General features: G+C 48.0%; 1 protein-coding gene and 1 non-coding gene across 12 annotated transcripts; both read right to left on the reverse strand.

Annotated features, from left to right (window-relative positions):
* Window positions 1-5,990: 5,990 nt before the first annotated feature.
* Window positions 5,991-6,087, reverse strand: trnar-ucu (transfer RNA arginine (anticodon UCU)). Its single transcript has 2 exons — window positions 6,051-6,087; window positions 5,991-6,026 (listed from the first exon to the last, which is right to left on the reverse strand). It is a non-coding gene; the product is annotated as a tRNA-Arg (tRNA).
* Window positions 6,088-22,972: 16,885 nt separating this feature from the next.
* Window positions 22,973-91,253, reverse strand: LOC147095387 (uncharacterized). 11 transcript variants are annotated; one of them, XR_015074796.1, is made up of 6 exons: window positions 90,997-91,115; window positions 83,895-84,021; window positions 56,743-56,871; window positions 30,562-30,960; window positions 26,295-26,421; window positions 22,973-23,268 (listed from the first exon to the last, which is right to left on the reverse strand). XR_015074796.1 is itself a non-coding variant. In XM_085974578.1 (5 exons), exons 2-4 carry the CDS (start codon window positions 83,948-83,950, stop codon window positions 26,325-26,327), a joined length of 282 nt encoding a protein of 93 aa, XP_085830704.1. In that variant the 5' UTR covers window positions 83,951-84,021; window positions 91,068-91,155; the 3' UTR covers window positions 22,973-23,268; window positions 26,295-26,324. The 11 variants fall into 11 exon arrangements, 6 of the variants coding, with proteins under 6 accessions (XP_085830704.1, XP_085830703.1, XP_085830706.1 ...); XR_015074795.1 differs by having other exon boundaries at window positions 30,558-30,960; XR_015074792.1 differs by lacking the exon at window positions 30,562-30,960 and adding an exon at window positions 26,053-26,210 and having other exon boundaries at window positions 90,997-91,109.
* Window positions 91,254-144,179: the final 52,926 nt, after the last annotated feature.

Genomic DNA, 144,179 nt, shown 5'->3' on the forward strand with positions numbered 1-144,179 from the left:
GCTGCGTGCGAACCGTGGGCGCAGCCATCTTGTCCGCCATCTTGGGCTCCCCCAGCCGCGTGGGGATCGGGACCGTGGGCGCCGCCATTTTGTCCGCCATCTTGGACGCCTCCGACTTCAACCACGGGGGAGCCGGACTCAACCATCGCCTCATCTGACGACCACATCGACTCGCTCGACCATACGCTGGCCTCCGTGACGCTGGACCAATCTCTCCCTCATCAACTGTCCAGGTCCATGATGGATATTACGGTAAACGGCCGCGCCACTACCTGCCTTTTTGACAGCGGGAGCACGGAGAGCTTTATCCACCCCGACACGGTGCGCAGTTACTCTCTCCCGGTCCTGCCGACGCGCCATCGGATCTCTTTGGCTTCCAAAGCCCAGTCAGCGGACGTCGGTGGCTACTGTGTAGTGACCCTTTCAGTAAGGGGCACAGAATACAAAAATTTTAAACTTCTGGTCCTGCCCCATCTCTGCGCTGCCGTTCTACTGGGGTTGGATTTTCAGTGCCACCTTAAGAGTGTCACATTAGCATATGACGGACCCCTCCCCCCACTCACAGTCTGCAGCCAGCAGCTTTTAAATCGCCCGCCGTGCACCATTTGCAGCCTCTCCACCCTTAAAGTTCCCCCCCCCTCCTTGTTCGCTAACCTCACCCGCGACTGTAAGCCCATCGCTACCAAAAGCAGGCGTTACAGTGTTGGGGATAGGAGCTTCATTAAATCCGAGGTAGCGAGACTCCTGAAGGAAGGGATTATTGAAAGTAGCACCAGCCCATGGCGAGCACAAGTGGTGGTAGTGAAGACTGGCGAAAAACAGCGCCTAGTTATTGACTACAGCCAGACGATCAATCGCTACACCCAACTAGATGCATACCCACTCCCCCGCATATCTGACATGGTCAATCAGATAGCACAATACCGGGTGTTCTCGACGATTGATCTGAAGTCGGCATACCACCAGCTCCCCATCAGGGCTGAGGACCGCCAGTACACAGCTTTTGAAGCTGACGGTCGGCTCTATCACTTTCTCAGAGTTCCCTTCGGCGTCACCAACGGAGTTTCTGTCTTCCAACGGGAGATGGACCGGATGGTTGACCAGAACGCGCTCCAGGCCACTTTCCCATATCTAGACAACGTCACCATCTGCAGCCACGACCAGCAGGACCACGACGTTAATCTAGAGAAATTCCTCCGGACGGCCCAGCGGCTGAATCTCACATACAACAAAGACAAATGTATGTTTCGTACTACGCGCCTCGCTATTCTTGGCTGCGTAGTGGAGAACGGAGTCATCGGCCCAGACCCCGATAGAATGCGCCCCCTTATGGAGCTCCCCCTCCCCCACTGCCAGAAAGCACTGAAGAGATGCCTGGGGTTTTTCTCTTACTATGCTCAGTGGGTGCCCAACTATGCGGATAAAGCCCGACCCCTCATCAAGTCCGCCTCCTTCCCCCTGACAGCAGAGGCCTGTGCAGCCTTCACTCTCATAAAAGGAGACATTGCGAAGGCCACAATGCACGCTGTGGATGAGTCCCTTCCTTTTCAAGTGGAGAGCGACGCATCCGACTTTGCCCTAGCTGCAACCCTTAACCAGGCGGGGAGACCCGTGGCCTTTTTCTCAAGGACCCTCCAGGGCCCCGAGATTCGACACTCCTCTGTCGAAAAGGAGGCCCAGGCCATTGTGGAAGCCGTGCGACATTGGCGGCATTACCTGGCCGGAAAACGATTTACCCTGCTCACTGACCAGCGTTCAGTGGCTTTTATGTTTCATAATAAGCAGCGGGGCAAAATCAAGAATGACAAGATCTTAAGGTGGAGAATCGAACTCTCCACCTACAATTACGATATCTTGTACCGGCCCGGGAAACTCAATGAGCCCCCAGATGCCCTATCACGTGGTACGTGCGCCAACGCGCAGGTTGATAGGCTACAGACCCTCCACAATGACCTCTGCCACCCGGGGGTCACCAGGTTCTTCCATTTTATCAAATCCCGTAACCTGCCCTACTCCATCGAGGAGGTCAGGACCATGACCAGGAACTGCCAGATCTGTGCCGAGTGCAAGCCGCATTTTTATAGGCCAGACAGAGCGAGCCTGATCAAAGCCACGCGCCCCTTCGAGCGGCTGAGCATCGATTTTAAAGGGCCCCTCCCCTCCTCTGACCGCAATGTGTACTTCCTCAATATAATTGATGAGTACTCCCGTTTCCCGTTTGCCATCCCTTGCTCGGACATGACCAGTACCACGGTCATTAAATGTCTGAATGACCTCTTCGCCTTGTTCGGTTTCCCTAGCTATATCCATAGCGACAGGGGCTCATCTTTTATGAGCGACGAACTTCGGCAGTACCTGCTCGCGAGAGGCATTGCTACAAGCAGGACCACCAGCTACAACCCCCGGGGTAACGGCCAGGTGGAAAGGGAGAATGCGACAGTCTGGAAGGCAGTCCTTTTAAACTTAAAATCTAAGGGCCTTCCGACCTCCCGCTGGCAGGAGGTCCTCCCTGCGGCGCTCCATTCCATTCGGTCGCTGCTCTGTACACCCACCAATGCCACTCCTCACGAGAGAATGTTCTCCTTCCCCAGGAAGTCCACGTCGGGGATTTCGCTACCAACATGGCTGACTTCTCCAGGTCCCGTCCTACTGCGGAAGCACGTGAGGACCCATAAGGCGGACCCCCTGGTCGAGAGGGTGAGCCTCCTCCACGCCAACCCGCAGTATGCTTACGTGGTGTACCCGGACGGGCGGGAGGACACAGTCTCCATTCGAGACCTCGCACCTGCAGGTGCTCCTGAAACACCCTCTTCGCCACCCACCGCTACTCCTGCCTACCCCCAGGACACAGTCCCCGCACGGGACCTCGCACCTTCGGGTGCCTCTGAGAGACCACCATTGCTACCTCCCATTACCCATGCTCTGACCCCTGTAGACGGCATGCAGCAGCCCCAGGGTCCGCCACCTGCTACACCTCCTCTGAACGAGACACCGGGTTCACCATTGGATGCTGCACCATCACCGCCGCTGCTGCGACGCTCAGGACGGCTTACAAGGCCTCCTGATAGACTTCAGTACACGAATTTTTAGTGCACTTCACCCCGCCGGACTCAATTCTAAACAAGGGGTGAATGTGGTAAACCACTGTTGTTAGTATTGTTGTTCACTGTTAGTACTGTTGTTCACTCTTGCATATTGTTGTACTTGTCTGTGCATGCCTCAGCTGACTCCGCCCCTGGCTCCACCCTCATGGCTGGGTATAAAGGTCGCTGCTCAGAAGCCTCCAGCCCTTTTGGATACCAGGCAACCACAAGAGGCATGCTCTGTTCTTTGGTAATAAAAGCCTGTTTATTACTTTCTCAATCTCCAGTCTTTTGTAGCAATTGATAGTGCATCAGTCACCTACTCCCAGTAGACACCGACTTCAGAAATCATTAAGAAAGCACAGTCCCCGTTTAACAGCAAAAGGCTGCGGGGAACCAGAGATACAGGTCACTGCAGCCCCGCCACAGGGAGCGGTGAGCTGCAGTCCGATCAGGGATTAGGCAAGCCGCCCGGCGACGGGCAGCGCTGTACATAAGTTTAGTATAAGTTTTAAGGTGATTCGTTGTTTGTACACTGTAAAAGGTCAAACATTCGCAAAAGTATGAGAATAGAGGGGAATGGAGGGGGCATTATGTGCGGGTAGAAGAAGAGACACCCGTTTAGATTTTGCTGCTCTTTATAAAGTTAAAGTTTCCCTCCCTCCTCTGTATTATTTTTTTTTTGATGTGTATTCATGTGTTTTTGGATATTTGTATGTATTTCATTTTATTATTGAAGTTTATTAGACGTGATTATTATTATTTGATAATGTGTATGTACTGGGTGATGTAGGAGTATAAGGCCCCCCTCCATGCCTGGAAGTAAGTTGTAAGATTGTTTAACTCCAATCTATAGATGCTTAATGTACACTAGATTTTTCTGAAATGGGAAATGCATGTGTCGTGGGGTCATGGATAGGTTAACACTGGGGATGGTTAGATTGTGGAAGGACAGAAAATTTTGCTCACCCGGAATTATGATACTCCAAGCAAGTTACAGTATCGTCAGGGGGGAGTGTAGGATTCGCAAAATTGGATTTCATATTAATAAGGATCAATGGGCAGAAGAGGCCATGATTTTAAAGACTGTTTTAAAAGAAGCCCAGAAAAGGGGGGCATACAAAATGGCCGCCGTATCATGTGACCAGCTTATTGGGGCACTTTAAAATGGTTCCTGCACAACCTCAGACAACTATGTGGATTGAACCCATAGCAAGTTCTGGAAGCTGTTTTCGGAGAGAGAAAAAAAGCCAGACCCACAGGCATGCATATGGATTAGATGCTTGGAGACAGAGGCCATCTAAATGTTGACCCAGACGAAAGAGACAATAACATATTCATGAGGACAACACCAAGGGCTCGGTAACAGGATCAGCACGAAATTAACAACAATGAAAGCCATTTCAAACCAGAGATGGGCCTGTTACCAGCCGCTTAAAATGATTTTAAATATAATAACTGCCCCACTGTGCTCAAAGCCCTCCAAAAGGTAAAACAAAGACTCACCTGATTTTGGGCGGGAAGTGAAGCCTCAGGAAGAAAGGTATAACTGAAGAGACCTTTCAGCAGTTGAGACAAGCAGAAGCACCGGGTTGGAAGCGACACTCGAGGCAAGCTGAACAAGCAGCTTGGAGGACACGGCAGTGGGACACGACTCGACAGGGGCAACGACCCCAGGGACAGCTTGGACGAGTTGAGACACAGGACCAGGACGCAGCACCCCGGAATGCAGCTTGAGGAGGAAGACACAGCTTGGGAGAAGAAGTTGGAGGAAGCTTGAATCAACAAGCTCGGACAGTCACAAAGAGAGCGGAGAAAAAGGACAGTTTAAAATCGGACAGTCGTTGCAGCCCCAGCAGCCTCGTTTTCAAAACCTTGCACTTCCTAGTGGAATTGGTGAGCATGTTTCTGGCCCTTCACAATCAGATCTAGTTAGGTTTAATAAGGGGGTGGATTTAAGGGTACAATTAACATGAGTTGTTGTCCCTCGATGTTCCATGTGTTTCTTTATTTCATGATGATCTTTGTAGAGTATAAGATGCCTATATTTGCCTTAGTTAGTATAATGTCGTTATGATTTGTTTGTATTTGTTTTTCCCTCCCATGTACCGTACTCTTATCTTTGTTGCATTTGATTTGATATTTTTCCATTTGCAATAAAATTTCATTTTTATTCATCAAACTTGGTCTACAAGAGTCTTCTCTGCATTGCAGTTCCTGTGCCTAAGTCCAGATTATAGAATCTAAGGGGTGAGTGGGTCGAACCACTCAAAGTTTTACTGTGCAAGAGAGAGAGGCCTCTAGAGAGAGAATCCTCAGGGAAACCTCTCGAGGAAAACCCCTTACAGCTGTCCACCTGAGAGGCCAGACAGGGCCTTGGTTTTTCGTCTCATCCAAAAGACGGCATCTCCGATAGTGCAGCACTCCCTCAGTATTGCACTGAACTGTCAGCCTAGATTTTTGTGCTCATGTCTTGGAATAGTTAGTGGATTTCAGGAGACGGGAGGAATCTCTCCCAAACTCCACCTTAAACTCCGCACAGACATGTCCCATAAACCCTTCATTTGCTTTGCATGTATCTCTCTATCTCTCCCTAACTGTTTTTTTTCTCAATCTTTTTTCCCTGATGGACTTCGCAGGCTTCCTTGAACGGCCACTGCTGATCTAACCTGTAACACCAGCAGAAAACAGTAAAGAAACAAATAATGACTGAGGCGGCAGGGAAAGTAATTCAGAAAAGTACAATGGAATGAATAAAATATTTCAAGTAGGTGCGCAGATTGAAGCTGGACTGTTCTTCAATCACAATTCAGGCGATCTCATTGGCCATTCCCATTCTCCGAAGGGCATCAATGAACCAGTTGTGGTTTTGCTGCAAAATTTCACCACCGGAACCTGGTTATATAACGACTCTGGTGGAACTCGAACCCACAACCTTTGAATGACTTATCAGCGAATAGCATTAACTAGAAGTCCAATGCGCTATCCATTGCGCCACAGAGCCGATGACGGATGATAGTTTCACATTACTCATTACAGGGATAGTCATTGTCGTCAAGTACAGATTTATCTCCTAATCTCTCTGCTGCGCTACTTGTCGCTCTCACTGTCAATCTTCCTGCCTATCGCTTTGTCTCATTCTCAATATCTCGCTCTCAATCTCTCTCTCTCTCTCTGTGCCTTGCTGTGTGTCTCTGTGCCTTTCTCTGTCTCTCGGTCTCTCTCTCTGCTTTTGTCTCTCTTCCGCTCCCAGTAGGGTTGTAAACACTTCAACCTAAGTCTACAGTTATGTGGTACTGGTCGGGAAGACTCAAGGCTTGGAGACACCGAGTGTCTGTAGGGGCAGAACAGCAGTTTAATCAAGTAATGCCCCGCAGCCACCATCACACAGCTCAGGTAAACTTCCTCATTTCTTGTCAGGACAGGATGAGCCCTCCCCAGTAGGGGCTGAGCTTTTCTGATTACAGGCAGTGTAGTGGGGAAATGGTCGGCAGTTGGAGCTCTGGTTTTGGAAATGTTGACATATATCAGATGCTTCCACTTGTGGGGTGTCCAAAACTAGGGGTCATCAATACTCGATAGTCACTGACAAATCCAATAGGCAATTCAGAATAAACTTCTTTCCTCAGAGAGTGGTTAGAATATGGAACTGGCGGCCACGTGGAGCGTTTGAGACGAACAGATGCATTTCAGGGGAAGCTGGATACACACAGGAGGGAGACAGGAACAGAAGGTTCTGCTGATCGGAGGAGATGAAGCAGCTCGGGAGGAGGCTGGTGTGGAGCAGAAACACCGACACACACCAGTTGGGCCCAATGGTCCGTTTGTGTTTTGTAAAAGTCAGCGTCATTCTACGTAATTCCCGCCTTCTGTTTGGCTTGGTTCTTTGAGGGAATGGGAATATCGACAATGTTGGAAATGTAGATTCAGCTTCTGTCAGCAAACTTCAGCGGAAGAGCAGCTCCCGCCACTGGATGCAGAGATACCGGAGAGACTGAGGACTCTGGGGGAGGAATGTCCGCGTGTTGCACAGACTCAGAACATTAGGAACAGCTATCGCCCAGTGTGTAAAACGGCCACCGACCGACTCGACCCTGCAAATTATTCGGGTAAGATTACAAGCAGCAGCGAAGATCAGTTGCCTTCTCCACTAGGTTAGGCGGGAGCTGCGAGCTTGAGAAATCGCAGTGGAGAGAATGCTGAGCAATGTCAGGGTCAGCGCTCTGAGAAAAGAGAGGATTAAAGAACAAAAAGCAGATTTAGAACTTCTGAACAGATCCGCCGCGAGCAGGGACCGAGCCTCAGCTAAACAAACCCCGGGACTTTCGAATCCAACATCTTAACCACTCGGCCGACGTATCTGAAATCGCCTCCCTTTTAAACAAACCCAGAATGATCCGGGACTGAATCACTTTGTTCATGTTTCTGTCCTGGACAAACAAGTGGATTGCAGCTGTCAATCATAACATGGTTTGGAGGGAACTTCCTGCATTAATCAAACCACCAACAGCCTCCAGCTGTCAATTAACTCTCCCCATCAGAGAGAGAGAGAGAGAGAGAGAGAGAGACTGTCAGAGAGGTTCCTGCATCCAGCCCTGAGCCTGTTACACTCACCAGCTACTCGCCCACACCCCGCTGTCAGAAACACTGAACATTTTTACCGAGACTCTTCAAATACAGTCTATAAAATGAGAAAAGATCAAAGTTCGTCAAAATTCGATTGAATGGAACAACGTTAATAAACTTTCCACCGTCACTCGGTTACCATTTTCGGCATTCCTTCAATCGGTAGAATAAATTACCGGCTGTTAGAATTTTCTTCACTGGGTTGAATAATTTTTATGTGAGGAATGTTCCAGCGTCATAAACCAGGGGAACGCGCCGACCGAGCTGTGCCTTGATCGCTTCTGGGCAGTCGGACAGTTCGCCCTTCATTCTGCTCTGATTCACTTTCCCAAAGCGGATCGACAGATCCTCAAATCTGCTGACTGGGTTTTCTGTTTTTGGTTGCTTTCGATTTGTCCCGCTCCCGACTGGCAATGTATTCCAGACCTCGGAGCAACCCTCCTCCTTGCATCGTGTCCCAGCCTCGATTGAAAGCGGCCCACAGCAACCCCAACCTCGTCACCTACCCGCTGACAGACACACGGCGGTCACACTCTGCTTCAGTAAGATTAATGTCCAGAGCGGGTTCAAGGTCGAATGCAATCGCGAGCAGAGCAGATCACTTGAGAGCGAAACAACTTTGCCTTTTGTACCTGTCTTCTAAAGTCTTCACTGCTGCACTCAGACAGTTCATTAGGACGATAATGTATCCCAATAAGTTGATCCCAATTCAGCCGATCTCAGGGGTGCATAATGAAAAATGTGAAGGTCCTGCATTGGCTGGAATCAAACGCGGGTCTAACACGGCAGGCAGAAAGCTTCACCTGAACCAGGCAATGTCCGCACAGACCCGCGCTGCAGGTGTCCAGTTAGAAACGTGTCTGAAAGGACATGCAGTCTGACAGAGCTCCTGTGATGACCTGACCCAGTCTGATCTACAGCCGCAGCACCGGCTGCGATCACCGAATGTTTAAGGCGTTCGCCGTGAATTTGAGTGGGATATTTCTGCGCAGATGCGAATCCTGCCCCCAACGCTGCTGGTTCAAGCTCTCTTCCTGAACCGGTCTGAAAGGATGGCTGATCAGCTGTGGGAGGCGGTGCGGTCCGTCATTACTGTCAGTTAGGCTGCATGTGTCCAGAGTGAAACCTGTCTGGACGCCCAGCAGACTGACTTTAGTTTGAGCATCTTTTTAATTTGTTTTCCAAGAGTTGCCCTGAGCACGTGATGCGTTTCCTTCTGGAGAGCAGTTCGCCAATCCAGCTCCGAGGGAAAGTGCGTTGTGACTGAATCACTTGTGTAACAGGAAGTGTCGATTCGGCAGTTTCCCTTCCTGAAGGACATTCATCAACAAGCTGAGGTTTTGCTGTAAAATCACCCGGTTGAGCCCCGGAATCAAGGAGCCCTGACCTGAAACTAGGACTCGAACCCACAACCTCTCAATGCTGCATCTTGATTCATTAATTCATTATTCACAGATCCAATGAGATCTCCAGTGCGCCACAAAGCCGATTACATCACAAAGCCTTTTCAGTTACCCGGCTGGTTGGTTTTCACGTTGCTCCCGTGACGCTCGGACAATGTGGGGAAATCAGCGCAAAATCTGCTTTTCCCCTATTTAAAGGAATGTTGTTTTCTACAGTGTCGATAAGCTGTGTGAAGGTGAGTTTTTACTAACAATAAATGGAGCTCGGGTGGGATTTGAACACGAGACCTCCCACATTTACATCTAGAAAATATCCCAAACCAAAAGTCACACCCCTTAACCAACGAGGCGCCAACAAAGCAACTTGCCCCCCATGAAGCTTTACAATCTCAGAATCTGTCATTCGTGAAGAAAGCCATGCAACCCATCGTGCCTGCGCTGGCTCTCTGAAAGAGCTGTCCAATTAGTCCCACACCCCATAGTAGTACAAATGTTTCCCTCTTGAAGTATATATCGGTAATTTGAGACATGACATTAGCTGAGTGCAGCATGTTTCGGAGCAAAAGGTGAAATTGGACCTGACGTTTAAGATGATTGATATCAGACCAGAGGCGACAGGAGGAAACTCAGCGAGTTGTTCTGACCTGCAATGCACTGCCTGAAAGGGTGGTTGAAACAGATTCAATAGCAGCTTTAAGAAGAGCATTGGCTAAATACCCGAAGGGAAATCATTTACAGACCTATGGGGAAAGAGCAGATGAGAGGGAATAATTGTGCAGGTCTTTCATAGACCAGTACAGGCACGATGGACCGAATGACCTCGTTCTGTGCTGTATTCCTGGCGCGCCTCACATCTTCCACCCTCCGTAAACTTCAGGTCATCCCAAACTACTAACTCGCACCTAGTCCCCTTCACACATCGCCCCTGAGCTAGCTGACTTACATTGGCTTCCGGTTAAGAGATGCCTCGATTTTAAAACGTTCATCCTTGTTTTCAAGTCCCTCCACAGCCTCGCCCCTCACTATCACTGTAACCTCTTCCAGCCCTCCAACCCTCCGAGATCTCTGCGCTCCTCCAATTCTGGCCTCTTGCGCATCCCCAATTTAATCGCTCCACCATTGGCGGCCGTGCTTTCAGCTGCCTCGGCCCTAAAATTTGGAAATCCCTCCCTAAACCTCTCCGCCTCTCCACCTCTCCTCCTTCAAGACGCTCCTTAAAACCCCCTCTTTGACCAACCTTTTGACCATCTGCCCGAATATCTCCTTATGTGGCTCGGTATCAAATGTTGTTTGAAAACGCTCCTGTGAAGCGACTTGGGTCATTTTACTCAGTTAAAGGCTCTACATAAATGCAAGTTGTTGTTGTATTATTGTATAATTCTAGACGAGGTTCTGTGCGGTTTTACTTTTAATCTCTTTACTCTTTAGGGTAATCAGAGTCAAGGTGAACCAAGGCTTTAAACCTTTCTAATAATTGGTTTGATGAACATTATTACACAACTTTTACAGACAGAGATTCGGACAACATTTAAGTGAGTTCTGCAACTCGAAACTCAGAACGGACAATTTTTCTCCTTCGGGAGACGGAGAGGTTTATTATTTATAAAAACTGAAAATGCTGGAAATACTCAGCAGGTCAGGCAGCATCTGTGGAGTGAGAAACAGAGTTAACGATTTAGGTCCATGACCTTTCGTCAGAACACATTTCCTGAGCTGCCGAGAGTTTCCAGCATTTTCTGTTTTTATTTCCGATTTTCCGCAACCGCAGTATTTTGCCTTTGTCTGAGGTCAGTTATTTGTCAAACGTTTCAGCGGCTCAGGAAAGTGTCCCTGGAGCAGACTGAGCAGCATTCCCTGTGTCCCCGTGTTTCAGAGACGGATTCTAACGTGAAATAAAAACAAAATGCTTATAATACTCAGCAGGTCTGTCCATCACAGGACTGTTCGGGATTCGATTCCCGATACAAACATTGAATCGTCTTTTAGAGACATCGAGAGAGAACAGGAACACAGGACAGAACAAACGGAGGACGGGATTCCAGTTCCGCTCCCGCAAGCTATTACTAACAAAAAACACCAGGAAATAGGAAAATAGAAACATAGAAGATAGGAGCAGGAGTAGGGCATTTGGCCCCTCGAGCCTGCTCCGCCATTCAATGCGATCATGGCTGACCATCCAAATTCAGTACCCGGTTCCTGCTTTCTCCCCATTCCCCTTGATCCCTTTAGCCTTAAGAAATATATCCAAATCATTTTTGAATATATTTAATGTATTGGCCTCTACTGCCTTCTGTGGTAGAGAATTCCACAGGTTCACCACTCTCTGGGTGAAGAAATTCCTCCTCATTTCTGTCCTAAATGGCCTACCCCTTATCCTTAGACTGTGACCCCTGGTTCTGGTCTCCCCAACCATCGGGAACATCCTTCCTGCATTTAGTCTGTCCAGTCCTGTCAGAATTTTATAAGTTTCAATGAGATCCCCTCTCATTCTTCTAAACTCCAGCGAGTACAAGCCCAATCGAGCCAATCTCTCCCCATACATCATTCCTGCCATCCCAGGTATCAGCCTGGTGAACCTTCGCTGAACTCCTTCCATGGCAAGAACATCCTTCCTCAGATAAGGCGACCAAAACTGCAAACAATACTCAAGATGTGGTCTCACCAAGGCCCTGTACAACTGCAGCAAGACATCCTTGTTCCTGTACTCAAACCCTCTCGCTACAAAGGCCAACATGCCATTTGCCTTCTTAACTGCCTGTTGCACCTGCATGCTTACCTTCAGCGACTGGTGCACAAGGACACCCAGATCTCGTTGCACTTCCCCCTCTCCCAATCTATTGCCATTCAGATAATAACCTGCCTTCCTGTTTTTGCCACCTAAGTGGATAACCTCGCATTTATCCACGTTATATTGCATCTGCCATGCTTTTGGCCAATCACCCAACCTGTCCAAATCATCCTGGAGTTTCTTGGCATCCTCCTCACAGCACACAAGCCCACCCAGCTTTGTGTCGTCAGCAAATTTGGAGATATTACATCTAGTTCCCTTGTCTAGATCATTAATATATATTGTGAATAGCTGGGGCCCAAGGACCGATTCCTGCGGTACCCCACTAGCCACTGCTTGCCATTCGGAAAAAGACCCATTTATTCCAACTCTTTGCTTTCTGTCTGCCAAGCAGTTCTCTATCCAAGTCAATACCTTGCCCCCAATCCCACGTGCCTTAACTTTACACGCTAGTCTCTTATGTGGGACTTTATCAAAAGTCTTCTGAAAGTCCAAATACATCACATCCACTGGCTCTCCCTTATTTATTTTACCAGTTACATCCTCAAAAAATTCCAGTAGATTAATCAAGCACGATTTACCTTTTGTAAATCCATGTTAACTTTGTCCGATCCTGTCACTGTTTTCCAAGTGCCCTGCTATTACATCTTTTATAATGGACTCTAGCATTTTCCCCACTACCGATTTCAGGCTTACCGGTCTATAATTGCCCATTTTCTCTCAACCACCTTTTTTGAATAGTGGGGTAACATTAGCTACCCTCCAATCCATGGGTACTGTTCCAGATTCCATCGAATGCTGGAAGATGATCAGCATAGTATCAACTATTTCTAGGGCCACTTCCTTAAGTACCCTAGGATGTAGATTATCAGGTCCTGGGGATTTATCAGCCTTCAATCCCATCAAACTCCCGAACACCATTTCCCTACAAATACTGATTTCTTTCAGTTCCTCCCTTTCATCAGACCCTAAGTTCCCCGACATCTCTGGGAGGTTATTTGTGTCCTCCATTGTGAAGACCGAACCAAAATATGTTTTTAATTGGTCTGTCATTTCTTTGTTCCCCATTATAAAATCTCCTGATTCTGACAGCAAGGGACCTACGCTTGACTTCACCAATCTTTTTCTCTTCACATATGTATAAATGCTTTTACAGTCAGTTTTTATGTTCCCTGAAAGCTTACTCTCATATTCTATTTTCCCTTTCTTAATTAATCCCTTTGTCCTCCTTTGTTGAATCCGAAACTGCTCCCAATCCTCAGGTTTACTGCATTTTCTGGCCAATTTATAAGTCCTCTCCTTGGATCTTGTGCTATCACTAATTTCCCTTGTTAGCCACGGTTGAGTCACCTTTTTTGTTTTATTATTATGCCAAACTGGGATGAACATTTTCTGTAGTTCATCCACTCGGTCTTTGAATGTTTGCCATTGCCTGTCCACCGTCAACCCTTTGAGTGACATTCCCCAATCAACCCTACCCAACTCGTGCCTCAGACAATTGTAGTTTCCTTTATTTAAATTTAGCACCCTAGTCTCTGAGTCGACTATTTCATACCCCATCTTAATCAAGAATTCCATCATATTATGATCGCTCTGACCCAAGGGGCCTCGTACAACAAAATTGCTAATTAATGCTTTCTCGTTACATAATACCCAGTCTAAGATGGCCTGATCTCTGGTTGGTTCCTTGACATATTGGCCCAGGAAACCATCCCTTAAACACTCCAGGAATTCCTCCTCCACAGTATTATTACTAATTTGTTTAGCCCAATCTATATGTAGATTAAAGTTACCCATGATGAATGCTGTGCCCTTATTGTATGCTTCGCTAATTTCCCTTTTAATGGTGGATTTCTCCGGATTTAAATGGTCAGGATTGAAACAAAGGAGTTCTCCCCTGTTCCCATACACCCCTCGAAGAATTGGGCTCTTGTAAAATGCGGGAAATACAGGAGGGTCAGGATTGCTGAAATCTCTGTGGCAGTTACTGACCCCTGGGTTGGAATATTTTCCAGCCTGGGAGATTGTTAGCAGTGAAATAAATCTTGGGCTGGACACAGAACTGGAGTTCTTTTCAGTTCCTGCACATTAACTTTTATTAACAGAGGATATTGAAGACCTCGAGTCTGTCCAGTGAAACTAAACCCACAATGCCCAGAGTCAGTGACCCTGTACTCTCAATGTCCATGGTCAGTGAGACAAAACCCACAATGCTCAGGGGCCGTGACCCTGCACCCACAATGTCCAGGGTCAGTGACCCTGCACCCACAATGCCCAAGGTCAGTGTCCCTGTAACCACAAAGCCTAGGATCAGTGACTCTGTACCCACAATGCCCAGGTTCAGTTGCCCTGTACCTATAATGCCCAGGGTCAGTGACTCTGTACCCACAATGCCCAACGTCAGTAATCCTGTACCCATAATGCCCAGGCCCAGTGTAACTGTACCCAAAATGCGCAGGGACAGTGACCATGTACCCATAATGCCCAGGTTCTGTGACTCTGTACCCGCAATGCCCAGGGTCAGTCACCCTGTACCCACAATGCCCAGGGACAGTGAACCTGTATGCACAATGTCCAGGTTCAGTGACTCTGTACCCACAATGCCCAGGGACAGTGAACCTGTACGCACAATGTCCAGGTTCAGTGACCCTGTAACCACAATGCCCATGGTCAGTGAACGTGTACCCACAATGCCCAATGTCACTGATGCTAAACCCACAATGCACATGGGCAGTGACCATGTACCCACAATGCTCAGGATCTGTGACCCTGTACCCACAATTCCCATGGTCAATGACCCTGTACCCACAATGCCAAGCGTCAGTCACCCTGTACCTACAATGCTGCGGGTCAGTGAACCTGTACCCACAATGCCCAGGTTCAGTGACACGGCACCCACAGTGCCCAGGGTCAGTGACCCTGTTCCCACAATGCCCATGGTCTGTGATTCTGTACCCACAATGCCCAGGGTCAGTGACCCTGTACCCACAGTGCTCATGGTCAGTGAACCTGTACCCACAATACCCAGGGCCAGTGACACTGTATCCACAATGGCTAGTGTCAGTGACTCTGTAACCACAATGCCCATGGTCAGTGACTCTGTACCTACAATGCCCTTGGTAAGTGAACCTACATAGAAACATAGAAATATAGAAGATAGGAGCAGGAGAGGGCCATTCGGTCACTCGAGCCTGCTCCACCATTTAATGAGATCATGGCTGATCATCTAAATTCAGTACCCTGTCCATCCTATCTCCCCATTTCTCTTGATTCCTTTAGCCTTAAGAAATATATCTAACGCCTTCTTCAATATATTTAATGAATTGGCCTCAACTGCCTTCTATGGTAGAGAATTCCACCGGTTCACCACTCTCTGGGTGAATAAATTCCTCCTCATCTCAGTCCTAAATGGCTTACCCCTTATCCTTAGATTGTGACCCCTGGTTCTGGACTCCCCCACCATTGGAACATCCTTCCTGCATCTAGTCTGTCTAGTCCTGTTCGAATTTTATAAGTTTCAATGAGATCACCTCTCATCTTCTGAACTCTAGCGAATATAAGCTTAATCGACCCAATCTATCCTCATACATCATTGATGCCATCCCAGGTATCAGTCTGGTGAATCTTCGCTGCACTCTCTCCATGGCAAGAACATCCTTCCTCAGGTAAGGCGACGAAAACTACACACAATTTTCAAGGTTTGGTCTCACCAAGGCCCTGTACAACTGCAGCAAGACATCCTTGCTCTTGTACTGGAAACCTCTCGCTATGAAGGCCAACATACCATTTGCCTTCTTAAGTGCCTGCTGCACCTTCAGCGACTGGAGCACAAGGACACCCAGGTCTCGTTGCCCTTCCCCTTTTCCCAATCTATTGCCATTCAGATAATAATCTGTCTTCCTATTTTTGCCACCGAAGTGGATAACCTCACATTTATCCACATTATACTGCATCTGCCCAATCACCGAACCTTTCCAAATCATACTGGAGTTTCTCTGCATCCTCCTCACAGCACACACGCCACCCAGATTTGTATCTCTGTACCTACAATGCCCAGCGTTAGTGACACTGTACCCACAATGCCCATGGTCAGTGACCCTGTTCTCACAATATCAAGGGTCAGTGATTCTATACCCATAATGCCCAGGGTCAGTGACCCTGTACCCACAATGCCCAGGGTCTGTGTTTCTATACCCACAATGCCCAGGGTCAGTGACCTATACCCCTAATTCAGGATTAGTGACTGATTACCCACAATTCCCAGTGTCAGTGACCCTGTACCCACAATGCCCCGGGTCTGTGATTCTATACCCACAATGCCCAGGGTCAGTGACATATACCCACAATGCAGGGTCAGTGACATATTACCCACAATTCCCAGTATCAGCAACCCTTTATGCATAATGCCCAAGGTCAATGACCTTATTCCCAAAATGTCCAAGCTCAGTGACCCTATACACACAGTGCCCAAGGTCAGTGCCCTTACCCACAATGCCAAGGGTCAATGATCCTCTACCCACAATACCCAGGGCCAGTGACCTTGAACCCACAATCCCGTCTCCTACTGGTCACCTCGGAGATGAACTCCTTTGACCAACTGGCTTTGCTGACTGCCTGTGATGTTGGTTCAGTGACCAGAAACGCCTCAGCCCAGGCTGGGGGACAGAAGGTACCAGATATTAGGGCCCGAATTACAGCAGGGCACAATTATTCACACTCGGCCTCTCGCTCCATGTCTCGCTCACGCGGTGAGGTACTGAGCCCAACACACAGAGCAGGAAGACCCCAGGCTGCATGCCTGATCTATGCTGTGTTAGCTGCCCTCTCTCGCCTGGTGTAGTACTGAGCCCCACACACTTATGCAGGAAGATCCCAGGCTCCATCCCTGGCCTGTGCTGTGTGAGCTGCCCTCTCTCACCCGATTGGCTACTGAGCCCCACACACTTATGCAGGAAGGTCCCAGCATCCATGCCCGGCCTGTGCTGAGTGAGCTGCACTCTCTCAAACTTTGTGGTACTGAGCTGCACACACGGAGTAGGAGAACCCAAGGCTCCATGACCGACCTGTGCTGAGTGAGCTGCCCTCTCTCACTGGGTGTGGTACTGAGCCCCACACACAGAGCAGATAGATCCCAGGCTCCATGCCCGGCCTGTGTCCATTGGGCTGACCTCTCTCACCCGCTGAAAGGGGCTGGGCTCTCAGGCTGACACCAGGTGGTTTGAAGAGTTGCTACAACGCCGCCACTGGCAGGAGCGGTGATCTGCGGCGTGACTTCTTTAAATAGGAAGCTCCCATTGGAAACCCTGAGCCTGGGATTTACACCCGGGCCATGCAGGGATTCCCGGCTCCAAACTCTTTTCAACTCTCCAGAGTACCCCCCCCCCCCCGCCACTGGATTAGGAGCTGGGTCCGGGGGGCAGGACTTTGCCTACCGCTGCCGCCTAACACTGATCCACGACCAGCAGCTCACTGAGGCGGCCTTGCGGCCAATCTGAACGGCCGATATGTAAACAACAGCTGTCTCAGCCAATCACGTGAAACGCGATAGACCAATCATAGTGGGGTTTTACACAGTGCACCTGCCCACGGATATTTTGATGGACTGCTCTCTCAAACAGTCGCTGAGTGCCGCGCTATGACCAACCGGAGCACTAATGTAAGAAGTCACACAACACCAGGTTATAGTCCAACAGCTTTATTTGAAATCACAAGCTTTCGGAGCGCTGCTCCTTTCACCTGACGAAGGAACAGCGATCCGAAAGCTTGTGATTTCAAATAAAGCTGTTGGACTATAACCTGGTGTTGTGTGACTTCTTACATTTGTCCACCCCAGTCCAACTCCGGCATCTCCACACCATCGGAGCACAGCCGGGCTGTTTCTCTCCGCCCAGCGACATTGCGTCATTCTGCTCCCAGCGTCATTGCGTCATTCCGCTGTGACAGAAAGTGGAGTCCCGCTACTGGGTGCCGGAACCAATGAGAGAGCGGAGGCAGGACAGCGCTCTTAAAGCGGAGCTGTGCTTAGAACTACAATTGTTCAACTATATTTCGGTGATGGTTGTGAAAGCAGGAACCGGACTGCGGAAAGTCGGAGGGTGAAAGAGAGGACGAACGGGGGAAAGTTGAAGGGGTAAATAAATGGAGGGAAGGGGGAAGAAATAAAGAAACAGAGAGGTCTAGGGGGGGAATTCCATTGCTTAGGGGCTTGGCAGATGTTGGTACGGCTGCCAATGGTGGACCGATGAAAATCGAGGATGCGCAAGGGGCCATAATTAGAGCAGCGCAGAGATCTCGAAGTATTGTAGGTCTGGAGGCGGTTACAGAGATAGGGAGGGGCGAGGCCATGAAGAGATTTGAAAACAAGGATGAGAATTTTAAAATGAAGGGATCTGGACCGGGAGCCGATGTAGGTCAGCGAGCACAGGGGTGATGGGTGAACAGGATTTGGTGCGAGTTAGGACACGGGCAGCAGAGTTTCAGATGAGCTAAAGTTCATGGAGGATGGAAATTGGGAGGCTGGCCAGGATAGCACTGGAACAGTCGAGACTAGGGGTGACAAAGGCATGGATGAGGTTGCAGCAGCGAATGCGGGTTACAGCAGTAGACGAGCAGAAGCAGGGGCAGAGTTGGGCGATGTTACATAGCTGGAAATAGGCGGTCTTGGTGATGGAGTGGATATGTGGTCGGAAGATCATCTGTGTGTCAAATGGGATACCAACGTTGTGAACGGTATTGTTCAGCCTCAGACAGGGACCAGGGAGAGGGAACGGAGTGTGTGGTTGGGACTGAAGAAAATGGCTTCGGTCTTCCCAATATTTAGTTGGACAAAATGTCTGCCTCATACAGTACTGGATGTCGGACAAGCAGTGTGACAATTTAGAGACAGTGGAGGGGTCGAGGGAAGTGGTGGAGAGGTAGAGCTGGGTGTCATCAGTGTACACGTGGAAACTGTTGCTGTGTTTTCAGATGGTGTCGCTGAGTGGCAGCATGATGATGAGAAATATGAGGGGGCCAAGGATAGATCCTTAGGGGACAGAGAGGTAACAGTGGGGGCAGGAATAGAAGCCATTGCAGGCGATTCTCTGGTTATGGTTAGATAGATAAGAATGGAACCAGGTGAGTGCAGCCACACTCGGCTGGATGACGGAGGAGAGCCGTTGGAGGAGGATGGAGTGGTCAACCATGTCAAAGGCTGCAGACAGGTCGAGAAGGATGAGGAGGGGTAGTTTTACATGGACAGTCATATATGTCAATTGTGACTTAAATATGGGCCATTAAGATGCTCCTCAAAACCTGCCTCTTTGAACAAGCTTCTGGTCACCTGTTCTAATATCTCAGTATGTGGCTTGGTGTTAAATTTTGTTTGATAATCGCTCCTGTGATGCATTTTTGATGTTTTACTACATTAAAGGTGCTATATAAATGCAAGCTGATGTTGTTGATAGGTATGTATACCAATGCAAGAGTTCAATTAAGTATCCACAGCATAACGTTTTATATGTATATACTTCAAATCAGCATTTATATAACTTAAAACATTAAGTATGAACAAATTGGCCTATCCATAACTCACAACATTAGAAATATAAATCCAAGCTACATGTATATAATCTAAGGCATAACATTAAACAGTGGATGAATAATTTTAAACCCTGTATCTATTAAAGCAGCTTGTGCCTATTTAAAGTAGCTTTCTTGTAATTGAAAGCTGCCCCATTTACACACCATATCCATCATTTCAACCAGCATGTGCCTATCGATCAATATCATCGCATTTCAAAATACTTGTTCCTGTGCTTCTTCCTCTTTATATGCCCAGATTCAAGGTCACGGGACACTGACCGGTTCAATTGGAAAAGGAGAGAATGGATGACTTTAAAATGGGGATTCAATCTTCACTCCCTCCAATAACAGGGAGATGATGAGAATTGTTTTTTATACAGCGGGTTAATATGATCTGGAATACACTATCTGAAAGGGCTGTGGAAGTAGATTCAATAGCAACTTACAAAAGGGAATTGGATAAATACTTGAAAGGGGAGAAACTTGCATGGCTTTGAAGAAATAACAGGGGAGTAGGACTAATTGGAGAGCTCTTTCAAAGAGCCGGCACAGGCATGATGGGCCGAATAGCCTCCTCCTGTGCTGTATCATTCTTGGAATAGAGGTGTAATACTCCCTGCTACCAGGAGGTGGCACCATTACATAAAACATCCCCACTCCCCCTGCAGGCCTGTTGCTGAAATGCAGCCAGCATTGACCCTCCCCATTTAACAGTAACTCTGGTAACATTACTGATTAATTTACATTGAGCTCCCCTTTCTTTCTCCCCCCTCATCCTCCGCAGGTACAGATTATCGCTGAGGGTCGGGATCCACAGACCCAGGCTGCATCACTGGAACCTCACCCCAAGGGTCTGATCTCCTGTGTCAGCCCAGACACTCAGTGTCAGCACCTACCAGCAGGGAGCACTGCTGACCAGAAGAGATAGAAAGAGACAGAGAGGGAGACAGAGAGAGAGTGGAGGAGTGAGAGACATAAAAACAGAGACAGATAAAGACAGAGAAAGAGACAGAGGAGAGAGATAGAGAGAGAAACAGAGACGGGGAGAGAGACCGAGGCAGTGAGTCAGAAAGAGAGAAATCAAGAGAATGTGAAAGAGAGTGAGACAGAGTGACATAAGGGGAGAGAAAGAGAGAGAAACAAAGAGTTGGAGCAGAAATAGAATCAGAGAGCTGAGAGAGAAGAGGGAGAGATAGTGGCAGAGACTTAGAGAGAGTGACAGAGAGAGGGTGGCAAAGACAGACAGTGATAGAGAGACAGGGTGAGAACAAAATAAGAGCAAGATAATGAAGCAGAGATACAGAAGGAAAGAGACGAAGGGAGAGACAGAGGCAAGAGGGAGAGAAAGATAGACAAGATGAAGGGACAGAGGGACATAGGGATAGTGAGAGAGACAGACAAGATGGAGGGACAGAAGGATAGTGAGAGAGAGACAGAGACAAGAGGGAGAGAGTCAGAGATACACAAAGAGACACCGAGAAACAGAGATAGAGGTCAGAGTGAGATGGAAGAAAGGGAGAGAGATGGGCAGAAAGACAGTGAGACAAACAGTAACAGTTACAGAAAAAGAGACAGAGACAGAGAAGGAATGCGAGAGAGAGGAAAATATAGAAAGGAGAGAGACAGAAAGGGGGAAGAAAGACAGAGATAGAGAAAGTGAGACAGAGAAAGAGAGTAAAGCAGAGGGACAGACAGAGAATGAGAGGGAAATATAAAGAGAGAGTGAGAAAGAGACAGAATGTAAGAAAGAGACAGTGAGAGAAAAGAGAGAAGGGGAGCAAGACAGAGAACAGAGAGAAACAGAGCAAGAGAGAGAAAGAATCACAGCAGAGAGAGAAAGGCAGGGAGAGATACAGAAAGAAATACAGAAGGAAAAAGAGCGAGAGACTGATGGGGTGAAAAATAGAGACAGATAGAAAGAGAGAGACACAGACAAGATGGAAAGAGCGCGGGATAGTGACAGAGAGATGGAGATTGGCGGGAGACAAAAAGAGAAAGACACAGAAAGACAGAGATAGAGGACAGAGAAAGAATGAGTGGGTGAGAGAAAGGTGGGACAGAGAGAGAGAGAGGGGCAGGAAGAGAGAAAGTGAGATAGCTAAAGAGGGTGGTGAGAATGTGGAACTCGCTACCACAGGGAGTGGTTGAAGCGAATAGTATCGGTGTATTTAAGCGGAGGGTAGATAAGCCGATGAGAGAGAAGGGAATAGAGGGTTATGTTGATAGAGTTAGATGAGGAACAGCGGGAGGAGGCTCGAGTGCAGCATAAATGCCAGCACGGCTGGTTGGGTCGAATGGCCTGTTTCTGTGCTGTGCATCCTATGTAGAGAAAGGGGGGGCAGAGAGAGACAGAAAGTGAGACAGTGAGTGAGAGAGAGAGAGAGAGAGAGAGAGAGAGAGAGCTGTAGAGATTGATGTCGTTGGCCAGTCCCAGTAATAAATAGCACTCGGGGATGAAATGTACATTATAATGGTGCATTATTTGTGGCCATTCTCAAGTGAAAATCCACAAACTCTATCGGCGTCTTGGCTTTTCTCAGGAGTGATCGCACGTTGACAATGAACAAGCCCAATTTGAGGGCTGACCTGGGCCGCAATTTGTGGATTAAATCATTTTCTGAGTCACCTAATTATTTCTCTGCGAGGTTTCAAAATCATCAAAGTAGCACTTTCATGTGCAGTTTTTAAAGGTTGTATCAATGACTTTATCCTTGATTGGGCCTTATACCATGGTTATAATCGCCAGTGGAAGCAGAGTCGATCTCTCATTTGCCATTATAAGAATGAATTGAGACCATTTGGAATAAACAGACAGCACTTTTCAAAGTGGCTCGTGAACCTGCATCATGTTGGTTAGCCTGTTAATAAGTGTTGTTATTTAGTCAGTGTGCAAACGACATGAGTTTTTATACAATAAATGCCAGGAGGAATTTTAATGGTAGCTGTGGTGAACGCAATTCATTTTATTTGTGCGGCAATGTTCCCTCTAATTATTTTTATGTGCGCAGTCCCTTTAAATTTGCCATTTCTCTTCCAGCGGCCTGCACGTGGCCGCGCACCTTCGGGGGAACATTGGTGTGCGGCCCTCAACAGCTCAACAAAACTTGTTAACCAGCGCTCCAGCCCAAATAATAGCCCACCCCTGCTCTACACTGTCCCATCAAACACTCCCAGGGCAGGTATAGCACAGGTTAGATAGAGAGTAAAGCTCCCTCTGCACTGTCCCCTCAGTCTGTGGGTCTGATGCAAAGTATGTCCGCTTCCAATCTGCCTGAAGAAACCCATTCAACTGAGATATTCTGAACCCTGAACGGTCAGAGTGCTGACACTCGGGGCACCTGTCTTATTTGAGTAACTTTTGGAATGTGTTATTAGACACTTGCAGAGATTGCCTGCAGCGGTTTCCTCTTCCCATTTCCTGCAATTCCCAAATCTTCTCCCAGCCGCATTCCACCCCGAACCCCTTGTCCTCGGACACACTGATCATAAAGAGAAACAAGACACAGATGTGAAGCTGTGAACAATGCAGTAAGTTTTATTTATGAATGCAGCCCATTATTCTGACAGCAGTAATACAGGGTCAGGGGTTACAGGACCTAAACAATCAAACAGAGCCTGCTTCGCGTGAAGGAAGGTTTCATTCAGTGAGAACGTGGAGAGCTCGGGCTGGTGGGAATCCATCACTGGATCATTCAGTGTGGCGATACGCAGCATTGCCGAGGGAAGCAGATCATTATCGGGAAAGGCACCTCGCCTGTCCTACAGCTGCCCACACGACACACTCCTCCAAGCTTGCTGCAGAACACTAAAATCCAAAATGAAGAATGAATTGATTGATGGTCCTGTACACAGAGGGAGGGAGAACAATGACGAAACATGAAGCCGAGTCTGTCAGTGTTACTAAGACTGACTCTGGACCACACATGAAACTTAACTCTTTTATACTTAATGAAACTCCACACCGCTCCCCCTCCCCCAACCTGTACAGACTCACTCTTTGTCCTGAAGGGCAGCCCAAGGGGATTTCCTCAGAATGGAGCCCACCACACCTGCTATCTGAGACCAGAGACACAGAGAGGAAAGATCTGACATTGATATAGAACCTTTCCCGGCACCAGAAGGGCCCAAAGAGTTTCACAGACCATGGATTGTTTCTGAAGTGCCGACACTGTTTTGTAGGAAACGCGGCAGCCAATTAGCTGACAGCAAAGTCCCACAAACAGCAAATGAGATTGGACAGGATGGGGAGTCTCTACTCATGTTGGTTGAGAGAGTGATGTCGGTCCAAGACACCGGGAAAACTCCCAGCTCTTCAAATAATGTCACCAGATGTTTCCTGCCCCATGAACAGGTAGACAGGGTCTCCGTTTAACGTTTCATCCACAACATGACACCTCCAACAGTGCAGCACTCCCCCAGTGCTGGGCTGTATGTACTGGACTGGGGCGTCAACCCACAACTTGTTCACTCAACTCCCAACTGGGCCAAACCGACACCCAGCTACTGACAATTGATCATTTCACCGCTTGCCTCCTCTACTTAGTCCGTGTGAAGGCTGCATAATTATTCCAATTAAATAAACCTGCTTTGAAACCATTTTGATCCCATTCCCTGCCCTCATGTTATGAAAACCCGACTCATGTCTAGGGACCGGTTCCACAGGCACCTCCAGCATCGCTCCCAATTCACCATTCTTCATCTGAGACTGGACAGTGAGTGTGGGGGAAAGGGACTGAAGGATCTCCCGCTCCAGTCCTCACAGGGTCCGCACTCGCACACTTTGCAGCGGGTAGCAGTGATCGGGAGCAACAACTGGGAGTTTCCCCTCCGCAGTACCTGCGTACTGAGGCCAATTACAGAATCTCCCAACCGGGTCAATGCTCTGGCTGAGATCCGCCCACTCGGCACCGGCCAGTAATTTGTGCTTTTATTGCTGGTCTGTTTGGATCAGCAAACACCCGCCATTCCCTCGACCCACTGAGGTACCCGCTGAACAATCGGGCGATTTACCGGAGGAAATGGTTCAGATTAAATTATTCAGACTTTCTTACAATCTCACAATAACCTTCACTCAAGCAATCAAACCATGACGTTCAAACAGAGAATACAATAGTTTAAAAAATAAAGCTGCCTGAACACTGGCTGCTGGAAGATCGGAGAAAATTACTTTGTCTAAGTGACCTGCGTTGAGAAGTTATAGCAGGGCTGGACTGAGTCAGCAGCAGCAATCCAACAACCAAGAGCAGAACTTTCATCATCTTCTGCAGAATTCCTCAGTCAGGTTCAGGTGGCTGGAGTGGAAATGTTCTGAATCCGGACTCAGAATTTGCTGCATTTATAATCACACACACGGGGAGTGGCTCTGCTCTCTGGAGATATCCTGGGAAAAGGTGTTTCCTTTCTGTGCGACGTGGATCAGTTGGCAGTTCTCTATCTTTCAGAAGGCAAGGCTATGTGTTTGGGCCCAACTCCAGGTCTTAACTCATGAGCTCAGCTGTCATGATGCGTCAGGTACAGAAACAGGACATTTAACCCATTAAAACCTCTCAGTATTATCATGCAATCATAGAAGTTTACGGCGCAGAAGGACACCATTCAGTACACTGTGTCCACGTCGGCTAAAAAAGAGCCATCCAGCCTAATCTCACTTTCCAGCTCTTGGTCTGAGGCCTTGTAGGTTACGGCACTTTACATACATATCCAAGTACATTTTAAATGTGATGAGGGTTTCTGCCTCCACCACCCTTTCAGGCAGTGAGTTCAAGACCCCAACCGCCCTCTGGGTTAAAAAAGTTCTCAGCTCCCCTCGAATTCTTATATCAATTACTTTAAATCTATGCCCCCTGGTTGTTGACCATTCTGCTAAGAGAAATAGGTCCTTCCTATCCACTTTATCTAGGGCCCTCATAATTTTACACACCTCAATTAAATCTTCCCACAGCCTCCTCTGTTCCAACGTAAACAGCCACAGCCTATCCAATCTTTCCTCATAGCTAAAATTATCCAGTCCTGGCAATATCCTCGTAAATCTCCTCTGTACAATCACATACTTCCTGTAATGTGACGACCAGAACTGCACGCAGTACTCTAGCTGTGGCCCAACTACAGTTTTATACAGTTCAAGCATAACCCCCCTGCTCTCATATTGTCTGCCACGGCTAAAAGCAAAGTATCCCGTATGCCTTAACGACCTTATCTGCTTGACCTGCCACCTTCAAGGATCTGTGGACATGCGCTCCAAGGACTTTCTGCTGCTCTACACTTCAGTATCCTACCATTTATTGATTATTCCCTTGCCTTGTTAAACCTCCCCAAATGCATTAGCTCACACTTCTCCAGAGTGATTTCCATTTGCCACTCTTCTGTCCTCCAGACCAATCCATTAATATCTTCCTGCTCTCTACAGCTTTCTTCCTCTCTATCAACCACACGGCCAATTTTTGTATCATCTGCAAACATCTGAATCATGCCTCTACATTGAATTATAAATCATTGATATATACCACAAAAAACAAGGGACCCAGTACTGAGCCCTGCGGACCTCCACTGGAAACAGCTTCCAGTCACAAAAACACCCGTCGACCATTACCTTTTGTTTCCTGCCTCTGAGCCAATTTTGGATCCAACTTGCCACTTTCCCTTCGATCCCATGGGCTTTTGCTTTTCTAACCGGTCTGCTTGTCAAAAACCTTGTTAAAAGCTCGATCTCCATATCTCTGATGCAATGGATGTCTATTACCAATCTGCCTGAAGAAAACGTTCAAGTGAGAAATCTTGAACCCCGAACGGTCAGAGTGCTGACACTCTGCGACACCTGTCTTTTCTCAGTACCTTTCTGAACGTGTTATTAGGCACAGAGATTCACTGCAGCGGTTTTCTCTTCCCATTTCCTGCGATTTCCAAATCTTCTCCCAGACTCATTCCACCACCGAATCCCTTGCCCTCGGACAGACTGATCCTAAAGAGAAACAAGACACGGATTTGAAGCTGTGAACAATGCAGTAAGTTTTATTTCTGAGTACAGCCCATTATTGTGACAGCAGTAACACAGGGTCAGGGGGTACAGGACCCAAACAATCAAACAGAATCTGCTTCCCGTGAAGGAAGCTTTCATTCAGTGAGAAGGTGGAGAGCTCGGGCTGGTGGGAATCCATCACTGGATCTTTCACTGTCGGTCTGCAACCTCCGAACCCACCGGGGAAGGATAATGGGGCCGACAGATACGTAGGGCGAAGTGGAGCAGCCGCCAGGACTGGTAAACTATTCCAAATAGAGATTCAGTTGCTGAGGGTTTGCAGGAGTTGTTTACTGCTGTTAAATACCAGAATCAAATGAATCAGCTTGCAACAATTGAAACAGAAAATTCGGCTCTTTCTACGGAGGTGATTGGCCCAGACACATTGGTACTGCATAGTATTTAGAAAGGAATGGACCAAGGGGAAGGGGATCACAGCACACGCCACACACACAGACATTAAACACAGACACACACATAAAAAAACAGTAACACACCCACAGAAACACAGACTCACACAGACATTTAAACACAGACGTATAGCCAAACAGACCAACTGACAGACAGGCACACACTCGCAGACACATACATGTGTCTCTAAATGGTGAGTGTAGTGTATGTGCTTTAAGTCAGAACTACTTTTTACAGCTCCTGTATATTGTAGTACCGGCAGTAACCACACCGGTATATAAGCTGTGCGCATGCCTCTGTACTCCAGTCTAGAGATGACCCTCCTCCAGTAAAGACCTGTTGTTTGTTTATGTACAGCATCCGTGTAATTCTTTATCCACTGAACCATGGATCTAACAGTGGCGACGAGTGTTGATGCGAATCTACCTGCAACATTAAACAAAAAAAAAGTAGAGTCCAGGAACACGGGCGTCGACCGCGAGCAACCGCCCAGCAGTCAGGCAGAGGTCCAACTTTGTTGGGGAGGCTGTGGAGAGCCGGGCTTGGTTCCCCAGCCACAACGAGCACTAAGAGACCGACGACAGGTCCTGAGCATACCCTTCCCGAGCAGAGACGGCTGTAGCCGACCGACGGCAGAGAGAGAGCCGGGCAGCATCGACGGGGTAAGAAAAAGGGTGAAGCGAGCAGGGCGCAGCCGGGGGTTGATCACCGAGCGGCGTCGTGGAAAAATACTGCAAAACTGGAGAGAGGGTAAGAAACAGCCGGGTTCTAGACTGAGCGGCGTCGACAAATACCAAGAGAAGAACGCGCAGAGCACAGCCAGGGATCACGGGCTGATCAGGGTCCACGGGGCGAAGCAAGGGGAGACGCCATTGAGCCGCGGAGAAGCAGGGAGAGCGCGGGGGACGCCATTGAGCTGCGGAGAAGCAGGGAGAGCGCGGGAGACGCCATTTTGCGAAGCCGCAGCGGAGAAGACGGGCGAGCGCGGGAAGGAAGGAAAGCGCGGGAGACGCCATTTTGTGCCAGCGGAGAAGAAGGGGAAGCGCGGGAGGCGCCATTGGTGATAGTTAACGCACAACCAAGGATGCCGAAGAGTGGCAGTATCTCTACGTTCGACAATGAAGTCGAAGATTGGGCGACATATGTGGAACGTATTGAGGTGTACTACAGGGCGAATGAAGTGCCAGATGCTAATAAAGCACTGGTTCTGTTAAATTCCATGGGTGCAAAAACTTATGGGTTACTGCAAAATCTAATAACCCCAGAGAAGCCGGTAAAAAAGAATTTTGAAAGCATAGTAGAAATCCTACAGGACCACTTAAACCCCACACCACTGCTGATAGCAGAACAATTTAAGTTCCATAAAAGGAACCAACACAAAGACGAAAGCAATGCGGAGTGCCTAACGGAACTGCGCAAGCTATCGAAATACTGCCAGTTTGGAGCGGGTCTAACAGACACGTTAAGGGACAAGTTTGTGTGTGGGCTACAAAGTGAAGGAACCCAGAAACGGCTTCCATCAGAAAAGGACCTTACGCTGGACAAAGCTTTCAGTATGGCAGCATCACATGAAGCAGCCGCAAGGGGCGCTGCAGAGATACAACGGAGACTGCAAGAATACGGCACCAACGAAATGACCTGTGGAACAGGGAAGTGCTATCACTGCGGCAGAACAACACATGACCAGAAAGATTGTTGGTTCAAGGACCAAGTGTGCAGACAGTGTGGGAAAGCAGGACACATAGCAAGAGTCTGCAGGTCTGGGAAGAAAACCAACAGTAAGAAATCTCCACAGGAGAAGTACAAAAAGGTACACCAGGTGATGGACAGTGGTTCAGACAAACAGAAAAGTGACACAGACTCCGGAAGCAAGGAGCTGGGTTGTCTGAAACTACATAATGTAACCGAAATAGAGGATCACCAGACTATCTGGGTTACACTCAAGATAGACGGAGTCCAAGTGGAAATGGAATTGGACACAGGGTCAGCTCTAACAGTCATAAATCAAAGAGACTACAAGCGGCTATTTTCACACATACCCTTGAAAGCTACAGAGATTGTCTTGAAGACGTATACGGGGCAAAAAGTCTACCCCAAAGGAAAAATAAGGGTGAAAGTGACATATAAAGGTCAGGAAATACCTAAAATGGATATATATGTATTGCCAAATGGAGGACCACCACTGCTAGGACGTGAGTGGATCTGGAAGATACATTTACATTGGCATTCCATACAGGCACTGAAGGTGGAGGCCAAAAAGGATGACGACATCACACCTGGACGACTGTCAAAAATGCTAACTGACGCAAAAGAAGTGTTCCAGGAGAGACTAGGAACGCTAAAAGGAATAACAGCAACAATTAAAATAGAGGATAATGCAAGCCCAAAGTTTCTGAAGGCCAGACCAGTTCCTTATGCGATCAGACCAGCGGTTGAAGCAGAGCTGGAAGGGTTGGGACGTTCAGGAGTACTGTCCAAAGTGGGCTGGAGCGAGTGGGCTACACCCATCGTCCCTGTAATGAAGAGGTCGCTGAGTAATACGCCTGGGGAACCAAAGAAGATCTGCATCGGTGGGGATTTTAAGGTGACAGTGAACCCAGTCCTTCACACGGTGCAATATCCACTTCCACGAATTGAGGATATTTTTGCCTCGCTATCTGGTGGTAAACGCTTCACCAAAATTGATCTAGCCCAGGCGTACTTGCAAATGGAGGTAGAAGAAGCTTCGAAACATTACCTTACGATCAACACCCATAAAGGTCTCTATCAATACATCAGTCTTTACAGTAGAAGACACTAAGAATATCCCAACACTGGACAAACAGGGGGCTAAAGGGGGGGGGGAGGAGCTAAACACGATCAAAATCACTAAGGAAGTGGTACTCGGTAAAATAATGGGACTCAAGGCGGATAAATCACCTGGACCTGATGGCTTACATCCTAGGGTCTTGAGGGAAGTGGCGGTAGGGATTGTGGATGCATTGGTAATAATTTTCCAAAACTCCATGGACTCGGCAATGGTCCCGGCAGACTGGAAAACTGCTAATGTAACACCCTTATTTAAAAAGGGCAGTAGACAGAAGGCTGGAAATTATAGACCGGTTAGCCTAATATCTGTGGTAGGTAAAATTTTGGAGTCCATTATTAAGGAGACAGTAACAGGACATTTGGATAATCATAATTTAATAGGACAAAGTCAGCATGGTTTTATGAAGGGGAAGTCATGTTTGACAAATTTGCTGGAGTTCTTTGAGGAAGTAACATATAGGGTGGATGTTCTGCCCTCGCAACGCGATCCTATGCAGAGCTAGACAGATAGCGAACAACTCGATATCTTCCAATAAATTCACAAGGCTTGACTTTTCTTGTAACGCTTTACTGAAAGATTCTTATTGTAAAACTGAAATACAACACAGAAATGGAAGGACACGTTAGTATACAGACGCATAATTGACATGTATACACAAATTTAGGTACGCCTGGACAACACAGTACATCTGGCAACGAATTACATTTAGCAAGCTGGAAGGCATTCTCTTTAAATTAGCCCTGTACATAGTGTATCAAATACGGCTGCTAGTTAACCAGCTAGACAGAAAAAGTTACAACTAAACATTTTCTACAACATGCAGTGTACGCTAATCGTCTATGGCATTCTAAATACTCACAGACAAACAATTTCCAAGACTGAAGCGTGGGGACAATACAACCGAGGAGCACCGTGGCGCAGGTCTTGTTCCGGCGGCAGCTCCACGAGGAATGAACTTGCAGTGCCGTGGGGAGCGTGGTGACCTCATCACGCTCGGGGTCGTGACGTCGTCGCGTTTGCCGGTAGTTGCGTCGCTGGCCGTTGGGTCCTAAGTCGGGAGCAGGAGCTGTAGGCCAGGCTGGGCCGGTGCTTGCCGCGGGAGCGGAAGATAGCGGCGCTCCCGGCGGCTGATCGATGCGGCCGAAGATGCTGGGCCGGGCTGTGCCGGCAGCCTTTCTGGAGAGCCGGGTCGGGCCGGCAGCCGCCTGACGCACGTCACGTTACGTCATCACGCTCGGGCGCGTCTTAAAGGGGCAATGGCCCTAACAGGTAAGTTATACATATATAAGTGGGTTATGTACATACAGTAAGGTTATGTTAGAGGGAGAGACAGCACAGTGGATAAAGGGGAACCAGTGGACGTAGTGTATTTAGACTTCCAAAAGGCATTTGACAAGGTGCCACACAAAAGATTATTGCTTAAGATAAAAAATCACGGGATTGGGGGTAATATTCTGGCATGGATAGAGGATTGGCTATCTAACAGAAGGCAGAGAGTTGGGATAAATGGTTCATTCTCAGACTGGCAATCAGTAACTAGTGGTGTTCCGCAGGGGTCAGTGCTGGGTCCCCAACTCTTTACAATCTATATTAACGATTTGGAGGAGGGGACCGAGTGTAACATCTCAAAGTTTGCAGATGATACTAAGATGGGGGGGAAAGTAGTGAGTGAGGAGGACATAAAAAACCTTCAAGGGGACATAGACAGGCTAAGTAAGTGGGCAGAGATTTGGCAGATGGAATACAATACTGGAAAGTGTGAGGTTATGCACTTTGGGAGGAAAAATCGTACAGCAAGTTATTATCTTAATGGCAAGAAACTGGAAAGTACTGAAGTACAAAGGGATCTGGGGTCCTGGTGCACGAAACTCAAAAGGTTAGTATGCAGGTGCAGCAAGTGATTAAGAAGGCCAATGGAATGTTGGCTTTCATTGCTAGGGGGATAGAATATAAAAATAGGGAGGTATTGCTTCAGTTGTACAAGGTATTGGTGAGACCACACCTGGAATACTGCGTACAGTTTTGGTGTCCATACTGTGGAAATGTGAATAAAATGGACGATGAATTGGCTTACAAAAATGGCTTCGCACAAGGAAAGTCTAGATTAGATTAAAGAGCAGCCCCAGCTTTGCAAAGTGCAAAGCTAGCAGAAAAGAGAGACACCTGCCCCAGCCTGCGGCCAAGTGTTAACAAGCAATAAAGGTCACTGAAAGGGCTTAACTGCTAGCTAGAAGATGATTGGGCACCGCACAATAGCTAGTCAATCACGATCCGGTACATCAGGAAGGCATATGCAGCAGTGAGACAAGTCAGGACTTGCCCGCCAGACTGAAGACCAGATCATGGCCAAACTGAAAGGGCTTAAGTGATCCCCATTGGAGAACGCTTGTTGCCAGGGAAGTGATGTAATGACCCTTGTCCCACTGTATAAAAGGGGCTTCCCTACCAGTATTCGCTCTTAGCCAGAAGACGTGTGGATCATCAAGAGAGTCAGACACCTCCCGGGGATGTAAATGCTGGCAACACGTGCCTAACCCGCTGTGACTCTCGGGACACGAATGTACTGTAAAAGACCTCAATATACTTTGTGACCACTACTAACAGTTGGAAGTAATAAAATGTTGTTTTAACTCTCCGAACCCTCGAGCCTGAAATCATTCTTCGTACTACGGAACTCAAGACGAGGACCCGGAAAACCCGGTTCTAACAACTTGGCGTAGTCGGCAGGATCGCAAGACATCAAGAAAGAGGAAAAAGGTAAGCACTATGATTTATTGTGCCCTTTTTGCACCGTCTCTGCGATCTTTATTGAACGAACCAACCGGGTAGCGTACCCTCTGGCTGGCGGTTAACAGAGCACAGTGTCCCATTGCTAGCACGCGACAGAGTCCGGGACTCTGATCTATCGATAAACTTATTCGCAAGTCTACGACCTGTGGCAACATGACAGAACCAAGTAAAAAACCAACGACGGAAAAAGGAGGCAAAGCCCCTCCCGAAACCACGTTAGAAGAAATAGTAACCCAACTTAAACAGTATATAGAAAGTACATTCGATGTCCTACAACATGAATATAATATCGAACAAAAATTTGGTACCTCAAAAGGACAATGGTCCCTTGATGATATAAAAATAGCATGGGGCAAGACCACCCGTATGAAAGGAGGGAAAAGAAAAACGGGCTGGGTATTGGCCACCTTTAAAGAGTGTAGGCAGAGAGGAGAAATAACTCGGAAGGCGGCAGAGGCCAAAGAAAAAGAACAAAAAACAGCTCTCCATGAACAAATAACAAAATACAAAACCGAGTTAGAGAAACACCAAAAATGCCTTGAAAAAGCAAACGAAAGAGCAGAAAAGTGGAAGGCAAAAATCAAGAAGGAAAGGGAGGCACACAGGAAAAGCCCAAAAGTGGTGACGATTACCCCGACGCCCTTGTACCCTACCTATCCTGCAGCCACCCCTACAGCCCCTCCGGCATATGAACAGCCCACGCCTCAACCCCGATCAAATGAAGCCCATATTGCTAAAATAAATACTCCTCTTACGGACTCATCAGACGAAGAAGATATAACCGAGAAACCACCCCCACGCCTTGCCCCCATCAGGTTACAAAAACATGAAGTAGGCGGCCGAAATCTCCGAATTTATACCTATTACCCGGCCAATCCAAAAGATATAGATCAATGGGCAACTGATATGCCGCACCCAAAGAAAATCGGAGTAAAAGCCTGGCAGTTCTTGGAACGAAAAAGAATCTATAACCTGCACCCATTTGATGGATGCCAGGTTATAGCAGTAGTAGTTAGCGCAAGAGAGTCGGCCGCCCTGACGGCAATAGTAAATATGCCCGTCATCCGGCGAGCAAACGCCCTACTTAACGCAGCCAGACAAGCACACCAAGCGGCATTAGCAGCGCATCAAGCAGCCAACCCACCTCCAGCTGCCGGAGCCGCACTCCCTGCCGTACCACCTCCAGCTCCACCAGTCCTAATAGTCCCCCCTGACCTAGCTATGATAGAATCAGAAGCCGATATGACAGAAGGGTGGACGGCCATTAGAAATTGGCAACAGGAAAGGGGCCCGACCAATCCAGACTGGTCCAAAATAGCCTCCTGTGTCCAAAAAGAAAAAGAAGACCCCAATGACTTCGCCGTTCGTTTCGCTAACCAGTGGGTAGAGTACTCTGGCATGGGACAGAATACCGAAGCAGAGGTGGATGCCTGCACCCATGAACCATTGAAAAACGCATTTATGAATGGTTTGAGACCTGACCTGGCAAAATTAACAATGGCAAACTGGAAAACAAGCGCAGTTTCTTTTGCGAACCTGACCCAACAAGCCGTAACCCAGGATAGAGAACACTGTGCCAATCTCCGAGTTATGAAACTAAACCCCCCAGAGCGAGCAAGCTCTGCACCCCCCTCGGGAAACCCAGATAAGAAACCAGGCACGTGCTACAAATGTGGGAAAGAGGGACACTGGGCTAGAACATGCCGAGTGGGCAACAGGGGTAGAGGAAGAAGCAATAACGGAGGAAGAGGTGGGGGAGGACAATGGCAAGGACAGGCAGTCCCAGATAATCAACCCGGCACGAATCTGTGGCAGACCCTGGGCGCGGCCGGCCTGTATGACACCCAGACAATTACCCCCTCCCCACCGACCTTTAGCCCTGGAGAGATGGCGATGGTAGAAATGTACCGGAACTCAAACTCCACCGGAAGGGAAACCTTCGATAGCATGGCCCGACAGCAAGCAAAAAACCAATAGACCCCACCAACGAACCCCCAAAGGTAGAGGTACCTTGGCAACTGAGAGCTTTAATCACCCAAGCCAGGGACGGCCTCTATATGACTTTGTTGGTGGGAAAAACAGATAACTCACCCCCACTGAAAGTAGACTGCCTATTGGACACAGGAGCAGAATTGACGGTCTTCCCCACACAATATGCCCAAGACTGCCCGCTAGATGGGAAAACTGAGAAAGCCTTAGGGGCCAGTGGAGAAGACATCATCTTACATAGAACCCACAAAATGACCGTGTGTTTCGGCCCCCATGAAACAAGGGAACATATATCGATTGGACCCGTCACCGCCCCCATCATAGGCTTGGACATATTGACAAAGCTAGACTTTAGCCTACACTTCACTGGGAATGGAGACATAGGCTGGACGATCCAAAACAGCCCCGGCAGGATAAGAGCTGTGAAAGAGAATAGTAAGGACGAGTGGGGACTGAAGGACCATCCTATTTGGGCGTGAGATAAATATGAGTGCGGAACCCTATGGATAGACCCCGTAACATTCACAGGGAAGCCGCCACCTTCCACAAAACAGTACCCTATAAGCCCCGCCGCCATCTTGCCTATAATCGAACAATTAGAAAAACGAGGGGTGTTAATTAAGACACACTCTGCCTCCAACAGTCCCGTGTGGCCAGTGGTAAAATCAGTACTAACCCAGGCCCACGGAGATAGACACAGGCCCGTAGGATACTATAGTACCCAGTTGGATTTGGTGGCCCAAGGATGGGGTAACTGTCTGAGAGCTATGCAAGCAACCTGCCTAGCAATAGAAGTTACAGCCCCGGTAGTTTTATCACAAAAGTTGGTGGTCCAATGCCCGCACACCGTCCATGCTATGTTAGGAATGAATAAGGTAGCTCAAGTGACCGCCTCTCGATGGACCCGATGGACCACGATTATGGAAACAGATAATTTGACCATTACTAAATCCGGGCCGGGCAATCCAGCAAGCATGATGCCCCTGACAAACCCCGAAGAACTAGAAAGTGATCACGACTGTGTAAACCTGTTAGACGCCATGCAGCAGAGGGCTGAGACGCAGGAACTACCCTTACACAATCCCGAAATGGTCCTTTACACAGATGGGTCATCCTTTGTGGAAAAAGGAACCCGATTGGCAGGGTGGGCGGTTACAACAGAATTCGCAGTAGTACGAGCAGGAAGTATGGGAGGAGGGGCCTCAGCACAACAGGCAGAACTAGTCGCCCTCACCCAAGCTTGTCTCTATGCTCGAGACAAGACAGCCAATATATATACCGATTCCAGATATGCCTTTGGCATCGCTCATGACTTTGGACAACTATGGAAACAAAGAGGTTTTCTGACAGCTGCAGGTGCACCCATAAAAAATGGAAGAGAGGTAACAGCATTAATGGATGCCATCCAATTACCCGAAGAAGTGGCCATACTAAAATCTAAGGGCCATAACAAAGAAGATACCCCTGAAGCTAGGGGCAACGCTAGGGCAGACGAAGCAGCAAAATACGCCGCCCGTACCATTACCCCCCCAACACCTCATGTGCGATATATCACGACAAACAACGACCAAGGGGGCATCCTACTAATGCAAAGAGAGACCCCAAGGGAGGAACAATGGACATGGTTAGAAAATGGGTTGCAACCCAATAAAGATGGCATATGTCAACATCTCAAAACGGGAGCAGTAGGATGCCAAAGGAACTGATGCCGTTTTTGGCCCAACAAATACACTCGTGTGGACACATAGCCGCACAGCAAATGACAGCCAGATTCCAGAGAAACTAGTGGGCAAAAGGGTTTCGAACTCAAGCCCAAAGAATAGTGGAGCAATGTGTGACATGCCAAAAAGTAAATCCCGGACAAAAAATTGAAGTACCAATGTTAAAAGCACCTGCTCCGGCAGGGCCCTTCCAACATTTGCAGGTCGACTATATTTCCTTGCCAAAATGTCAGGGATATACACATGTATTGGTGATGGTCGGTCGCTTTTCACGATGGATCGAAGCCACCCCAGTTCGAAGCGCCACTGCTGCTGCAACCATGAAAGTCTTGTGTAAAGATTACATTCCTAGATGGGGTGTGCCCTTATGTATTGACTCAGACCAAGGCACACATTTTACGGGGGAAATAATTAAAGAACGTTGTAGACTACTACAAATACAATGGTCATTGCATTGCCCATACCACTCCCAATCATCGGGACAAGTGGAAAGAGCAAACAGGACAATTAAACAACGGCTCACTAAGTATCACTCTGACGGAGTGCCATGGCCTCAGGCCCTACCCCTCGTCCTATGTAGTATTCGAGCCACCCCGAATAGGCCCACTGGACTCAGTCCCTATGAGGTCGTTACCGGTAGACCAATGTCGCTACCCGGAACAATAGATCTACGTAGGGCTGACATTCATCTTCTAAGTGATACAGTACTAAAGTATTGTAAAGATCTAACAGATGCTGTCAGTTTTGCTTCCCAACAGGTCAGCGCAGCTTGGCAAGAACCCCCACCGGGAGGACACAGTTTAGTCCCCGGGCTACAAGTTTGGGTAAAGAAAATAAAGCCAGCCCCCCTGGAAGACAAGTGGGAAGGTCCGTATGTCCTCCTGTTGACCACAGGAGCAGCCGTGAAAGTACAAGGAAAAAAAGCTTGGATACACGCGACACACGTGAAAAGAGATACGACAGGAGCCCCAACAGAAGAATAAATTGGACTTATTGTGTACCATGATTCCCATCAGCATATTGCTAGCCATCTCCTTTACCCTTTTTAAAAATCAACTGGCTGACTTCATTGAAGCCGGAGGGGGTGAAGGATGGTTTGCATGGCTGAAAACATTGGGACAGAAATTACTGTATGGTTTGATTGTTATAAGTGGCGTAATTTTGGGAATTATTATTTTTGTAACTATTATCAAATGTTGTATAAGTCGTGCAGGAGCTACTATACTCCCGCGCCTCTCCCGAATTAGGGTAGAAGTAGACGCAGCAGAGGAGGGGAAACCCCCAGAGGAAGCCTGTTCGGTCCTACACAGTTATCTGTAAACTCGAAATTAAAACCCTTTTGGTTGTGTTCATGGCCAGAACACAAACAAATGGAGCCACGGGGTATGGTCTTGATAAAGTGCACTATCAGGAGGATACCTTGCATATAATGATTCTTGGAGATTGTACAAAGAATCAAAGGGAGGAATGTGGAAATGTGAATAAAATGGACGATGAATTGGCTTACAAAAATGGCTTCGCACAAGGAAAGTCTAGATTAGATTAAAGAGCAGCCCCAGCTTTGCAAAGTGCAAAGCTAGCAGAAAAGAGAGACACCTGCCCCAGCCTGCGGCCAAGTGTTAACAAGCAATAAAGGTCACTGAAAGGGCTTAACTGCTAGCTAGAAGATGATTGGGCACCGCACAATAGCTAGTCAATCACGATCCGGTACATCAGGAAGGCATATGCAGCAGTGAGACAAGTCAGGACTTGCCCGCCAGACTGAAGACCAGATCATGGCCAAACTGAAAGGGCTTAAGTGATCCCCATTGGAGAACGCTTGTTGCCAGGGAAGTGATGTAATGACCCTTGTCCCACTGTATAAAAGGGGCTTCCCTACCGGTATTCGCTCTTAGCCAGAAGACGTGTGGATCATCAAGAGAGTCAGACACCTCCTGGGGACGTAAATGCTGGCAACACGTGCCGAACCCGCTGTGACTCTCGGGACACGAATGTACTGTAAAAGACCTCAATATACTGTGTGACCACTGCTAACAGTTGGAAGTAATAAAATGTTGTTTTAACTCTCCGAACCCTCGAGCCTGAAATCATTCTTCGTACTATGGAACTCAAGACGAGGACCAGGAAAACCCGGTTCTAACAATACTTAAGAAAAGACATACTTGCTCTCGAGTCAGTACAAAGAAGGTTCACTCGGTTAATCCCGGGGATGAGGGGATGGACATATGAGGAGAGGTTGAGTAGATTGGGACTCTACTCATTGGAGTTCAGAAGAATGAGAGGAGATCTTATTGAAACATATAAAATTGTGAAGGGGTTGGATCGGGTGGATGCAGGGAAGATGTTCCCGATGATGGGTGAAACTAGAACTAGGGGGCATAGTCTTAGAATAAGGGGCTGCTCTTTCAAAACTGAGATGAGGAGGAACTACTTCGCTCAGAGGGTGGTAGGTCCATGGAATATGCTGCCCCAAAAAACTGTAGAAGCTACATCATTACATAAATTTAAAACAGAAATAGACAGTTTCCTAGAAGTAAAGGGAATTAAGGGTTACGGGGAGCGGGCAGTAATTTGGACATGAGTCTAGGTTCGGATCAGTCATGGCCCTGTGGGTAGCGGAGCGGGCCCAGGGGCCGTGTAGCCGGATCCTGCTCCTATTTCATGTGTCTAATTCTGTTAAGATGCAGGAGATGGTTCTGAGATAGTGGATTGGCAGTTAGGATCAGATCAGCCATGACCTTATTGAATGGCGGAGCAGGCTCGAGGGGCCGATTGGCCTACTCCTGCTCCTATTTCTTATGTTCTTATGTTTGGAGTAGCCTCGGCTCCGGCTATCTGGCAAAGGGCGATGGATCAGGTCCTGCAAGGGATTCCAGGGACCCAGTGTTATTTGGACGACATCTTGGTCACGGGCGAAAATGACGGTGATCACCTCGCTAACTTGGAGAAGGTGCTCGCCAGATTAAAAGGAATATGGGCTACGAGCTAATCGCCACAAGTGCGAGTTTTTCCAGAAACAGATCTCGTATTGCGGCCACGTCATCGATGAAGAGGGGTTACATAAGTCCCCTGACAAGATTGAGGCAGTAGTCAAGGCTCCAGCACCGGAAAATGTGTCACAACTGAGGTCGTGCCGCGGGCTGGTAAACTATTAGCACAAGTTCTTACCAAATTTGTCTACGGTGCTACACCCGCTGAACACCCTACTGCAAACAGGGGTACCATGGAAGTGGGATGACGAACATAGACGAGCTTTCAAGAAGTGTAAAGAATTGATCACATCAAAAGAGGTGTTGGCCCATTTCAACCCAGCACTACCAATTCGTTTGGCATGTGATGCATCACCCTACGGCATTGGAGCGGTGCTGTCACACAAATTCCCAGATGGGTTGGAGAGACCAGTGGCCTTTGTGTCTCGGTCACTAACCTCAGCCGAGCGCAACTACGCCCAGATTGACAGGGAGGCCCTCAGCCTAGTTTGGGGAGTAAAAAAATTCAACCATTATCTGCATGGGCAGAAGTTCACCTTGCTGACTGACCACCAACCACTTGTCTCCATCTTTAATCCTAAGAAGGGCGTGCCAGTAATGACTGCACAGCGGTTACAAAGATGGTCCCCATTTCTAGGGGCGAATCAATATGAAATAGAATATAAAGGCACGAAACAGCATGGGAAAGCTGATGGGCTATCGCGCCTGCCACTGCCTACGGTGGAGGAAGCACCAGCAGTGGACCCTATCGAGATAATTTATTCGTCGATAATTGAACGATGCCAGTAACAAACGCAGATACAGAGGAGACCCGCAATGATCCGATGCTGTCACGGGTATATGAATTGACGGTGAGGGGATGGCCAACACAAGGCGACTCACTGTTGCCAGCATTCTCATCCAGAAGAGAACAGCTGTCAGTATGCCAGGGGACAGTGATGTGTGGATCCAGAGGTGTGATTCCACCGAAGTTAAGGGAAAGAGTGCTAAAGGAGCTACATGAAGGTCATCTGGGGGGAGTGAAAATGAAAAGCCTTGCTAGGGCTTATGTGTGGTGGCCGGGAATTGATCAACAAATCGAAGGCCTAACTAAGAGCTGCTTAGGATGCCAGAAGGTCCAAAATGCACCACCACATGCCGCTCTACACCCATGGGAGTGGCCCTCCTCTCCATGGCAACAGGTGCACATTGATTTCGCTGGTCCATTCATGGACTCAATGTTCTTAATAGCAGTGGATGCTCATTCAAAGTGGCCTGAGGTGATAAAGATGTCTTCAACCACTACAGAGAAAACGATTGCAGTCCTACGGACCACATTTGCCAGAAACGGTTTGGCAGAGCAGATCTGCTCTGATAATAGACCACAGTTTGTGTCCGACGAGTTCCAAAAATTCATGAAAAGGAAAGGGGTGAGGCATTACACATCTGCCCCGTATCATCCAGCCACCAATGGATTGGCTGAGAGGTTCGTACAAACCTTTAAGAAGGCGATAAATGCCATGTGCGACGAAGAAATTCCACTACAGCATAAGAGGGACAATTTCTTATTAGCCTACCGAAACGCGACACATGCAGTTACCAACCAGACCCCGGCCATGATGGTCTTTAACAGAAGGTTGAGATCTCGTATGGATTTGCTCAGACCAAATGTGCGAAGAAATGTTGAGGACAAACAATTCCAGCACATCAACGAGAAGCCGACAAGGAGCTTCAATGTAGGGCAACCAGTCTTGGCCCATGACTATCGAACAGAGAAGTGGCAACCCGGAATGATATGTACAAGGCAGGGGCCATTAATGTACACAGTGGATGTCGGGGAGAACACTGTGAGACGCCACGTCGATCAGATCTTAGCGTCACAGGAAGGCGTCAACCCCATGTCTCGAGTACCTGGGGATGAACCCGACATACCGGTAGCATCCACTTCAGACCCAGTAGCTGTGGAACCCGATGAACTACCCGAAGAAAAAGGGTCAGAATCGCCTCTGCACCAAGAACAACCACCTCCGGAAAGGCGCTATCCCGAAAGGGTCAGGAAGCCGCCCCAAAGACTGAATCTATAAATGGACTTTGTTATTGAATGTACATGTAAAAATGTAATTGTTATTTGAATATTAAGGGGGTATTATTAATCTAAAAAGGGAGGAATTGTAGTGTATGTGCTTTAAGTCAGAACTACTTTTTACAGCTCCTATACACTGTAGTACTGGCAATAACCACACCGGTATATAAGCTGTGCGCATGCCTCTGTACTCCAGTCTAGAGATGACCCTCCTCCAGTAAAGACCTGTTTGTTTATGTACAGCATCCGTGTAATTCTTTATCCACTGAACCACGGATCTAACAGTGAGGAGTTAGGAATTGTAGATGAAGAGTGAGATTTAGGAGTCCAACAACAGAAATCACAAAGCCAGTGGATAGGTATACAAACTAATTTAAAATGCTAATGGGGTAAGTTGGCCTTTATCTCGAGAGCTGGAATTCAAAGGGGATGAAGTGATGCTTCAGCTGGACAGAGCTCTGGTTAGACCCCACCTGGAGAACTGCATTCAGTTCCGGGCACCGCATCTCAGGAAGGATATACAGGTAGACTATCCTTTATCCGAACTTCCGAAAACCGCAAGTTTTTTCGTTCAACGTAAGTCATGCGCATGACCCCGACCCCCGCCGACCACCACCCCCGACCCCCACCCCCAACCCCAACCCCCCGCCGACCCCCACCCCCGACGCCGACCACCACCCCGACCCCCCGTCGACCCCGACCCCCGACAAATTTCCCAGTCTTATAAAATACCTTCTGAAATCCGAAATTTTCCGAAAACCGAAACACGGCTGGTCCCGAGGTTTTCGGATAAAGGAGAGTCTACCTGTATTGGCCTTGGAGTGGGTGCAGCGCACATTCACCAGACTGACACCGGAGCTAAAAGGGCTCAATTATGAGGACATGTTGCAGAGACTAGATAAGTATTCCCTTATATGTAAGGGATTAACTGGTGATATAATTGTGTTTAAGATCATAGAATCAATGAATAGTACAGCACGCAAGGAGGACATTCGGCCCATGAATTCTGTGCCAGCTCTTTCAAAGAGCAATCCAGTTAGTCCCACTCCCCCGCTCTTTCCCCATATCCCTGCATTTTTTTCTCCCTTCAAGTATTTATCCAATTGCCTTTTGAAAGCTACTATTGAATCTGTATCCAGCACCCCATCAGGCAGGGCATTCCAAATCCTAACCACTCGTTGCATAAACAAGTTTTTCCTCATCTCGCCTCTGGTTCTTTTGCCAATCACCTTAAATCTGTGCTCTCTCATTATCGACCCTTCAGTGATTGGAAACAGTTTCTCTGTATTTACTCCATCTGAACCTTCATGATTTTAAACACCTCTATCAAATCTCCTCTTCGCCTTCTCTGTTTGCAGAACAACCTCAGCTTCTCCAGTCTGTCCATGTAACTGTAATCCTTCAACCCTGGAACCATTCTAGTAAATCTCTTCTGTACCCTCTCCACAACCTTCACACCCTTCCTAAAGTGTGGTGCCCAGAATTGGACACAATACTCCAGCTGAGGCCAAACTAGTGTTTTATATCGGTTCAGCATAACTTCCTGACTGTTGTACTCTACGCCTCTATTTATAAAGCCCAGGATCCCATAGGCTTTATTATCTGCTTTGTTAACCTGTCCTGCCCCCAAAGATTTGTGCACAAACACCCCCAGGTCTCTCTGTTCTTGCACCCCCTTTAAATTTGTACCATTTAGCTTGGATTGTCCCTCCTCATTCCTCCTACCAAACTGTACAACCTCAGGCTTTCTGCGTTGAATTTCACCTGTCATGTGCCGCCCAATCCACCAGCCTGTCTATGTCTTCCTGAAGTCTATTACTATCTTCCTCACTGTTTTCTACACTTCCAAGTTTCAAGTCAGCTGCAAATGTCAACATTGTGCCCTGCACCCTCAAGTCCAAGTCATTAATGTATATCAAAGACAGCAGTTGTCCCAGTACTGAACCCTGCGGGACACCACTGTATACCTCCCTCCAGTCTGAAAAACAGCCATTCACCACATCTCTGTTTACTATCCCTGCTGCTACTGCCCCTTTTATCCCACGGGCTTCAGTTTTGCTAACAAGCCTTTTACATGGTACTTCATCAAAGGACTTTTTAAATTCCATATACACAGCATTAACTGAACTGCCCTCATCCACCCTCTGTTAGCTCGTCAGAAAACTCAATCCAGTCAGTCAAAATGTTAGAATGAAACTATTCCATCTAGCGGGGGAGTCCAGAACAAGAGGGCAGAACCTTTACATTGAGAATAGTCAATTCAGGGGGTGAGGTCAGGAAGCACGTCTTCACACAAAGCCTGGTGGAAATCTTCAACTGTCACCCAAAAAAGCTGCTGAGGCTGGGGGTCATTTGAATAGTTGTAAACGAACATTGATAGATTATTATTAGGCAAGAGTGTTGTGTCTATACCTACACAGACACAAACAGACATCCAGACACAAATACACACACAAAACACACAGACAGACACTCTTACACAAACATTCAGACACAGAAACACACAAATTACAGACAGACACACAGACTGAGCAGGAGGGAGAGGGTTAAGGTTGTAGGTGGATGGAAATCAGTGTCTGAAAGAGATTTTAAACAGGATTCTGAAGGCACTTGTTCAGCACGTAACAGCTAGTCTGACGATTTAGGACCTCTCACCTTCCCAATTGTTTTTTTTTACTTCTATCCCAACCTCTTCCTATTCGTTTTTGTCATCCTCTTCTCTAGTCACTGAAGTAGCCAAATTACTATTATATACCTTAGTTTGTATGTTAGAATATGTATAGTTTAGTTTTAATGTTAGAATATGTATAGTGCAGCACCAATGTACAAGGTGGAGATAATGGATTAAACTCTACCCTGTGTTAAGCGATATAGAGGACTGTATATTGCATTTACCCAGCTAAGTTTTAAAAGATAATTAAGTGACTTCAAATGCTGAGAGATTAAACTGCAGAACAACTCATGGGAAGATTGAGGAGGGTGTCTGGCCAGGCGAGACAACACATATGCGAGATAACACACCTAAGAATTTGTTTATTGTAAATCACAACAGGGTTCCATTCTTCAAAGTATGGTGGGACTAATCAGTGTGCTCGGTTTGCAGGGGTAACCCGAGACGAGGCCAAAGTCTGTGCTTTGCACGCCTTAACGAGGACTGTTATCTTCAGAAAACATGTAACAAGCAAAACCACCTGGCTACGGGCAAATGGATGGTTGTAGAGCAATTAAGATGAGGCCCCACAGTCAGGAGGTGATGGGACCAACCGATAACAGAAAATGTGGGATTTGTGGGCGGCAAGAAGATGAAATGTCACGGTTTATAATTGCCATTTAGCTATAACTCTGTATATGCTGATAAGCTTTATCCCCGCCCCTAGGGAGGGGGGCTTGATTTTTGTATAATTGTGATTGTTGCTAGGGAATCGGTGGAGTCGGATCGGAGAGGGGTCTCAGAAGGTTCTCCCCAGGCCTGTGAATAAAGACCGTTTTGAACCATCCTTCACTCGAAGTCTGTCATCTGTACCAAAGCTAAGCGTCGACTTTGTATATCACTTAGTCCGCTCTGAGGGGGAAAGGGTTAAGTGTCGACCTGGCACAACACCAGGTCCACTTTTCAGGATACAACAATTGGCGTCACGAACAGGATCACAGACTCTGACCGGTCCACAGGAACGACGAGCTAAGAAGGGTGAGTACGTTTTAAATTACCACCCATAAATTAGAAAGCTCAGAACGTACTGTGAGATCTGGTAAGGCTGTGATTAAAAGAACTAAAGTTGGCAGAGACAGACTCGAGAAAGGGGGTGCGGTCTAGTGAGCTGGGAGCCGGCAAATCCTCAGAGCCGTTGAGACGGCAAGGCCTCTAGGATAAAGAGGCAGATAAGTGGGCTATAAAGACCTACGAGGAAGCCGGGAGGCGGCAAACCAAATCCTCAGAGCCGTTAAGACGGCAAGGCCTCTAGGGTAAAGAGGTGGTTAAGTGGGCGGTACCGCCTACGAATAGTGGATCCTTGGGAGTCACGGGGTGACCAACACAGACAAGGGTGGTTGTCTATCCTAAACGCCTAGCCTGAGCACGAATTAAGAGGACGTAGTCCCACGTGACGGCCAGGACCAAGTAGGTGTAGGGAACGAAACACCACAGGATCGTGACCCCGTGATGAGTTTGTCTGCGCAAAATAAGTGTGTGTGTGAGTGAGTGACAGGGTAATATAAGAACTATTGAGAAGTTGGAAGCTCAAACGGCCGCAAGGCTGCTTGGGAGGCTATCCTGTTACCTAAAGATAAATCCATACAGATAGTTAGAGATATGAGCCAGAACCCCGCAGCTATGATGGGAATGGAGGGAGGGGAACACTGTTGCACCAGTGAAGAAGAATCACAATATGTAGACAGGATCAGGGAATTGCCTTTGACACAGGCAGACCCAGAGCTATATGTGGACGGGTCCCGTAAATATGTTAACGGAACACCACGAACAGGTTGGGCCGTGGTGACCGGAGATGGCACCATCCAGAGGGAGGGAAGATTACCAGGGGGTAGTTCAGCACAGGTTGCCGAGCTAACAGCATTGACAGAAGCATTAAAATTGTCAGCAGGGAAACGGGTGAATATCTATACCGATGGTCGCAGTACATGATTATATGGCAGCTTGGAGTAGAAGGGGGTATATTGCCTCAGGTGGCAAACCCATACAGCATGAGGAATTAGTAAAGGAATTGGTTGCTGCCTCAGGGTTACCCACTGAAACAGCTGTAGTGAAGGTAAAAGCCCACCAGAGGGGGAAGTCCCCCACAGAAAGGGGAAACAGAGCCACCGATCGTGCAGCCAGAAAAGTGGTAGAGCAACAGATTGCAGCAGCAAACAAGAGCAACACAGAACCACAAACACAGATAGACATAGCTGCTATAACTGCATTGCCAGAAGATATAGATATATCCAAATTACATAAGGAAGTATCCCAGGAGGAGAAACAGCTATGGGAACGAGGGGGAGCAGGACAAAGTGCGGGGGGAATATGGAGGAAAGAGCAGCAGATATGTGCACCAGGCTGTATACAACAAGAATTAATGAAAATGTACCATGGTAGGCAACACACAGGTATATCCAATATGAGAAACAACCTCCAGCGATGCTGGTGGTGGCCCGGAATGAAACAAGGCTGTGGACAGATTCTGTAGACACTGCCCCATATGTGCGCAGTACAACATAGGGAAACCTGTCAAGGTAAAGTGGGGACATCAGCCGAGACCAAGAGGCCCATGGAAGAAGTTGCAGATAGACTTTACTGGACCTCTACCAAAATCAAAGGTGAAAATGTACTGTTTGGTAATAATAGATCAATTTACTAGATGGGTTGAAGCATTCGCCACTAGAGATTGCACGGCAACAATCGTGGCACGAATAATGGCAGAGGAGGTTGTACCATGATGGGGAGTCCCGCTGCAGATTGATTCAGACCAGGGAACACATTTTACAGGGAAGTTTATAAAGGAAACATGTGCATTATTAGGTATCAGGCAAAGGTTCCACATACCATACCACCCTCAGAGTTCAGGGATGGTGGAAAGGATGAACCGGACTTCGAAATTATCCTTAGCTAAAGCAATAGAAGACACGGGGAAGGGATGGGCAGAGTTACTCCCAAGTATACTGATGAGACTTAGAGCAACTCCGAATAGAACCACGGGGCTGACACCTTTCGAACTAATGACCGGACGAGCAATGACACTGCCGGAAGGAGTCACTACCGGGGGTGAGGATGTAGAGCCCCTGAAGGAGAAAATTAGGAGATTTATTAAACAATTGTGTACGCAATTACACGCTCTCAGACATGAGGCCAAAGACCAACAGATTATACAGGATCTAGAACAGGATGCACGGGACGACCACAAGGAGGTCCCAGCTGTAGGTAGCAAGGTGATGGCAAAAATACCAGCCAAACCAGGGCTAGCACACAGGTGGTCAGGACCTTACGAAGTATTAATGAACAGTGACACAGGCACTTGTATAGATGAGTCCGGAACAGGTAAAGGAAGGTGGAAGCACTGGACTCAGTTAAAAAGATGCAACAAAAACAATGAGTAAACCAGAGATGGTGCCTTTTGAGGAGTATGCTAGAAGGTATAAAGAATGGGAAGGGGAGTTTCTACATATATTAATGCTAGGGCTGTGTATGTTGATAATGTTATATGCCATAGTTTGCATCTTCAGGTATGGCTGGTGACGACTGGCCCCCCTTTATTTATCTTTACAGGAACGATAAATGCATAGAAAAATGAAGTGGAGCATCAATCGCGCTCTCATCGGGATTCTATGGCTAAGTATAAGCGCTGGGTCTAGTGGGAGGCGCGAGCAACTCGGGAGTTTATGGTTAAATATACGCCCTGAGTCTGTGATGGGACTTCTGATGCTCTTTGGTATCGACCCGACTTGAAACATAATCATCATCCAGAATGGAATCAAGATGCCCACCAACAATACGCCACCATTAGAATGGGGGGCGGCTTCGGGAAACGGAAGCGATATGATTGTGTACTGTGATTATTGTGAATACGAAAGTACAGCTAATGGGACTTTGTTTGTCCGGGTCATGGAGGGCAAAGGGATTAAAATAGAGTGCCTATGTACTAAGGACAATGTTCAAATAACTCCAAAGTTTCAAGTAAGAAAGGGATATTTCGTAGATACAGGATCCAGAATCAATAAAGCAGTTGCGATTACACCAAATTACATAGGGCTCCCATATTTGGGACAGAGTTCGAATCCACTAAATTGGCCCAAAATAGGTCAAAGACAAAAGGGGAATGATAGGATGTTATAATGCGGAACGCAAAAAGGGATCCCGGCGAGGACAAATATTACAGATGGAAATCAGGGAAAGGACGGAGGGGATAGGGTTAAAAAGGAAAAGCAACAAGCATAAAAATACCCTCACTCCACTAACTTGCCCACCAATGGAAAAAGGGGCACCCGGGGGTTTAATAACAAGGAAAACACATGATGAGGTGTACTTTAGTGTAACCCATAGAATTATTAAGGTTGCCATTAATATGAGTACTCTAGAGATGCCCGCGATGTGTAACAATCATACAAAACAAATATGGATCTCCCTGTGTGTAAAACAATTAGAGGGTCCACAGGGAAAATCCCTCTTACAAAGACGTAAGAAACGGGGAGTATTGGAAATGGCCGGAGCAGGGTATGCAGCCGGGTTAGCAACAGTTAATAGCTTGGACATAGAAGGAGTAAACGAAGGAGTAGAGGAACTACAAGCAAAAATAGAGAAGTTACTAAAACAAACCAATGGAAATAGCCAGCAATTGGCACTGGCAGGAAAACAAACAATAATGCAATTGTTGGGGGTGGAAGAGGTAGTAGCCCCCCATGCAGAAACAATCAATACAATTATTGATCGACTTGACAATGCTTCTCGCCAAACCCATAAGGAACTAGTATGTGCCATGTATGACTCATGGCTATTGTCGAATGCTCAGCATAACATGAGGCAAATAAATAATGGACAGATCCCTGACTGGATTACTAATGAGGATCTGGAACCTCTGATTGACACAAATAAAAGCCTATGTAAGGGGCGTAAAATGGGACAAGTATACCGGGCAGGCAATTGTCTGACCCCATGAACTTTGTACTAGCAATCCCACAACTCCCGGAAGAGGGACAGCCCCTATACGACGTGATTAACATAGGAGAGATACAAAGGGAAAGTTGGGTTAAATATCATGATGTCCCTACTGTGGTAAACCACTTTTATCGTTCACTATCGTTACACTACGGTTATCACTGTTTACACTGTTGTATCACTACACGAGGTCGCCTCTTGTCACGCTGTTATACCTGGGCTGACCACTGCTGACTCCGCCCATGGCTCCACCTACTTGCCCAGGTATAAAGGTGGTCGACTGGCTGGTATTCCTCCTTGTTGGATCCGATCACCCACGAGGGTGGGCTCTGTTATTTAGCCAATAAAAACCTATAGTTACTGTCTTAACTCGTCGCTTTTCATTGGATGAATTGATAGGTATATCACCTACCAAGACACTTTGGGAAGGGGATGAAGATATTAAACAGAAGAATGGAACCTTAAGTGGGGTGGTAATGGACGGGTGCCACCACAAGGGAAGGACATGGGCGTGCACACACCCCCCCCACCGAGGGAGACACATCCGAGTGCGGATTCACAAAAACCACCAATTGCACCCTTGAGGTACACCCAAGGGGGATACACCGGACAAGTGTAGCACCAAGGAACAACGGGACATTTTGTGTCTCCACAACTGAACAGAAATATGAATATCAAGATAAGATTTGTCCCATTCCCCAACCAAACTTTTGTTTTGATCCAAAGATATCTACACAGATAGGACATCAATATATACACCCACCAAGACCACAGGAAACGAAAACATGGTCACTTGATAGTATGGTACTTAATAAAGAGGTTGAAGCTTATGTCATACCAGAGCCCAAGGCAATTCCTAAGTTAGAGGAAGAGGAGGCTTGGAAGAAATTACAGCAGGAAACGAAGGAAACTTTAAAGTATTATCATAAAATAGAGGAAGACTTAAAGAAACAACAAAAAGACATTGGTACATTAGTGGAAACTCCTTGGTACAATAAGATCTGGAATTGGGGGCTAAATGTCGATATACACCCCTGGATCAGGATCATGTCACACGTGCTGGTAGTTGTGCATGGCGCCGTATTAATGATCCTTTTGGTCTTACTTTGTGGATATTGCCGATGGCGAAAGAACCACAACCTAGCACAGGCCATAACCAAACGAATAACGAAGGAAGAAGAGAAAGAAACACTGTTGCTAACCACCAACAAGCAAGGGGTAGGGCGTGAGGAGAATCATTATGAAGACTGCGTTTAGGATTGCGGAAGTATGAGTACTAGACACCCTGGCTTGGTACCACTAGGGCGACGGTCCTCATAGCAAACAATCTTAAACTGCAGCATATTGGCCGTATTGGGACAAAATGACCAATGGGCCATAAGGGGGGACTGAAGTAGTCAAATTACTATTATACCTTCGTTTGTATGTTAGAATATGTATAATTTAGTTTTAATGTTAGAATATGTATAATGCAGCACCAATGTACAAGGTGGAGATACATAGAAGATAGGAGCAGGAGTAGGCCATTCGGCCCTTCGTGCCTGCTCCGCCATTTAATGAGATCATGGCTGATCCTTTAATTCAGTATCCCGTCCCCGCCTTCTCTCCGTAACCCTTAACCCCTTTTGCCCGTAGAAATATATCTAATTCCCTCTTAAATATATTTAATGAGCTGGCGTACACTGCCCTCTGTGGCAATGAGTTCCACAGGTTCACCACTCTCTGAGTGAAGAAATTCCCCCTCATCTCTGTCCTAAATGGTTTAGCCCTTATCCTTAAATTATGTCCTCTAGTTCTGTTCTCACCCGCCAAGGGAAACATTCCTTCTGCATCCAGTCTGTCTAGACCTGTCAGAATTTTATACACTTCTATGAGGTCCCCTCTCAATCTTCTAAACTCCAGTGTGTACATCCCTAAACTACATAGTCTCTCCTCATAGGTCATTCCCGCCATTCCTGGTATCAGCCTGGTGAATCGCCGCTGCACCCCCTCCATGGCAAGAACATCCTTCCTCAGATGAGGCGACCAAAACTGTACACAGTACTCGAGGTGTGGTCTCACCAGTGCCCTGTACAGCTGCAGCAAGGTATCCCTGTTCCTGTATTCTAACCCTTTTGCTATGAAGGCCAGCATACCGTTTGCCTTCTTGACCGCCTGTTGCACCTGCATGCTCGCCTTCAGTGACTGGTGTACAAGAACACCCAGGTCCCTCTGTACTTCCCCCTCTCCCAATCTATTGCCATTTAAATAATAATTTGCCCTCCCGTTCCTGCACCCAAGGTGGATAACTTCGCACTTGTCCACATTATAGTGCATCTGCCATTTATCCGCCCAATCGCCCAGTCTGTCCAAATCGCTCTGGAGCTTCCTGGTCTCTTCCTCTGAGCCCACCCCACCTCCTAGTTTAGTGTCGTCTGCAAATTTGGAAATGCTGCATCCGACTCCCTGATCCAGGTCATTAATGTAAATTGTGAACAGCTGGGGGCCCAGGACAGATCCCTGTGGTACCCCACTTGTTACTGCCTGCCATTCAGAAAATGAGCCGTTTATTCCAACTCTCTGTTTTCTATCTGACAGCCAGTTCCCTATCCACGCCAAAACTTTCCCCTTTATCCCATGAGCCTCAATTTTCCATGCTAATCTTTTATGTGGGACCTTATCGAAGGCCTTTTGGAAGTCCAGGTACACCACATCTACTGGCTCTCCCCCATCTATTCTACCAGTTACTCCCTCAAAAAATTCCAATAGATTAGTCAAGCACGATTTACCCTTTGTAAATCCATGTTGACTCTGTCCTATCCTGTCCCCATTTGCTAAGTGCTCCGCTATTTCATCCTTAATGATGGACTCCAGCATTTTGCCCACAACTGATGTAAGGCTTACAGGTCTGTAATTACCTGCTTTTTCCCTACCCCCCTTTTTGAATAGTGGGGTAACGTTAGCTACCCTCCAATCCATCGGCACTGTTCCCGAGTCTAATGAATTCTGAAAAATCATCCTTAGTGCATCCGCTATCTCTAGGGCCACCTCCTTCAGTACCCTAGGATGCATGTTATCAGGCCCTGGGGATTTGTCCACCTTCAATCCCTTTAGCTTCCTTAACACCATATCCTTAGAGATATTGATTTGCGTCAGTTCCTCCTTTGCCAATGTCCCTATTTTTCCCGATATCCCAGGGAGGTTTTTTGTGTCTTCCTTCGTAAAGACTGACCCAAAGTATGCATTTAGTTGATAATGGGTTAATCCCTACCCTGAGTTAAACGATATAGAGGACTATATATTGCATTTGCCCAGCTAAGTTTTGAAACATAATTAAGTGACTTCAAATGCTGAGACATTAAACTGCAGAACAACTCATGGGAAGATTAAGGAGGATGTCTGTTTGGCCAGGCGAGACAACACATATGCGAGATAACGCACCTAAGAATTTGTTTATTGTAAGTCACAACAGGGTTCCATTCTTCAAAGTATTGTGGGACTAATCAGAGTGTGCTCGCTTTGCAGAGGCAACCCGAGATGAGGCCAAAGTCTGTGCTTTGCACGACTTAACGAGGGCTGTTATCTTAAGAAAACATGTAACAAGCAAAACCACCTGGCTACGGGCAAATGGATGGTTGTAGAGCAATTAAGATGAGGCCCCACAGCCAGGAGGTGACGGCACCAACCGATAACAGAAAATGTGGGATTTGTGGGTGGCAGAAGATGAAATGTCACGGTTTATAATTACCATTTAGCTATAACTCTGTATATGCTGATAAGCTTCATCCCCGCCCCTAGGGAGGGGGGTTTGATTTTTGTATAATTGTGATTGTTACTAGGGAATCGGTGGAGTCGGATCTGAGGGGTCTCAGAAGGTTCTCCCCAGGCCTGTGAATAAAGACCATTTTGAACCATCCTTCACTCGAAGTCTGTCATCTGTACCAAAGCTAAGCGTCGAATTTGTATATCACTTAGGTCGCTCTGAGGGGGAAAGGGTTAAGTGTCAACCTGGCACAATACCGGGTCCACTTTTCAGGATACAACAGTCACTGTACGCCTTTTTCTTTAGTTTCAATTTTGCCCTCATCTCTTTATTCATTCCTGGAGTTTCATTATTGGCTAGATAGTTCTTTTTTAGTGGAAAATAATTCTCCTGAACTCTATTGATCACCTTTTTAAATATTTCCCGCTGCTATTCTCTTTGTTTGTCAATATTCTCTTCCAGTTTATCTTCACTAGTTCCATTCACATCATCTCAAAATCAGATTTTTCCAATCTATTACTTTTGTTTTTTGCAATCATTAACTTAAACCTTTTCCCCTTTCCCTACCTCCTTTTGCCAGATTATTTGGTGCAGTTAAAATCTCCCATGATTATGAAATGTATTTTACTTATTTTATCCCAGAGATGTCAGGGAACATAGGGTCCAATGATAGGGAGGAACTGAATGAAATCAGTATTCACAGAATCACAGAAACAGAATCACAGAAACCCCACAGTGCAGATAGAGGCCATTTCGGCCCATCGAGCCTGCACTGACACATATCCCACCCGATCCCCGTAACCCCTACACCAACACATATCCCACCCTATCCCTGTAACCCCACGTATATTTAATCCCCCTAACACTAAGGGTCAATTTATCATAGCCAATCAACCTAACCCGCACATCTTTGGACTGTGGGAGGAAACCGGAGCACCCGGAGAAAACCCACGCAAACACGGGGAGAATGTGCAAACTCCACACAGACAGTCGCCCGTGGGGAAATGGTGTTGGTGAAATTGAAGGCCGATAATTCCCCAGGGCCTGATAATCTACATCCTAGGGTACTTAAGGAAGTGGCCCTAGAAATAGTAGATGCATTGCTGGTCATCTTCCAAAGTTATATAGACTCTGGAACAGTTCCCATGGATTAGGGGGTAGTTAATGTAACCCCACTATTTAAAAAAGGTGGTAGAGAGAAAACGTGGAATTATAGCCTGACATCGGTAGTGGGAAAAATGCTAGAGTCCATTATAAAAGATGTAATAGCAGTGCACTTGGATAACAGTGACAGGATCGGACAAAGTCAACATGGATTTACAAAAGGTAAATCATGTATGACTAATCTACTGGAATTTTTTGAGGATGTAACTGGTAGAATAGATAAGGGAGTACCAGTGGATGTGGTGTATTTGGGCTTTCAGAAGGCTTTCAATAAGGTCCCGCATAAGAGATTAGCGTGCAAAGTTAAAGCACATGGGATTGGGGGTAAGGTATTGACTTGGATAGAGAACTGGTTGGCAGACAGGAAGCAAAGAGTTGGAATAAACGGGTCTTTTTCCGAGTGTCAGACAGTGACTAGTGGGGTACCGCAGGGATCGATGCTAGGACGCCAGCTATTCACAATATATATTAATGATCTAGAACAGGGAACTTGATGTAATATCTCCAAGGTGTGGAGATGCTGGTGTTGGGCTGGGGTGGACAAATGTAAGAGGTCACACAACACCAGGTTATAGTCCAACAGCTTTATTTGAAATCACAAGCTTTCAGAGCGCTGCTCCTTCGTCACTTCACCTGACGAAGGAGCAGCGCTCCAAAAGCTTGTGATTTCAAATAAAGCTGTTGGACTATAACCTGGTGTTGTGTGACCTCTTACATAATATCTCCAAGTCAGCAGATGACACAAAGCTGGGTGGGAGTGTGCGCTGTGAGGAGGATGCAGAGAAACTCCAGTATGATCTGGTTAGGTTGGGTGATTGGGCAGATGCATGGCAGATGCAGTAGAATGTGGATAAATGCAAGGTTATCCGCTTTGGTGGCAAAAACAGGAAGACAGATTATCTGAACGGCAATAGACTGGGAAAAGGGGAAGTGCAACGAGACCTGGGTGTCCTTGTGCACCAGTCGCTGAAGGTAAGCATGCAGGTGCAGCAGGCGGTTAAGAAGGCAAATGGTATGTTGGTCTTCATAGCGAGAGGATTCGAGTACAGGAGCAAGGATGTCTTGCTGCAGTTGTACAGGGTCTTGGTGAGACCACACCTTGAGTATTGTGTGCAGTTTTGGTCGCCTTATCTGAGGAAAGATGTTCTTGCCATGGAGGGAGTGCAGCGAACATTCACCAGACTGATACCTGGGATGACAAGAATGCCGTATGGAGAGAGATTGGATCGATTAGGCTTATATTCACTAGAGTTTAGAAGAATCAGAGGGGATCTCATTGAAACTTATAAAATTCTAACAGGACCAGACAGACTAGATGCAGGAAGGATGTTCCGATGGTGGGGGAGTCCAGAACCAAGGGTCACAGTCGAAGGATAAGGGGTAAGCCATTTAGGACTGAGATGAGGAGGAATTTCTTCACCCAGAGAGTGGTAAACCTGTGGAATTCTCTACCACACAAGGCAGTTGAGGCCAATTCATTAAATATATTCAAGAAGGAGTTAGATATATTTCTTAAGGCTAAAGGGATCAAGGGATATGGGGAGAAAGCAGGGACAGAGTAATGAATTTGGATGATCAGCCATGATCTCATTAAATGGCGGAGCAGGCTCGAGGGGCCGAATGGCCTACTTCTGCTCCTATCTTCTACGTTTCTATGTTTATAGATTTCCCTCCAGTTTCCTTCCACTGCTAGACGGTGTCTAGAATAACTTTTTAGTGTTATTTTAACGTAACTGGGTTACCTGCTCCACCGAGACATGTGTCCTATGTGGAAATACACTCAGCAGATCAGCAGGAATCGCTTCACAATTCTTCAAAAATTTACAAAATGGCCAAACAGATTAAATTGAAGAAACAGGCTGTCAAAAATAAGAAACAAGACCCAGTAGATTTACAGAGAGGAGCACATCGGATCCATGTATACAAAGGGAGGCAGATATGTAACTGGACGATGAAATGTAATAAAATGAGTTCAGGATTGGGGCTGGATGAGATGTGGAAGCAAGCTTCCCTCTAAATTAACAGTGAAATCTTGCAGGGCTCCAATCCCCAGGTGGGGTCTGTACATCCCGGACAGCTCATTTTAAAACTAGGTGTGTAGAATCTATGATCAGCTCATGTAATGTGTTCAAAGTACGGGTTGGACTCGTGTTGTGTTGGGGCAGGCCTGTTACATCAGGAATCTTGACAGAGAGAGAGAGAGAGAAAGGGAGAGAGACAGGGGCAGAGAGAAAGGAAACGCAGACAGAGGGGAGGAAGAGTGTGGTAGAGTGAGAAAAGAAAGTGCGACAAAAAGGGGGAGAGAGAGAAATGGGCAGAGAGGAAACCGACAGTAAAATAACTGATTAACACAGAGAGAGACTGAAAGGAAAAGAGGGAGTGAGAGGGGAGAGAGAGAGAGAATGAGGCAGAAATAGAAAGAGGAGGGAAAGATGAGATAGTGGCTGAGATGACGAGCGAGAAAAGGAGGAGGAGAGAAGGCAGAGGGTTGATACATGCTGAGAGAGGGGAACTAGAGTGAGGCAGAGGAGGGACCGAGGCAAAGAGAAAGGCAGAAAGCGTGAGACACAGCGAGGCAGAGAGAAATGAGATAGAGAGCGAGAGAAGAGAGACAGAGCAAAGGTGAATGAGAGAGAGAAAATGTGGCGAACAGAGATAGAGCCATTGAGAAAGAAATGGAGACGAGAGTGAGGCAGAGTAAGTTGAGGCAAAGAGAGAGAGAAATTAAATGAGGCAGATAGTGAAAGAGAAAAAACCAGATAGAGGATGGACGGATTAGATTGAGTGTAAATCTCCCTCTACACTGTCCCATCAAACGATCTGTCGGTCTGATGCAATAGATGTCCATTTCCAATCTGCCTGAAGATATCGTTTCAAGTTAAACAGCTTAAACCCCAAACAGTCAGAGTGCTGACGCTCTGGGACACCCGTCTTATCTCAGTACCTTTCTGAATGTGTTATTAGACATGGAGAGATTCCCTGTGCCAGTTTCCTCTTCACATTTCCTGCAATTCCCAAATCTTCTCCCAGTCTCATTTCATCCCCGGACACCTTGTCCTCCGGCACACTGATCCTAAAGAGAAACAAACCACGGATGTGAAGCTGTGATCAATGCAGTAAGTTTTATTTCCGAGTACAGCCCATTATTCAGAGAGCAGTAATACAGGGTCAGGGGTTACGGGACCTAAACAATCAAACAGAGCCTGCTTCCCGTGAAGGAAGGTTTCATTCAGTGAGAACGTGGAGAGCTCGGGCTGGTGGGAATCCATCACTGGATCTTTCACTGTTTCGGTCTGCAACATCCAAACCCACAGTGGAAGTATAGTGGGACACACAGATACGTAGGGTGAGCTGGAGCAGTCACCGGGACTGGTGAATGAATCCAAATAGAGATTCAGTTGCTGAGGGTTTACAGGAGTTGTTTTTGCTGTTAAATACCAGAATCAAATGAAACCGAATGCACCAATTTAAACAGAAAATACACACACCCCACACCTCTTACTGGCGAGATTTAGGGGTCAAAGTACTTAAATCAGTAAAAGCTCGTGGACAGGTACTAAAATAATTAAAGAGGCCAATGGAATGTTGGCGCTTCAGCTGCAGTGTGTTCTGGAAAGACACCATCTGGAGAATTGCATTCAGTTCTGGGCACCGCACCTCAGGAAGGATATACTGGCCTCGGAGAGAGTGCAGCACAGATTCACCAGAATGTAACCAGGGTACCAAAGGTTAAATTATTATTTGTTCCTGGGATGTGGGCATCGCTGGCAAGGCCAGAATTTGTTGCGCATCCCTAATTGTCCTCGAGAAGATGGTGGTGAGCCGCCTTCTTGAACCGCTGCAGTCCATGTGGTGAAGGTACTCCCACACTGCTGTTAGGGAGAGAGTTCCAGGATTGTGTGAGGAGAGATTACATAAACTGGGCTTGTAGTCCATGGAATATAGAAGGTTAAGGGGTGATTTAATTTGATGAGGATTTTAGGATGTTAAAAGGAATTGTCACGGTAGAGAGAGAGAAACTATTTCCACTGGTTGAGGAGTCCAGGTCAAGGGGACATAATCTCAAAATCAAAGCCAGGCCATTCAGGAAAGAAGTTTGGAAACACTTCTTCACGCAAAGGGTGGTAGAAGTATGGAACTCTCCCACAAAAAGCAGTAGATGCTCGCGTAATTAATAATTTAATTCCGAGATCCATAGATTTTTGCCAGGCAAGGGTGGAGAAAGGATACAGAGCCAAGGCAGGTGGATGGAGTTATGATAGATCAGCCATGATCTCACTGAATGGGGGAACAGGCTCGAGGGGCTGAATAGCCGACTCCTGTTCCTTCCTCCACTTTATAGAGTGTCAGCATCGAGCCCTCAAAAGCAGGTAAAATACTGAGCTCCCTCTTCATTACCTAGACATTACCACTGTTACTCTGTTCCCCTCCCCGCTCCATACCATTTCTGTTCCTGAATTTATAAACTTGAATATAGAAAATTAAGGATGCGATCATTGAGGTTTTATGATGATCGAAAGATACTATTTCATCTGGTGGGAGTGTCCAGAACAAGGGGCAAAAGCTTAAAGTTAAAGCTAGGCTGTTCAGGTGTGATGTCAGGAAGCACTTCTTCACACAAAGGGTAGTAGAAATCTGGAACTTTCCCCAAAAAGCTGTTCATGCTGGAGCTCATTCAAAAATTCAAGCCTCAGATTGATATATTTTCATTAGGTAGGGTTCTGTTTATAAACACACACATCAGCACAAGAGACACATGCAGAAACACCTGCACAGACATACCCACATAAAAACACATGTACAGTGGGACACAGAAACACACGCTCGTAGAGACACAAACAGACTGAGCAGGAGAGAATGGGTTAAGGTTGTAGGTGGATTAGATCAGTGACGGAGAGAGAGGTTTTAAACAGGCTTTTGAAGGCACTGGTTCGGCACGTAACAGCCAGTTTGCCGATTTACAGCCTAGTGTGGTATAAATCTGACCTCTCACCAAGGACTGTGTTTGAACTCCCCACATTCATTTTACACAAGACCTTCAGATGGGATGGGGTGAAAGGTCAGAGTTTTGACCCTCAGCCCCTTGCTGAAGATTGTTTCGAGTGCTGTCCCGTGTCTATTCAGAATTCACCGTAGAATTACATAGTATTTACAGCACAGAAACAGGCCACTCAGCCCAACAGGTCCAGCCGGTGTTTATGTTCCACACAAGCCTCCACCCACTTTACTTTACCTCATCCTATCATCATATCCGTCTGTATCTTTCTACCTCGTACTTATCTAGCTTCCCCTTAAAGGCACTCTGCTAATCCCCTCAACTACTCCATGTGCCAGCAAGCTCTACATTCTGACTACTCTCTGGGTAAAGAGGTTTCTCCTGAGCTCCTTATTGGATTTATTGGTGATTATCTTATGTTTTTGACCCCTAATTTTGGATTCCCCACAAGTGGCAACATCTTCGTCATCTACCCGATCAAACCCCTTCATAATTATACAGATCTCTAATAAATAACCCCTCGGACTTCGCTTTTCTAGAGAAAAGAGCCCCAGTACGGTCAGTCATTCTGGATACTTAGAACCTCTCAGTTCTGGTATCATTCTCGTCAATCTTTGTTTCACCTTCTCCAGTGTCTCTCTATCCTTTTCATAATATGGAGACTAGAACTGTACAGAGTGCACCAAGTGTGGTCTAACCAAGGTTCTAACAGAATCTACAAGTTTAACATAACTTCGCTGCTTTGCAATTCGATCTCTCTAGAAATGAACCCCAGTGCTGTGTTTACATTTTCATAGCCTGTTTAAAACGCTCCTGAAAACCGAACTCTTTGACCAAGCTTTTGGTCATCTGCCCCAATATCATCTTATGCGGTTCCTGCGAAGCACCTTGGGATGTTTTACTACATTAAAGGTGCTATATCAATACAAGTTGTTCCATTTACTCTATCTAAACAATTCTTCATTGTAGAACACCTCAATCAAATCTCCTCTTAACCTTCTCTGCTCTAAGGAGAACAATCCCAGCTTCTCCAGTCTCCAAGTAACTGTAATCCCTCATCCCTGAAACCATTCTAGCAAGTGTCTTCTGTAGTGTCCGTGTGTAGATAAAGACACTGAAGACAGGAGTTGGTTCATAGGTATTTACTAAGCAAGTCTGGGGGGGGGGGGGGGGGGGGGGGGTTCTAAAGGATATACACAATACACAGGCTTATATAGCCCAAGTGGCAATTACCGGCATTACGCACACCTGGGGCTCTTAAAGGCACATACACCACAATTCCTCCCCTTCTAGCTAACTAGTACATCATATTTTAAGTAATTATTAATTACATGTTATATGCAAAATAATATACATTGCTGTATTAATTAATTATAAGTTAGTCTCTCAGGAGGCTTCCTGACTCGGTCCGGATAACGCCTCGGGGGTGTAGTAGTTTCTGGTGGTGTAGTAGGTTCTTCTGGCAAGGCTGATTCGGCTTGAAGGCCAGTGTCGGGTTCATCGGGTTCCAGTATCACCGGATCGGAGGTAGATATGGGTATCTCTACTTCATCGTTAGATGTATAGCGTGGTGGTGTAGGTTGTCCCTTTTCGGATGACTTGATGATTTGGTCAGCATGGCGCCTTATTATGCTTTCTCCGATGTCCACGGTATACATCAGTGGTCCTAGTCGTGTGCAGATAGTTCCAGGCTGCCATTTCTCGGTACGGTAGTCCCGGGCCAAAACCGGTTGGCCTATCTGGAAGGCCCTAGTTGGCCTTTCATTCATGCCCTGAAACTGCCGGTTCTCCACGTCCCTTCGGATGTTGGGCTTGACCAAATCCAGCCGGCATCTTAGGTTTCTATTGTAGAACATCATGGCGGGAGTTTGGTTTGTAACCATATGTGTTGCATTCCTATATGCAAATAAGAAGTTATCCACCTTGTGCTGAAGTTTTATGTCTTCATTACCCATGGCCTTTATGGCCTTCTTGAAGGTCTGGACAAACCTTTCAGCCAATCCATTGGTGGCGGGATGGTATGGGGCGGACGTGTAGTGCTTTACCCCATTGTTCTTTAAGAACTTTCTGAATTCTTCGGACACAAATTGCGGTCCATTATCAGAACATCTCTGTTCCGGCAGCCCATTCCTGGCAAATATGGTCCTTAATACTGTGATGGTTTTTTCCGTGGTGGTGGAGGACATCTTTATTACCTCCGGCCACTTGGAGTGTGCATCAACCGCGATTAAGAAGATTGAGTCCATAAATGGACCAGCAAAGTCGATGTGCACCCTTTGCCAGGGAGATGAGGGCCACTCCCATGGATGTAGAGGGGCCTGTGGCGGAGCATTTTGGACCTTCTGGCATCCTAGGCAGCTCTTGGTCATGTCTTCGATGTCTCCATCGATACCTGGCCACCATACAAACGCCCTAGCTAGGTTCTTCATTTTCACTCCACCCAGATGCCCATCGTTAAGCTCCTTTAGCACTTTATCCTGGAGTTTGGGTGGAATCACCACTCTGGATCCACACATCAAGGTTCCTCGGCACACTGACAGCTGTTCTCTTCTTTGCGAGAATGCTGGTAACAGTGGTTCGCCATGTGCTGGCCATCCCTTCATTGTTAAATCGTAGACCCGTGAGAGAGTAGGGTCATTTCTGGTCTCCCTTTCAATGGCAGAATTTGTCACCGGTAGACATTCCACTATGGTAGAGTGGAATATCTCTACTGGGTCTACTGTAGGTGCCTCTTCTATTGTTGGCAACGGCAGGCGCGATAAACCGTCAGCATTCCCATGCTGTTTTGACCCTTTGTATTCAATGTTGTATTGGTGTGCTCCTAGGAAAAGGGACCACCTCTGTAGTCTTTGTGCTGTCATAATGGGGACACCTTTCTTAGGGTTGAATATGGAGATGAGGGGTTGATGGTCAGTCAGCAAGGTAAATTTTTGTCCGTGTAGGTAATGGTTGAATTTCTTCACTCCCCATACCAGGCTGAGTGCTTCCCTGTCTATTTGGGAATAGTTACGCTCAGCTGAGTTCAATGAGCGTGATGCAAAAGCTATCGGCCGTTCCGAGCCATCAGGGAATCTATGGGACAATACCGCTCCTATGCCGTAAGGGGATGCATCGCACGCCAGTCTGATTGGTAGTGATGGGTTGTAATGAGCCAAAACTTTCTCGGATGTGATTAAGTCTTTACATTTATGGAAGGCACGTTTACAGTCTTCGTTCCATTTCCAAATCACTCCTGTGTGTAGAAGATCATTAAGAGGGTGTAGAATAGTTGATAAGTTCGGTAAGAATTTATGATAGTAATTTATTAATCCCAGGAATGACCTCAATTGTGAAACATTTTCAGGTGCTGGGGCTTTTATAACTGCTTCAATTTTCTCAGTTGACTTATGCAACCCTTCCTTATTAATTATGTGGCCACAATATGATATCTGATTTTGGAAAAATTCGCACTTGGGGCGATTTGCTCGTAGGCCCCGTTCTTTCAGCCTAGTGAGCACCTGCTCCAAATTGGCAAGGTGCTCGTTGTCGTTTTCTCCTGTTATAAGGATGTCGTCTAGGTAGCATTGAGTCCCCGGAATCCCTTGCAGGACTTGCTCCATAGCTCTTTGCCAGATGGCTGGAGCTGATGCTACTCCAAAAACCAGTCGATTGTACTGGTACAGGCCTTTGTGTGTGTTTATTGTGAGATACTTTTTAGAGGTCTCCTCAACCTCCATCTGTAGATATGCCTGTGCCAAGTCAATTTTTGTGAAACGTTTTCCTCCGGATAGTGAGGCAAAAATATCTTCTATCCTCGGAAGAGGATACTGTACCGTGTGAAGGACCGGGTTTACAGTCACCTTGAAGTCCCCACAGATGCGAATTTTTCTCTGTTCCTCAGAGTTATTTTTCAATGCTTTTTTCCATGACTGGAACGATGGGTGTTGCCCATTCGCTCCAATCTATTTTGGATAATACGCCTGCCTTTTCCAAATTCTCCAGCTCTGCCTCGACTGCCGGACGTATTGCGTATGGCACCGGTCTTGCCTTAAAAAATTTTGGAATTGCTGCATCTTCCACTTTTATTGAGGCGGTGATGCCTTTCAAGGTTCCTAGTTTCTCTTGAAACACTTCTTTGGCGTTGGCCAAGATGTCTGTTAATCGTTCAGGTATGATGTCATCCTTGTTTTTTTCCTTACTGGTCACCGTCAGTGCCTGAATGGAGTGCCAGTCTAAACGTATCTTCCTTATCCATTCACGTCCCAACAACGGTGGACCACCATCTTGTAGAATGTATAAATACAACTTTTGTATTTCTTTGCCGTTGTATACCACAGGCACCTTTATTTTTCCTTTGGGGTATACTTTCTGCCCCGTATATGTTTTTAAGATAATGGATGTGTCTTTTAGAGGTATATGCGAAAATAGCCTCTCGTAATCTCGTCGATTTATTACGGTTAGAGCTGATCCTGTATCTAGCTCCATTTTAACTGGGGACCCTGCTATTATGAGGGTAACCCAAATGGTCTGGTAATCTTCATTGGCAATTACATTATGTAATTTGAGAGAGCTTAGTCTTTTGTTCCCGGAGTCGCTATCGCTCTTCTGGTCTTTGGAGCTACTGTCCGTCATCATTTGTACCTTTGTGCTTTTCCTTATTGATTCTTTTCCCGTTAGTGGATTTTTTATTTTCAGATCGGCATACACGTGGAATGTGTCCCATCTTTCCGCATCGCCTGCATACTTTTTCTTTGAACCAGCAATCCCTCTGGTCATGGTTGGATCTGCCGCAGCGATAACATCTCTTGAAACCCCATGTCATTTCATGGGTGCCGAAGTCCTGTGGCCTTTGCTGTATCTTTGCCGCTCCTATTGCACTGAAAGCCTTGTCCAGTGTTAAATCTTTTCCAGAAGATACCTTTTTTTGTGTTTCTACACTTAGGGGATCGCAGATGAATTTGTCTTGCAGAGAATCTGCCAGTCCTGCCTCGAATTGGCAGTGTAGGGTGTCAACAATCTCCTCAAAATTCTTGTCCATCGGTTCGGCTGGAGTGATTAAGTTGCGTAACAGCTTGTATGTTTCTGCGCCCATTAGATCCAGAAGCACTGAAGCTTTTTTTTCATCTTCTATTCCATTTGCGGTGCAAAACACCTCCACTCTTTCTACATATGTGGTCCAATTCTCTATCTTATCAAAAACATCAATATTGCCAAAGTTAGGCTCTGTTTCGTTATCAAAAGCATCAATAGTGCCAGACTTAGGAATTTCAAAAAAAAAAATGGCGCTTCCCGCGCTTTTTTTTCCTCTGTAGCAACGATATGGCGCTTCCTGCGCTTTCCCGCCGCTGTTACCGATAACAACGCTGTTTTACTGTGGTTTCCGTTTATTCACTGTTGGAGACTCGTTCCCGACGGAGGTCTAAACGCTGACCTGCTTGCCGCGCCGGCCGTCTCCCGAGTGCACCCTCCCAGTCCGTTATTGCTTGCCTCCGATTTCGCTGCCTGTCTCAGCTGTAGAGCCCGACGCTGGAGCCCCAGCCTGACGCCCAGGAAGGATTAGCGCAGTACCTGCCACCAGCTTGGCCAGCTGGTGAAAGCACAGTTTCTATAACTTCCTTCAGTCTTCTGGACGCTGGAGGAATCGATGTCCTTGAGGTGCTGCCGAATTGCAAGTAAGTCCGTTTCCACTTCGTCGCCACTGTAGTGTCCGTGTGTAGATAAAGGCGCTGAAGACAGGAGTTGGTTCATAGGTATTTACTAAGCAAGTCGGGGGGGGGGGGGGGTTCTAAAGGATATACACAATACACAGGCTTATATAGCCCAAGTGGCAATTACCGGCATTACGCACACCTGGGGCTCTTAAAGGCACATACACCACAATTGCTCTTAAAGGCACATACACCACATCTTCTCCAAAGCCTTCACGTCCTTCCTAGTGTGGTGCCCAGAATTGAACACAATACTCCAGCTGAGGCCAAACTCGTGTTTTATACAGGTTTACCATCGATTCCTGGCTTTTGTACTCTACGCCTCGATTTATAAAGCCCAGGATCCCATTGGCTTTATTAACCACAATTGCTTTGTTAACCTGTCTTACCACCAAAGATTTGTGCACAAACATCCCCCCAGGTCTGTGTTCGTGCACCCCTTCTAAAATTGTACCATTTCGCTTGCATTGTCTCTTCTCATTCTTCCTCCCAAACTGTATAACCTCACACTTTTCTGTGTTGTAATTCATCTGCCATGTGTCCGTCCAATCCGCCAGCCTGTCTACATCCTCTTGAAGTCTATTACTAACTTCCTCACGGTTTTAATCACTCCCAAGTTGAGTCAGCTGCAAATTTCAAAATTGTACCCTTTATCCTAATCCAGGTCATGAATATATATCAAAAACAGCAGTTATCCTGGTACTGATCCCCGGGGAACACCACTGAATACCTCCCCCTCCAGTCCAAAAGACAGCATCCACCACAACTCTCTGTTTTCTATCCCTTAGACAATTTTGTATCCCTGCTGCTGCTGCTTCTTTTATCCCACAGGCTTCAATTTTGCCAACTAGCCTATTACGTGGTACTCCATCAAACACCTTTTTAAAGTCCATATACACAGCATCAACTGAACAGCCCTCATCCACCCTCTGTTACCTCGTCAAAAGCCTCAAATCAAGTCTGTCAAAATGACAGTGAAACTCTTTCCTCTAGTGGGAGTCCAGAAGAAGAGGGCATAATATTTACATTATAAACAGTCCATTCAGGGGTGAGGTCAGGAAGCACGTCTTCACACAAAGCCAAGTGGAAATCTTTAACTGTCAAACGGCCTAGTTTGGCACAAATCCGACCTCTCACCAAGGACTGTGTTTGAAATCCCCACATTCATTTTACACAAGACCTTCAGATGGGTAAGGGTGAAAGGTCAGAGTTTTGACCCTCTGACACCCAGCCCCTTGCTGAAGATTGTTTCGAGTGCTGTACCATGTCTTTTCAGAATTCACCACAGAATTACATAACGGTAATCCAAAAGGTCTGCTTTAAGCATATTAACAGAAAAAGGGTCGTCAGAGGAGAGGTGGGGCCTATTAGGGACCAAAATGGAGAACTACTGGTGGAGGCAGAAGGCATGGCTGTGGTACGAAATGAGTACGTTGCATCGGCGTTAACTAAGGACGAGGATTTGTCAAAGTTATGGTAAACGAGGAGATTGCTGGGATACTGGATGAGATAAAATAGATGAAGAGGAGGTACCAGACAGGCTGGCGGTAATTAAAGTGAATAGGTCACCCGGTCCGGATGGAATGCACCCGAGGTTACTGTGGGGAGTAATGGTAGAAATTGCGTTGGTGCTGGCCACAATCTTCCAATCTTCCTTAGATTACAGGGGTGGTGCCAAAGGACTGGAGGATTGCAAATGTTACACCCTGGTTCAAACAAGGAGAGAAGGATAAACCTGGCAATTACAGGCCAGTCAGCTTAACCTTGGTGGTGGGAAAGCTTTTAGAACTCCATGTGTGGTCTAACCAAGGTTCTATACATGTTTAAAATACCTTCTCTGCATATCTATCATTCTAGAAATGAACCCCGGTGCTTTGTCTGCATTTTTATGGCCTGGTTAACCTGCTCTTAATAATTTGTGCATCTGTCCCTCTGGATCCCTTTGCTCCTCCACCCCATTTAGACACTAACTTTACAAGGAGTAGGTTTCCTTATTCCTCCTACCAAAATTGCAGCATCTCTCATCTATCTATATTGAAATTAATGCCATTCACACACCAACCTGCCAGTTTATTAACACCTTGTATTTTGTCACAGTGTTCCTCAATATTAACTATACACCAGAATTTGGTGTCATCTGTAAATTTGGAAATTACACTAACTATTCCCGAGTATATATAATGGAGCCTCTGCTCTCTCTCTCCCTTGCTTCTTTTAGTATTGGGGTTTTATCCTCTAACTTTTGATAGTTTATCAAATATTTCACCCTTTCTATTTTATATGTCCTTGATCTCTCTTCTCATCCCTTCTTCCAATGTCATGTTCACCTTTTTCATCCACCTGGTAAAAACTGAGGCAAAGTAACCATCCAATATTTCTGAAACAGAAACAAAAAATGCTGGAAATACTCAGCCAGTCAGGCGCTGCAAATACTCAGCAGGTCAGGCTTTTGTATCCAATATTTCTGCCATTTCGCTGTCATTACCTGTTGGTTTATCTTGTGATCCTTTAGTGGCTCTGTCCCTATCCTGAATTTCCTATTATTGATGTGCCTGTACAATACTTTACTATTTCTTTTTATATTCCTTGATAATTTAATTTTGCAGTTCCTTCTCACCTTCCTAATTGTTTTTCTTATTCTTTCCCAGCCTCTTCCAATTACCTTTTGTCATCCTCTCCTTTATTTTCACTGTACTCAGCATTTTCCTTCAGTATCCATTTTACCCTCATCTCTTTATTCAGCCCTGGTGTTTTATTATTAGCTAGTTTGTTCTTGTTCTGTAGTGGAATATATTTCTCTTGAACTCTACTGATCACCTTTTTAAATATTTCCCACTGATGTTCTCTCTCTTCATCTGTTTCTTCTGTTCCATTGTCATCACCTCAAAATCAACTTTTTCATAATCTTAATACTACTTATGTCTTTCTCAATCATTATTTTGTTGTGATTGATAATGTAGATTTTCACCTAAGCTCAATTCTCTTAACTGCTCTGGTTCATTTCCCATTATAGATCCGTCAGTGATTCCTCTCTCGTTGGGCTTCTTACGTACTGGGTAAGAAAGGAGTGCTGAACACACTGTAAATACTCCATTCCCTTTTCCACTTTCCCTACCTCTTCTCGACAGATCACTTGGTGCAGTTAAAATCTCCCATGACCAGGATATGTATTTTACACTTTTTATAGTTTTGCTGACATAGTTTCCTTCCACTGCTAGTCGGTCTCTACAATAATCTGTTTAGCATTACTTCAACATGACCAAGAGCTCTGCTCCCCCGAACCATCTGTGTCCTATATGAAATACGTGGTCAGCAGGAATCACTGGTCAATTGCTCTAAAATTTCAGATAAATTTGCAAAATAACCAATCTGCTTCAATTACAGAGACAGAGGGGGAAGAGGGAGACACGGAGAGAGGGAGAAAGAGAGAGAGTGTGAACACTGTACACTCCCTCTACACTGTCCCATCAAATACTCCCAGGGCAGGTACAGCACGGGTTAGATACAGAGTAAAGCTCCTTCTACACTGTCCCATCAAACACTCCCAGGGCAGGTACAGCACGGGTTAGATACAGAGGAAAGCTCCCTCTACACTGTCCCAAACACTCCCAAGGCAGGGACAGCACGGGTTAGGTACAGAGTAAAGCTCCCTCTACATTGCCCCATCAAACACTCCGGGGGCCGGTACAGCCCAGGTTAGATACAGAGTAAAGCTCCCTCTACACGGTCCCATCAAACTGTCTGTGGCTCTGATGCCGGTTGTGTCGGTCTGCAGCTGCCGTGAACTCGGGGCGGGACTGAGCGCCACGCTGATGAGCCGAGCCTGGGCCGTGTGGTGAAGTGTGAGGAGGACAGACAGGCTGGGGGAATGGGCGGACACAGGGCCGGTGGGATTGAGCGCAGAGAGTGTGAGGGAGGGCGGAGAGTCTGGGGGAGAATGAGGAGACAAGAGGAGTCAAACGGGGCATTTTAAAAGGGGCGGGAGTAGAGAGAGAGCCGGGGGTGTTGGTGCTCAAATCTCGGAAGGTGGCGGCACCGGTGAACAAAGCGAAGAATAAAGTCTGTGCTGGGGATCCGGGGCTTTCCAGACAGAGGCAGGCAGGCAGGCGGGCGGGGGGAGAGGACAAGAGTCTGGCCGCTGTGCGGAGCCTCGATCAAACTCTGCTTCAGTCCCAGCTGGAGTATGGGGGCCGAGTCTGGGTCCCGCACTTTAGGGAGGATGAGTGTCTGGCTCACTCTCAGCCCCGCTTATCCCCTCCCCGACTGCGCCCGCAACGGCTCAGTCCCGGGACACTCACCCTCAGCCCCCGAGGCCGCGGGTCCAGGCGGTGACGATCCTCCGGCCAATCCATTCCGACTTCGCTCTCTCCAATTCACTTGCCGCCATTTTATTTTCCTTCAATAACCGCCTTCATCCGGGGACCTGGGACATGCGCAGTGCGGCTTCAGAGCGCGCGCAGAGTCAGTGTTATCTGCCCCTGCTATTGGCTGAATGCAGCTGATTAACAGCGCGACCACCAATCGGTGCTTAGCAAAGCGCCGCAAGCCCCGCCCACATTCTCAGTCGGGGCCGCTCGCGGTCACCGTGTCTCCTAATTGAATCCTGCGGCCGGTAAACCGCCTCAGCGCCAGTGACGTCATGTAACCCGGCAACTCGGGCTGTGTGACGTCAGTCACCCGGCCACCTGGGGCTGGAGGAGATTACAGAGGTTGGGAGGGAGCGAGGCCATGGAGGAATTTGAAAACAAGGATGAGATGTTTTTAAATCGAGGCATTACTTAACCGGGAGCCAATGTAGGTCAGCGAGCACAGGGGTGCTGTGTGAACGGGACATGGTGTGAGTTCAGGACATGGGCAGCACTGTTTTGGATGACCTCAAGTTTACAGAGGGTAGAACGTAGGAAGCCAGGACTGAACCATGTTCATTCTGACAGTCCGGGCTTATTCTGCTGATGTTAATAAATCTTATAACTGGGCTGGAGTTTAACCTGTATCAATGTCCAATAAATCAGCTTTATTTCCCACACCGGCTGTGTCGAGTCCTTGATGTCTCGACAATTGAGAACTTTTTTTAAATTCAGGTGATGTGGGCCATCCCTAGTTGCCCCAGAGAAAGTGGTGGTGGGCCACCTTCTTGAACCACGGCAGTCCACATGGTGAGGATACTTCCACAGTGCTGTTAGGTCCATAGCTGGTGCCGAGGTCAATGCCAGGTGGTCCATCCGGTTTCATTCCTATTGTTGTGTTTTGTTGCGACTTGTTACAGCCGAGTGGCTTGCTAGGCCATTTCAGAGAGCAGTTAAGAGTCAACCACATTTCTGTGGGTCTGGAGTCACATATAGGCCAGACCAGGTAAAGACAGCAGATTTCCTTCTCTAAAGGACATTAGTGAACCAGATTGTTTTTTACGACGATCTGATAGTTTTGCTTTTTATTCCAAATTTATTTAATTAACTGAATTTAAATTCCCCAGCTGTCATGGTGGCGATTTGAACTCACGTCTCTGGATTGCTAGTCCAGTAACATTGCCACTATGCTACCATTCCCAACTTGTTACAAACTGAGTGCAATCCATCTGAGAACTGAGTTGACACAACTTTTTAAAAGCGGGATCTACAGGATGTCCAAGTCTGACGGACAGGAAATTCTATGATATCACAGGGTCCACTTCAACAATCCAGGGCTGTGAGTCACTGAGATATTGGATTTTAACGGATGGGAATATTCTGATAATCTGTAATTGTCATGGGGCAAAGCAGCATTGTTACTTTAACATCAGTTCAATCAAACTCAGTGGGCAATCCGATCTCCAAAGGGAAACGTCTCCTTAAAGCTGACGGTGTTGGCAGTTCTGCAGCTCATTTCTCACCGTGAGCGTGTCAGAATGAAAAACTTTAAGAACTGCCGATGTTTTACAAAGAGACCTCACCAGACCAAAGGACATTGGTGGAGTTTAATGGGCTGTTTGTGTCACAGGGCTACAGGAGGCTATTTTTAACAGAAGAAAAACTGGTCACAGCAAACAGCCACTGTAACAGACTGTCCCTGGCCCACTCTAACCCCAGCCCCTCTCTCACTCTATTGATGGACACTGCTGCAGTAATTGCTCCTCTGACCTTTCATCTCTTGTCCCTCCTACACCCCTAATACACGCCCCAACACGATCTCCCTCCCTTAACATTCTCACTGTGCTGAAATCCACACCAGTCTCCCCATCTGCTCCTTGTTCACTCCCTGGATCCAATAACTGCTGATCTCAGTCTTCCCATCCTACATAATAAACTTTAGTATTAGGGGCAGGAGTCAACCACTCGGCCCTCTGAGACTGCTCCGCCATTCAATAAGATCATGGCTGATCCTGTCCCTCAACTCCACTTTCCCGCACTATCCCCATATCCCATGATTCCCTCAGAGTCCAAAGATCTATCAATCTCTGTCTTGAATATATTCAACGACTGAACCTCCACAGCCCTCCGAGGTAGAGAATGCAAAGATTCACAATCCTCTGAGTGAAGAAATTTCTCCTCATCTCAGTCCTAAATGGCCGCCCCTTTATTCTGAGACTGTGACCCATACCGCTAGACTCCCCAGCCAAGGGAATCATCATAAATTCATAGAATGGTACAGAACAGAAGAAGGCCATTCGGCCCATCGAGCCCGTGCCAGCTCTCTGCAAGAGCACTTCAGCTAGTCCCACTCCCCCGCCCTTTCCCCGTAGCCCTGCAATTTTTTTTCCTTCAAGTCCTTATCCAACTCCCTTTTGAAAGCGATGATTGAATCTGCCTCCAGCACCCTTTCAGGCATTGCATTCCAGATCCTAACCACTCGCTGTGTAAAAAAAGTTTTCCCTCATGTTGCCTTTGGTTCTTCTGTCAATCACCTTAACTCTGTGACCTCTGGTTCTCGACCGTTCCACCAATGGGGACAGTTTCTCTCTATCTACTCTGTCCAGACCCCTCATGATTTTGAACACCTCTATCAAATCTCCTCTCAATTGTCTCTGCTCTAAGGAGAAAAACCCCAGCTTCTGCAGTCTATACACGTAACTGAAGTTCCTCATCCCTGGAATCATCCACTCACTATCTACCCTGTCAAGCTGCTTAAGAATTTTATATGTTTCAATGAGATCACCTCTCATTCTTCTAAACTCTAGAGAATGTAGTCTTAGTCTGCTCAATCTCTCCTCATAGGACAATCCCCTCATCCCAGGAACCAGTTTAGTAAACCTACGTTTCACTCCCTCCTTAGGTTAAAGAGACCAAAACTGTACACATTACACCAGGTGTGGCCTCACCAAGGCCCTATATAATTGTAGTAAGATGTCTTTACTCTTATAATCTAATCCCTTTGTAATAAAGACTAACATGCCATTTGCTTTCCAAATTGCTGTACCTGCATGTTAACATTCTGTGATTCGTGCAGATGGACACCCAGGTCCCTCTGGAAACATAATTTCCCAGTCTCTTACCATTCCATAAATATTCTGATTTTCTATTTTTCCTGCCGAAGTGGATAACTTCACATTTTTCTACATTATACTCCATCGCCCACCTTCTTGCTCACTCACTTAACCTGTCTACATCCCTTTGCAGCCTCCTTGAATCCTCCTCACAGCTGACTTTCCCAACTAGGTTTGTGTCATCTGCAAACTTGAACACATTATACTCGGTCCCCTCATCTAAGCCATCGATTTGATTGTAAGTTGTTGAGGCCCAAGCACTGTTCCTTGCGGCAATCCACTAGTTACAGCCTGCCAACCCGATCATGTGACGGATGGCATGACGTCATCACGCGGAGTACAGGAAAGAAGCCCTAGTACAGTTAACAGATACATTAAAGGTGCAGCCCCCAGCTGTACTACATTGCTGTAAAAAGAATTATATACAATTGTCTGTAATCCTCTGGTGGTTCCGCCACACAGTAATGTTACCAGAGTTACTTTTAAATGGGGAGGGTCAATGCTGGCTGCATTTCACCAACAGGCCTCCAGGGGGAGAGGGGATGTTTTATGTAATGGTGCCACCTCCTGGTAGCAGGCAGTATTACACCTCAATATTCCTAGAATGATACAGCACAGGCGGAGGTTATTCGGCCCATTGTGCCTGTGCCAGCTCTTTGAAAGAGCTCTCCAATTAGTCCCACTCCACTGCTATTTCTGTAAATTTCCCCCTTTCAAGTATTTATCCAATTCCCTTTTATAAGTTACTATTGAATCTACTCCCTCCGCCATTTCAAGCAGTGAATTCCCGATCATAATAACTCAATGTGTAAAAAAAACACATCATCTCCCCTCTGGTTCTTTTGCCAATTGTCTTAAATCTGTGTCCTCTGGTAACCGACGCTCCTGCCAGTGGAAACAGTTCCTCCTCATTTATTCCATCAAAACCCCTTGTAATGATATACACCCCTATTAAATCTCCACTTTACCTTCTCTGCTCTAAGGTGAACAATCCCATCTTCTCCAGGTCTCCACATAACTGAAGTCCCTCATACCTGGTACCATTCTGATCAATCTCCTCTGCACCCTCTCCCAGGCCTTGACATCCTTCCTGAAGTGTGGTGCCCAAGAAGTGGAGACAATTCTCCAGCTGAGGCCTAACCCAGTGATTTATAAAAGGTGTCACATAACATTATTAGATAAATGTAACCAGTTCAGTTTGTAGTATCCACCAAACACGCTAACACCTGGACTCAGCAGGTCACGAGCAAGAAAGTTTCCTTGACAATGTTTCCTGTCCCAGCATCGACAGTGTTGGAACTGTAGAGTCAGCTTGTGTGAGCAAAGTTCAGTGGAAGACCAGCTCTCTCTGCCGGATGAGATGTCGTCAGACAGACTGAAGACTGCAATCGTCTCTCTGAGATGCCAAGGATACGAAGCAGAGTGAATCCTGAGATTTTTCCGTAAGGAGTTGTTGAACAAGTTTGGAGGAAAGATCACATGTAGTCCTCAGGTGAAAGAAAGGAAGAACTTGCATTTATATAGCGCCTTTCACGACCCCAGGAAATGCCAAAGCGTTTGCAGCCAATGAAGTACCTTGAAGTTTTGTTATTGTTGTAAAGTAGGAAACGCGGCAGCCAATTTGTGCACAGCAGGATGTTAATATTATACGTCGTGGTTTGCATCTTCAAGTATATCTGGAGACAGAGGCACAGACCAAGAAATGAACCAGACGTACAGCAGTTTGAACTGATAGAATTATTCTATTCTTATCCGTTCTAACTGGCTGGTGACAACCAGCACCCGTTTTGTAATTACAGGAACACTGGCTGTCCGGAATGAGGTGGAGCATCCTCGCCTTGATTCTAGGGATGAACATAAGTATTGCCGTTGTCGAGGGGGGTTAGTAATAAGGAAAACACAAGATGAGGTGTACTTTAGTGTAACCCATAGAATTATTAAGGTTGCCATTAATATGAGTACTCTAGAGATGCCCGCGATGTGTAACAATCATACAAAACAAATATGGAACTCCCTGTGGGTAAAACAATTAGAGGGTCCACTGGGAAAATCCCTCTTACAAAGACGTAAGAAACGGGGAGCATTGGAAATGGCCGTGGCAGGGTATGCAGCCGGGTTAGCAACAGTTAATAGCTTGGACATAGAAGGAGTAAACGAAGGAGTAGAGGAACTACAAGCAAAAATAAAAAAGTTACTAAAACAAGCCGCTGGAAATAGCCAGCAATTGGCACTGGCAGGAAAACAAACAATAATGCAATTGTTGGGGGTGGAAGAGGTAGTAGCCCCCCATGCAGAAACAATCAATACAATTATTGATCGACTTGACAATGCTTCTCGCCAAACCCATAAGGAACTGGTATGTGCCATGTATGGCCCATGGCTATTGTCAAATGCTCAGCATGACATGAGGCAAATAAATAATGGACAGATCCCTGACTGGATTACGAATGAGGATCTGGAACCTTGGATTGACACAAATAAAAGCCTATGTAAGGGGCGTAAAATGGGACAAGTATACCGGGCAGGCAATTGTCTGACCCCATGGACTAAGGTGATTGGCTTTGTAATAGCAATCCCACAACTCCCAGAAGAGGGACAGCCCCTATACAACGTGATTAACATAGGAGAGATACAAAGGGAAAGTTGGGTTAAGTATCATGATGTCCCTACCAAGGCACTTTGGGAAGGGGATGAAGATAATAAACAGAAGAATGGAACCTTAAGGGAGGTGGTAATGGACGGGTGCCACCACAAGGGAAGGACATGGGCGTGCACACCGCCCCCCCCCCCCACCGAGGGAGACACATCCGAGTGCGGATTCACAAAAATCGCCAATTGCACCCTTGAGGTACACCCAAGGGGAATACACCGGACAAGGGTAGCACCAAGGAACAACGGGACATTTTGTGTCACCACAACTGAACAGAAATATGAATATCAAGATATGATTTGTCCCATTCCCCAACCAAACTTTTGTTTTGATCCAAAGATATCTACACAGATAGGACATCAATATATACACCCACCAAGACCAGAGGAAACAAAAACATGGTCACTTGATAGTATGGTACTTAATAAAGACGTTGAAGCTTATGTCATACCAGAGCCCAAGGCAATTCCTAAGTTAGAGGAAGAGGAGGGTTGGAAGAAATTACAGCAGGAAACGAAGGAAATTTTAAAGTATTATCATAAAATAGAGGACGACTTAAAGAAACAACAAAAAGACATTGGTACAACATTAGCGGAAACTCCTTGGTACAATAAGATCTGGAATTGGGGGCTAAATGTCGATATACACCCCTGGATCAGGATCATGTCACACGTGCTGGTAGTTGTGCAAGGCGCCGTATTAATGAACCTTTTGTTCTTAATTTGTGGATGTTGCCAATGGCAAAAGAACCACAACCTAGCACAGGCCATAACCAAACAAATAACGAAGGAAGGAGAGAAAGAAACACTGTTACTAACCACCAACAAGCAAGGGGTAGGGCATGAGAAGAATCATTATGAAGACTGCGTTTAGGATTGCGGAAGTATGAGTACTAGGCACTCTGGCTTGGTACAGGAAACTTTGGTTTATCCGGAGGTTGTATGGCCGGAAACTTTGCTCTAACGGCAGAAATCAGCAGCCGTTTTAGTTATTTTCTTTTTCTTCTCCTAGCATTCAGTTAACAGGCAGGCTCTGGAAAGCGTCTTTGTAGCTTCGCAACAGCTTCAGAGACGCTTCAAGGTACGGGCTGAGTGTTTACGAGCTGTTGTTGAGCAACAGTGTTTGTTGTTAAATACGGAGATTTTAATCTCCGTATGCTTCAACGTTGACTTTGCATGTCCGGCACTTTTGATAGATCGGCAACACGCCGGTCCCGTTGGTGCCGGATATCAGAACTTTTCCTGTACCACAAGGGCAACGGTCCTCATAGCAAACAATCTTAAACTGCAGCATATTGGCCGTATTGGGTCAAAATGACCAATGGGCCATAAGGGGGGACTGAAGTAGCCAAATTACTATTATACCTTAGTTTGTATGTTAGAATATGTATAATTTAGTTTTAATGTTAGAATATGTATAATACAGCACCAATGTACAAGATGGAGGTAATGGTTTAATCCCTACCCTGAGTTAAGCGATATAGAGGACTGTATATTGCATTTACCCAGCTAAGTTTTAAAACATAATTAAGTGACTTCAAATGCTGAGAGATTAAACTGCAGAACAACTCATGGGAAGATTAAGGAGGATGTCTGTTTGGCCAGGCGAGACAACACATATGCGAGATAACGCACCTAAGAATTTGTTTATTGTAAATCACAACAGGGTTCCATTCTTCAAAGTATGGTGGGACTAATCAGAGAGTGCTGGCTTTGCAGAGGTAACCCGGGATGAGGCCAAAGTCTGTGCTTTGCACGCCTCAACGAGGACTGTTATCTTAAGAAAACATGTAACAAGCAAAACCACCTGGCTACGGGCAAATGGATGGTTGTAGAGCAATTAAGCTGAGGCCCCACAGTCAGGAGGTGACGGGACCAACGGATAACAGAAAATGTGGGATTTGTGGGTGGCAGAAGATGAAATGTCACAGTTTATAATTGCCATTTAGCTATAACTCTGTATATGCTGAATAGCTTTATCCCCGCCCCAAGGGAGGGGGGTTTGTTTTTTGTATAATTGTGATTGTCGCTAGGGAATCGGTGGAGTCGGATCTGAGAGGGGCCTCAGAAGGTTCTCCCCAGGCATGTGAAGACCGTTTTGAACCATCCTTCACTCGAAGTCTGTCATCTGTACCAAAGCTAAGCGTCGACTTTGTATATCAATGATGCGTTATCAATTACTCATAAAAGACTGAAAATAACATTTCTGTGCCTTGGACATCGCAGCAGCAGTTGAAGGTGGCGGTCCCATGACCCAAGGTTGTGGCGTCCACGTTGCGGAGCGGTTAGGGGAGAAGGCGTCCATATTCCTGTGGGCCGCGTCGAGCGAGAGCGCGAGGTACACTGCCTTTCTCAGGTCCATTTCTCCCTTTTCCAACAGTCTCTGCCGGGAGTAGTCGGACCTTAGACCCGCAACGAAAGCATTTCGGATCAGTCCCTCCGTGTGTGCTGCGGCTGATGCTTCTTTGCAATCGCAGTCTCGGCCGAGTATCCGTAGTGCCCGTAGGAAGGCCTCCACCGATTCCCCGGGCTGCTGTCTGCGGGATCTTAAGAGGTGCCGGGCATAGACCGTATTTACCGGGCGTGCGTATTGCCCTTTTCGCAGACCGATAGCCGCCGCGTAGGTCGTCGCGTCCTGGATTATTGTATAAACTTGGTGGCTCACCTTTGAGGCCAGGATTTCCAACTTGTTTTCGTCCAGGGTCACAGTTGAGGCTTGCAGGTAGGCCTCGAAGCAACGCAGCCAATGCGCGAATTTGGTAGCCGAACCCGCTTCTTGGGGGTCTAGGTCCAGGCATATTGGTCTGAGGGCTCGCAGCAGCTCCTGTTGCTCAGCGTTTGGTGCAGCAGCCTGCTGTTCAGCAAATGTCAACATTTTGTTTTTGCTAATAAAATTGATGCGCTATCAATTACTCATAAAAGACTGAGAGTTATGAGAGTAACTAAAGGCTTTTATTAGCAAATAACAGAGCATGCCTCTCGTGGTTGACTGGGTTCCAAGAAAGCAGGGGGCTGCAGGTCAATCACCTTTATACCTGGGCCTGTGTGGGTGGAGCCAGCCGAGACACGTTGAGGCATGCATAGGTACAACAGTGTGTAACAACAACAACAACAGTGGTTTACCACAATCACCAAATCAAATCAACTTTTATTGTCATTGTTAGTGCACAAGTGCAGTACAACGAAATGTAGGCTTGCGGCTCCCGAGAGTGTACAATTTGGATTAGGACACTTAACATTCAACATACATTTATACATTTGGCTTGCAGTATATTAGCATAAATATGACCATAATAAAGTGCATTGGCAGATGTGCAGGCTTTAGTGTTTATTTGTGGAGTTCAGTAGGATGACAGCCCTGGGAAAGAAGCTGTTCCTAAATCTGGTCGTATGGGTGCGAATGCATCTGTAGCATCTTCCAGATGGTAGGAGGGCGAACAGACTGTGGCTGGGGTGGGTAGGGTCTTTGATGATGGACCGTGCCCTCCGTAGGCAGCGTTTCTGATATATATGCTCTATGGTCGGTAGCCGGTTGCCGGTAATGCGTTGGGCAGTTTTGACTACCCGCTGCAGGGCTTTCCGGTCATGGGAGCTACAGCTGCCATACCATACCGTGATACAGCTTGTCAGGATGCTCTCTATAGTGCAGCGGTAGAAGTTAGAGAGGATCAGGGGTGACAGATTACATCCCTTCAGCCTCCTCAAGAAATATAGGCGCTGCTGGGCCTTCTTCACCAGAGAGGAGGTGTTGAGGGACCAGGAGAGGTCTTCCGTGATGTGCACTCCGAGGAACTTAAAGCTGGCCACCCTTTCCACCTCCGCCACATCACTTAGTCCGCTCTGAAGGGGAAAGGGTTAAGTGTGAAGTGGCACAACACCGGGTCCACTTTTCAGGATACAACAGTCACTGTACGCCTTTTTCTTTCGTTTCAATTTTGCCCTCATCTCTTTATTCATTCCTGGAGTTTCATTATTGGCTAGATTGTTCTTTTTTAGTGGAATATAATTCTCATGAACTCTATGTGGTGATTAGTCTTTATGTTTAGTAAGAAGTATTGTGATTGGTTGTTTGTTTCCTGCCTTGGGATATATGCTGTAATCTCATTGGTAGTTGATGTCATGTGATTTGTGGTGGCCATCTTAAATTCAGTTCTTTCCAGCCTTTAGTTGGGACTGGGTGTTGAAAGATGTGCTACAGGATTTTTAAGTTAATAAAGCCTAGATTAGAAAGGCAAATCTATTCTTTATTTCAATTTATTAACTTTGTCAGAATGGAGCGATATCTTCAACCAGAACGATTCAATGCTGACCCCAATTCTGCAGGAGTGGATGATAAATGGAAACATTGGTATTGTACATTTAAAAACTTTTTGGGCGTGTTGGATCAAGAGTCTCTAAATAAGCTGAATATGCTGATCAACTACATTGCTCCGGATGTGTATAAGTACATTTTGGACTGTAAAACTTACGAAGTGGCTATTTCTACATTGGAATAGATTTTTGTTAAACCAAAGAATGAGGTATTTGCACGTCACCTTCTATCTGCCCGTAGGCAGCAGGTGGGAGAATCTTTGGATACTTATTTACAAGCACTTCGGTGCCTTAGTGTTAACTGTAATTATAAGGCCGTGACGGCTGAAGAATATAAGGAAGAATCGGTACGGGATGCTTTTATTAATGGATTACTGTCTAGATCAATTCATCAGCGGTTGTTAGAAAATAAGACTTTGGATCTTAAGAGTGCTTTTGAGCAAGCTTCTACATTGGATGTGGCTCAGAGAAGTTCAGATTCTTATGCTCTTTTTAATCGGCCTGTGACTGTGGTTTCGGCAGTTCCGGATGAAAAGGAATTATGTGGACTTAATAGGAGTGGTTTACTAGATTTTGAAACAGTTTCTATTTCAGCGGCTGTTGCCTCTAGGATTCAGAAGTGTTATTTTTGTGGGAACGTCCGGCACCCTCATCTGAAGTGTCCTGCTCGGGAGGCTGTGTGTAGTAAACGCGGCAAGAGAGGTCATTACGCACGTGTGTGTGTAAATCATTAGGTTCAATTACCTCCTCTGTGACTATTCAGCCTTTAGATAGAGCGTTTATTGCATCAATTTCTGCTGCATTTGCTCATAGCCTAAGCAAAGCTATAGTTACGGCCCAAGTTAATGGGTTGGAAGTGAAGGCCCTTATAGATACGGGCAGTACCGAGAGTTTTATAAGTCTTCAGTTTGTAAAGGAGAAGCATTTGAAAATTTCACTTGTTTCCTATCAGGTGTGTATGGCTCAGACGACTCTCACTTCACAAGTAGCTGGTTGTTGCCTTGTGAAATTGATTCTTCTAGGTAATACGTATACTGATATACGCCTATCTGTTTTGCCTAATCTCTGTGCGGATATTTTGATTGGTCATGATGTGCTTCAGTTACACGAGAGTCTCAGTCTTTCATTTGGAGGGACAATGCCACCTTTATCTATTTGTGGATTAACCTCTTTATCCATTTCTCCATTATCACTTTTTTCCAATTTGCTGCCGGATTGTAAGCCAATTGCTACCAAGTCAAGAAGGTATAGCAGTCAGGATACAGAATTTATTAATTCTGAAGTTCAACGTCTCTTATTGGAAGGAATCATTGAACCTAGTTGTTCGCCTTGGCGGGCACAGGTAGTTGTCACGACTAACGAGAGATATAAGAAACGAATGGTGATAGACTATTCCCAAACTATTAATAGGTATACTCAATTAGATGCGTACCCTTTGCCTAAGATTGATGAGCTTATCAATAAAGTATCTCAGTATAAGGTTTTAAGCACTATTGACCTAAAGAGTGCTTATCATCAGATTCCTATTGTTAAGAAGGATCAACCATATACAGCCTTTGAGGCTGGTGGAAAGCTGTATCAGTTTTGCCGAATACCATTTGGTGTTACGAATGGTGTTGCTTGTTTTCAACGGGCAATGGATGCTTTTATAAGTGATAACTCTCTCTCTGACACCTTTTCATACTTAGATGACATCACGGTGTGTGGCAAATCAAGGGTGGAGCATGATTCTAATTTAGAAAGATTCCTTCAAGCTGCGGAAAAAGTTGGTTTAACTTTCAATAAAGAGAAGTGTACCTTTTCGACCACGGAGGTAAATCTACTGGGGTACATTATCTCGAGAAACAAGATTAAACCAGACCCAGAACGTCTGCGACCATTGATTGATTTACCTTGTCCTACTAATTCTAAGGCTTTGCAACGAGTTGTTGGACTGTTTTCTTACTATTCTAATTGGATTGCAAATTTTTCACAAGATCCGGCCTCTTATTCGGGTTACGACATATCCTCTATCATGGGAGGCCAGGGCGTGTTTTGATAATTTAGAAAAGGATATCCTTGGAGCAGTTGTGCATTCTATTGATGAGCAGGTTCCTTTTGTGATTGAGACGGATGCTTCTGATTTTGCAATTGGGGCTACTCTGAACCAAAATGGAAGACCTCTGGCCTTTTTCTCACGTACCTTGAACAATAGCGAAAAAAGGCATTCCTCAATAGAGAAAGAGGCATATGCAATAGTAGAAGCACTGCGTAAATGGAGACATTATTTATCGGGGCGACATTTTACGTTGGTAACTGATCATAAGTCTGTGTCCTTTATGTTTGATGTCAAACATTTTGGAAAGATTAAGAATGATAAAATAATGAGGTGGAGGATTGAGTTGGCATGTTACCATTTTGATATAGTTTATCGTCCGGGGAAGGATAATGTTGCTGCTGATGCGCTGTCGAGGGCTTATTGTTCTGTGATTCACGGAGATACGCTTATTAATCTTCACAATGCCTTATGCCTTCCTGGGGGTTACGAGGATGATACACTTCGTACGCAGTAAGAATTTGCTCTTTTCAGTTGAAGACGTCAAGCGGATGACTTCATCATGTTCTATCTGTGCTCGGTGTAAACCGAATTTCTTTAAGCCTCAACGAGCTCATCTTATAAAGGCTACTTCTCCTTTTGAACGTTTGAGCGTCGATTTCAAGGGGCCTCTTCCTTCAACTACTCAAAACCGATATATATTTGCTGTTGTGGATGAGTTTGCAAGGTTCCCTTTTGCTTTTCCTTGCGCAGATGTATCAGCTGCTACAGTTATCAAATGTCTGACTCAACTTTTTGTCATCTTTGGGATGCCTGCGTATATCCATTCGGATCAGGGAAGTTCTTTTATGTCTTCCCAGCTGAAGGAATACCTTCAGAGTCGGGGAATTTCTACTAGCAGAACTACCCCGTATAATCCCCAGGGTAATGGACAGTGCGAACGATACAATGGGGTGATCTGGAAGGCAGTTATGTTGGCTTTGACATCCCGGAACCTTAAGAATACACAGTGGGAAATGGTACTGCCTGATGCCCTGCATCTTTATGTTTAGTAAGAAGTATTGTGATTGGTTGTTTGTTTCCTGCCTTGGGATATATGCTGTAATCTCATTGGTAGTTGATTTCATGGGATTTGTGGTGGCCATCTTAAATTCAGTTCTTTCCAGCCTTTAGTTGGGACTGGGTGTTGAAGATGTGCTACAGTGTTTTTAAGTTAATAAAGCCTAGATTAGAAAGGCAAATCTATTCTTTATTACACTCTATTGATCACCTTTTTAAATATTTCCCGCTGCTATTCTCTTTGTTTGTCAATATTCTCTTCCAGTTTATCTTCACCAGTTCCATTTACATCATCTCAAAATCATATTTTTCCAATCTATACTTTTGTTTTTTGCAATCATTATCTTAAACCTTTTCCCCTTTCCCTACCGCCTCTTGCCAGATTATTTGGTACAGTTAAAATCTCCCATGATTATGATATGTATTTTACTTATTTTATCCCAGAGATGTCAGGGAACATGGGGTCTAATGAGAGGGTGGAACTGAATGAAATCAGTATTTGTGGGGAAATGGTGTTAGGGAAATTGACGAGATTGAAGGCCGATAATTCCCCAAGTCCTGATAATCTACATCCTAGGGCACTTAAGGAAGTGGCCCGAGAAATAGTACATGCATTGCTGGTCACCTTCCAAAATTATATAGACTCTGGAACAGTTCCCATGCATTGGAGGGTAGCTAATGTAACCCCACTATTTAAAAAAGGTGGTAGAGAGAAAACGTGGAATTATAGCGTGACATCGGTAGTGGGAAAAATGCTCGAGTCCATTATAAAAGATGTAATAGCAGTGCACTTGGAAAACAGTGACAGGATCAGACAAAGTCAACATGGATTTACAAAAGGTAAATCATGTTTGACTAATCTACTGGAATTTTTTGAGGATGTAACTGGTAGAATAGATAAAGGAGAACCAGTGGATGTGGTGTATTTGGGCTTTCAGAAGGCTTTCAATAAGGTCCCGCATAAGAGATTAGCGTACAAAGTTAAAGCACATGGGATTGGGGGTAAGGTATTGACTTGGATAGAGAACTGGTTGGCAGACAGGAAGCAAAGAGTTGGAATAAATGGGTCTTTTTCCAAGTGTCAGGCAGTGACTAGTGGGGTACCGCAGGGATCGGTGCTAGGACGCCAGCTATTCACAATATATATTAATGATCTAGAAGAGGGAACTTGATGTAATATCTCCAAGTTTGCAGATGACACAAAGCTGGGTGGGCGTGTGCACTGTGAGGAGGATGCAGAGAAACTCCAGTATGATCTGGATAGGTTGGGTGATTGGGCAGATGCAGTATAATGCGGATAAATGCAAGGATATCCACTTTGGTGGCAAAAACAGGAAGACAGATTATCTGAATGGCAATAGACTGGGAAAAGGGGAAGTGCAACGAGACCTGGGTGTCCTTGTGCACCAGTCGCGGAAGGTAAGCATGCAGGCGGTTAAGAAGGCAAATGGTATGTTGGTCTTCATAGCGAGAGGATTCGAGTACAGGAGCAAGGATGTCTTGCTGCAGTAGATCAGGGCCTTGGTGAGACCACACCTTGAGTATTGTGTGCAGTTTTGGTCGCCTTATCTGAGGCGAAGGTGAATGAGAGAGAAAAAATGTGGCGAACAGAGATAGAGCCATTGAGAAAGAAATAGAGACGAGAGTGAGGCAGAGTAAGTTGAGGCAAAGAGAGAGAAATTGAATGAGGCAGATAGCGAAAGAGAAAAAACAAGATAGAGGATGGACGGGTTAGATCGAGTGTAAATCTCCCTCTACACTGTCCCATCAAACGATCTGTCAGTCTGATGCAATAGTTGTCCATTTCCAATCTGCCTGAAGATACCGTTTCAAGTTAAACAGCTTAAACCCCAAATGGTCAGAGTGCTGACGCTCTGGGACACCCGTCTTATCTCAGTACCTTTCTGAATGTGTTATTAGACACAGAGATTCCCTGTGCCAGTTTCCTCTTCCCATTTCCTGCGATTCCCAAATCTTCTCCCAGTCTCATTTCATCCCCGGACACCTTGTCCTCCGGCACACTGATCCTAAAGAGAAACAAACCACGGATGTGAAGCTGTGATCAATGCAGTAAGTTTTATTTCTGAGTACAGCCCATTATTATGACAGCAGTAACACAGGGTCAGGGGTTACAGGACCTCAACAATCAAACAGAGCCTGCTTCCCGTGAAGGAAGGTTTCATTCAGTGAGAACGTGGAGAGCTCGGGTTGGTGGGAATCCATCACTGGATCTTTCACTGTTTCGGTCTGCAACATCCGAACCCACAGGGGAAGGATAGTGGGACACACAGATACATAGGGTGAGTTGGAGCAGTCACCGGGACTGGTGAATGAATCCAAATAGAGATTCAGTTGCTGAGGGTTTGCAGGAGTTGTTTGTTGCTGTTAAAATACCAGAATCAAATGAAACCGAATGCACCAATTTAAACAGAAAATACACACACCCCACACCTCTTACTGGCGAGGTTTAGGGGTCAAAGTACTTAAATCAGTAAAAGCTCGTGGACAGGTACTAAAATAATTAAAGAGGCTAATGGAATGTTGGTGCTTCAGCTGTAGAGAGCTCTGGAAAGACCCCATCTGGAGAATTGCATTCAGTTCTGGGACCGCACCTCAGGAAGGATATACTGGCCTTGGAGAGAGTGCAGCACAGATAGACCAGAATGTAACCAGGGTACCAAAGGTTAAATTATTATTTGTTCCTGGGATGTGGGCATCGCTGGCAAGGCCAGCATTTATTGCCCATCCCTAATTGTCCTTGAGAAGATGGTGGTGAGCCACCTTCTTGAAGCACTGCAGTCCATGTGGTGAAGGTACTCCCACAGTGCTGTTAGGGAGGGAGTTCCAGGATTGTGTGAGCAGAGATTACATAAACTGGGCTAGTAGTCCATGGAATATACAAGGTTAAGGGGTAATTTAATTTGATTGAGGATTTTATGATGTTAAAAGGAATTGTCACAGTAGAGAGAGAGAAACTATTTCCACTGGTTGAGGAGTCCAGGTCAAGGGGACATAATCTCAAAATCAAAGCCAGGCCATTCAGTAAAGAAGTTTGGAAACACTTCTTCACGCAAAGGGAGGTAGAAGTATGGAACTCTCCCACAAAAAGCAGTAGATGCTCGCGTAATTAATAATTTAATTCCCAGATCAATAGATTTTTGCCAGGCAAGGGTCGAGAAAGGATACAGAGCCAAGGCAGGTGGATGGAATTATGATACATATCAGCCATGATCTCACTGAATGGGGGAACAGGCTCGAGGGGCTGAATAGCCGACTCCTGTTCCTACCTCCACTTTATAGAGTGTCAGCATCGAGCCCTCAAAGGCAGGTAAAATACTGAGCTCCCTCTTCATTACCTAGACATTACCACTGTTACTCTGCTCCCCTCCCCGCTCCATACCATTTCTGTTCCTGAATTTATAAACTTGAATATAGAAAATTAAGGATGCGATCATTGAGGTTTTATGATGATCGAGAGATACTATTTCATCTGGTGGGAGTGTCCAAAACAAGGGGTAAAAGCTTAAAATTAAAGCTAGGCCGTTCAGGTGTGATGTCAGGAAGCACTTCTTCACACAAAGGGTAGTAGAAATCTGGAACTTTCCCCAAAAAGCTGTTCATGCTGGAGCTCAATTGAAATATTCAAGCCTAAAATTGATATATTTTCATTAGGTAGGGTTCTGTTTAGAGACACACATCAGCACAAAAGACACATGCAGAAACACCTAGAGACATACCCACATATACAGACACACACAAAAACACACGTACAGTGGGACACAGAAACACACGCTCGTAGAGACACAAACAGACTGAGCAGCAGAGAACGGGTTAAGGTTGTAGGTGGATTGAGATCAGTGATGGAGAGAGAGGTTTTAAACAGGCTTTTGAAGGCACTTGTTCGGCACGTAACAACCAGTCTGCCGATTTACAGCCCAGTGTGGTACAAATCTGACCTCTCACCAAGGACTGTGTTTGAACTCCCCACATTCATTTTACACAAGACCTTCAGATGGGATGGGGTGAATGGTCAGAGTTTTGACCCTCAGCCCCTTGCTGAAGATTGTTTCGAGTGCTGTACCGTGTCTATTCAGAATTCACCGTAGAATTACATAGTATTTACAGCACAGAAACAGGCCACTCAGCCCAACAGGTCCAGCCGGTGTTTATGTTCCACACAAGCCTCCACCCACTTTACTTTACCTCATCCTATCATCATATCCGTCTATATCTTTCTACCTCGTACTTATCTAGCTTCCCCTTAAAGACACTCTGCTAATCCCCTCAACTACTCCATGTGCCAGCAAGTTCTGCATTCTAACCACTCTCTGGGTAATGAGGTTTCTCCTGAGCTCCTTATTGGATTTATTAGTGACTATCTTATATTTATGACCCCTAATTTTGGATTCCCCACAAGTGGCAACATCTTAGTCATCTACCCGATCAAACCTTCATAATTATACAGATCTCTAATAAATAACCCCTCGGACTTCACTTTTCTAGAGAAAAGAGCCCCAGCACGGTCAGTCATTCTGGATACTTAGAACCTCTCAGTTCTGGTATCATTCTCGTCAATCTTTGTTTCACCTTCTCCAGTGTCTCTCTATCCTTTTCATAATAAGGAGACTAGAACTGTACAGAGTGCACCAAGTGTGGTCTAACCAAGGTTCTAACAGAATCTACAAGTTTAACATAACTTCGCTGCTTTGCAATTCGATCTCTCTAGAAATGAACCCCAGTGCTGTGTTTACATTTTCATGGCCTGTTTAAAACGCTCCTGAAAACCTAACTCTTTGACCAAGCTTTTGGTCATCTGCCCCAATATCATCTTATGCGGTTCCTGCGAAGCACCTTGGGATGTTTTACTACGTTAAAGGTGCTATATCAATACAAGTTGTTCCATTTACTCTATCTAAACAATTCTTCATTTTAGAACACCTCAATCAAATCTCCTCTTAGCCTTCTCTGCTCTAAGGAGAACAATCGCAGCTTCTCCGTCTATCCAAGTAACTGTAATCCCTCATCCCTGAAACCATTCTAGCAAGTCTCTTCTCCAAAGCCTTCACGTCCTTCCTAGTGTGGTGCCCAGAATTGAACAATACTCCAGCTGAGGCCAAACTCGTGTTTTATACAGGTTTACCATCGATTCCTGGCTTTTGTACTCTACGCCTCTATTTATAAAGCCCAGGAACCCATTGGCTTTATTAACCACAATTGCTTTGTTAACCTGTCTTGCCACCAAAGATTTGTGCACAAACATCCCCCCAGGTCTGTGTTCGTGCAACCCTTTTAAAATTGTACCATTTCGCTTGCATTGTCTCTTCTCATTCTTCCTCCCAAACTGTATAACCTCACACTTTTCTGTGTTGTAATTCATCTGCCATGTGTCCGTCCAATCCACCAGCCTGTCTACATCCTCTTGAAGTCTATTACTAACTTCCTCACTGTTTTAATCACTCCCAAGTTGAGTCAGCTGCAAATTTCAAAATTGTGCCCTTTATCCTAATCCAGGTCATGAATATATATCAAAAACAGCAGTTATCCTGGTACTGATCCCTGGGGACCACCACTGAATACCTCCCCCTCCAGTCCAAAAAACAGCATCCACCACAACTCTCTGTTTTCTATCCCTTAGACAATTTTGTATCCCTGCTGCTGCTGCTTCTTTTATCCCACAGGCTTCAATTTTGCCAACAAGCCTATTACGTGGTACTTCTTCAAACGCCTTTTTAAAGTCCATATACACAGCATCAACTGAACAGCCCTCATCCACCCTCTGTTACCTCGTCAAAAGCCTCAAATCAAGTCTGACAAAATGACAGTGAAACTCTTTCCTCTAGTGGGAGTCCAGAAGAAGAGGGCATAATATTTACATTATAAACAGTCCATTCAGGGGTGAGGTCAGGGAGCACGTCTTCACACAAAGCCGAGTGGAAATCTTGAACTGTCAAACGGCCTAGTTTGGCACAAATCCGACCTCTCACCAAGGACTGTGTTTGACATCCCCACATTCATTTTACACAAGACCTTCAGATCGGTAGGGGTGAAAGGTCGGAGTTTTGACCCTCTGACACCCAGCCCCTTGCTGAAGATTGTTTCGAGTGCTATACCATGTCTTTTCAGAATTCACCACAGAATTACATAACGGTAATCCAAAAGGTCTTCTTTAAGCATATTAACAGAAAAAGGGTCGTCAGAGGGGAGGTGGGGCCTATTAGGGACCAAAATGGAGAACTACTGGTGGAGGCAGAAGGCATGGCTGTGGTACGAAATGAGTACGTTGCATCGGCGTTAACTAAGGAAGAGGATTTGTCAAAGTTATGGTAAACGAGGAGATTGCTGGGATACTGGATGAGATAAAATAGATGAAGAGGAGGTACCAGACAGGCTGGCGGTAATTAAAGTGAAGAGGTCACCCGGTCCGGATGGGATGCACCCGAGGTTACTGTGGGGAGGAAGGGTAGAAATTGCGTTGGTGCTGGCCACAATCTTCCAATCTTCCTTAGATTACAGGGGTGGTGCCAAAGGACTGGAGGATTGCAAATGTTACACCCTGGTTCAAACAAGGAGAGAAGGATAAACCTGGCAATTACAGGCCAGTCAGCTTAACCTTGGTGGTGGGAAAGCTTTTAGAACTCAGTGTGGGGTCTAACCAAGGTTCTATACATGTTTAAAATACCTTCTCTGCATATCTATCATTCTAGAAATGAACCCCGGTGCTTTGTCTGCATTTTTATGGCCTGGTTAACCTGCTTTTAATAATTTGTGCATCTGTCCCTCTGGATCCCTTTGCTCCTCTACCCCATTTAGACACTAACTTTACAAGGGGTATGTTTCCTTATTCCTCCTACCAAAATTGTAGCATCTCTCATCTATCTGTATTGAAATTAATTTGCCATTTACACACCAACCTGCCAGTTTATTAACATCTTGTATTTTGTCAGTGTTCCTCAATATTAACTATACACCAGAATTTGGTGTCATCTGTAAATTACACTATTCCTGCGTATATGTAATGGAGCCTCTGCGCGCTCTCTCTCCCTTGCTTCTTTTAGTATCGGGGTTTTATCCTCTAACTTGCTAGCTTATCAAATATTTCACCCTTTCTATTTTATATGTCCTTGATCTCTCTTCTCATCTCTTCTTCCAATGTCATGTCCACCTTTTTTGTCTACCTGGTAAAAACTGAGGCAAAGTAACTATCCAATGTTTCTGAAACAAACAAAAAATGCTGGAAATACTCAGCCAGTCAGGCGCTGCAAATACTCAGCAGGTCAGGCTTTTGTATCCAATATTTCTGCCATTTCGCTGTCATTACCTGTTGGTTTATCTTGTGATCCTTTAGTGGCTCTGTCCCTATCCTGAAGTTCCTATTATTGATGTGCCTGTACAATACTTTACTATTTCTTTTTATATTCCTTGATAATTTAATTTTGCAGTTCCTTTTCACCTTCCTAATTGTTTTTCTTACTCTTTCCCAGCCTCTTCCAATTACCTTTTGTCATCCTCTCCTTTATTTTCACTGTACTCAGCATTTTCCTTCAGTATCCATTTTACCCTCATCTCTTTATTCAGCCCTGGTGTTTTATTATTGGCTAGTTTGTTCTTGTTCTGTAGTGGAATATATTTCTCTTGAACTCCACTGATCACCTTTTTAAATATTTCCCACTGATGTTCTCTCTCTTCGTCTGTTTCTTCTGTTCCATTGTCATCACCTCAAAATCAACTTTTTCATAATCTTAATAATGATTGAGAAAGACATAAGTAGTATTATGTTGTGATTGATAATGTAGATTTTCACCTAAGCTCAAATTCTCTTAACTGCTCTGGTTCATTTCCCATTATAGATCCATCAGTGATTCCTCTCTCGTTGGGCTTCTTACGTACTGGGTAAGAAAGGAGTGCTGAACACACTGTAAATACTCCATTCCCTTTTCCGCTTTCCCTACCTCTTCTCGACAGATCACTTGGTGCAGTTAAAATCTCCCATGACCAGGATATGTATTTTACACTTTTTATAGTTATGCTGACAGTTTCCTTCCACTGCTAGTCGGTCTCTACAATAATCTGTTTAGCATTATTTCAACATGACCAAGAGCTCTGCTCCCCCGAACCATCTGTGTCCTATACGAAATACGTAATCAGCAGGAATCACTGGTCAATTGCTCTAAAATTTCAGATAAATTTGCAAAATAACCAATCGGCTTCAATTACAGAGACAGAGGGGGAAGAGGGAGACACGGAGAGAGGGAGAAAGAGAGAGAGTGTGAACACTGTACACTCCCTCTACATTGCCCCATCAAACACTCCCAGGGCAGGTACAGCACGGGTTAAATACAGTGTAAAGCTCCCTCTACACTGCCCCATCACACACTCCCAGGGAAGGTACAGCACGGGTTAGATACAGAGTAAAGCTCCCTCTACACGGTCCCATCAAACTGTCTGTGGCTCTGAGGCCGGTTGTGTCGGTCTGAAGCTGCCGTGAACGCGGGGTCTCGGGGCGGGACTGAGCGCCGCGCCGATGAGCCGAGCCTGGGCCGTGTGGTGAAGAGTGAGGAGGACAGACCGGCTGGGGGAATGGGCGGACACAGGGCCGGTGGGATTGAGCGCAGAGAGTGTGAAGGAGGGCGGAGAGTCTGAGGGAGAATGAGGAGGCAAGAGGAGCCAAACGGGGGGGATATTAAAGGGGGCGGGAGGAGAGAGAGAGCCGGGGGTGTCGGTGCTCAAATCTCTAAAGGTGGCGGCACCGGTGAACAAAGCGGAGAATAAAGTCTGTGCTGGGGATCCGGGGCTTTCCAGACAGGGGCAGGCGGGCGGGGGGAAGAGGACAAGAGTCCGGCCTCTGTGCTGAGCCTGGATCAAACTCTGCTTCAGTCCCAGCTGGAGTCTGGGGGCCGAGTCTGGGCCCCGCACTTTAGGGAGCATGAGTGTCTGGCTCACTCTCAGCCCCGCTTATCCCCTCCCCGACTACGCCCGCAACGGCTCAGTCCCGGGACACTCACCCTCGGCCGCGGTGACGATCCTCCAGCCAATCCATTCCGGCTTCGCTCTCTCCAATTCACCTCCTACTTACCGCCATTTTGTTTTATTCCAATAACCGCCATCATCCGGGGACCCAGGACATGCGCAGTGCGGCCTTAGAACGCGCTCAGCATCAGTGTTATCGGCCCTGCTATTGGCTGAAAACTTCTGATTGACAGGGCAGCCAGCAATCGGGGCCCGGCGCAGCGACCCACGCCCCGCCCAATTTCGCTGTCGGAGGCGGGGTCGTGTTGCTCCGGATCTGAATCTGGTGGCCGTTAAACCGTCTCTGCATTAGTGACGTCATGTAACCCGGCAACGCGGGCTTTGTGACGTCAGTTACCCGGCAACGGGGGCTGTGTGACGTCAGTAACCTGGCACCAGGTGCAGGGAGGGCACCGACTCCACAGGATGGCCGTGTACACAGTAACACCGCCTGAAAATCATTGCACCGTTCACAGCGGGGAGAAACCCTACTGTTGGTGTCGCTGGAAATCAACAGGCTCTGAGACTTTTGTTGCAGCAAAGGCAAGTGTGTTACTTTATTCACTCTCCATGAGGACTGAGGGTCTCAGCCTCGTTGCAGGGCTATGATGTCATCACGCTACCGACGCATGATGTCATCACGCTTCCGATGCTCTTAAAGGGACCCTGCCCCGCTAACCCAACCCAGTACGGACATATAACAACATTGGCTATACATAGTGAATTGTGTTTAGGTACATATAACAACATTGGCTATACGTTGTGAATTGTGTTATTGTCCCTATGTGGTCTCTGCCACATATGTCCCCCAAGAATTCACTAGCACTGGCAATGTCAGTTGTTGGGGGGGGCGGATCACACGGTCGGAACGGCTCCTCAATTCCGGGGCGGGGACCGGGGGGTTCGTCGGAGGGACCTCGGGCGCTCGGTCGTGGACTGAGGGTGCAGAAACCGGAGGTCGGCCCCGCCTCGGGGGCTGTGCCAACTCAACGGGTCGGTCCAGATCCAGATGGGCCGGCTTAAGATGGTTCACGGAAATGCAGTCCAGCTTACCGCCGAAATCCACTGCGTAGGTCTTGTCCCCAGTTTCGAGGACGCAGAATGGTCCATTGTAGGGTGGCTGAAGAGGTCCCCGGTGGGCGTCGTGGCGGATGAAAACGTACTCCGCCGCACGAAGGTCGAGCGGAACGTTGGGCTGTGGGAGGCCATGCTGCGACGTGGGCACCAGCGCGAAAACCTTGGCGTTGTCCAGAAGGTGGGACCGCTGCCGGGCTGCGGACCAAGGTTCCGTTGCGTTGGGGACGAAATCCCCGGGAACGCGCAGCAGCTGCCCGTAGACGAGCTTGGTGGACGAGGACTGGCGGTCTTCCTTGGGGGCGGTCCTGAGTGTTTACGGGATGGTTTCCTGGACCAATATGTCGAGGAACCAACTAGAGATCAGGCCATCTTAGACTGGGCATTATGTAACGAGAGAATTAAATAGCAATCTTGTTGTACAAGGCCCCTTGGGTCGGAGCGATCATAATATGATCAAATTCTTCATTAAGAGCAGCTTAGGATTCAACAAAAGAGGACAAAGGCATTAATTAAGAAAGGGAAAATAGAATATGAAAGTAAGAATGCAGGGAACATAAAAACTGACTGTAAAAGCTTTTATAGATATGTGAAGAGAAAAAGATTGGTGAAGTCAAGCATAGGTCCCTTGCAGTCAGAATCAGGGGAATTTATAATGGGGAACAAAGAAATGGCTGACCAACTAAATACATATTTTGGTTCTGTCTTCACAAAAGAGGACACAAATAACCTCCCAGAGATGCCGGGGAATATAGGGTCTGATGAAAGGGTGGAACTGAAAGAAATCAGTATTTGTAGGGAAATGGTGTTAGGAAAATTGATGGGACTGAAGGCCGATAAATCCCCAGGGCCTGATAATCTACATCCCAGGGTACTTAAGGAAGTGGCCCTAGAAATAGTAGATGCATTGCTGGTTATCTTCCAGAACACAATAGACTCTGGAACAGTACCCATGGATTGGAGTGTAGCTAATGTTACCCCACTATTCAAAAAAGGTGGTGGAGAAAAAGAGGGGAATTATAGACTGACATCGGTAGTGGGGAAAATGCTAGTGTCCATTATAAAAGATGTAATAGCAGAGCACTTGCAAAGCAATGACAGGATCGGACAAAGTCAACATGGATTTACAAAAGGTAAATCATGCTTGACTAATCTACTGGAACTTTTTGAGGATGTAACTGGTAAAATAGATAAGGGAGAACCAGTGGATCTGGTGTACTTGGACTTTCAGAAGACTTTTGATAAGGTCCCACATAAGAGATTAGCATGCAAAATGAAGGCACAAGGGATTGGGGGCAAGGTATTGACTTGGATAGAGAACTGGTTGGCGGACAGAAAGCAAAGAGTTGGAATAAATGAGTCATTTTCCGAGTGGCAGGCAGTGACTAGTGGGGTACCGCAAGGATCAGTCCTAGGACCCCAGCTGTTCACAATATATATTGATGATCTGGACGAGGGAATTGGATGTAATATCTCCAAATTTGCAGACGACACAAAGCTGGGTGGGAGGGTATGCTGTGAGGAGGATGTCGTGAAACTCCAGTACGATTTGGACAGGTTGGGTGATTGGGCAGAAACATGGCAAATGCATTTAATGTGGATAAATGTGAGGTTATCCACTTTGGTAGCAAAAACAGGAAGGCAGATTATTATTTGAATGGCAATAGATTGGGAGAAGGGGAAGTGCAAAGAGACCTGGGTGTTCTTGTGCACCAGTCGCTGAAGGTAAGCATGCAGGTGCAGCAGGCGGTTAAGAAGGCAAATGGTATGTTGGCCTTCGTAGCAAAAGCGTTCGAGTACAGGAACAAGGATGTCTTGCTACAGTTGTACAGGGCCTTGGTGAGACCGCACCTTGAGTATTGTGTGCAGTTTTGGTCACCTTACCTGAGGAAGGACATTCTTGCCATGGAGGGAGTGCAGCGAAGATTCACCAGGCTGATACCTGGGATGGCAGGAATGACGTATGAGGAGAGATTGTGTCGATTGGGCTTATACTCACTGGAGTTTAGAAGATTGAGAGGGGATCTCATCGAAACCTATATAATTCTGTCAGGTCTGGACAGACGAGATGCAGGAAGGATGTTTCGGATGGCCGGGGAGTCCAGAACCAGGGGTCATAGTCTAAGGATAAGGGGTAAGCCATTTAGGACTGAAATGAGGAGGAATTTCTTCACCCAGAGAGTGGTGAACCTGTGGAATTCTCTGCCACAGAGGGCAGTGGAGGCCAGTTCATTAAATATATTCAAGAAAGAGTTGGATATATTTCTTGAGGCTAAAGGGATCAAGGGATATGGGGAGAAGGCAGGGACAGGTTACTGAATTTGGATGATCAGCCATGATCTCATTGAATGGCGGAGCAGGCTCGAGGGGCCGAATGGCCTACTCCTGCTCCTATCTTCTATGTTTCTATGCTCGTGATCGAAGGTGCTGTACTTCCGCTTGTTGGGGCAGAGCTGCCGGCTGAAGAAGGCGAGCGGCTGCCAGGTGCCGTTGACCCACTGTTCGTGGACGGCGCCGACCGCATAGTCCGAGGTGTCAGTGGTGAGAGCGATCGGCGCATCAGGTAACGGATGCGCCAGCATGGTTGCGTTAGCCAGGGCCCTATTCGTGTCCATGAATGAATTGGCCATCTCCTCGGACCAGTCGACGGCGAGCTTGTCGGGCTTGCCTTTGAGGGCCTCGTAAAGGGGCCACTTAAGCTGGGCTGCTCGGGGGACGAAGCGATGGTAAAAGTTAACCATTCCCAAAAACTCCTGCAGGGCCTTCACAGTGAGGGGTCGCGGGAAGTCCATCACGGCCTCCACTTTCAATTGGTGTGGCACCGCCCCATCCTTTGTGATGTGGTGCCTGAGAAAGTCGATCGAGGACAGCCCGAACTGGCACTTGGCCGGGTTGACGATTAGGCCATGCTGGCTGAGGCGTTGGAAGAGAGTCCAAAGGTACGACACATGCTCTGTCCTGGAGGCACTGGCGATGATGATGTTGTCCAGGTGTACGAACAGGAATGTCAGGTCCCGTAACACGGTGTCCATTAGGCGTTGAAAAGCCTGGGCGGCGTTTTCGAGGCCGAATGGCATGCGGAGGAAATCGAACAACCCAAGCGGGGTGATCACCACGGTTTTCGGGACGTCCTGCGACCGGACAGAGACCTGGTGGTAACCCCGGACGAGGTCCACTTTCGAGAATAGCACTTTCCCGGCCAGGCGGGTGGCAAAGTCCTGGATGTGTGGAATCGGGTAGCGGTCGGGGGTCGTAGCGTCATTGCGGCGCCGGTAATTGCCGCACGGCCGCCACCCACCGCCTGGTTTCGGAGCGATGTGGAGGGGCGAACCCATGGACTGTTCAACTGGTGGATGATGCCGAGGCGCTCCATGGTGTCGAACTCGGCTTTAGCGATGGCGAGTTTCCCCGGGTCGAGGCGCCGAGCGCGGGCGTACACTGGTGGACCGGTGGTCGAGATGTGGTGTTCGTCCCTGTGTTTGGTGGCGGCGGACGAGAACATGGGCTTCGTGAGGTCCGGGAACTCGGCGAGGAGCCAGGAAAACTCGTCGGAGGCCGAGAGTGCGCTGGATAACTTCGTCGTGTTGGACCTGCTGAGGGAACACGGGAGCGAGCTGAAATTCTCAGCGTTGATGATACATCGGTTATTGACGTCCACCAAAAGGCCATTGGCGCAAAGGAAGTCAGCGCCGAGAAGGGGGGTGGACACTTTTGCCGTGACAAAGTCCCAGGTGAACCGCTGCCCGCCAAAACAAAGCGCTACACTCTGTTTCCCAAAGGTGCGGATGGAACTGCCGTTGGCGGCTTCGAGGACGGTGCCGTGGTTCCCCCCTTGCATGTCTATGGTTGACGCGGGCAGGATGCTCACCTGGGCACCCGTGTCGCAAAGAAAATGATGTCCGGAGTCGGTGTCCTTAATAAATAACAAACTGCCTGAACAGCCGACAGCCATAGCAGCCGACGGGTGGTCTTTCATTTGTTTCAACACTGTAAAACTGCACGGGGGCCAGCACTTCCTGGCTTTGGGGCTGAACGGCGCGTGGTAGAAGCAGAGGCTTGGGGGCTGCCGCCGTTGGGCTGTATCGGTGGGGTCAGGGCTCCGCGTGGCCGTGCAGTACTGTTGCCCAGCGGAGAAAAATTTGTCGGCCTCCTTGGCCAGGTCGCGGAAATCGGTACTGGAAGAGTTGGCTAAAACCGACTGTACCTGACCTGGCAGCTGTTGAAGGAACATTTCCTTGAAGAGGAAGCACGGCCTGTGTGTGCCCAGGAGGGCCAGCATGTGGTCCATCAGCTCCGAGGGCTTGGAGTTTCCAAGCCCGGGTAGAGAGAGAAGCCGGCGTGTGCACTCGGCTTCGGTGAGTCCAAAAGTTTCTAAGAGGTGCGTTTTCAGCTTTTCGAATTTGTTGAGCTCCGGGCGGTTCTCGAGCAGGTTTACGACTCTGGCTGCGGTGGAGCTGCTGAGAGCAGAGATGACGTAGTAGTATCTCGTGTCGTCCCGGTGATGTCCCGGAGTGCAAATTGAGCCTCGGCCTGGGCGAACCAAGCAGCAGCCTGTCGTTCCCAAAACTCGGGTAGTTTGATGGAAACGGCATTCGTCGCCATTTCGGATGAGGTCTTTGGAATCGTCCCAAAGAGCAGCGGGATCACCAATGTTGGGGTCGCTAGAAATCAACAGGCTCTCAGACTTTTGTTGCAGCAAAGGCAAAATGTGTGTTACTTTATTCACTCTCCATGAGGACTGAGGGTCTCAGCCTCGTTGCAGGGCTATGACGTCATCACGCTACTGACGCATGACGTCATCACGCTACCGACGCTCTTAAAGGGACCCTGCCCCGTTAACCCAACCCAGTACGTACATACAACAACATTGGCTATACATAGTGAATTGTGTTTAGGTACATATAACAACATTGGCTGTACGTTGTGAATTGTGTTATTGTCCCTATGTGGTCTCCGCCACAGTGCACTTGTTCCGTGTGTGGAAGAGGCTTCAACTGATCGTCCATCCTGGAGAGACACCCACTCCATGGAGAAACTGTGGAAATGTGGAGACAGTGGGTAGGGATTCAATTACCCGTCTGAGCTGGAAATATCAATGTAATTACTGTAGAAATTACTTTTTTTACATTATTGCTTGTTCATTTTATGTGCTGTCTTTTTTATGTCTTTTATTTATTTTATGTCTGCTTTATTTATATTTAAAGTATGTATGCGTGTATATGTGGGTATGTGTTGTTTTGTGATGGCGCCGATGAAGATGGCGCCGATGAAGATGGCTGCCGTCCTTGCGAGCTCCGTGCGTACCAGGCAGCTAAGTGTTCTTGCTGCTTGGTGCTCTCGGCTCGTCAAGGAAAAAGCATTTCACTGACTAGATTTCACTTCTTGTTTCTATTATCTATTATCTGTTATCTTTATCTATATATATAAATCGGTACATCTGTCTGTCTGTCTGTCATTCTGTCTGTCTGTCATCGCCTGTGCGTCTGTCGGGCCATGCGCTCGAAAGTTACAGGGTGTACCTACGCACGCGTTACCTCCAAAGAAAGCTTACGCTTCCGAGACGGTTTTAAGCGTATTTACGTTTCGGCCGGGCTATAATCGCGCCCGCGGTATCCCAAAAACCTTCAACGTTCCGCTCATTAGCATCTCATTAGCAACAGTGACCTCGAGCTCGACCAATCGTACGCCGGGTTGCTGGCGTATGCCACCGGGCCAATCGGTGCGTGTGTGGCCGGGCCTTATCGTTCTGAACCGAGGTGAGTCGCCGCCATCTTGATTCCAAACTTTTCCTTTCTTTTTCCCGCTTTCTGCGTCTTTAAAAAAAACGTTGCTTTTAAAACACATTGTTTTTAAAAAAAAATGATTTAGAAACGAATTAACTTATCTTATCTCATTAATTTTCCTACCTTTCCCCGTTTTTCCAGGTAGGCCTCGAAGCCTCGGCTTCTCCTTCGCACCCACGCCCGAGCTAGGCACCTCCCGGCCCCAATCGAAGGCTGGAGAGCCGAGCCTCAGCCCAGCGCCGCTAGGGTGCACGCGCAGCAGGAGCTGAGACGCTGCGTCTCTCTCTGGCTCGGCCGGGGGGCGGGGCTTGCTGAGCGTCAAGCGTCACCCTGGCAACCGGCCCCCCGGCCGTCTCACACAGCCGCAATCGGCGGTCTTCACCTCAGGGGGGGGGGGGCGCGACCCTCGGGGGGGCGCAACCCTCGGGGGGGGCCCCCCGCCCTCCCCCCTCCCTCCTCTCCCCCCCTCCCCTTCCCTTCCCTTCCCCCCTTCCCTCCACCCCCCTCCCCCCCTTCCCTTCCCTTCCCCCTCCTTCCCTTCCCCCCCCTCCCCCCTCCTCCCTCCCCCCCCTCCCTCCCCCCCAGTCGCTCTCTCTTTCTCTCTTCCAACAACAACATGCCCTCGAAAAAGCCTTGGCACTGCCAGGCACTTCAGCTGGTCTATCTATCTTCTATCTATCTATCTATCTATATCTATATATATAAAGCGGCTCTTCTGTCTGTCTGTCTGTCTGTCCGCCTGGTCTCTATACGTTTGGAAGTTACAGAGCGTACCGACGCGCGCGTCGCCTCAAAAGAAAGCTTGCGATTCTGGACCGGTCATAGGCATATTTACGTTTCGGCCGGACAAAAATCCCGCCCGCGGTATCCCAAAAACGTTCAGCGTTCCGCTCATTAGCATCTCATTAGCGACCGTGTGACGTCGAGGTCTTCCTACAGTTGAGTGTCGAGTGACTTGACGATTGACCAATCCTACGCTTAGGCGACCTGACCGGTCGACCAATCGGTGCGTGTGTGGGCGGGCCTTATCCTTCTGAACCGAAGTGAATGGCCGCCATCTTGATTTTTCACGATTTTTCCCCCACACTTTCTGTGTGTTAGGGAACTAAGGTAAATATTTTAATGATGTGTTAGGGAATTAATGAACAATTTATTTCAGTTTTATATTGTGTTTAACAACCCCCTCCTCCTCCTCACCCTCGCGCAGGGGGGACTCGGTGCTGGTCTCCAGGCCCGCTGCAAGCAGGCTTGAAGCTCCAAAAATTTCTCTCTCTCTCTCTTTCTCTTCCCTCTCTCTCTCTCTCTCTCTTCCCTCTCTCTCTCTCTCTCTCTTCCCTCTCTCTCTCTCTCTCTCTCCTTCTCCTCTTCCCTCTCTGTCTCTCTCTACTTCCCCCTCTCAGGTTTGACGGTGTCGGGGCCCGAAGTGAGCCGCTCTAACGGCCGCCAGCCCGCGGGGTTTCCCTGCCTACTCCCCGCTCTAACGGCCGCCAGCCCGCGGGGTTTCCCTGCCTACTCCCCGCGGGCCGCCTCGCGCCGCTGGCACTAACCGCGCATGCGCCGCCCGCCCGCGAGAGCCCGCTCTGGCTTTTTTTTAAACGGCTGTCCCCGAACTCAATCGGCGTCAGCCACGAGGGTCAGGGTGCGCGCGCAGCAGGAGCAGCTGCGACGCGGCAGTCTCTCTGTTCCGCGCTCGGTTCGGGCAGGGGGCCGATCTCTCAGCCGCAATCTGCGATCTGGAGGGCGGGGCTCCGGAGAGTGGGACGCCGCTGCTCTGGAGGGTGGGGGGCGGGGCTCGGGAAATCGGGGGGCGGAATCTCGGCCTTGGTGAGCGGGAAGGGTAACCCCGGCAACCGGCAAACTTCAAGCCGGCTCGGCCGGGGCTCGGAGTGCGGGAGGGCGGGGCTCTCAGCCGCAATCGGCGATCTGGAGGGCGGGGCTCCGGAGCGTGGGACGCCGCTGCGCGGGGGGCGGGGCTCGGGACATCGGGGGGCGGGACATCGGGAGATCGCGGGGCGGGACATCGTGAGATCGCGGGCCCGGACTACAGATCGGGGGGGCCTCCCTCAGGGGGGGGCGGGGCTCGGGTGATTGGGGGGGCGGGGCTCAGGGACTCTCCCCCTTCCCTCCCCCCTCCCTCCCCTCACCTTCCTCCCCTCGCAATCTCTCTCTCTCTCACTCCCAATCTCTCTCTCTCACTCTCCCAATCTCTCTCTCTCTCTCACACTCCCAATCTCTCTCTCAAACTCCCAATCTCTCTCTCTCACACTCCCAATCTCTCTCTCTCACACTCCCTATCTCTCTCTCTCACACACTCCCTATCTCTCTCTTTCTCTCACACTCCCAATCTCTCTCTCTCACACTCCCAATCTCTCTCTCACACTCCCAAACTCTCTCTCTCTCACTCCCAATCTCTCTCTCTCACGCTCACAATCTCTCTCTCTCACACTCCCAGTCTCTCTCTCTCTCTCACACTCCCAATCTCTCTCTCTCACACTCCCAATCTCTCTCTCTCACACTCCCTATCTCTCTCTCTCACACTCCCTATCTCTCTCTTTCTCTCACACTCCCAATCTCTCTCTCGCACTCCCAAACTCTCTCTCTCTCACTCCCAATCTCTCTCTCTCACGCTCCGAATCTCTCTCTCTCACACTCCCAGTCTCTCTCTCTCTCACACTCCCAGTCTCTCTCTCTCTCACACTCCCGGTCTCTCTCTCTCTCACACTCCCAATCTCTCTCTCTCACACTCCCAATCTCTCTCTCTCTCACACTCCCAATCTCTCTCTCTCACACTCCCAATCTCTCTCTCACACTCCCAATCTCTCTCTCACACTTCCAATCTCTCTCTCTCACTCCCAATCTCTCTCTCTCTCACGCTCCCAATCTCTCTCTCACGCTACCAAACTCTCTCTCTCTCACACTCCTAGTCTCTCTCTCTCACGCTACCAATCTCTCTCACTCTCACACTCCCAGTCTCTCTCTCTCACACTCCCAATCGTTCTCTCTCTCACACTCCCAATCTCTCTCTCTCTCACACTCCCAATCTCTCTCTCTCTCACACTCCCAGTCTCTCTCTCACACTCCTAATCTCTCTCTCACACTCCTAATCTCTCTCTCTCTCACTCCCAGTCTCTCTCTCTCACACTCCCAATCTCTCTCTCTCTCACGCTCCCAATCTCTCTCTCACGCTACCAATCTCTCTCTCTCTCACACTCCCAGTCTCTCTCTCTCACGCTACCAATCTCTCTCACTCTCACACTCCCAGTCTCTCTCTCTCACACTCCCAATCGTTCTCTCTCTCACACTCCCAATCTCTCTCTCTCTCACACTCCCAATCTCTCTCTCTCACACTCCCAGTCTCTCTCTCACACTCCTAATCTCTCTCTCACACTCCTAATCTCTCTCTCTCTCACTCCCAGTCTCTCTCTCTCACACTCCCAATCTCTCTCTCTCTCTCTCACACTCCCAGTCTCTCTCTCTCTCACACTCCCAATCTCTCTCCCTCACTCCCAATCTCTCTCTCACACTCCCAATCTCTCTCTCTCACACTCCCTGTCTCTCTCTCACACACTCCCAATCTCTCTCTCTCACACTCCCAATCTCTCTCTCTCACACTCCCAATCTCTCTCTCTCACACTCCCAATCTCTCTCTCTCTCACTCCCAATCTCTCTCTCTCTCACTCCCAATCTCTCTCTCTCTCTCATTCCCAATCTCTCTCTCTCTCACACTCCCAATCTCTCTCTCTCTCACACTCCCAATCTCTCTCTCTCACACTCCCAATCTCTCTCTCACACTCCCAATCTCTCTCTCTCACACTCCCAATCTCTCTCTCACACTCCCAATCTCTCTCTCACACTCCCAATCTCTCTCTCACACTCCCAATCTCTCTCTCACACTCCCAATCTCTCTCTCTCACTCCCAATCTCTCTCTCTCTCATGCTCCCAATCTCTCTCTCACGCTACCAATCTCCCTCTCTCTCACACTCCCAGTCTCTCTCTCTCACGCTACCAATCTCTCTCTCTCTCACACTCCCAGTCTCTCTCTCTCACATTCCCAATCTCTCTCTCACACTCCCAGTCTCTCTCTCACACTCCTAATCTCTCTCTCACACTCCTAATCTCTCTCTCTCTCACTCCCAGTCTCTCTCTCTCACACTCCCAATCTCTCCCTCTCTCTCACACTCCCAGTCTCTCTCTCTCTCACACTCCCAATCTCTCTCTCTCACTCCCAATCTCTCTCTCACACTCCCAATCTCTCTCTCTCACACTCCCTGTCTCTCTCTCACACACTCCCAATCTCTCTCTCTCACACTCCCAATCTCTCTCTCTCTCTCACACTCCCAGTCTCTCTCTCTCTCACACTCCCAATCTCTCTCTCTCACTCCCAATCTCTCTCTCACACTCCCAATCTCTCTCTCTCACACTCCCTGTCTCTCTCTCACACACTCCCAATCTCTCTCTCACACTCCCAATCTCTCTCTCTCACACTCCCAATCTCTCTCTCTCTCTCACTCCCAATCTCTCTCTCTCACACTCCCTGTCTCTCTCTCACACACTCCCAATCTCTCTCTCTCACACTCCCAATCTCTCTCTCTCTCACTCCCAATCTCTCTCTCTCTCTCACTCCCAATCTCTCTCTCTCTCACACTCCCAATCTCTCTCTCTCTCTCACATTCCCAATCTCTCTCTCTCTCACACTCCCAGTCTCTCTCTCTCTCACACCTCCCAATCTCTCTCTCTCACATTCCCAATCTCTCTCTCTCTCACACTTCCCAGTCTCTCTCTCTCTCACACTCCCAATCTCTCTCTCTCACTCCCAATCTCTCTCTCACACTCCCAATCTCTCTCTCTCACACTCCCTGTCTCTCTCTCACACACTCCCAATCTCTCTCTCTCACACTCCCAATCTCTCTCTCTCACACTCCCAATCTCTCTCTCTCTCACTCCCAATCTCTCTCTCTCTCTCACTCCCAATCTCTCTCTCTCTCACACTCCCAATCTCTCTCTCTCTCTCACATTCCCAATCTCTCTCTCTCTCACACTCCCAATCTCTCTCTCTCTCACAATCCCATCTCTCTCTCTCTCACACTCCCAGTCTCTCTCTCTCTCACACTCCCAATCTCGCTCTCTCACTCACAATCTCTCTCACACTCCCAATCTCTCTCTCTCACACTCCCTGTCTCTCTCTCACACACTCCCAATCTCTCTCTCTCACACTCCCAATCTCTCTCTCTCACACTCCCAATCTCTCTCTCTCTCACTCCCAATCTCTCTCTCTCTCTCACTCCCAATCTCTCTCTCTCTCTCACACTCCCAATCTCTCTCTCTCTCTCACATTCCCAATCTCTCTCTCTCTCACACTCCCAATCTCTCTCTCTCTCACACTCCCAGTCTCTCTCTCTCTCTCACTCCCCAATCTCTCTCTCTCTCTCACATTCCCAATCTCTCTCTCTCTCACACTCCCAGTCTCTCTCTCTCTCACACTCCCAATCTCTCTCTCTCACTCCCAATCTCTCTCTCACACTCCCAATCTCTCTCTCTCACACTCCCTGTCTCTCTCTCACACACTCCCAATCTCTCTCTCTCACACTCCCAATCTCTCTCTCTCACACTCCCAATCTCTCTCTCTCTCACTCCCAATCTCTCTCTCTCTCTCACTCCCAATCTCTCTCAGTTCAGTTCAGTTTTTTCAGTTCAAATGCTTTATTGGCATGAAAGTTTACAGAGAACCATATTGCCAAAGCTTACATAGCAAAAAGGTACAGTTTTCCAACATTCTGTAGGTGTCAATCGATTTGACATTTGTTGGGTATATACAATATTACTTTTAAACAATATTAATTTTAAACAGTCTTTCTACTTCATTTGGTACGTTCAATATTAATTTTAAACAGTCTTACTTTTAAACAGTCCTCAGGTTGTGACATGTTGTTACATATTTAGCCCCAAGGTATGGTCTGTCTCCTTCTCCTAGGACTAATCTCAATTTTGACAGATCATCCAATTCCTTGAAATCTGGGGTTGTTTGGCTTAGCTTGTTGAATAATATGTTTCTTGATGTGTTGAATTTTTCGCATTTTAGGAGGAAATGCATTTCTGTTTCAACCTCGCCAGCCAGACATTGATCGCATATTCTATTCTCTCTAGGCTGCCAGGATTTCTTGTATCTGCCTTTTTCAATTTCCAGTTGGTGGTCGCTTAGTCTGTACCTGGTGAGGGTCTGTCTCTGTTTTGTGTCTCTGATGGTCGTGAGGTAGTCTGCCAGTTTATATTCTCTTTTTAGGGCCCGGTAACATTCTAATCTGCTTTGGCTTTCGGTTATTTTGTTCCAATGTTCCAGGTAGGTTTCTTTGCATTTTTTAATGATTTGGTTCACTCGGATTGGTGTTTGGACGGCTGTGTTGGTCTGGGGCTGGTCAGGGTCCGGCTGAGTACTTAGTTTCAGTAGCAGCTGACTCAGGGGACTCTTTTCTGGGTTTAGCTCTTGGGTCTGAAAGGCTTTGAAATGAAGGGTGTCTGGGGAGCTAGATTTGAGGTGATTTAGGAAGTTTAGTGCTCGTTTTTGGATGTTTATTATCAGTGGGTATCTGCCTAGTTCGGCTCTGCATGCATTTGTTGGCGTTTTTCTTTGGGTGCGAAGGATGCTTCGGCAGAATTCTGCATGTAGGGCTTCTATTGTGTGTTTTTCCCATTTAGTGTAGCTTTGGTGATTTAGCGGGCCCCATACTTCACTACCGTACAGTGCAATGGGCAGGATTATGCTGTCAAAAATTTTGAGCCAGATTTTGATTGGGATTTGGATGTTGTAGAATTTTCTTTTTATTGCATATAGGGCTCTTCGGGCTTTTTCTTTTAGTGCATTCACTGCTATGCTGAAGCTCCCTGATGCTGTAATAGTTAGACCAAGGTAGGTGTAGCTCATAGTGTGTCCTATAGTGGTATCACTGAGGGTAAACTGGTATTTGTTTTCCTGACATCTGGGTCTTTTCTGAAAAATCATGATGTTGGTTTTCTTTAGATTTACTGTTAGAGCCCAATTTTGGCAGTATTTGTCGAGTAGGTCTAGTTGTTGCTGTAATCCCTGTTCTGTGGGAGACAGCAGAACCAGGTCGTCCGCATAGAACAGGGACTTCACTTCTCCATCCAGGAGACGGAGACCTGGTGACTCGCTTTGCTCCAGCATGTCTGCTAATTCATTTATGTATATGTTGAACAGGGTCGGGCTCAAATTGCAGCCCTGCCGGACGCCTCTTCTCTGGGTGAAGAAATCGGTGCGTTTGTCTCCAATTTTGACCCCGCATTTGTTTTTCAGATACATTGATTTAATAAGGTCATAGACTTTGCCCCCTATTCCACACTGAAGAAGTTTATAATAGAGCCCTTCGTGCCATATAGAGTCAAAGGCTTTCTTGAAGTCGATGAAACAGGCGAATATTTTCCCATTTTTTGTTTGGTGTTTATGTTTTTCAATGAGGGTGTGAAGGGTATAGATATGGTCGGCGGTGCGGTGTTTTGGAAGAAAGCCTATTTGGTTTTTTCTGAGGATATTATGTTTGTTAAGAAAATCAAGTAATCTACTATTTAGAATACTGCAGAATAACTTCCCTAGACAACTGTTGACACAGATGCCGCGGTAGTTATTTGGGTCTGATTTGTTTCCGCTTTTATATATGGGGGAGATTAGTCCTTGGCACCAGATATCGGGAAAACAGCCTGAACGTAATATGATGTTGAATAATTTGAGTACCGCACCCTGCATCTCCATATTGCTGAACTTGAGCATTTCATTTTTGATGTTGTCTGGGCCACAGGCTTTCTTTAGGTGGAGAGATTTTGTTTTTGTGGCCATTTCTTTCCATGTGATTGGGGAGTCTAGAGGGTTTTGGTTGTCTTTGATTGTTGCTTCTAATGTGTGGAGTTTTTCTGTGACCTGATGTTGACTTGGGTTTGTTTCGTTTATTGGGATGTCTTTGTAGAGGTTTTCAAAATGTGTTCTCCAGATGTCGCCATCTTGGATTGGTAATGCTTGCAATTGTGTTGTACTCAGGTTATTCCACATTTCCCAGAATTGTTTTGGGTTGGTGGAGTTTTCAATTTCTTCTAGTATTTTGTGGGTATAGTTTTGTGTTTTGTTCCTAATGGTGTGTTTATATCTTTTGAGGGTTTCATTGTATCTAGTACGTAGGTCCGGATTGTTTGGTTGGCGATGCTTTTGGTTTGATATTTTTCTCAGGTCTTTTCTGGCATTTTTGCATTCGTGGTCAAACCATTTCTTATTTTTATTTTGTCTTTTGTGACTCTTCCTCTTCTGTTTCACGAGGTCGGCTTTTACAGCTGCCTCATGAAAGATCATATTTATATCCTCTATGGCCATGTTTACCCCATCTCTGGTGATCTCATATAGATTTTCTTTAAATTTTGAAATTTTACTTGTGAGATCAGGTGAATTTAGTGCTGTGATGAATTTATCTCCACTGTCTGGGGCCCATCTGTATGTCTGGTTTATTTTATGTAGCTTACTGGGTTCCTTTTTTGTGTCTGTAGTTTGGGCAGAAAGTTTAAGGTACACATTTATTTGGTTATGGTCTGAGAGGGGGGATTGCTGCCTGACAGTGAATGCGTTGATATCGCAGGGGTCCAGGTCAGTGATTGTATAATCCACCACACTAGACCCAAGAGTTGAGGAATATGTGAGTCTCCCTAAGGAGTCCCCTCTGAACCTACCGTTAACTATGTACAGGCCTAAGGCTCGGCAGAGTTGCACTACCTCCCTACCGCTTTTATTTATTTCACAATCGAGGTTGTTTCGGTTTGCGATGGCTGGTGTGACATATAGAGGGGTCTGGCCAAACACATGGTTGTTGCCCTGTGGGTCTATGAAGTCAGGTTCACATCCTGTCCTTGCATTTAGGTCCCCACATAGTAGCACCTTTCCTTGGGCCTGGAAATGGCTGATTTCCATGTGGAGAGTGTCAAATATCTCCTCTTCAAAATATGGCGATTCTATTGGAGGTATGTAGATCGCACATAAGTAAACATCGTTTTTTGCTATTCCTATATTTTTATCTAATTTTAGCCATACGTGTGATTTTCCCTGTTTTATCGGTGAGATGTGTTTGTTCAGTTCTCCTTTATACCACACCAGGATTCCCCCGGAGGTTCTGCCCTTGCGTGTCTTAATGTTCTTTACTGAAGGCACAATAATTTCATGGTACATTGGGGGACAGTGGGTCGGCATGTCCTTTTGGCACCATGTTTCTGTTAACACAATTATATCAATGTCTTTTATAGCTTTTAGGAATTCAGGGTCTGTACTCTTCATCCCAAAAGTTGAGGAGCGGAGGCCCTGGATATTCCAGCAGCTTATGTGGAAAGAACGCATTTATATAGTTCAATAAAACGAAATAAAATGGACCTATTTTGTGGGATGAGTGTGGAAACACTATTTTCTATACTGCTAAATGATGATTTAGTATAAATTTCATGAGGCATGCACATATATCTATCTAATAGTAGTAATAATACTGATAAGATAACAATAATGATAATGATAAATAACAATATTAATAATTTCTCCGGCTTTCTATCAGGCTGTTCAGCATCGTCATGATCTTTCTCAGTTCTTGGTCTACAGTCTGTGGTCTAGAGGGTGGTCTTGGGTCAGGTATAAAAGCACGGTTCTGTTGTTGGTTTTGTAAAGGGGGGTGGGGGACATTGGTGGTCCTGTTTGGGTTACGGCTCCCAATGGTAGAGGGGGTGGGAGGGCTGCGTCTTTTGGCAGTGTTTATGAGGTTTTTTGCAAAGACCCACATCCGCTGTTTGAGTAGATGTATTTCGTCATAGAGGTCCCTTGTGTTGATGTTTGGATGATGGGCCAGGTAGACGTTGGGGAAGACAGAACATCTCGTGTCGATCTCCCTGTTGGTGTTGTGGATTATATAGGCTGGGGTGTCCTTTCTGGGCAGTAGTGTGGAGATCACGATCCGCGCCTCGGGGAATTCCTTGCTGGCCTTTTCCGCCATCCTGCTCACCGCCCTAGCAGTGCCTTCCCGTAGGGTGCGTAGGTCGTTTGTGCCTGTGTGGATCACAAGCCATTTGGGGCTTCCAAGGGATTCTTTGTTCAGGATCTTCATTGCATGTTCTGTGTTGCTGCACCATTTTTTCAGGACTTGATGACCTGGGAACAGCCTCTGGGGGTCCAGAAACTTTCCGTTGGAGTCGGTCAGCAGGACCGCCTGAGGGGCTGGTTTTTCAGACTGGGTAGCAGTAGTCTGGGCAGGACTCGACTGATGGCTGGTTGTTGGCTGGGTTTCTGGGATATGTTGTGTGGCAGGAGCGGGGTTTGAGGCTTTCGGTGTGTCCTCGTGTGGGGGGGCATCTGACGGGTTCTGCGTCCCTGTGTGTGAGGACTGGGTAGCGGTAGTCTGGGCAGGACTCGACTGAGGGCTGGTTGTTGGCTGGGTTTCTGTGGTGAGCTGTGTGGCAGGAGCGGGGTTTGTGGCTTTCGGTGTGTCCTCGTGTGGGGTGGCATCCGACGGGTTCTGTGTCCTTGTGTGTGTTGTTTTTTGGACCTTAAGAGGTTTGTGTTGCCTGCTGAGCCTTTCTACGGCCTCCGTCATTTTGTTTAGTTGGGTATGGAGTTCTTTGATCTTATTTATTTGTTCCTCTACGGTCTTTCTCAGATTGTGGATGGTGGACTCGTTTTCCATTTTCAGCTGTTTGAGTTCCTCCGTCCAGTTCTTGGTCTGTGTTTCTCTGTATTCGTTGAATTCGAGTTCTAGTTTGGACAGACTCTCTTTCAGCAGTTTGTTTGCGTTGAGAGGTGTGGGGGGGGTGGAGATGGTCAGGGAGGTGTGTGTCTCTGCTGGACTCTCTTCTTCTTCCTCCGCTTGGCTCTCATCATCCTCTGTTCGATTCTCTTTTGCCTCCTGTCCATTGGTCCTATTTGTGTCTGCCTTAGTTTTCAGCTGGGGGAATTCCTTTTCGAAGGAGTCCAGACTTTCTACATTCCCCTGTATCATGATCTTTCCTTTTTTGTTGTAGTAGCTTATGGTTAGCAGGGGGTCATCTTTATCTAGATTTCCATCTTTACATATTTTCAGTCTGCCTCCACTGCCAATACCTTCGCTGGAGACGTATGCGTAGTATTTTTGTAAAGTCTCCTTCCATGAGGGAATGGAGTCGGTGTAGAATATGAGGTTGTTCTTCGTCTTAATCCCTTTGTGTGTGGTATAGTCAACGTAGAGGACCTCTGGGTTACTTTTTAGTGTTATGTCCTTGTGTTTTTCCTTTGCTTTATTTTTTGTGCATTGCTCAGGATATTTCATTTCCCTGCTCATTGTAGTCGTTTGTTTTGTCTCAGGTAGATAACTTTTTTTCTCTTTTTTGTGTCGTGTTCCACCTTATCCCACTTTTAGGTCCAAAATTGAGAGTTTTTCAGGGGTTCATCTTTGATATAGCTGCTCTTAAAAGTTTCTCTCTCTCTCTCTCACAGGTTCCTGGTTCGGGTTGTTTATCGTTTCTCTCTGGTTTCTATTCCTTTTTTTTTTCTTTTTTTTTTTTTTTTTTCTTTTTTTTCTTTTTTTTCTTCGGGTTTGTTGTTCTTTTTCTAGGTTAACTAAATTTAGGTAGATCTAGGTATAGCTTTTTTCCTCCGGACCCGGAGTTTTCCTCTCTCTCAGGCTGTTTCTGCTCTGGTCCCAGCCCCTCGGCTCGGCTGTGCAGTCCCGTCCCGGCCCGGTGTTTGTCCGAGTTTCTCCGACCCCGGAGTTTCTCGGGTTTCGGGCCCCGGGCTTGCTCTCTCTCCGGGCTTCTGCCCTGGTCCCAGCCCCTCGGCTCGGCTGTGCAGTCCCCGCCCGGCCCGGTGTTTGTTCGAGTTTCTCCGATCCCGGAGTTTCTCGGTTTTCAGGCCCCGGGCTTGCTCGCTCTCCGGGCCTCTGCCCTGGTCCCAGCCCCTCGGCTCGGCTGTGCAGTCCCGGCCCGGCCGAGTCTCTCCGACCCCGGAGTTTCTCGGATTTCAGGCCCCGGGCTTGCTCGCTGTCCAGGCCCGACCCGATCCGGCACCCCTACCTCTCCACTCGCCTCCCTGACTGGCTCGGGCCGCTCCTCCCGGTCTGGGTCGACCCCTGCTGCCGCTCGCTCTCCCTCTCTCCGGTGCCTCGCTCGGCCCGGTTCCTCGGGCCTTTCTCCGGCTTCAGGCCCCGTGCTCCGGTTGACAGAGTCACACACCGTTCTCTCTGGTTCTCGCGGTCGCTCTCTCTCTCTCTGTCCCCGGGCCTCACTGTGTCTCTGGGCCGGTCTCTCGGTCTCGGTGAGCCGGGCTGTGTCCCGGGTGTCTCCGGGCTCTCGGTGTCCTGGTGACGGGTCGCTCGGTCTCTCGGTCTCTCCGGTGCCTCGCTCGGCCCGGTTCCTCGGGCCTTTCTCCGGCTTCAGGCTCTCTCTCTCACACTCCCAATCTCTCTCTCTCTCTCACATTCCCAATCTCTCTCTCTCTCACACTCCCAATCTCTCTCTCTCTCACAATCCCAATCTCTCTCTCTCTCACACTCCCAGTCTCTCTCTCTCTCACACTCCCAATCTCGCTCTCTCACTCACAATCTCTCTCACACTCCCAATCTCTCTCTCTCACACTCCCTGTCTCTCTCTCACACACTCCCAATCTCTCTCTCTCACACTCCCAATCTCTCTCTCTCACACTCCCAATCTCTCTCTCTCTCACTCCCAATCTCTCTCTCTCTCTCACTCCCAATCTCTCTCTCTCTCACACTCCCAATCTCTCTCTCTCTCTCACATTCCCAATCTCTCTCTCTCTCACACTCCCAATCTCTCTCTCTCACACTCCCAATCTCTCTCTCACACTCCCAATCTCTCTCTCTCTCACTCCCAATCTCTCTCTCTCTCACACTCCCAATCTCTCTCTCTCTCTCACATTCCCAATCTCTCTCTCTCTCACAATCCCAATCTCTCTCTCTCTCACACTCCCAATCTCGCTCTCTCTCACACTCCCAATCTCGCTCTCTCTCTTCCCCCCCACTCGCTCTCTCTCTTCCCCCCCCCACTCGCTCTCTCTTCCCCCCCACTCGCTCTCTCTTCCCCCCAGTCGCTCTCTCTTCCCCCCAGTCGCTCTCTCTTCCCCCAGCCGCTCTCTCTTCCCCCCAGTCGCGCTCTCTTCCCCCCAAGTCGCTCTCTCTTTCCCCCCCAGTCGCTCTCTCTTTCCCCCACAGTCGCTCTCTATTCCCCCAGTCGCTCTCTATTCCCCCAGTCGCTCTCTATTCCCCCCAGTCGCTCTCTCTTACCCCCCCAGTCGCTCTCTCTTACCCCCAGTCGCTCTCTCTCTTACCCCCAGTCTCTCGCGCTCTCTCTCTTACCCCCAGTCTCTCGCGCTCTCTCTCTTACCCCCAGTCTCTCGCGCTCTCTCTCTTACCCCCAGTCTCTCGCTCTCTCTCTCTCTTCCAACAACAACATGCCCTCGAAAAAGCCCCGGCACCGCCGGGCACCCCCAGCTAGTATATATAAAGATCGGTACATCTGTCTGTCTGTCTGTCATTCTGTCATTCTGTCTGTCTGTCATCGCCTGTGCGTCTGTCGGGCTATGCGCTCGAAAGTTACAGGGCGTACCTACGCGCGCCGTACCTCCAAAGAAAGCTTACGCTTCCGAGACGGTTTTAAGCGTACTTACGTTTTGGCCGGGCTAAAATCACGCCCGCGGCATCCCAAAAACCTTCAACATTCCGCTCATTAGCATCTCATTATCTGCTCATTAGCGACAGAGTGACCTCAAGCTCGACCAATCGTACGCCGGGTTGCTGGCGTGTGCCGCCGGGCCAATTGGTGCGTGTGTGGGCGGGCCTTATCGTTCTGAACCGAGGTGAGTAGCCGCCATCTTGCTTCCATTCTTTTTCCTGCTTTCTGCGTCTTTCTTTTCAAATATACATTTCCAGCAAAAAAAAAGTTGCTTTTAAAACACAAATTGTTTTTTAAAAAAGTTAATTAATTTGTAAATCTTTTGTCTAACCTCTATAATTCTCCTACCTTTCACCGTTTTTCCAGGCCCAGGGCCTAGGTTTCTCCAACTGCCAGCAGTGCAACTCTAGACCCAGGCTCCCGGCCTAGACAGAGACAAACACTGGCAGAGGGTGTGCTGCCTCAGCTCCATTCCCGGGGTCAGTAGGTGGGGAGGCTTCATAAGCAACTGGGGTAAGGTTGCAAGCCCCAAATAATAATCTGAAGATCCTGTGTTTGCAGCTGAGGAAATTTCTTCTGCAGACAGCCCCCGGTTAACGGCAGCCATGTTTGTCAAGGAGGGCAAAAAGTTTCACTGCGACGCCATTTTGATTCAGTGTGTAACAGAGTGCATGCGCGGCCATCTTAGTACAGGAACATAGAGTAGGTGGGGCTTCTGTGCTCCAAATCTGTGTCTGTGACAGACAATCGACTGTGTAGCTGTGCAAGGTCTGTAGCTATAGCAACAGCTTTAGCTACAGAGCTGCAGGGCCACACCTGAGTGCTTAGAAGCTGTTGCTAAGCAACAGTGTTTGTTGTTAAATACAGAGATAAGAATCTCTATCTCTCAACATTAACTCTGAAGAGTGGGTGCCGGATAGCACAAAGTTTCCTGTATTTTAAGTTTATCTGCCCCCTCCCGTTCCACCCCCCACCCCCCTCACACCCCCTTTCCGCCCCAACCCCCCTTCCCCCCCCACCCCCTTCCCACACCCACTTCCCCCTACCCCCCCACACCCACTTCCCCACACCCCCTTCCACTCCCCCCCTTCCTCCCCTTCCCCTCGCCCCCCCGCCCTCCCTTCCCCCCACTTCCCCTTCCCCCCCCGCCCTCCCTTCCCCTCCCCCCGCCCTCCCTTTCCCTCCCCCCCGCCCTCCCTTCCCCTCCCCCCTCCCTTCCCCTCCCCCCCCGCCCTCCCTTCCCCGCCCTCCCTTCCCCTCCCCACCGCCCTCCCTTCCCCTCCCCCCCGCCCTCCCTTCCCCTCCCCCCCGCCCTCCCTTCCCCCCAGTCTCTCTCTTCCCCCCGTCGCTCTCTACCCCCCAGTCGCTCTCTCTCTTCCCCCCCAGTCGCGCTCTCTCTCTCTCTCTCTCTCTCTCTCTCTCTCTCTTCCCCCCCCCCCCCCCAGTCGCTCTCTCTGTCTCTCTTCCAACAACAACATGCCCTCGAAAAAGCCTCGGCACCGCCGGGCACTTCAGCTAGTCTATATATATATATAATAAATCGGTACTTCTGTCTGTCATTCTGTCTGTCTGTCATCGCGTGTGCGTCTGTCGGGTTTGCGCTCGAAAGTTACAGGGCGTACCTACGCGCGCGTTACCTCCAAAGAAAGCTTACGCTTCCCAGACGGTTTTAAGCGTATTTACGTTTCGGCCGGGCTAAAATCGCGCCCGCGGTATCCGAAAAACCTTCAACATTCCGCTCATTAGCATCTCATTATCCACTCATTAGCGACAGAGTGACCTCGAGGTTGACCAATCGTGCGGTGGCTTGCTTCCGCGTGCGGCCGGGCCAATCGGTGCGTGTGTTGGCGGGCCTTATCGTTCTGAACCGAGGTGAGTTGCCGCCATCTTGCTTCCATTCTTTTTCCTGCTTTCTGCGTCTTTCTTTTCAAATATACATTTCCAGCAAAATAAAATTCAATTTATTAAATTCTTTTAAAATAAATCACTCATTTGTAAATATTTTATCTAACCTGAACATTCTTTTTCCTACCTTTGCCCGTTTTTTTCTTAGGCCTGAAAGCCTGGGACTTTCTTGCCCAGCCAGGCCCGAGCTAGGTAACTGGGCTGCTGCTAAGCTCCTCCGCCCCCCCCCCCGGCCATGTTACGTTACCCAGGGCAACGGGGTCAGCCACGAGGGTCAGGCTGCGCGCGCAGCAGGAGCAGGTGAGACGCGGCGTCTCTGTTCCGCGCTCGGGGGGGGGGGCGGGGCTCGGCCGCCGGCCGTCTCTCAGAGCGGAGGGGTGGGGCTTGGCCGCCGGCCGTCTCTCAGAGCCACAATCGGGGGGGGCGTGGCTCGGCCGCCGGCCGTCTCTCAGAGCCACAATCGGGCTCGGCCGCCGGCCATCTCTCAAAGCCACAATCGGGCTGGGCCGGGGGGCTGCGGGGCTCGGCCGCCTGCCGTCTCTCAGAGCCGCAATCGGGCTCGGCTGGGGGGGAGCGGGGCTCGGCCGCCGGCCGTCTCTCTGAGCCGCAATCGGGCTCGGCGGGGGGGGGGCGGGGCTCGGCCGCCTGCCGTCTCTCAGAGCCGCAATCGGGCTCGGCCGGGGGGGGGCGTGGCTCGGAGAGCGGGGCTCTCGGCCGGGGGGGGTCGGGGCTCGGAGAGCGGGGCTCTCGGCCTGGGCTCCCCCCGCCCCTTCCGCCCCCCCCCGCCTCCCCTTCCTGCCCCCCTTCCCCCCCCCCGCACCCCCCTTCTCCCCCCGCCCCTTTCCCCCTCCCTTCCCCCCTTCCCCTTCCCCCCCTCCCTTCCCCCCCCTCCCTTCCGCCCCCCCTTTCCCCCCCTCCCTTTCCACCCCGCTCTCTTCCCCCCACCCGCTCTCTTCCCCCCAGTCGCTCTCTTCCCCCCAGTCGCTCTCTCTCTACCCCCCAGTCGCGCTCTCTCTTCCCCCCCAGTCGCTCTCTCTCTCTCTCTCTCTCTCTCTCTCTCTTCCAACAACAACATGCCCTCGAAAAAGCCTCGGCACCGCCGGGCACTTCAGCTAGTATATATATAAAAGGATACTTCTGTCTGTCATTCCGTCTGTCTGTCTGTCTTGAATTAACTCGAAAGTTATAGAGCGTACCTACACGTGCGTTATGTCGAAAGAAAGCTGACGATTCCAGAACCGTCCTAAGCGTATTTACGTTTTGGCCGGACAAAGATTACGCCCGCGGTATCCAAAAATCTTTCAACATTCCGCTCATTATCCGCTCATTAGCCTCGAGTGACGTCGAGGTCGACCAATCGTACAGCGGGTTCCTGGCACGTGCGGCCGGGCCCTCCTATGGTCGAGTGACGGGACGATTGACCAATCCTATGCTTCGGTGACCTAACGGTCCACCAATCGGTGCCTGTGTGGGTGGGCCTTATCGTTCTGAACCGAGGTGAGTCGCCGCCATCTTGATCCCAAACGTTTCATTTCTTTTTCCCGCTTTCTGCGTGTTTCTTTTCAAATCTACATTTCCAGCAAAAAAAAAGTTGCTTTTAAAAGTCAAACTGTTTTTTAAAAAAGTTAATTCATTTGTAAATCTTTTGCCTAACTTCTATAATTTTCCTACCTTTCACCGTTTTTCCAGACCTCAAAGCCTGGGCGTCTGTTGACCAGCCACGCCCGAGCTAGGCACCTCCCGTCGCGGTCTTTGTAAAGGCGGACAGGGCGGGAGTCAGCGTCCGCGTCATCTTCTGCCCGGAGCGCGACTTGAGTCCGGCCGGGCCTCACGCGGTAGGTTGCGCGGCGGCGTCTCTCTGGTCTTGAAGGCGGCTCGGGCGGGGACATCGGGAGATCGCGGGGGCGGGACAGCGGGAGATCGGGGGCGGGAGATCGGGGGGCGGGAGATCGGGGGGCGGGGCTCGGGGACTCCTCCTCTCCCCCCTCCCCTCCCCATCCTCCCCCCTCCCCTTCCTCCCCCCTCCCCCTCCCCTTCCTCCCCTTCTATCCCCCCTCCCCTTCCTCCCCCCTCCCCTTCCTCCCCCCCAGTCGCACGCTCTCTTCCCCCCAAGTCGCGCGCTCTCTCTCTCTCTCTCTCTTCCAACAACAACATGCCCTCGAAAAAGCCTCGGCACCGCCGGGCACTCCAGCTAGTTTAGTTTAGTTATGAAATAAAATTCAAATGAATGAAATGAAATGAAATTAAATGCATCGGCGCACTCACACTGGGGAGAGGCTGTTCACCTGCTCCATGTGTGGGAAGGGATTCACTCCATCATCCCACCTGCTGAAACACCAGCGAGTTCACACTGGGGAGAGTCCGTTCATCTGCTCTGTGTGCGGGAAGGGATTCACTCCATCATACCACCTGCAGAAACATCAGCGAGTTCACACTCGGGTGAGACCGTTCACCTGCTCCGTGTGTGGGAAGAGATTCACTGCATCATCCCAGCTGCTGAAACATCAGCAAGGTCACAAGTGACTGCAGGTTTGGATTCTGCTGTTGTTGCTGCTGTTACGCTCCCTCCCCCTTCATCATCACTGTGCTGAAATCCACATCAGTCTCCCCATCTGCTCCTTGTTCTCTGCCTGGATCCTATAACTGCTGAACTTAGTCTTCCCATCCTAGATTTTAAATATCTGAAATAGGAGCTGGAGTAGGCCACTTGGTCCTTCGAGCCTGACCCACCATTCAATAAGGTCATGGCTGATCTTCTGCCTCAACTCCACCTTCCTGCACTATCCCCATATCCCATGATTCCCTCAGAGGCCAAAAGTCTATCGATCTCTGCCTGGAATACACTCAACGACTGAACCTCCACAGTCCCCCGGGGTAGAGAATTCCAAACATTCACAACCCTTTGTGTGAAGAAATTTCTCCTCATCTCAGTCCTAAATGTCTGACCCTTTATTCTGAGACAGTGACCCCTAGATCTAAAGACCCCAGCCAGGGGATACAACCACCCTGCATCTATCCTGTCAAGCTGCTTAAGAATTTTCTATGATTCAATGAGATCACCTCTCATTCTTCTAAACTCTACAGAACGTAGGCCTAGTCTGCTCAATCTCTCCTCATAGGACAATCCCCACCATCCCAGGAACCAGTCTAGTGAACCTACGTTCCACTCCCTCTAAGGCAAGTATGTGCATCCTTAGGTAAGGAGACCAAAACTACAAAGTAAACCAGGTGTGGCCTCACCAAGGCTCGATATAATTGTAGTAAGAATTCATTACTGTTGTACTCTAATCTATTTGACAGAAAGGCTAACATACCATTTGCTTTCCAAATTGCTGTACCTGCATATCAACTTTCTGTGATTCGTGTAGATGGACACACAGGTTCCTCTGAAAACATCATTTCCAAGTCTCTTACCATTTCAAAAATATTCTGCTTTTCTATTTTTCCTACCAAAGTGAATAACTTCACATTTTTCTACATTATACTCCATCTGCCGCCTTCTTGCCCACTCACTTAACCTGCCTACATCCCTTTGCATCCTCCTTGTGTCCTCCTCACTGCTTCCTTTCCCACCTGGCTTAGTGTCATCAGCAAACTTGGATACGTTATACTTGGTCCCCTTATCTAAGTCATTGATATAGATTGTAAATAGTTGAGGCCCAAACACTGATCCTTGCAGCACCCCAGTAGTTATAGCCTGCCAACCTGAAAATGACCCATTTATTCCCACTCTTTCAGGTGAACCAGTGATTTACTTGTACTTCTTTCAATTTAGTATACTGTATTCGCTGCTCAGGATGCGGTCTCCTCTACATTGGGGAGACCAAACGCAGATTGGGTGACTGCTTTGCGGAACACCTCCATTCAGTCCGCAAGCATGACACCGAGCTTCCAGTTGCCTGTCACTTTAATTCTCTGCTCCACTTCCATTCTGACCTCTCCATCCTCGGCCTCGTACTCTGTTCCAATGAAGCTCAATGTAAGCTCAAAGAACAGCACCTTATCTTTTGATTAGGCATTTTACGGCCATCTGGACTCAGCATCGAGTTCAACAATTTCTGATCATAACCTCTGCCCCTATTTTTTCAGACAGCAGCTGTTGTTAATGATTCTGCTGTTGCCATTTACACCTCCTCTAGACCCATCTTTGTTTCTTTACTTGTCCCACTACCATCACCTTCTGCTTTGCACCATCATCCCTTTTGTCATTTAATCTCTCCTGTCTTCCACACTATCACAGACCTTCCCTTTTGTTCTTTCCTCCTGTGCCCCCTTTCCCTGCCTCTGTACCTGCTTTCTCTGCCTCTGTACCCTTTTTCACGGCCTCTGTACCCCCTTTCCCTGCCTCTGTACTTCCTTTCCCTGCCTCTGTACTCCCTTTCCCTGCCTCTCTATGCTTAACACTTGTTACACCTCTAACATTTTTTCAGCTCTGATGAAATGTCATCGACCTGAAACGTGAACTCTGTTTCTCTCTCCACAGATGCTGCCTGATCTGCTGAGTATTTCCTGCATTCTCTGTTTTTATTTGCTCTGTCTCTATCTATTTATCTCTCCTCCTCTGACCCTGTCACTCATCTCTTTCTCTTCCTCTCTCTTTCTCTGTCTCTTTCTCTGTTTCTGTTTTTCTATGTCTCTCTCTGTTTGTCTCTTTCTTTGCCCCGTCGCTCTCTCTGCCTCTCTCTCTCTCTTTCCCTGCCCAATGTCTGTTTCTCTTTCTGTCTGTGTCTCTTTGTTTCTCTTCCTCTTGTTTGTCTCTTTTTCTCTCTCTCTGTATCACTATCCTTCTGTCCCTCCATCTTGTCTCTCTTTCTCTCCCTTTGTCTCTGTATCTCCCCATCTCTTTATCTGTCTCTCTCCCATTGTCTCTCTATCTCCATCTCTATTTTTTCTACACCTCACTGTGCCTCTCTGTTTCTTTCTGTCTCTTTCCTTCAGTATCTTCAGACCAAATACAATATGTTGAGAGGGGAAGTGAAGATGAAAATAAGATTGGCAAAGAGAGAATATGAGAGTAGAATGGCGTTTAACATAAAAGGGAACCCAAAATCTTCTACCAGCATATAAACAGTAAGCGGGTATTAAGAGGTGGGGTGGGGCCTATTACAGACAAAGCAGGTGATTTATGCTTAGAGGCGCAGGGCAAGGCTGGAATACTCAATGAGTACTTTGTATCGGTGTTTACTGAGGAGGTGGATGCTGACAAAAAATCGGTAGAAGTGTAAAAAGGTAGAAGCAAAGGAAGGGATGAAAATTGACAGGCAGGATGTACTAGAAAGGCTGGGTATGCTTAGAGTGGACAAGTCGCCTGGTCCAGATGACTTGCATCTCAGGTTGTGAAGGGAATTGGGGGAGCAGATAACGGAAGGGCTTGCCATAATTTTCCAATCTTCCCTAGATGCGGGGAAGGTGCCTGAGGATTAGAAAGTGGCAAATGTGACACCATTGTTCAAAACAGGGTGTAAGGACAATCCTAGTAACTACAGGTAGGTCAGTTTAACAGCAGCGTTGGGTAAAGTTTTAGAAACGACAATAAAGGAAAAATTTAACGGGCACTTTGAGAGGTTTAAGCTAATTAAGGAGAGCCAACATGGATTTGTAAAAGGTAGATTGTTTTTGACTAATCTAATTGAATTTTTTGATGAAGTAACAGAGAGTATTGATGAAGGGAATGCAATGGATGTTGTCTACATGGATTTTCGGAAGCCGATTGACAAAGTACCACACAGAAGGCTGGTTAACAAAATGGAGGCTCAGTGCTGGGGCCACTGCTTTTTTCATATATATAAATGACCTGGGTATTGGAATACAAAGTAGAATTTCTAAATTTACAGATGACACCAATCTTGGGGGTGTGGCAAACGGTGATGATTATACCAATCGACTGCAACAGGAAATAGAAAGGTGAAAAGAACAGGCAAAGAAGTGGCAGATGGAATTTAATACAGAGAAGTGTGAGGTGATGCATTTTGGCAGAAGGAACAGGGAGGGGCAATATACACTTAATGGCACAGTTTTAAAGAATATTCAGGGACAGAGGGACATGAGAGTTAATGTGCAGAGGTCCCTGAAGTGGCAGGACATATTGAGAGAGTGGGTAACAAAGCATATGGGGTCTTGGGCTTCATAAATAGAGGTATTGAGTACAAAAGTAGAGAATTAATGCTGAAACTTTATAAAGCGCTGGTTAGGCCACAACTGGAGTATTGCGTCCAGTTCTGGTCACCAGACTTTAGGAAGGATGCGAAGACCCTTGAGAGGGTGCAGAGGAGATTTACCAGAATGGTTCCGGGGATGGGGGATCTTAGCTACAAGGGCAGGTTGGAGAATCTGGATTTGTTTTCATTGGAGCAAAGGAGGATGAGGGGTGATTTGATAGAGATGTACAAGATTATGATGGGTTTGGAAAGGCTAGACGGGGAAAGGCTGTTCCCACTGGTTGATGGTACAAGGACTAGGGGGGCACAGATTTAAGGTTTTGATACAGGGGGGAATGTGAGGAAAAATCTTTTTACACAGTGAGTGGTGATGAACTGGAATTCACTGCCGACGGAAGTGGTGGAAGCGGAGACACTCAGGCCTAGAAATTCGGTAGGCTTAGCGCCGCTTTTGAGGCGCTAGAGGGCCTAGCGCCGGAGTTATGGCCAGTTTGGAAATTGAGTGGGTCCCTAAATCGGCGTTAGGCCGTTAGCGCTGCGCCGGCACCGATGACGTCATCGGTGTGCGCAGTGTCCCGGTTGCCATGGTAACCCGCCCGAACTCCGAAATTGACTTGCGGCCGCCTCGCCCGTGGCAGCTGCAAGCAACGTTCTGGCAGAGGTGCCTTACTGGACTTTGCGCCGGCGCATTAAAGGCCCCGCGGCAGCCGGCTGCTTTCCCGCCGGCCGCCTGGCCGCAGCTCCCTCGCCGGACTTCTCCCCCCCCCCGCCCCCGGGACAGATGCAAGCCCGGCACTTGTCCGAGGTGCCGGGCTCATTTTTACAATGATTTTCGCGGGCCGCGGCCGGGTGCAGGCAGCTCCTCCTTAAGGGAAGGAGGAGGCCTGCACTTCCCGAACCTGCCGCACCACAGCGGGTGCCGCAGCGCCGGAATAGCGCCGCAATTCAGCGCGTAGCACCAGTTTTCAGGCGCAAACAGCTTTCAGCAGCGCCGGCAGCCGTTTGGGCGCAGAACTAGTGAATTTTTGGCCCGCCCAGCGCGACTTAGCTCCGGCACTAACTTCCGGCGCTAAAGCCGTCGCTGCGCCAAAACCCAATTTCTAGGCCTCAATGTTTTCAAAGGGAGATTTGATAGGCACTTGAGGGAAATAAACTTGCAGGGCTGCAGGGATAGAGTCGGGCAATTGGACTGACTGGATTGCTCTACAGCAAGTCGGCATGGACTCGATGGGCCAAATGGCCTCCTTCTGTGCTGATGGACTCTATGACTCTGTGATATACAGTACACAGCTTGTGAAAGGAACAATTCACTCCTATCTGGTGCTATATGGCACGGTGGCATAGTGGTTAGCACTGTTGCCTCACAGCGCCAGGGACCCGGGTTCAAATCCGGTCTCGGGTGACTGTCTGTGTGGAGTTTGCACATTCTCCCCGTGTTTGCGTGGGTTTCCTCCAGGTGCTCCGGTTTCCTCCCACAGTCCAAAGATGTGCGGGTTAGGTTGATTGGCCATGATAAAAATTGGCCCTTAGTGTTAGGGGGGATTAAATACGTGGGGTTACGGGGTTATGGGGATAGGGCTTGGGTGGGATGGCTGTCGGTGTAGGGACCGGGTGCTAGGGTTTGGATGATCAGCCATGATCTCGTTGAATGGTGGAGCAGGCTCGAAGGGCCGAATGGCCTACTCCTGCTCCTATCTTCTATGTTTCTATGTGTGTCTCAGTATCAGCTCCTGTACATGTACAGTACACAGCAGGTAAAGGAATGATTCATGCCCGTCTGGTACTGTACGGCCCGTGTGTGTCTCAGTGTCAGCTCCTGTACATGTATAGCACAAAGCGGGTAAAATGGAATGATTCACGCCTGTCTGGTATTGTACCACCCATGTGTGTCTCAGTGTCAGCTCCTGTACAGTGCACAGTGCATTGAAGGAATTTTTTATGCCCGTCTGTTACTGTACGGACCATGTTTGTCTCAGTATCAGCTCCTGTACATGTACAGCACACAGCGGGTAAAAGGGAATGCTTCACTCCCGTCTGGCACTGTGTAGCCCGTGTGTGTCTCACTGTCAGCTCCAGTACATACTGCAAATAGAATAAGTGAGAGAGAATGAGGGGAAAGTCGAGAGAGTGAACACATGACAGAGTGTCACTATGAACAATGTGTCCCAAAACGTGTGTTAATATTTATTGTGGATTTGTAGCAGAATTTTATTGCACAAAGACTGTCTTTGGTAATGTTTTATTTTATGCCAGGCATTCTGTGATTCAGTTAATATTTATACCGGGACTGTGTTAATATGTTCGAGGTTTTCTCTCCCTCTCTTTGCAAATATGAACCAAGGGTCTGTGGGAGTGTGGTATTGATTACTGTCAGCATTTGGCAGTATAAACAAAAGGACAGAGTGTGATAATATTAACCTGGGGTCTCTGTCAGCGTGTTAATATTCCTGAGGTCAGTAGAAGTGTTTTACAGTTCACAGTGTGTCTCTGGCGGTGGGTTATGATGTACACAATATGTCAGTCAGTGCGTGATAGTATCAATCTGTGATCTCTGTCAGAGTGTTAATATCCCTGAGGTCAGTGGGAGTGTTTTACAGTTCACAGTATGTCTCTGGTGGTGGATTATGATGTACACAGTGTCTCAGTGAGTGTGTTAACATTAACCTGTGGTCTCTGTCAGAGTGTTAATATTACTGAGGTCAGTGGGATTGTTTTACAGTTCACTGTGTGTCTCTGGCGGTGGATTATGATGTACTCAGTCTGTCAGTGAGTGTGTTTCATAATAAGGTGGCTGAATTAGCTGCGCAAATAGAGGTAAACGAATATGATTTGATTGGGATTACGAAAACATGGCTCCAGGGTGGCCAATGCTGGGAACTCAACATCCAGGGGTATTCAATATTCAGGAAAGATAGGCAATAAGGAAAGGGAGGTGGGGTAGCATTGCTGGTTAAAGAAGGGATTAACACAATTGTAAGGAAGGATATTTGCTCTGATGATGTGGAATCTGTATGGGTAGAACTGAGAAATACCATGGGGCAGAAAACGTTAGTGGGAGTGGTATATAGACCTCCATAGAGTAATGTGGAGGTTGTGGATGGCATTAAAAGGGAAATTAGAGAAGCGTGCAATAAGGGCACAGCAGTCATCATGGGTGACTTCATCCACATATAGATTGGTCTAACCAAATTAGTAACAATACTGTGGAGGAGGAATTCCTGGACTCTTTACGGGATGATTTCCTGGACCAATATGTCGAGGAACCAACCAGAGATCAGGCCATCCTGGACTGTGTATTATGTAACGAGAAAGGATTAATTAGCAATCTTGTTGTACGAGGCCCCTTAGGTCAGAGCAAACATAATATGATAGAATTCTGCATTAAGATAGAGAATGTAGTAGTTGACTCAGAGACTAGGGTCCTGAATTTAAATAAAGGAAACTACGAAGGTCTGAGGCGCGAGTTGGGTAGGATTGATTGGGGAATGTCACTCAAAGGGTTGATGGTGGATAGGCAATGGCAAACATTCAAAGACCGCATGGGTGAACTACAGAATTTGTTCATCCCAGTTTGGCATAAAAATAAAACAAAAAAGGTGACTCAGCCGTGGCTAACAAGGGAAATTAGGGATAGCATAAGATCCAAGGAGAGGACATATAAATTGGCCGGAAAAAGCAGTAAACCTGAGGATTGGGAGCAGTTTAGGATTCAACAAAGGAGAACAAAGGGATTAATTAAGAAGGGGAAAATAGAATACGAGAGTAAGCTTGCAGGGAACATAAAAACTGACTGTAAAAGTTTTTATAGATATGTGAAGAGAAAAAGATTGGTGAAGTCAAGTGTAGGTCCCATGCAATCAGAATCAGGGGAATTAATAATGGGGAACAAAGAAATGGCAGACCAATTATTATATACATATTTTGGTTCTGTCTTCAAAAAGGAGGACACAAATAACCTCCCAGAGATGTCGGGGAACATAGGGTCTGATGAAAGGGAGGAACTGAAAGAAATCAGTATTTGTAGGGAAATGGTGTTAGGGAAATTGACGGGATGGAAGACCGCTAAATCCCCAGGGCCTGATAATCTACATCCTAGGGTACTTAAGGAAGTGGCCCCAGAAATAATAGATGCATTGCTGATCATCTTCCAACATTCGATGGAATCTGGAATATTACCCATGGAATGGAGGATAGGTAATGTTACCCCACTATTCAAAAAAGGTGCTAGAGAGAAAATGGGGAATTACACACTGGTAAGCCTGGCATCGGTAGTGGGGGAAATGCTAGAGTCCATTATAAAGGATGTAATAGCAGAGCACTTGGAAAACAGTGACAGGATCGGACAAAGTCAACATTGATTTACAAAAGGTAAATCGTGCTTGACTAATCTACTGGGATTTTTTGAGGATGTAACTGGTAAAATAGATAAGGGAGAACCAGTGGATATGGTGTATTTGGACTTTCAGAAGGCTCTCAATAAGGTCCCGCATAAGAGATTAGTGTGTAAAGTTAAGGCACATGGAATTGGGGGCCAGGTATTGACTTGGATAGAGAACTGGTTGGCAGACGGAAGGCAAAGAGTTCGAATAAACGGGTCTTTTTCCGAGTGGCAGGCAGTGACTAGTGGGGTACCGCAGGGATTGGTCCTTGGACCCCAGCTATTCACAATATATATTAATGATCTAGACAAGGGAACTAGATGTAATATCTCCAAATTTGCAGACGGCACAAAGCTGGGTGGGCGTGTGTGCTGTGAGGAGGATGCCGAGAAACTCCAGGATGATTTGGACAGTTTGGGTGATTGGGCAGAAGCATGGCAGATGCAATGTAATGTGGATGAATGTGAGGTTATCCACTTTGGTGGCAAAAACAGGAAGGAAGATTATTATCTGAATGGCAATAGATTGGGAGAAGGGGAAGTGCAACGAGACCTGGGTGTCCTTGTGCACCAGTCGCTGAAGGTAAGCATGCAGGTGCAGCAGGTGGTTAAGAAGGCAAATGGTATGTTGTCCTTCGTAGCGAGAGGGTTTGAGTACAGGAACAAGGATGACTTGCTGCAGTTGTACAGGGCCTTGGTGAGACCACATCTTGAGTATTGTGTGCCGTTTTGGTTACCTGATCTGAGGAAGGATGTTCTTGCCATGGAAGGTGTTCAGCGAAGATTCACCAGGCTGATACATGGGATGGCAGGAATGATGTATGAGGAGAGATTTGGTCGAATGGGCTTATACTCGCTGGAGTTTAGAAGAATGAGAGGGGATCTCATTGATAAATTCTGACAGGACTGGACAGACTAGATGCAGGAAGGATGTTCCCGATGGTCAGGGAGTCCAGAACCAGGGGTCACAGTATAATGATAAGGGGTAAGCCATTTAGGACAGAAATGAGGAGGAATTTCTTCACCCAGAGAGTGGTGAACCTGTAGAATTCTCTACCACAGAAGGCAGTAGAGGCCAATTCATTAAATATATTCAAGAAGGAGCTGGATATATTTCTTAAGGCTAAAGGGATCAAGGGGTATGGGGAGATAGCAGGGTCCGGGTACTGAATTTGGATGATCAGCCATGATCACATTGAATGGTGAAGCAGGCTCGAGGGGCCGAATGGCCTACTCCTGCTCCTATCTTCTATGTTTCTGTGTTACTGTTAACCTGTGGTCTCTGTCAGAGTGTTAATGTTCCTGAGGTCAGTGAAAGTGTTTTGCTGTTCATCGTGTTTCTCTGGTGATCAGTTATGATGTACACAGTGTCTCAGTGAGTGTGTTAAGATTAACCTATATCACATGACCTACAGTGTCTCAGTCAGTGTGTTAATATTAACCTATTTCACATGACCTACAGTGTCTCAGTCAGTGTGTTAATATTAACCTATATCACATGACCTACAGTGTCTCAGTGAGTGTGTTATTATTAACCTATATCGCATGACCCACAGGAATTTGAGGCGGGATTGAGTTCTGATGCTGGAAATTCTTCAGTAATTCTCATCATTTAATGAATTTTACAATTACAGTAAAGGGATATTTCATCACATTCTTCAGCTGCTCTCGAAACTTAGTCTGTGTAATGGCATAAATAAAAGTGTTTGTGCAGCAACTCAGGAGCTGGAGCATGAATCCTATTTCTCGCACAAATAATGGTATACGTGCAGAGTCATACCCCAACCACCACATTCGCTGCCATATAAAGAACACCATAAAGATTGCCCATAACAGTATGAAATTCCCCGAGATAACAAACAGTAAAATTATGGATTTCCTTCGGCTCTCCAACTCTGGGTCACTGTGACTTTTCCCACTGCTGGGACCCCGGATCCTCCTGCGGGCTCTACTGGCCAATAAAATGTGTCTGACGGTTAAAGCATTGAGCAGCAGAATCAGAACAAATGGGACCCCTGGGCTTAAAATAAAATGAAGGAATTCGAGAGAAGCCCAAGCTCGTGAAACCTGAAGTTGGAATGAAAGAACACAAAACCAGGGGAAATTCACAAGCCAATATTGACCTGTTAACATAAAATACCAGGTGATGTCCTTTAACCCGCTCAGTACAGTCACTGCTCCCAGAACCACAGCTGCCGTTTTCTCAGTGCAATATTTAGTTTTCAGCTTCTGGCAGCAAATGACCACAAATCGATCAAAGGTGAAAGCGATAGTGAACCAGACGGAACAGTCTGTGGCCGAGAACAGCAGGACGGCGTGGATATTACACACGCGGACGGAATACCAGAGGAAAGAAAACTGCTCCCGATAAAGAATTGGAATCTGCCTCAAAATCAGGTCGAGGATAACGACCAGTAGATCCGCCGCTGCCATGGCCACCAGGTAGCGAGTGACACATTTGGAGAGACCGCACTTTCCCTGAGACAGGATCACAATCGTCACCAAGTTAACTGTGAGGACGGGAAATAAGAAGGTAAATTATACATCAGGCTGGGAGCAAAGTTAGTAGTTTGACTGATTGCTTAATGAGAATGCATTAATGTATCCATTGATTTATAAAATGATTATACCTGTGACAGAGTTATCTGCTGGAGACTGGGAATACGAATAAAGGTCGCTGCTGAGCTGACGTTTTCATTCATACTCCAATAAAAAGAGGTAAATTTAGCAGCAAATAATAAAGACCACAAAAGCTAAGATTCAGAGAAAGGAGAACTGAGCTCAGTGACTCTGAGTTACAGGGGAGGAAACAGCCCAGGTTACTGCTCCTGATCATTACCAGTGGCTCTTGGTTAGTGTGGGGGAATCAGCCCAGGTTCCTGCTCCTGATCATTACCCAGTGACCCTGGGTAAGTGTGGGGGAATCAACCCAGGTTCCTGCTCCTGATCATTACCAGTGACTGGGTTAGTGTGGGGAAATCAGCCCAGGTTCCTGCTCCTGATCATTACCAGTGACTGGGTTAGTGTGGGGAAATCAGCCCAGGTTCCTGCTCCTGAACATTACCAGTGGCTCTGGGTTAGTGTGGGGGAAACAGCGCAGGGTCCTGCTCCTGATCATTACCCAGTGACCCTGGGTTATTGTGGGGGAAACAGCGCAGGTTCCTGCTCCTGATCTTTACCCAGTGACCCTGGGTTAGTGTGGGGGGATCAGCCCAGGTTCCTGCTCCTGATCATTACCCAGTTACTCTGGGTTAGTGTGGGGCAATCAGCCCAGGTTCCTGCTCCTGATCATTATCTAAAGACTGGGTTATTGTGGGGGAAACAGCGCAGGTTCATGCTCCTGATCATTACCCAGTGACCCTGGGTTAGTGTGGGGGAATCAGCCCAGGTCCTGCTCCTGATCATTACCCAGTGACTCTGGGTTAGTGTGGGGGAATCAGCCCAGGTTCCTGCTCCTGATCATTACCCAGTGACTCTTGGTTAGTGTGGGGGAATCAGCTCAGTTCCTGCTCCTGATCATTACCCAGTGACCCTGGGTTAGTGTGGGGGAATCAGCCCAGGTTCCTGCTCCTGATCATTACCCAGTGACCCTGGATTAGTGTGGGAGAATCAGCCCAGGTACCTGCTCCTGATCATTACCCATTGACTCTGGGTTAGTGTGGGGGTATCAGACCAGGTTCCTGCTCCTGATCATTACCCATTGACTCTGGGTAAGTGTGAGGGAATCAGCCCAGCTTCCTGCTCCTGATCATGATCCTGTGACCCTGGGTTAATGAGACGGAATCAGCCCAGGCTCCTGATCATTACCCAGTGACCCTGGGTTAGTGTGGGGCAATCAGCCCAGGTTCCTGCTCCTGATCATTACCCCAGTAACTGGGTTAGTGTGGGGGGGATCAGCCCAGGTTCCTGCTCCTGATCATTACCCAGTGACTCTGGGTTAGTGTGGAGGAATCAGCCCAGGTTCCTGCTCCTGATCATTACGCAGTGATCCTATGTTAGTGTGGGGGAATCACCTTAGGATCCTGCTCCTGATTATTACCAGTGGCTCTTGGTTAGTGTGGGGGAATCAGCCCAGATTCCTGCTCCTGATCATTACCCAGTGACCCGGGATACTGTGGGGGAATCAGCCTAGGTTCCTGCTCCTGATCATACCCAGTGACTGGGTTAGTGTGGGGGGGTTGAGCCCAGGTTCCTGCTCCTGATCATTACCCAGTGACCCTGGGTTAGTGTGGGGGGGATCAGCCCAGGTTCCTGCTCCTGATCATTACCCAGTGACCCTGGGTTAGTGTGCAGGAATCAGCCCAGGTTCCTGCTCCTGATCATTACCAAGTGACCCTGGTTAGTTTGGGGGAAACAGCCCAGATTCCTGCTCCTGATCGTTACCCAGTCACTCTGGGTTAGTGTGGAGGAATCACCCCAGGTTCCTGCACCTGATCTTTGTCCTGTGACCCTAGTTTAGTGTGGGGGAATCAGCCCAGGTTCCGGCTCCTGATCATACCCAGTGACTGGGTGAGTGTGGGGGGGATCAGCCCAGGTTCCTGCTCCTGATCATTACCCAGTGACTCTGGGTTAGTGTGCAGGAATCAGCCCAGGTTCCTGCTCCTGACCTTTATCCTGTGACCCTAGTTTAGTGTGGGGGAATCAGCCCAGGTTCCTGCTGCTGATCATTATCCAGTGACTCTGGGTTAGTGTGAAGGAATCAGCCCAAGTTCCTGCTCCTGATCATTACCCAGTGACTCTGGGTTAGTGTAAAGGAACAGCCCAAGTTCCTGCTCCTGATCATTACCCAGTGACCCTGGGTTAGTGTGGGGGAATCAGCCCAGGTTCCTGCTGCTGATCATTACCCAGTGACTCTGGGTTAGTGTGAAGGAATCAGCCCAAGTTCCTGCTCCTGATCATTACCAGTGACCCTGGGCTAGTGTGGGGGAATCAGCCCAGGTTCCTGCTCCTGATCATTTCCCAGCGACCCTGGGTTAGTGTGGAGGAATCAGCCCAGATTACTGCTCCGGATCATTACCAGTGACCCTGGGTTAGTGTTGCGGGATTAGATCAGGTTCCTGCTCCTGATCGTTACCCATTGACTCTGGGTAAGTGAGATGGAATCAGCCCAGGCTCCTGATCATTACCCAGCGATCCTGGGTTAGTGTGGGGGTCAGCCCAGGTTCCTGCTGCTGATCTTTCCCCAGTGACTGGGTTAGTGTGGGGGGATCAGCCCAGATTCCTGCTCCTGATCATCATTTAGTGACTGGGTTAGTGTGGGTGAATCAGCCTATGTTCCTGCTCCTGATCATTACCCAGTGACCCTGGGTTAGTTTGGGGGAATCAGCCCAGGTTCCTGCTCCTGATCATTACCCAGTAACTCTGGGTTAGTGTGCAGGAATCAGCCCAAGTTCCTGCTGCTGATCATTACCCAGTGACCTTGGGTTAGTGTGGGGGAATCAGCGCATGTTCCTGCTCCTGATCATTACCCAGTGACCCTGGGTTAGTGTGGGGGAAGCACCCTAGGATCCTGCTCCTGATCATTACCAGTGGCTCTGGCTTAGTGTGGGGGAATCACCCCAGGTTCCTGCTCCTGATCATTACCCAGTGACCCTGGGATAGTGTGGGGGAATCAGCCCAGGTTCCTGCTCCTGATCATTACCCAGTGACCCTGGGTTAGTGTGGGGGAAACAGCCCAGGTTCCTGCTCCTGATCATTACCCAGTGACTGGGTTAGTGTGGGGGAATCACCCTAGGTTCCTGCTCCTGATCATTACCCAGTGACCCTGGGATAGTGTGGGGGAATCACACCAGGTTCCTGCTCCTGATCATTACCCAGTGACCCTGGGATAGTGTGGGGGAATCAGCCCAGGTTCCTGCTCCTGATCATTACCCAGTGACCCTGGGTTAGTGTGGGGGAAACAGCCCAGGTTCCTGCTCCTGATCATTACCCAGTGACTGGGTTAGTGTGGGGGGGGATCAGCCCAGGTTCCTGCTCCTGATCATTACCCAGTGACCCTGGGTTAGTGTGGGGGAATCAGCCCAGGTTCCTGCTCCTGATCATTACCCAGTGACCCTGGGTAGTTTGGGGGAAACAGCCCAGGTTCCTGCACCTGATCTTTATCCTGTGACCCTAGTTTAGTGTGGGGGAATCAGCCCAGGTTCCTGCTGCTGATCATTACCCAGTGACTCTGGGTTAGTGTGAAGGAATCAGCCTAACTTACTGCTCCTGATCATTACCAGTGACTCTGGGTTAGTGTGAAGGAATCAGCCCAATTTCCTGCTCCTGATCATTACCAGTGACCCTGGGTTAGTGTGAAGGAATCAGCCCAATTTCCTGCTCCTGATCATTACCAGTGACCCTGGGTTAGTGTGAAGGAATCAGCCCATGTTCCTGCTCCTGATCATTTCCCAGTGACTCTGGGTTAGTGTGGAGGAATCACCCCAGGTTCCTGATCCTGATCATTATCCTGTGACTGGGTTAGTTTGGGGGAATCAGCCCAGGTTCCTGCTCCTGATCATTACCAGTGGCTCTTGGTTAGTGTGGGGTCATCAGCCCAGGTTCCTGCTCCCGATCATTACCCAGTGACCCTGGGTTAGTGTGCAGGAATCAGCCCAGGTTCCTGCTCCTGATCATTACCCAGTGACCCTGTGTTCGTGTGGAGGAATCATCCCAGGTTACTGCAACTGAACATTACCCAGTGACCCTGGGTTATTGTGGGGGCAATCAACCCAGGTTCATGCTCCTGATCTTTATCCAGTGACCCTGGGTTAGTGTGGGGGAATCAGCCCAGGTTACTGCAACTGATCATTACCCAGTGACCCTGGGTTAGTGTTGGGGGATCAGCCCAGGTTCCTGCTCCTGATCATTACCCATTGACTCTGGGTTAGTGTGAGGGAATCAGCCCAGGTTCCTGCTCCTGATCATGATCCTGTGACACTGGGTAAGTGAGATGGAATCAGCCCAGGCTCCTGATCATTACCCAGTGATCCTGGGTTAGTGTGGGGGAGCAGCCCAGGTTCCTGCTGCTGATCTTTCCCCAGTGACTGGGTTAGTGTGGGGGGATCAGCCCAGATTCCTGCTCCTGATCATCATCTAGTGACTGGGTTAGTGTGGGGGAATCAGCCTATGTTCCTGCTCCTGATCTTTATCCTGTGACCCTAGTTTAGTGTGGGGAATCAGCCAAGTTTCCTCCTGATGCGCATTAAACTGTGACCCTGTATACCGGAGATAGAAACAAACGAAATCCGTCCTCCTGTTCACTGCTCGGTTGTTCTGAGTAATGAAGTGATATCAGTTCAGGATTAAGCTGTCAATCATTGCTCAATTTCTCCTTTGGAAAGTGTGCGTGTAGATGTCTAATGCGGGTGGGTTGTGTCGGGTATGACTGCCCTGAAGTAACAAAACTCCACTCCCACAGTTTAAAATGTGTGTATAACAGGCGGCCGATGTGATACCGCCCGTTTATCGCCACCACCCAAGACTAAAGAAACCGTGAGCTCTGTTGGAGAATGAAGCAGTGAACATGGAGTGTGGACCAATATCAGCCCAGAAACCGGGAGCTGGGTTGTAGAATGAAGCAGTGAACAGGGAGTGTGGGTCAATATCTAGCCCAAACCGGGAGCTGGGTTGTAGAATGAAGCAGTGAACAGGGAGTGTGGGTGAATATCTAGCCCAAACCGTGCTCTGGGTTGGAGAGTGAAGCAATGAACAGGGAGTGTGGGTGAATATCTACCCCAGAAACCGGGAGCTGGGTTGGAGAATGAAGCAGTGAACAGGGCGTGTGGGTGAATATCTACCCCAGAAACCGGGAGCTGGGTTGGAGAATGAAGCAGTGAACAGGGAGTGTGGGTGAATATCTACGCCAGAAACTGGGAGCTGGGATGGAGAATGAAGCAGTGAACAGGGAGTGTGGGTGAATATCTAGCCCAGAAACCGGGAGCTGGGTTGGAGAATGAAGCAGTGAACAGGGAGTGTGGGTGAATATCTAGCCCAGAAACCGGGAGCTGGGTTGGAGAATGAAGCAGTGAGCAGGGAGTATGGACGAATATCTAGCCCAGAAACCGGGAGCTGGGTTGGAGAATGAAGCAATGAACAGGGAGTGTGAGTGAATATCTAGCCCAGAAACCATGCTCTGGGTTGGAGAATGAAGCAATGAACAGGGAGTGTGGGTGCATATGTACCCCAGAAACTGGGAGCTGGGTTGCAGAATGAAGCAGTGAACAGGGAGTGTGGGTGAATATCTACCCCAGAAACCGGGAGCTGGGTTGGAGAATGAAGCAGTGAACAGGGAGTGTGAGTGAATATCTAGCCCAGAAACCGGGAGCTGGGTTGGAGAATGAAGCAGTGAACAGGGAGTGTGGGTGAATATCTAGCCCAGAAACCGGGATCTGGGTTGGAGAATGAAGCAGTGAACAGGGAGTGTGGACGACTATCTAGCCCAGAAACCGGGAGTTGGGATGGAGAATGAAGCAATGAACAGGGAGTGTGGGTGAATATCTACCCCAGAAACTGAGAGCTGGGTTGGAGAATGAAGCAGTGAACAGGGAATGTGGACGAATATCTAGCCCAGAAACCGGGAGCTGGGTTGGAGAATGAAGCAGTGAACAGGGAGTGTGAGTGAATATCTAGCCCAGAAACCGTGCTCTGGGTTGGAGAATGAAGCAGTGAACAGGGAGTGTGGGTGAATATCTAGCCCAGAAACCGGGAGCTGGGTTGGAGAATGAAGCAGTGAACAGGGAGGCCTAGAAATTCAGTTTGCACAGTTTTGGGGCGCTAAAGTCGGGCGCTCGGTAAATTTAGCGCCCGCAGGAAACTGCAGGCCAATTCAGTGAAGTTGGACCAGATTCTGGCCGAGCGCTGAAACTGGCGCTGCAATGCTGTGTTCAGGCGCTAACCCGGCGATGCGGCTTGATATCGCCGATTCTGGGCGCAGCGCAGGTGCGGTCTTGTGTTGAGTGTCAGCAGACACCCTGACGCTGGCCAGCTCTTAAAGGGGGAAGGGTCAACTTTGACTGCTGCCACGCCCTGCATGCTGTCGCGCTGCAACTAGGCCTCAGCACTGGTGGTGTGCCAAAACAGCGCCTGGAGGAATGGAGAGGGCCCGTGACAGAGCACAGCGCTTCTCTGAGCATGTGCTGAGTGTGCTCATCCATGGGGTACACAAGAAAAGACGGATTGTGTGCCCGGCTAGTGGCAGGAAGGCTCCCAGGAGCCAGTTCAGGAATGCCTGGAGCAGAATTGCCTGCAGGGTCTCATCCAACTGCGATGTTCCCAGGAGTGCGGACCAGTGCCGCAAGAAATTCAATGACCTCAGTCGGATGGTGAAGGTGAGTACCCTTTCCACTGTCCCCCTCATCCTTGCATGTGCACCTCCCATTAGGGCCAAAGTGACATCAAAGGCCTAATGCCCAGCCCTCCTCCCGCTGCAATGGCACTTGCATGTTAATCAAAGCTCTTTCTGCACTTATCACACTTTCCAAGCTATTCAGCCATGGGAGGGCTCCCACACAGCAACAGGGCAGCACACTGTCCAAGCTATTCAGCCATGGGAGGGCTCCCACACAGCAACAGGGCAGCACACTGTCCAAGCTATTCAACCATGGGAGGCCTCACACACAGTAGCAGGGCACCACACTGTACTTAGAGGCCCTCCTTTCTCTTGCAGGCCAAGCTGGCGAGGAACGCCAGGAGCCAGGTAGCGACTGGTGGAGGGCGTCCCGACTACCAGGAGCTGACTGATCTGGAGGAGAGGGTGGCACGACTCCTGCGTGCCCGGGTGACAGGCCCTGTCGCGATCGGCGATGCGGACCCTGTACTGGAACCCACTGGTAAGGACATGACCGGGTGCACCTCTCTCCTTGCCCTCGCGCATCAGATGTACATCCTTCCCCACTGACCGCAAAATGCGCATAATGCACCACTGCGGCCTCCCTGGCTGTCGGCCTGTCCTCACTCTAAAGCTACACTTGTGCCTTCCTGCTTTCAGCTGCTGAGGAGGAGGTGCTCCCTGAAGCACAGAGAGCCAGGCCCTCGGAGGAGGAGGACGTGGAGGACCAGGAGGAAGGCGGCACCTCCGGGGAACCCTCCTCCGCGCCAGCAGATGGCAATGGAGGGGAGACGTCTGGCGTGCAGGAGAGCCGGGGGAGGCGGTGGAGGGGAGGCCAGAACCTGGTACCAGTGGCGTGAATGCACGCGGCAAGGGCCCGGCAGCAGGGCAGCCTTCTGGCCAGAGGGGGGAGGCGGTGGAGGGGAGGCCAGAACCTGGTACCAGTGTCGTTGGCGCACGCGGGAAGGGTCCGGCACCACGCCGCCCTTCTGCCCAGAGGGGGCAGGTGGTGGAGGGGAGGGGAGAACCTGGTCCCAGTAGGGTGGCCGAACGCGGCAAGGGTCCGGCGCCACGCCAGCCTTCTGCCCAGAGGGCGAGTCCGCCCTCCAGTCCGGAGTCGGACGTCGCCCAGGAGGTGCGCCTCCTGCACGACATGTCGGCGGCGTCGGAGCGGCGCCACGTGGAGTTTATGCAGGTGGTGGAGCAGATGCCTCGCGCCATGGAGAGCCTGGCACATAGTGTGGTGGCTTTCGCCGAATCACAGGCCAGGGGCCTGGAACAATTCGCGGCAGCGCACGCCAGGGGGGTGGACCTACTTGTGGCAGCGCACGACAGGGTGGTGGACCTACTTGTGGCAGCGCACGACAGGGGGGTGCAGCAACTCGCCGCAGCGCTGCACGCCAGTCGCCACATGAGAGGTGCTGGGCAGACACTGGCACAGCAGCTGCGGGCACATGCCAGGGCAGTTGGGGCACTAACTTCTGCCACCCTCGCACTGGCGCGGAGGTGTCGCCAGGCGAGCCGCCACCCTGCTGCAGCACAGCGGTCTGGCGGCCAACACATTGGTGCACTTGCTCCCCTGCCAGGCCGGCCGAGTGCCAGTGTCTCTGGCGAGCAGCGCGCGCCTGCCATCAGCCAGCTTGTCCCCATTGGTGCAGGCGACACTGCCACTCCCCCAGCCAGGGTGCGACGAGCTGCTGCAGGAACTGAAGATGGCCACCCACAGCTGCAGCAGCCACCAGCCGGCCCCTCCCGGGCCGGCCCTCGTGTAGGGCGACCCCCAAGGGCATCTGGCGAGATGCATTGTCGCCCTGATGAGCCTTGCCCCAGCCTCAGGGCCCAGCTTGAGGCGCAGCTGCAGGTCGGGCCGGGGCAAGAGAACGCTCTCTAAGGACTCGCCCTCTCGGCACGCCGAGTAGAGTGTGGCGAGCGCGGGTTTTGGTCATGCGGGGGCTTCTGTTCTGGGGGGCATTATCTTGTTTGTTTTTATGGGGGTGCTTGTGTTGGGGGGGCGTTTTTTTGTAAGGCTGGTGAGGAAGGCCATTTGCATGTGGAAGTTTTGTTAGTCCTCCCCAGGTTTTGGGAGTGACAGAAGTTTTCGACTGTTTTTTGGAGGTCTTCTCTGTTTTGCTGTTCCATGTGGGAAGGGCCCTGAGTTTGTGAAATAAAGATTTTTATTTTTTCACCATGTGCAGGTGTTATGTTTCAACTGGTTGTTGGGTTAAGCAGCTGAGGGCTTGCGGAGCGGCTGCCTTCAGCTGCGTTCATTGGCCCAGGCCATTCCCTGACAGGGGGCCTAGAAGTGTTGAGCAATAAGCCACCGGCGGACGGCCCTTGGACCTTGTCGCTCCCTCCTAGGCTGCTCCTCCTCCTCCTCCTCCTCATGGTCCTCCAGCTCATCCTCTTGAGGTGGTGGGGCAATGTCAGGTGGCAGTGCCTGAGTCCTGCGGATCGCCAGGTTGTGGAGCATGCAGCACACGATGACGAACTGGGAGACTCTATCCGGCGAATACTGAAGAGCTCCTCCGGAACGATCCAGGCAGTGGAACCGTTGCTTGAGGATGCCTATCGTTTGCTCTATTAGGTTCCTTGTGGCTTGATGGCTTTCATTGTATGCCACCTCCGCTGGGGTCGTGGGCACGTGGAGCGGGGTCATGAGCCATGTACACAAAGGGTAGCCCTTGTCCCCGATAAGCCATCCCCTTGGTGGAGGCTGTGCCTTGAACATGTCAGCCACAGTAGTCTGGCGCAGGATAAATGCATCGTGGCTGCTTCCTGGGAAGCGGGCATTGACAGCTAGGATGCGCTGCCTGTGGTCACACACCAGCTGCACATTTAGGGAATGGTAGCCCTTGCGGTTGCGGTAATGCTCGGCATTGTGGATAGGTGCCCGCATAGCCACATGCGTGCAGTCAATGGCGCCCTGCACCATGGGGAAGCCCGCGATCCTGCCAAATCTGACTGCACGCTGCTCCTGCTTATGTTGGGTCATGGGGAAGGAGATGAATTGGTCTCTCCTCGTGTAAAGTGCATCGGTGACCTGCCGGATGCAGCGATGCGTGGTGAACTGGGAGATGTTCGCTATGTCCGCAGCAGCGGCTTGGAACGAGCCGCTTGCATAAAAGCTGAGAGCCACCGTGACCTTCACTTCCACCGAGAGAGATGTCCTGCACATGAGCTGTGGCCGCAAATCTGCGTGAAGCAGCTGGCAGATCTCTGCAACCACCTCACTCCTGAAGCGCAGCCTCTTCACACAATGCGCCGCAGTCATGGTGAGATAGGACACCTGCTGCCGGTATTGCCTGACTGGGTAAGGCCTACGTTGGCGATGCCTGATGGCCCCTCTGCGTCTAGGCAAGGCTGGCCCTCTGTCACAGCATCTGCGAGCCCTTCGCACAAAATGCTGCAACTGAGGGTTGGCACCCCATACAGCCCCCATTATAAAGTTCCAAACAGCCAAATCACAAGGATGCAAATGTCAAAGCACTGGCTAGAAGCCAAAAATACCTCTCCTATGTTGTCCGAAATCAGAAATCTCTGTGCCTTGCTCTCTGTCCAGAAATCCAAAGCAGTAAAGTCATTGCAGCGAAATGGCTGGCCTTTATGGGTGAGTGGATGTGCCCTTTAATTAGCGCTCCCCGAATCCCACAGGGCCTCTGTTGAGTTCCACTTCACAGTTCTTAACAGCGCCACACCCACATTGGGCGGGCGCCACTGAATTTCCGGTTTGGGGCGCACAAACGGCGTTGCACACCCAAATGACGTCATAAGATGCGCGCGCAGCTGAGCGGGCGCTAACACTATGCGCCGGCGCTAAATCCCAACTGAATTTCGGCGTAGGCGCAGATCCGGTGGCGCCCGGGCGCTAAGTGGCTAGTGCCGGAAATATACCCTTTTCTGGCACTAACGGCTGGCGCAAACAACTGAATTTCTAGGCCGGAGTGTGGGTGAATATCTAGCCCAGAAACCGGGGGCTGGGTTGGAGAATGAAGGAGTGAACAGGGAGTGTGGGTGAATATCTAGCCCAGAAACCGGGAGCTGGGTTGGGGAATGAAGCAGTGAACAGGGAGTGTGGGGGAATATCTAGCCCAGAAACCGGGAGCTGGGTTGGAGAATGAAGCAGTGAACATGGAGTGTGGGGGAATATCTCGCCCAGAAACCGGGAGTTGGGATGGAGAATGAAGCAGTGAACAGGGAGTGTGGGTGAATATCTAGCCCAGAAACCGGGAGCTGGGTTGGAGAATGAAGCAGTGAACAGCGAGTGTGGACGGGACCAAACTTGGCTGCCATGCTGCCTGTAAGCACCGGAGCCCCCGTGTAACCGGGATCCAGCAAGAGGACAACAAGCCCAGGAAAGGAGGAGAAACTGGGCAAAGAGAGATCAGGATCAGAAACTATTGATAACATTGTGCTTTCTCAATCAACCATCAATTGGACTGTTTTTTGGAAATGGCACCTGGAAACTCATTATTTGTTGTAACTGGAACCATCAGCCCAAGATATTGTCGTTAATGTAAAAGCCGACGTTCCAATGTGATTACAAATACTTTCTATAATACTGTACTATTATTTGATGTAGTCCATTAATATTGCCGATGGGCCACATTACCCTGAGATCTCAGAAACTATCCGAGTGACACTGACAGGGCTAATGTAATACTTGTCACCATTCAGTGATAATTGGATCGGTTTCCAAAGGGGTAAAGACAGTAAAATACCAAAGCGATCCTCTATTCACAATACCGCAGTTATAACCAGCTAGAAACATTTACAGTAAAGGGGAGGACATGATAGAAAGTTAAGTGTTGGACTGACTGAGCGATACCCTCACCTGTGATAGGCAGCACGAATTCAATTATTTCAAAACAATGATTGGAAATGAGTGCACTGAAAAATCAAAGAAAGAACATTATTTTTTCAAGATGAATCCCGATTGTTATTGAGGCAGGTGTCTAAAACTTGGTATAATTATCTGTATCCAGCAGAATCGCATTTGTGATATCTAATCTTAAGAAGAATGCATAAGGTGGGAGAAGTAGTGAAAGTGTGGATGTACCACCCATTGAACGCAGAACAATAAATGGGCTACTGTGTAATAATCAAATCAAGGGAAATTAAAGCAACACCACACCCAGAACAAAAGAAATTCACTGATTAAACTAATAGTTGGATCTGCTGACATTTGGGCTGAATTTTGCCGGGACTCAGAGTGCGGGTTTGGAGGCGGGGCCCCCCTCAAAATCCAAATGATTGACAGCGGGTTGGGAACCGCTGCGAACCCGTCTCCCTGTAAGTTTCCAAAGTGTAAGTGTCGGGTCTGCGAAATCAGAACTGACCCAAGCTGCGGGGGAGGCATTTAAAATACTTAACTGCTTGTTAAGTGCTTGTTTACTACTATTTTGCCAGCCTTTATCTATTTTACCACATTTTTAGTGGTGTTCCCGTCGGTCGGAGATCACGTTAGGTAAGTAGGTCGGGTTCTCTATGTCTCCCCATTGCTGTTAATAGGCGACAACTGCAAGAGTGGTTTGAAAGCTACCATTTCAGAGCTGGTCACTCCTCAATGTCAGAAGCTTGAGCCTTCAGGACTTGGAAGACACCTTTGATCTGTATGCAGTTTGCAATTGTTTGGAGTAAGCTCTCTATCCACTACCACCTCCTTGGAGCAAGCTCTCTCACCATTGACAGATCGCTTCTGACATCTCAACTTCAGCTGCCATCTATTCCAGCAACATCGGTGCCCTTGAAAAAATCTCACCCTGATCCTCTGAATGCCTCCACGATCAACACCAACACCAACATCAGCAGGCACACCAACAGCACCAACAACAATACCAACCTTCTCCGTAATCACCTGATACTGCACAGGACACAGGGCATCAGCACCCAACAACATTACTGCCCAGAAGGCCAGTGCTGGCATCACCATGATCATATTTACATCACTTGATGCTTTACACCCTGGCTGCCTCTTGAAGTGCCTGGTTAACACCACTCCACACCATCGCCATAAAGCATTCCTACAATGACCAAGCCATTCCTTTCACACTCAACACCATTGCAGGGATACCATTGTGTCTCAACATTTACTGCAACTCACTTCCAAAGGTGTGCACAGATCTGTACAATAAGGCAAAGTGTTGAAAATAAAGATTTCAATGTTTGACAACACATTAACAGAAAATTTACACGAACGTTGCATAAGACATCCAAGAGCATAACCTTGTGTGTTGTTAGTTGCTATGATTGCACTAGGATGAGGGTGAGTGCGAGGGGTCGCTAGTGAGATGGAGAAGTGATAATGTAGATAGAGAGGGATGGGTGGAGGTGCAAGGTAAGTTGGTGTGAGTAAGGATGTACAGGAGTAGGATAGAGAAGGCAGAGTGATGGAGATGTAACGAGAGGCATAGCAGGGTGAGTTTGAGTGTGGCTTTGCTGTAACGTTTCGTGATCTACTGATATCATTGAAAGGTTTGTGCCACTGCAGCCAGCTACACTTGAACACATCACTGCTTGTGCCTTCCTGTGCAATATGGAACCAGGCTGCTTTGGTGTCCTGGCGTGGTCTCTTCCGCTCTTGGAAGGGAGGAGAACCTCCCTGCATGCTGTGACTCCCTCCATAAGCATATGAAGGGAGTCATGTGAGAGCCTGGGTGCAGCCTTGCACCTTTCTGCAGTGCTTGTCAGTGTTTGTAACACCTCAATTCTGCAGAACACTGACAGCACAACTGTCAAAATGAATGCGACCATGGTCCCTTTAAAGAAACCGGCTGATGACGCGTCATTAAATGACGCCATCAGGCCTGCTTCCTTTTAATTGGCCGGGAACTCCGCAGGGTGGGCTTTACAAGTCAAATGAAGGAAAATCCTTTTTACAGAGAGGCTGCAACTGGGAGCAGGTCCGGAACCTGCCAACCCCCTCTCCCACCGTGATCCCATCAAAATAATGAGAACAGTATTACAGTGAAATATGGTTTACAGAATTAATAGCTGGATACAGAGATTAACAGGAACAGTAATAGCAGCAAGGAGAGGAGAACGTAAATGACAACAGCAGTAACACAGTGAAACGTTGATTTATAGAATGAACAGATGGATGTAAAGACTTACCAGGAACAGCAACAGCAGCGAGGATGGGATAGTAAATCGCTTGAACTTTATAAAGGAACAGTTCTATCTGGGCGGCTAATGGATGACTTTTATCCATTCTCTCCCTCTCTGTGTGCAGCCGCTGGTCCCTGTTAGTGCCGGAGGCGATGCTCTCACTGACATTGTGGAATGACACACTGAATGGATTCCCTTATTAATAGACGAGTGAAACCCTACAGTGACACAATTAGGGTCCATGGAGACTGACATTAATTACACTCACTGAACAAACATGGTTCGGTTAAACCCTTTCAAACCACCACTTTCTCTATCACAACATGTATTAAACCAGAGTTGAAATTAAACTCTCTAAACACAGCATATAATTTTCAAAGCTCCAAGTAAACAATGGGGGAGTCCCAGTGGATCTTAAAGGCAGTTTTAAAAACAGGCCATGGGCGATCGATAGCAGGAGAGCTGATTTATTGGCTAAAGCTTCCCAGTAGAGCAGTGAATGGTGGGCCCACCCGCTAGTGAATAATGCCGGATGGTCCCTGTCCGAGGCTCTCACCAGTAGAGCAGTGAATGGTGCGCCCAACCACTAGTGAGTAATCCTGGATGGCCCCTGTCCGAGGCTCTCTCCAGTAGAGCAGTGAATGGTGGGTCCACCCGCTAGTGAGTAATCCCAGATGGCCCCTGTCTGAGACTCTCTCCAGTTGAGCAGTGAATGGTGGGCCCACCCGCTAGTGAGTAATCCCGGATGGCCCCTGTCCAAGGCTCTCTCCAGTAGAGCAGTGAATGGTGGGTCCACCCGCTAGTGAGTAATCCCAGATGGCCCCTGTCTGAGACTCTCTCCAGTTGAGAAGTGAATGGTGGGCCCACCCGCTAGTGAGTAATCCCAGATGGCCGCTGTCCGAGGCTCTCTCCAGGAGAGCAGTGAATGGTGGGCCCACCCACGAGTGAGTAATCCCGGATTGCTCCTGTCCAAGGCTATCTCCAGTAGTGCAGCGAATGGTCGGCCCACCCACTAGTAAGTAATACCGGATGGCCCCTGTCCGAGGCTCACTCCAGTAGAGCAGTGAATGGTGGTCCGACCAGCTAGTGAGTAATCCCGTATGTCCCCTGTCCAAAGCTCTCTCCAGTCGAGCAGTGAATGGTGGGCCCACCCGCTAGTGAGTAATCCCGGATGGCCCCTTTCTGAGGCTCTCTCCAGTAGAGCAGGTATTAGTGGCCCCACCCGCGAGTGATTAATCCCGGATGGCCCCTATCCAAGGCTCTCACCAGCAGCTACATATGTTGGATCTCCAAACAAAGGATCTGTAGACTACACAGCTGCAAGCGGACGTGCTTGGCAAAGGCTCCTGTCCACAGGGATGCTCTAACATAGGGCGCATCTCACTACAGACGCTGATCAATTGGTATTTTATCAGAACCGGATGATCATCCCTACAGAACTCAGGCAGGAGATTATCTGATGGACGACCACGTCGGCAGACACTAGAGGGGAGGGAACTAGGTTCAGTCACTGCTTGAATCAATGTAGAGGCCGGATATTTCATAGAATGACATAGAATATGCAGCACAGAAACAGGCCATTCGGCCCTACCAGTCCATGCTGGCGTTTATGCGACACTGGAGACTCCTACATAGAAACATAGAAGATAGGAGCAGGAATAGGCCATTCGGCCCTTCGAGCCTGCTCCGCCATTCAGTGAGATCATGGCTGATCATCCAAATTCAGTATCCTTTCCCTGCCTTCTCCCCATATCCCTTGATCCCTTTAGCCTTAAGAAATATATCCAACTCTTTCTTGAATATATTTAATGAACTGACCTCCACCGCCCTCTGTGGCAGAGAATTCCACAGGTTCACCACTCTCTGGGTGAAGAAATTCCTCCTAATTTCAGTCCTAAATGGCCTACCTCTTATCCTTAGACTATGACCCCTGGTTCTGGACTCCCCGACCATCGGGAACATTCTTCCAGCATCTAGGCTGTCCAGGCCGGACAGAATTTTATAGGTTTCCTCATCTAACTCTATCAACACAACCTTCTACTCCTTTTTCCCTCATGTGTATATCTAGCTTCCCCTTAAAAGTATCGATACCAATCGCCTCAATACTCCCTGTGGTAGCGAGTTGCATTTTCTGACCACTGTCTGGGTAAAGTCATTTCTTCTGAATACCCTATTTGATGTTTTGGTGACTATCTTATATTGATGGCGTCTAGTTTTGCTCTTCCCCCACAAGAGGAAACACTCTCTTTGTTTCGACTCTATCAAAACCTTTCATAATTTGAAAGACCTGTACTCGGTCACATGTCAGCCTTCACTTTCCAAGACATTCCGGAAGATTTGACCACAGCCGTGAACCAGTGCCTCATCTGTGCACAATATGACAGTGGACCTAAAAACAAAGTATCAATGGGCTTATGAAGGCCACCCCGGGACCATGGGACACGTTACAGATCGACTATATTGCACCATTACAAAGAACCCCTCAAAGCAAAGAGTGCATATTGGTGGTGGTAGGTGGATTTTGAAAATGGGTAGAAGCCTTTCCAGTTGGCAGGATTACAGCTACTCAATCGGCTAAGATACATGGATTCACTCTATGGAATCTGCCCAACATAATTGAATCGGACTAAGGCACTCAATTCAGCTGGGAGCTGATGAGACTGACCTGCAGAATGTTGGGTACCACATCCAGATTTCACATCCCATATAATCCCCAGGCTGCAGGGTCTGTGGAGAGAATGAGCCAGATGGTTCAATCCGATTGGAAAAGGCTCTCTCTGAATCAAGCACACCATTGAAGACCCTGTTGTCACTGATTCTAATGGCTACCCGAGGCACCCCGGGAAAGCCCAGCGTTCACTCTGTATGAGATTATGACTGGCAGAAACATGCGTCTGCCAGAAGTCTTGATGGCGGCCCAGATGTCCCAATCACAATGGGAACGGGTGGACTTTTACAACAGAATGGAAAAACTGCAGCAACAATTGGGTCAGACTCACCTGGCAGTGGCCCAAAACCTATTGTTCGCCCGAGGGGTCCCGTTGGATAACCGGAACCCACCACCACAGGGTTTAACATAGGAGACCCAGTGATCATCCGCATCTACCCGTCTCCATGCAAATGGCAGGACCGGTTCAAAGGCACCGACCTAGTCGTGAATAAAGTCAGCCCGAGTGCATATAAGCTGCACTGTGAGAGTACAAACCGGAGATCAGGGACCGATGGGTTCATATCCATCAATTAAAACTCTACAGGTGCACTTTGGGAGGACTTATATGGAAAGTCAGCACAGTATAAATTTTGAAAAGTGTAGTTGAGCAAAGTGAGCTTGGTGTCCAGATACAAAAATCTTTAAAGGTGGCAAGGCAAGTTGATAGGTTTGTTTAAAAAGCAGATGGGTTACTTGTGTTTAAATAGAGGAAAAGAATATAAAATCAAAGAGATTATGCTAGAATTTTATAAATCTCTGGCGAGTGGGTCAATAAACAGAGGTCATAGATTCAAAATCATTGTCAAAAGATCTAGAGGGGAGATGAGGAGAAATATTTTCACTCGGAGAGTTGTCGGGATCTGGGTCGCTCTACCTGAAAAGTTAGTGGAAGCTGATTCCATAAATAATTTAAACAGGGATTTGGGCAGTTATTGAGGATGAGGAACTTACAGATTTACGGACATAAAGTGCAGCAGTGGGACTGAGCATGACGGCTCTTTCTAAGACCCAGCAAAGGCACGACGGGCCGAGTGGCCTCCATCTGTGCTGTCAGTCTCTATGATTCGATAATTCTACAA

This window comes from Somniosus microcephalus, unplaced genomic scaffold (assembly GCF_052327205.1).
Source record: "Somniosus microcephalus isolate GS21.2 unplaced genomic scaffold, FLI_Smic_1.0 unresolved_chr1, whole genome shotgun sequence".
Classification (NCBI taxonomy): Eukaryota; Metazoa; Chordata; class Chondrichthyes; order Squaliformes; family Somniosidae; genus Somniosus; species Somniosus microcephalus.

Excerpts from the sequence above, each read along its gene's own strand:
- LOC147095387 (XM_085974574.1), bottom strand. The coding sequence starts at position 91,031 with ATGGATTGGCTGGAGGATCGTCACCGCGGCCGAGG. Across the intron at positions 84,022-90,996 it reads GATCGTCACCGCGGCCGAGG|GATCAGTGTGCCGGAGGACA; the intron begins GTGAGTGTCCCG and ends GTTTCTCTTTAG. Across the intron at positions 77,444-83,894 it reads CTAATAACACATTCAGAAAG|CAGGCTGCTGCACCAAACGC; the intron begins GTACTGAGATAA and ends TTTGCTGAACAG.